Source organism: Stegostoma tigrinum, chromosome 31, assembly GCF_030684315.1.
Source record: "Stegostoma tigrinum isolate sSteTig4 chromosome 31, sSteTig4.hap1, whole genome shotgun sequence".
In the NCBI taxonomy this organism is placed as follows: domain Eukaryota; kingdom Metazoa; phylum Chordata; class Chondrichthyes; order Orectolobiformes; family Stegostomatidae; genus Stegostoma; species Stegostoma tigrinum.
In genome coordinates, this window is record NC_081384.1 from 8,590,830 (window position 1) to 8,735,008 (window position 144,179).

General features: G+C 42.4%; 1 protein-coding gene across 3 annotated transcripts; it reads left to right on the forward strand.

The window, feature by feature from the left end:
• Positions 1-6,173: 6,173 nt before the first annotated feature.
• Positions 6,174-89,281, forward strand: LOC125466311 (alpha-2,8-sialyltransferase 8F-like). 3 transcript variants are annotated; one of them, XM_048560657.2, is made up of 11 exons: positions 6,174-7,015; positions 13,560-13,643; positions 17,741-17,821; positions 24,256-24,342; positions 26,949-27,093; positions 34,425-34,537; positions 48,650-48,742; positions 76,051-76,139; positions 77,630-77,710; positions 81,051-81,286; positions 83,862-89,281. In XM_048560657.2, exons 1-11 carry the CDS (start codon positions 6,858-6,860, stop codon positions 83,970-83,972), a joined length of 1,278 nt encoding a protein of 425 aa, XP_048416614.2. In that variant the 5' UTR covers positions 6,174-6,857; the 3' UTR covers positions 83,973-89,281. The 3 variants fall into 3 exon arrangements, with proteins under 3 accessions (XP_048416614.2, XP_059494657.1, XP_048416615.1); XM_059638674.1 differs by lacking the exon at positions 83,862-89,281 and having other exon boundaries at positions 6,175-7,015; positions 81,051-81,634; XM_048560658.2 differs by lacking the exons at positions 76,051-76,139; positions 77,630-77,710; positions 81,051-81,286; positions 83,862-89,281 and adding an exon at positions 50,235-55,111 and having other exon boundaries at positions 6,184-7,015.
• Positions 89,282-144,179: the final 54,898 nt, after the last annotated feature.

Sequence of the window (144,179 nt, forward strand, 5' to 3'; positions counted from 1 at the left end):
TTTGCATATTTATTGATGGTCTTCTTGGTGGAGAACCAGGCCTCCAGAAATTCCTGTGCTTATTTCTGTTTGGCCTGTCCTAGGATCCTGGTGTTGTCCCAATCAAACTGGTGGTTCTCCTTATCCATGTGAACGGAGACATGTAAGTATCGGTCGTGGCTTTTGTTGCTAATTAGTGTTCATGTATTCTTGTGGCCAGTTTCCGTCCCGCATGTCCAATGTAATGTTTGTTGCAGTCCTCACATGGAATCTTGTATATCACGTTAGTTCTGTCCATAGTGGGTAAGAGCTCTTTCGTTCGAGTCAGCAGTTGGTGTAGGGTTTGTGCACCACTCTGATGCTCAATGGCTGTCGGACTCTTGTGGTCAGTTTGGATTTATTCTTGGCCTACGAAGAGAAACTGAAAATGAGGTAATCAACTCCAACAGACCCCAGAGTTTAAAGCCAACCAACCGCAGCATCTACACCCTGAGCGACAAATCTAGTCAAGGACCTTAGTCCTGGGGTACCCCGACAGAAGTGAGTACTTCCGCCTACAGCAATTTGCAGAATTGGATGAGCATCGGATGAAAGGCACATGGTAGGTAGTTAATGGATACTCTGGCCACAGAGGGAATGCGAAGTAGGTTTTCCACAATGATGTCGGGGATGGCAGAGCTCACATACGAAGACAGACTGGATCAGTTAGGACTGAATTCGCTGGAGTTTAGAAGAATGAAGGGGATCTCACTGAAACCTATAAAATTCTCAAAGGACTAGACAGAGTAAAGGCTAGCGAGTTTTGAGAAGATTTGTAGCTCAGGTTGGGGTTCTGGATGTGAGTTTGCTCGCTGAGCTGGAAGGTTAGTTTTCAGACATTTCGTCACCATTCTAGGTAACATCATCAGTGTGCCTCCGATGAAGCGCTGGTGTTATGTCCCGCTTTCTATTTATCTGGTTAGGTTTCCTTGGGTTGGTGATGTCATTTCCTGTTCTTTTTCTCAGGGGATGGTAAGTTGGCTCCAAATCAATGTGTTTGTTGATGGAGTTCCGGTTGGAATGCCATGCTTCTAGAGTAAAGGCTGGAAGGATGTTCCTGATTGCTAGTGAGCTTAGAACCAGGGGTCACCGTCTAACGATACGGGCAGGTCATTTAGGACTGAGATGAGGAGAAATGTCTTCATCCAGACAGTGGTGAGCCTGTGGAATTCTCTACCACAAAGTGGTTGAAGTTAAAATAATGAATGTTTTCAATAAGAGTTAGAGATATTTCTTAAGACTAGAAGGACCAAGGTGTACGAGGAGAAAGCAGAAACAAGGAACTGAGTTGGATGATCAGCAGTGATCATATTGAATATCTCTATGAAGTGAGTTTGGTGTGATTGCATGTGAGATCTTGCTGGGTCTTGTGGAGAGAAGCTCTCCATGAAGTATAATGAAACTGACACCTAGCTGATTTCTTGTAAGATTCAGTCCATCGAGGCTCACATAAGAATTGTACAAGGCTGCAGCAAAATTGGTTACATGAGGAGCCATTTTTGCAAACTCCTTTTCAACCACTAAGGAAGTCAACAGTTTATTATTGGTCTCAACATGACTTTGAAGCTTGTAATGTGATCAGAAATGTTTTCATAGGCCCATGTAACTGCTGAAACTTCTTTCCTGATGATGGTATAATGAGTTTCCATATTCAATAATGCCCTTGAAATGCAATTTAAGGGTTTGGCTGGACTATATCATCTACTTTGATGTGATGTATTAGGCAACATCTGTGTCAAGACTCTGTAGCATTGGATTACATAGGATTACACATTGATATTGTCACATACTGTATATATTTCAGACAGACAGTCTATCGCCTCTGGTCAAATGTCTCACTTAATCAACACATGCTGTAGAATAGTCTGCATTTAATGGAATTTTGTTGTACACTGCTTCTTAAACAACCTTTTAGACTCTAACATCTGCTATGTAGAGAACGCATTTTAGTGTTTTATCCTCCTTTCACTGAAGAAGTTGTTACTGACTTATGTAAGACAATGACAATTCTGTAACAAATAAGATATTGTAAGTTTGGAATGTTGCATGGTTCATATAATTTATATGAGCCATTACTGAAGCTATCAACAGATTCCTGGAAGTTGGCATCTGCTGTCGAAGCATGATTTCATCAGTGTCCTTTTTGTTCTTAAAGTGATCAAAAGCTGTTGGATTGTCAAATGTAATTTTTTTCTCATTGATCACTTGTCTATGTAACACGTCTTCTGATGTTCTTTCCATATAGAGAAGTGTGCTAACTTGTGTTGCATCTGATTTGGTGTCCAGTCCTGAAGCTGTTCAAATTCTTAGTTATTGTACTTTTCACATTTTGCCAATTTGCTGATCCATCAAATGGATCCGATAGTTTGAATTTTTTGGTTGGAAAGATGAGTGCAGATGAATTTTATTGCATTAGCTGATTGTTAATAACCATCTGAAAGTTATTGAATATTTTTGACCTTGATGATCATTGTTAAGATTTTGATTTCCTTGAACTGCAGACAATTTATTGCATGCTTAGTTAATGAAAATTATTGTCGAACATTTGTTCTTGCAAAGATTGCAGTTGTAGCTCTAAAACTGAAAGTTACCAAGGTTTCAGTTGTTCTAAACATCATTTTTTGATGTAAAATTAGCTTTCTTTTGTTAATGTGGCATCCTCATGGAAATGAACAAAGATGCCTGAAGATTTCTAAAAGATCTGCAGGTTGACATTTTCTCAAAACAGTGACAATCAATAAAATTCAAAGACTTTTGACTCTACCAAAGATGGCAGCTACGATGTCTTTTGCACTTACCTCCTTCTGAATTCAGCATCATGTGCTCAGATTTGTGCTTTTGTTCTTTCTTCCAGATTTGTTGTGTTTTTTTAACCAATTAGAGTCATTCCAACATTTTAGCTGCTGAATAAAACTTGAATTTCTTGCTCAAACAGTTGAAATAATAAAAATTCAACAAACTTCACTTACATTCTGAAATGTCAAATTCTCATAAATGATTTTAATTCTTGATTTGGTCAAGGGATTTACTTTAAGCATGTTTCTGAACTTATTTGTTGTTAATTTTGTCATTGAGTAAATAGGTTTGTTATTGTTAAATTACTATTAGATGTCTTGGCTCTGTTCCTCAGTCAATTTTTTCACAGGAAAACAAAACATTTTTAAATGTCGCTTTCTTCCTTCTCAGAAGTCAAAATGACTTCAGGCATCTAGCAATCAACTTTTTTCCTCACCCAGTGCTTAATTCTGGTTTATCACTTTGACTGCTAGTTGACTTTTACTACTCTCACTGTTCTATTATTAAAAAAAGTTTCCCCTATTGCTCGCTGTAAAAAGCTTTTAGTCACAGTCATTGTCGTAGAATTATACAGATGGAAACAGACCCTTCAGTCCAACTAGTCCATGCTAGACACAATCCAAACTAGTCCCACCTGCCTACTCCTAGCTCATGTTCCCCTAAACCTATTCTATTCATGTATTTATCCAAATGTCTTTTAGGCTTCATAATTGTACCGACATCTACTGCCTCCTCAGGAAGTTAATTTGACACGCGAACCACCGTCTGTAAAAAAATGTTGCTCCTCATGTCTTCATAAAATCTTTCTCCTCCCACCTTAAAAATGTGCCTAGTCTTGAACTCTTCCTTCATAGGGAAAATACAATTATCATTAACTTTATCTAAACTCCTCATTATTCAGATTTACACTTGTTTCTGTTGAGTTCCTCTCCAGGAGTTTTCTGTTCAGCACTTATTTTTTCTCCTCTGCAGCAGATTTTCAGCTTTTTGGCTCTTCTGGTTGCTGGCTTGTTTTAAAAGCTGGATCAATAATGTTTTGAAAAGCAAAATGACATCTTGAGTTGTTACAGAGATTGCAGGAACTGCAGATACTGGAGAATCTGAGATAACAAAATGTAGAGCTGGATGGACATACCAGGTCCAGCAGCATCAGAGGAGCAGGAAGGCTGGCGTTTCGGGCCTGGACCCTTCATCAGAAAAATATCTTGAGGTCTTCTTTTTTGCAAAGGACTCCAAGTCTGTTTCTAGATTTTAATGCAGCCATGATTTTCTCAGCAGTAAATCCCACTACTACTGCCAACATCTTTTGTTTCGTGATTTTATGCCAACATTATTGAGTTTGGATTCAAGACAGGCAGTTTGAGAAGGCAAGGTCAAGAACTGTCTTCCAGATTGGCCTTCTTCATAAAACTGTTTATTACATATTTATTCTAAATACTACATTACATGGTCATCTGAAATAAACTAGACTCTAATCTTACTGTTGAATTATTGAAAGACTATCCCATACACTCTACTGCCTAATGTTAGCCAGTCCATTTCTTTCATGCTAGGAAAATGTCTCTGGCTGTCTACTCTATCTATACCTCTGATCATTTTGTACACCTCTATCAAGTCACCTCTCATCCTTTGTCGTTCTAAAGAGAAAAGCCCGCGCTCTCTCAACCTTTCCTCATAACACCTTCCCTCCATTCCAGGCAACATCCTGGTAAATTTCCTCTGCACCCTTTCCAACGCTTTCACATCTTTCCAGTAATGAGGTGACCAGAACTGGACACAATACTCCAGATGTGGCAGAAACAGGCTTTTGTATAGCTTGTGTACCATTTCTGAGAGAGATATATAAACTTTTGGCTCCATTTAACCCTTAGCTGGAATTCCTCATATTCAAGCCATTAAACTGAGGAAAACAAATGGCAAATGAAAAAAATCGAGTCATTTTGAATGATTTGTGAATACTGGGCAGCCAGATTACTGAATCATAGTTCCATGTCCATAGAGGCCTAATTCACTTTAGAAATTTAAAATTAGGAACGTGGGCACAAAACGTATCATTAATGTGAAGGTGGGTCGACAAGCAATGCAGCCAGGTACACCTTCTTTATGTGGTTAGTATTTTAAAATGGTCTAAATTAAGCTCTACTGCTGATGCCACTTGTGCTGCTGTCATTTTGTTAACAAGCATTTGTGAAATCCAATTTAGGATTAATAGGCTCACTGTGTCGATGTTTTGGAGAACAGCAAGATGAAAGAAATGCAACCAGAAAGGAGACATTCATATAAGGTTAATAGAAGATAAAGATGAGATATCCATAAATGATCCAAGGCAAACTCCAAGAGGAAGAGGTGCACAGTAGACTGCCAAGTTATGAAAAGAATGAGATATGGCAAGACAGCATCAGACTTCACACAAGTGACAGAGAAATGGGGATGTGCAAGCTAAGTATAGCAAAATTATTCCATCAAAGGCACAAGCATACGTGAATGTAGAGGTTATATTCATCCAACAGCATACGCTAACCCAGTGCTTCCACGATAAAACTAGTCAGTGGGTACCAGGATTATACAGAGCTGGAGAATCAGATTCAATCCCTACTTCATGAGAAATTTGCTAATATTAGCCAAATTAATAGAAAAGGCTATGTTGAAATCATCTGTGGTGCCCAAGGCTATTTGCTATCCAATGCCCAATTTTGAAAACATTATTTTGTTTTCTTCCCAAGCTCTCGCACAAAACATGCAACAATTTTCAATCCAAAATGGAGATAACTACTTCTGGATGTAATAGGTAAGTAACTTTTCTAGGAAAGAGAGAGAGAGAGAGAGAGAGAGAATGGGAGGGAGTGCATTGGAGCGAAATTAAATCCCTGAAAAGCAGAGGACTAAAACTTCAGGTGATTTGCAACAGAACTAAATATAACACAAGGAAATACAACTTATTTGAATAGTATGTGACCAGAATGTGGAATGCATTGCTCTAACTTGGTATATCAGCATTTATATTTAATTTCAAAATGCAAAGTATCGGTTCGGTCATATTAACTGGATTGTTGTTTACAGTGGCCGGGGCAGAGTTGATGGACTGATCGATCTATTGTGTCATTCTACGATGAAAAATCTTATAAATGCTTAAGTTAGTGAGATCGCTGGTTAGGGAACGGAATAAACAAATGTGCAGCACTCAAGTGAAGCTGATTCTAAGGCGTGTTGGTGATGTTTTCCTAAACAAACTGATTTTGTTCTATCCCTCTGGAGGAAACCGGGCTTTCAGCTTCAGCCTCCTGGCTCAGAGGCACGGGCACTAGTACTCACTGTGCCGCTAATGGTGTTGATGTTTCCTAATGAACCCGTTCGGACGCGTTATTACACACCGCTGCAGCTGGCAGGACTTCAACCCAGCTCTCCTGGCTCAGAGGCTGGGACACTATTACTGGAATCCTCCGAAGTACATAGCACCTGAACTCTGCACTGGCATCGAGTGGGAATCTGCTTTTAGTCTAACCGGCAGCATAGGGCAAAGGAAGTCCTGCCTTCCTCCTTGGCATTGGTTTAAAGAGAAAACACCCAATGATTGGCTCAGCAAACCGTCACTAATTCTGACCTTGTTGGGGAGACAAATACAAAAAAAAGATTCCAGGGGGAGTCGGGTACAATTGAAGCTGCAGAGGGGATTCAGTTCGGAGCTTTCTGGTGCCCTATCACAGGAGGCGTTTTGCCCTCGCCACTGAAATGCAGCATAGTCTTCGATGATTTCAGCTGTTCCTTTAAATAGCCAGCAGCCAGATCGGAGAATGATGGTAATGATGAGCAGATGGGAGGCTGGTTTGCAGAGGGAAGCCACGGTCTGATCCCGCGGTAGGACATTGGTAATCGGCCGCACCAGCTGGACGGGAGTGATGCCAAAAGGCTGAATGATCCCAGCAATGGGAATCACACTGAGCTCCATGCCGGTCTCGGGGAACGACGTTCTAATCTCCTCTGTGAACCACTGACGTGCCTTTTCGCAAGAAATCTGGAAGCGCACACACACTCAAATACCCTGTATGGTCACCCAAAACAAGGATTGCCAATTTGCCTGCTGCATTCGAACAATCTTTCTAATTGATATGTCCCGCTTTGCTTTGAGGATAACGTGCATCTGTGTGCTGTGTCTTTTCCTGTATGGAATACTTGTGAATTTCATACAGCTGTTCGATTACAGGTAGGTCATTTTATTTTATAAAAATAAAGACCTGACTTGTTTCTGGGCTGGTTGACCTTCTTGTTGGCAGGGCGAATCGACATACTACAGGTAAACTGCTCATCTAGAGGCTGAGAATATCTCCCACAGCCAGTGATGGTTTTTCGCTTGTGTTTTTGACTCTGGGACCAAAGGAGTCTCCCTCCCCGGCTCCTCGCCCCACCCCGGGGTCCTGTTGTTAGAGGTGATGAGAACATTTGTTGTTTTTGGGCAAGTTTACTTTGAGTACCTTTAACTTGTGCGCTGTTCTCTCTTGGTCATTTGTAAAACGCAACAGCAGAATATAAAGACCAAATTTCTTTTACCCCCTCACGTTAAGGCTTTATATCAAGATTTCTATTAAAAGCTTTTCATGGGGGCTGGCGGAGAGTGTGTGTGTGTGTGATTTTATTTCCTGTTTGGAGAGTACAAAGGGAAACTGATAGGTAATGGTGCGCCGTACTGTTAATTTCTGACTGCACCATCAGGAAACCCAAAAAGCCCAACCCCAGCGAATTCTCCAGTAGTCAGACCCTCCAGTGCTGCTTGGCCTGCTGTGTTTATCCAGCTCTACACCTTGTTATCTCAAACTCTCCAGCATCTGCAGTTCCTGCTATCGCTGAAACACATTTCGGTGAACTGCTTTCACTGGAACCTTTTGGCTGTAACCGAATAAGTAGGTTGCTGAGTAACATTGAGAATGATCTGGGAGCAGGTTAGCTGCTTGACATCTCAAGCAGGCCGTGGCATTTGAGTTCATGAGGGTTAAATAAAAGAAAAAAATTGATATCTTTATTAATAAAAATGCCTTTTAGAAATAAAAAGTATATTTTTACAAATTAAAAAATAAATCTTTGACTCCGTATATAGTTACTCCGTCTTTGCATATTGGAGAACAAAAACATTTCGGGGTTTGACTTTCCCTACAGTTGCAACAAAATCCAAAGACAATTATACAAGATACTATTTACTTGTATTTGAGGCACCAGGAGGGTCCAATACCTGAATGGACACCTACTGTACTTTGATCGGTTGATCAGTTACACAAACTGAGCAAGAATACTAACGGGGATCCCCATATTAGCAACTAAACACAATGTGTCTGTCTGAGATAATGGGAACTGCAGATGCTGGAGAATTCCAAGATAATCAAATGTGAGGCTAGATGAACACAGCAGGCCAAGCAGCATCTCAGGAGCACAAAAGCTGACGTTTCGGGCCTAGACCCTTCATCAGAGAGGGGGATGGGGAGAGGGAGCTGGAATAAATAGGGAGAGAGGGGGAGGCGGACCGAAGATGGAGAGTAAAGAAGATAGGTGGAGAGAGTATAGGTGGGGAGGTAGGGAGGGGATAGGTCAGTCCAGGGAAGACGGACAGGTCAAGGAGGTGGGATGAGGCTAGTAGGTAGCTGGGGGTGCGGCTTGGGGTGGGAGGAAGGGATGGGTGAGAGGAAGAACCGGTTAGGGAGGCAGAGACAGGTTGGACTGGTTTTGGGATGCAGTGGGTGGGGGGGAAGAGCTGGGCTGGTTGTGTGGTGCAGTGGGGGGAGGGGACGAACTAGGCTGGTTGAGGGATGCAGTAGGGGAAGGGGAGATTTTGAAACTGGTGAAGTCCACATTGATACCATATGGCTGCAGGGTTCCCAGGCGGAATATGAGTTGCTGTTCCTGCAACCTTCGGGTGGCATCATTGTGGCAGTGCAGGAGGCCCATGATGGACATGTCATCTAGAGAATGGGAGGGAGAGTGGAAATGGGTTGCGACTGGGAGGTGCAGTTGTTTGTTGCGAACTGAGCGGAGGTGTTCTGCAAAGCGGTCCCCAATCCTCCGCTTGGTTTCCCCAATGTAGAGGAAGCCGCACTGGGTACAATGGATGCAGTATGCCACATTGGCAGATGTGCAGGTGAACCTCTGCTTAATGTGGAATGTCATCTTGGGGCCTGCGATAGGGGTGAGGGAGGAGGTGTGGGGACAAGTGTAGCATTTCCTGCGGTTGCAGGGGAAGGTGCCGGGTGTGGTGGGGTTGGAGGGCAGTATGGAGCGAACAAGGGAGTCACGGAGAGAGTGGTCTCTCCGGAAAGCAGACAGGGGAGGGGATGGAAAAATATCTTGGGTGGTGGGGTCGGATTGTAAATGGCGGAAGTGTCGGAGGATGATGCGTTGTATCCGGAGGTTGGTAGGGTGGTGTGTGAGAACGTGGGGGATCCTCTTGGGGCAGTTGTGGCGGGGGCCTCCTCCCTCACCCCTATCGCAGGCCCCAAGATGACATTCCACATTAAGCAGAGGTTCACCTGCACATCTGCCAATGTGGCATACTGCATCCATTGTACCCGGTGCGGCTTCCTCTACATTGGGGAAACCAAGCGGAGGCTTGGGGACCGCTTTGCAGAACACCTCCGCTCAGTTCGCAACAAACAACTGCACCTCCCAGTCGCAAACCATTTCCACTCCCCCTCCCATTCTCTAGATGACATGTCCATCATGGGCCTCCTGCACTGCCACAATGATGCCACCCAAAGGTTGCAGGAACAGCAACTCATATTCCGCCTGGGAACCCTGCAGCCATATGGTATCAATGTGGACTTCACCAGTTTCAAAATCTCCCCTTCCCCTACTGCATCCCTCAACCAGCCTAGTTCGTCCCCTCCCCCCACTGCACCACACAACCAGCCCAGCTCTACCCCCCCACCCACTGCATCCCAAAACCAGTCCAACCTGTCTCTGCCTCCCTAACCGGTTCTTCCTCTCACCCATCCCTTCCTCCCACCCCAAGCCGCACCCCCAGCTACCTACTAACCTCATCCCACCTCCTTGACCTGTCCGTCTTCCCTGGACTGACCTATCCCCTCCCTACCTCCCCACCTATACTCTCTCCACCTATCTTCTTTACTCTCCATCTTCGGTCCGCCTCCCCCTCTCTCCCTATTTATTCCAGCTCCCTCTCCCCATCCCCCTCTCTGATGAAGGGTCTAGGCCCGAAACGTCAGCTTTTGTGCTCCTGAGATGCTGCTTGGCCTGCTGTGTTCATCCAGCCTCACATTTGATTACAATGTGTCTGTCTGTCTGTTTTCAAAACATAATGGGAGTTCCTGTAATGTCTTGTTATTTGTGCGTAGCATAAGCAGTACTTTGCATTTCTGCTGGTTAACCCTTCTTCTGCACACCATCATTGAGCAGTCACTGGTACAATTCAAGCCACCTAGTCTGTCATGTTTGTGCTAGTCATTTATTCACCTAACCTCACTTCCATTCACCTTCTCCAATATCCTACTTTGCCTGGAAAATTTATTCCACTGATCTTTTCATGTGCTTTTTTGTGATGGCTACTTTACAGCTTGTGTGGGGGCTATGACTGCTTCTTTCTTTCATAAGATGATGTTTGCTGGAAATGTCAGCACTTGGTTACTGTCACTTATTGCTCTTGACTGTAGTAACTTGCTAGTTAAGGGGAAACTGCATTGCTGTGGATCTGGAGTCATCGATCAATCAGACCAAATAGAGTCTTAGAGATACACAGCATGGAAGTGGACCCTAACCCATCCATGTAGCCTCGATTAAACGTAGTCCCATTTGCCAGCATTTGGCCCATATCCCTCTAAACCCTTCCTATTCATGTACCCATCCAGATGCCTTTGAAATGTTCTAATTTTTCCAGCCTCTACCCACTTCCTCTGGCAGCTCATTCCATACATGCACCACCCTCTGTGTGAAAACGTTGCCCCTTAGGTCCCTTTTAAATCTTTTCCCTCTTACTTTAAACCTAGGCCTCTAGATTTTTGACTCCTGACTCTGGGGGAAAAGACCTCGTCTATTTAACCTATCCATGCCCCTCATGATTTTATAAACTTAACCAGCTGGTGGTTTGCATCAGTTGCTGGCAGTCTCATTCTCTGTTCAATTCCATACTTTCATAAGGGAATTTAAATTTGTTTAGCCATTATCACCAAAGTATTCAGCTGGATAATTGATTTACTTCACAAATAAAATGCCACAACATTCCCTTTCATCCCTTACTTGTCACCTACGTGTCTCAACATTTCCAAATATCTTGTATTAGCATTGTCTGTAGCCACACACTAGTGCATTCTGTCACTATTAATATCTATCTAGGGTATATATTATAGAAAAATGGCATAAGTTAGGAAACTAAATTAGATTCCCTGCAGTGTGGAAACAGGCCCTTCAGCCCAACAAGTCCACATCGCCCCTTACAGCATCCCACCCAGACCCATCCACCTATAACTCACACACCCCTGAACAATTTAGCATGGCCAATCCACCCAGCCTGCACATCTCTGGACTGTGGGAGGAAACCGGAGCACCCAGAGGAAACCCACGTAGACACAGGGAGAATGTGCAAACTCCACCCAGACAGTTACCCCAGGCTGGAATTGAACCTGGGTCCCTGGTGCTGTGAGGGTGCAATGATAAGCACTGTGCCACCATGCCGCCCTAAATGTAGATAAGGTGATATGTAAATACAGATCAATAAAATGTAAAGAATAGATCAACCAGGTCTATTATAACAATGTGTAGAGCTGGGTGAACACAGTAGGCTAGGCAGCATCAGAGGAGCAGGAAAGCTGATGTTTCAGGCCTAGACCCTTCTTCAGAAGAAAATGTTGCCCCAGCTGGTTAGGTTTGTAAAATCGTGAGGGGCATGGTTGGGTTAAATAGACTAGGTCTCCACCACCACCACCACCCCCCAGAGTGGGGAGTCAAAAACTAGAGGTCTAGGTTTAAGGTGAGAGGGGAAAGATTTTAAAGGGACCTGGGGGCAACATTTTCTGAAGAAAGGTCCAGACCCAAAATAACAAAGTGTGGAGCTGGATGAACACAGCAGGCCAAGCAGCATCTCAGGAGCACAAAAGCTGACATTGAGATGCTGCTTGGCCTGCTGTGTTCATCTAGCTCCACACTTTATTATCTTGGATTCTCCAGCATCTGCAGTTCCTATTATCTCTGATACAATTTTAACCACGAGGTTCTGTCTTCGGATGGATTGAAAATGGGCAGCTGTGCTGGGAACAATCATTTACATTTCTTGTTACCATTATAGCCAGCAATTATCTATATCTCTCTCAGCTTGTCAGCAATCTCTTTGCTTGCCTTTTCCTTTTTCTCTCTATCTGTAGGCATGCATTCTATTCTCTCCCACCAACAGTGCAGTGAGACTTTGTGGGGTCTAGAGTCAATTTTGAGGATTCCTCGGGCATTTGCCTCTCTTGTGCCACTGTGTCACCACCTTAGTTGGGTCTGTCCTGCTGGTTGGACAGGACGTACCAGGGATGGTGATGATGATGTTTGGGATCTTGTCTGTAAGGTATGAATAACCATGTTAGGCTGTTGCTTGCTGAGTCTGAGAGGCAGAGCTCCCAGATGTTAGTAGAGAACATTTTTTAAAATTGTCTGCATTCTTGAGTTAGTTTCCGGTGCTTAAGTTGTTGCTGGGATGTCCATTCTTTTTTCTTAGGCTTTTTATTTGTTTTGTGGAATTGAGTTGCTTGGTCAGCCATTCCAGAGTGCAACCAAGAGTCAATTTCATTGTAAATCTACACAGCAGATTTCCTTCCCTAAGAGAGTGTAGTGAACCAGATTGGGTTTTACAGACGATCGATGATGGTTTAATGGTCATCATTAGAGTCTTTTACTTCCTGATTTTTTTTTTTGTTATTGAATTCAGATTCCACCATCTGCCAAGGTGGGATTCAAATCCCAGTTCCCAAAACATTTAACTTGGATTATTAGTCAAGTGATAATTCCATTAGGCTGTCACCTTCCAAATGTATATTGCATTGACTGTTCTACCTAGTGTACAATTTGTGGGGTGTACTTAAGCCGTGCAATAATAATATTATATACCTATCAGAATTTTTCTTTCTACTTAGCCTCAGATGGCAGCAGTGATGATGAGATGAAGCCCGGCAAGGACTCGTCTGCTCCATCTGCATTTACTTTCTTTTTCTTTAAACTCTCCTTCTGTGGAGAGCACCTGGCAGCTTCAGAGTTGGCTACATTGCTGAGCTTGACCAAGATCAACCACATGGTCTCAAGGTGGAAATGCCAGTGGTAGAAGGAAGATGGTGCTGAAGAATGGCAACACTGTTCTTTCTTTCCATCACCCCTGCCCTCCCCCCCCCCCCCACTTTATTCACTAATGAGATGAGGGCATCACTGGCTAGGCAGCATTTGATACCCACCCCAATTGCCCAGCAGGCAGTTCAGAGTCAACCGCATTGCTGCAGATCGGGAGTCACATGTAGGCCACATCAAGTAGGATGGCAGGTTCCTTTAATTCTAAAGAGCATTAGTGAACCAGAAGGGTGTTTTACGCCTGACGATTGATTCACAGTCATCATTAGATTCTTAATCCCGGATGTTTAATTGAAATCAAATTCCACCCTCTGCCATGGCAGGATTCGAACCCAGGTCCCCAGAATGTTATCTGGGTCTCAGGATTAACAGTCCAGCGATAATACCACTAGGCCACCACATCCCCGATGCTAACTCATGTATTCCTTTTCAAGGTTGCAGGTCCGCAACACTGCAGAAAGGCGAATAAATGACAGTGAAAATGTTGATGACACAGGTTGTGACAAGTGTTCTCACAGGTAAGAAGCAATGGAGGGTATGTCTTAAAGTTTCTGTTGATTACTGGCCTCCATTTGATAGAAGGCCCCTCAGTGACAATTCCATCCCAATGGGATGATTAGGGAGCAATAACCATAGTGTTGCTAACTGGAGAGAGGGAGAAAGAAATGGGGAGAACATTTACTGATGTAAAATAAGCCAGTTCAGAGACATAGCCATGGAACTGAAAATGTGGAAGGAACAATGCTCAGTCAACTCCTCCCTCTGCTTCAATCCTGTTTGAAAGTGTGACATGACAATCAGGATTTGCCTTCTCTTTCCTACTCTCACACATATTTCCCTTTGCTCCAACAAAAGAATGCTGAGTTTGATTGTTACTCCAATTCAGATGCAAATAAAAGCAGGAGAATTTCCTAAATAAGAAAGCTTTAGTTGACTTGATTGAGGTGGTGTTATCTTCGTGGTGTTCATGAGATGTCTGTCTCTGGCAAGGTCAGATAATTGACGCATTAGGTTTGTGTTTTCAAAACTGCCCTGATTTTGTGGAAGATCCCATTAAGTTTCAAAGTAGAAAACATGGCTCCTTTATCCAAAAAGGCAGGGAGTCAAGGCAGGAAATTACAGATCAGTTAGATTATGTATGTCATGGGGGACAATGATGAAACCTATTAAGAGATTCTAGCAAGGTTCTTGGATAAGTTCAGGATGGTCAGGCAGAACCAACATGATTTTGGGAAAGAGAAACCACGTTTGACCAAATTATTAAGGTGCCACTGTGGCTCAGTGGTTAGCACTGCTGCCTTGTAGTGCCAGAGACCCGGATTCGACTCCACCCTTGGGTGACTGCCTGTATGGCATCTGCATGTGACTGTGTGGGTCCCCTTTAGGTGCTCCAGTATCTTCCCACAGTCCAAAGGTGTGCAGGCTAGGTGGACTGGCCATGCTAAATTGACCTATAGTGCCCAGGGAGGTGCAGGCTAGGTGGATCAACCATGGGGAAATGCCAGGGTACAAACAGGTGGGCTGCTCCTTGGAGAGTTAGTGTGGACTCATTGGGCTGAATGGCCTGCTTCCACACGAATGATTGCATGGTATCGGGAACTCTAAGGAAATAATATGTGCCGTGGGTAAAGCAGAACCAGTGGATGTCTGGTCCTTAGATTTCTAGAAGACATTTAATAAAGCTTGATGTTGAAGGTTATTGAAAATAAATGGGTCTTTTTCACATTGGTAAGATGTGACACAGGGATTGTGCTGGAACCTCAAGTGAATTAAATTATTTAGATGAAGAGATGGAAGCTATTGTTGCCAAATTTACTAATAATGTAAAGATATTTAGTAAAATATATTGTAAAGAGGACATAAGGAGCTTACAAAAAGATATAGATAAAGTAACCAGGCAAATGGAGTATAAGATGGGGAAAATATAAAAAAGTCTGTCTTTGACAGGAAGAACTTAAAAAGACATTATCTAAATGGTGAGCAGTTGCAGAGCTTTGAGATGCAGAGGGGTCTGGGTGTCCTAGTTCATTTACATCCTTTCTTTAAATACGGTAATGATTACTGTGTCTAGCCCTCCAGATGTAGGCTCCCCAGGGCTCTGTATAAGTGAAGCATAATCTTTGGGGGGAAAAGTGAGCACAATCAATAAAAAAAATTCTATTAACTTTCCTAATCACTCGATGAACCTGCTTTGCAGAACACCTACACTCGGTTCACACTAAACAACTGCACCTCCCATTCCTCAGACAATATGTCCATCCTGGGCCTCCTGCAGTGCCACAATGATGCCACCCGAAGGTTGCAGGAACAACAACTCCTATTCTGCTTGGGAACCCTGCAGCCCAATGGTATCAATGTGAACTTCACAAGCTTCAAAATCTCCCCTCCCCCCACCGTATCCCAAAACCAGCCCATCTTGTCCCCACATCCCTAACCTGTCATTCCTCCCACCTCAAGCCCCACCCCCATCTCCTACCTAATAGCCTCATCCCACCCTCTTGACCTGTCTGTCCTCCCTGGACTGACCTATCTCATCCCTACCTCCCCACCTACAGTCACCTTTACTGGCTCCATCCCTACCTCTTTAACTTGTCCGTCTCCTCCCCACCTATCTTTTCTATCTACCTCCCCCTCTCTCCCTATTTAATTCAGAATCCCCATTCCCCTCCTCTATTTCTGAAGAGGGATCTAGGCCCAAAATGTTAGCTTTCTTGCTCCTCTGCTGCTTGGTCTGCTGTATTCATCCCCACCACACCTTGTTATCTCTGCTAACCTCTGTGTACTAGGAAAACCAAGTCTGTTTACACCTTCCTTTTATGCTTTGTTTGACTCTATCCAATAGAGAGATTTTGCCCTGATTCCCATTGTGTTATGGACGAGACCAGGCCAATCCCCCAAATAAATGTAGTAAGGGGATAGCCTAGACCCTAACTTTCATATTTAAAGGCAAGTGTAAGGCACTATGTTCCAGATGTAATTTGATTGGCCCACCTCCAGGCTTTAATAAAAACACACTATTCTTACAACAAAGTTGAAACATATAAAAAAAGCATAACCTTAACACTATTGAAATACTTAAGATAATATGACATAACTGTTACAATAAAGGCAGCATCCCATAAGCACACCCTTTGGCAAAATGCAATTCAGCAAAACGTGCTCTCGAGCTGTCTCTACAGTCCAGAAGAAACAATCTGCCCCTTTTGATTTTTAAGAGGTGGCCTGGCTATCTAACACTTCAGTCCAGCAGAGAACAAGTATTTGGCTCAGCAGCCAGCAGAAACCTCCTCACTAACTGAAAGCCTTTCTGGGTCTGTAAGCCCTGACCCTACCTGCTCATGATTCTTCTCATTTAGAAACAAAAAACATCCAGCAAGAATTCAAAAGCTGTTTACCAGCTGCGTCTCTGAAGGAGATATTCTGTTATGGTTATGACAACATGCCCTCTGCCAGAGAAACAGCACAGAACACTCCTGTCTTAACGACACAGCTCAGTCTCAACTGACCCTAGTTTTCATAGGGCACCTTGATATCAAACTTGGTCAAACGTGGCCTTAATGTCAAGGGCAGTCACTCTCACTTACACTCTCTTGAGTTCTGTTTGTAATCTTGGCAACCAGGATGAACATGAAATCGGGAGCTGAGTGGGTCTGCCAGAATGCAACTGAGTTTTAGTGAGCAGGATGTTGTTGAGTAGGTGCTACTTGATAGCACTGTTGACAATCCTGTCTATCATTTTGATAGAGTATACTGGGACTGTATTTCCCTGGGTTGCATCTGTCCTTTTTAGTGGACAGAACGTACCCGGATAATCTTTTAAGCTTCTGGTTCGGTGCCAGCGTTGAAGCTCTCCAGGAACAATATGGGTCAGGGTCTTGGTAGCTCTGGAGCACATGTTTTCGGAACTATGCTCAGAATTTTGTCAGAGCCTGTAGCTTTTACAATATCCAACACCTTCAGCCTCTTCTAGATATTAATTAGAATGAATTGAATTTGCTGAAGGCTGGCATCTGGATGCTGGACACCTCTGGCCATCATTGATTGCCCACTCAGCACCTGTGGCTCAACATTTGCTGTGAATACTTCAGCCTTATCTGCTGTGATGTGTCCGGCTACCCCACCATTGAGAATAGGGATATTTATGCAGCCGTCTCCTTAGTGAATTGTGTAATTCTCTGCCACCATTCACAAGTGGATGTAACAAGTAAACCAGGTTGACTTTTATGACTATTTAAAAATAGTTTCATGGGCACTTTTAGACTAGCTTTTAATTCCAGATTTGTTAACTAAATTCAAATTTTACCTAAACCAGTGTCCCAATCCCAGAAACACTCTGGTAAATCTTTACTGAATCCTCTCCAGATTAACAATATCCCTCCTACTCACAGTTCTTCAATGATAAATAGATTGGTGTGGAGCTGAAGGAACGCAGCAGGCCAGGTAGCATCAGAGGAGCAGGAAAGCTGACCAAGTGTCCCGACCTGAAATGTCAGCTTTCCTGCTCCTCTGATGCTGCCTGTCCTGCTGTGTTCCTCCAGCTCCACACAGTTCTCTCGGACTCCAGCATCAGCAGTTCTTACTATCTCTTCAATAACGAAACTTTCTGTTTGTTTAGTCAGGTGACAAATTTCTGGGAAAAGAATGCAACAGACTGTGCAAAGATTTACAAGGAGATTGCCTTGTCTCTCTTTCAAAGGTGAGTTGAAGTTCCTTACTACAACCTTGCAAGATCTTTCGCGTAATGTAGATGTTAATAAACTAACTAGCATGGTTATTTCTCTGAAGCATACTGTTTATTTCTATCATGTCCCACTGACTGTCTGTCTGTCTGTCTTTATGTGAGTCCTTGCAGAGCCTGGGAATTGAAAACGTGCGTTAGTGTACAGGTGGGCTCTGTTAGATCAGGTTTGCTTGGACTCCCTGACTTCCAGGCAGGACGTGTCTATGTCTATATAACCAGGAGGCAGGACATTTGGCCACTTGTCTAAAATATCTAAAGTCCCTCTGTATTTCCATTAACTTCCCATCTTGGTCTCAGTTTATCAACTAGTATCGTTGCAGTCATGATAATTAGGGGCTCTGAGATTCAAATATGGCTAACTGCAAAGAACGTAAAAGTTTCAGCTGTAAAAGCTGCAGTATTATAGTAAAGAACATTCCTAGAAGACTTCACAGAGTAGATGTGGACAAGTCTCTCCTTGAGGGAGAGTCTAGGACTAGAGGGCATAATTTCAGAATAAGGTGTCGCTCATTAAAGATTGAGATAGAGATGTACAGCACCGAAACAGACCTTTTGGTCCAACTTGTCCCTGCCGACCAGATATCTGAAATTAATCTAGTCCCATTTTGGCCCATATCTTTATCTTTTATAGACCCTTCCTATGCATATCCCCATCCAGATGCCTTTTTAAATGTTCTAATTATTCCAGCTTCCACCACTTCATCTGGCAGCTCATTCCATATATGCACTACTCTGAGAAAAAGTTGCCCTTTAGGCCTCTTTTAAATCGTTGTCCTCTCCACCTTCACCTTCACATTCACCTTCAACCTATGCAACTAGTTTTGGACTCCCCTCGCACCACGCCCCCCACCCCACCCCACCCCAGACCTTGTCTATTCACCCTATCCATGCCCTCATGATTTTATAAACATCTTTAAGGTCATTCCGCAGCCTCCAATGCTCCAGGGAAAATAGCATCAGTCTATTCAACCTCCCCCTTTCGGCTCCAGCTCTCTAACACTGGCAACATGCTTGTAAAGGGAACTTTCTCTCAGAGGGCTGTGAATCTGTGTAATCCTTTATGACCAAGAGCCTTGGAGCTGGATTTGTAAAGGCTGAGATGGACAGATATTTAATCATCAAGGGAATTGAGTCTTATAGGAAAAAAGGCAGGAAAGTGGAGTTGAGGATTATCAGATCAGCTGTAATCTAATTGAATAGTGGAGCAATCTCAGTGAGCCGAATGGCTTCAATGTTCCTGTGTCTTATGGCCTTACTTGAAAATGAGCCATGTGACCACGAGAAGCTCAGTACTCCAGGATGAAGCACTGATTTCCATCTTGCTTGTCTTTGACCACTCTGGGGTCAGCACCTGGTGCCATGATAATTCACTCTCTAACAAATATTTGCTGTTGTCTAGCTTACAAAGAAACCCCCAAAAAACTCTTGTTGGCAGGTCTTGGCACCACTGGTTCAAAGTGACCTCTTCCCCACCTGTCCCCATACCAAGCCATGTGCCCATGTGAGAAGATTATTGAAATGCGCAGCAAGCTGTTTGTAAGGATCATCTTACATTCTTCAAGTAGTGGATTCATATTTTATTCCTGTATCATGTTAAAAGGACACTGTCTGAAAAAAAAAGTGATTCCCAAACTGTATCAGAGATAATGGGAACTGCAGATGCTGGAGAATTCCAAGATAATAAAATGTGAGGCTGGATGAACACAGCAGGCCAAGCAGCATCTAGGGAGCACAAAAGCTGACGTTTCGGGCCTAGACCCTTCATCAGAGAGGGGGATGGGGAGAGGGAACTGGAATAAATAGGGAGAGAGGGGGATGCGGACCGAAGATGGAGAGTAAAGAAGATAGGGCTGTGCTTGATCCAATACAAATGAGAACAGTGCTACAATGTCCAGTGCAGGACTACCGAGGTGACACTTCTTAACATCATTCAGAGGTCAAAGTGTTTGGGAAAAATATAGTCTTATATGTTTAGCTCAAATTGCTGTGCGGTCTAGAGAATCCATTTAAAATAAAAAGGACTACCATCTGTAGAGAGTCTGTCATTACCTGAGAGCATCCCAAGGGCACTTTACACAGAATGAAACACATAAGCGCACCATTGCGAAGTTTGGAACATGACAGTTTATATACTGCAAGCTCCAGGTAACATCTATGATATTTAACCAGATAATTTATGTCAGTGATGTTGACTGAGGGATAAATATTGGCAATGGATTAACCGTCCTGAACTTCTTTGAAATGGTGCTAGGGATTTTAATTTTCTTAACATCTACATCAGGTGAATGTCTAATCTGAAAGATAACGTCTCCAATTAATGCACTTGCTCAGTGTTGTAGTACATAATTGGATGAGATTTTTACATATGAATAGACATATTTTTTTCTATCCTGCTCAGTGCTGATCTTTTTATTTCAAATTCCATGCTCCCAAAATAGAATCCCCACAGTACAGATAGAGGCCATTTGGCCCATTGAATCTGCACTGGCCCTCTGAGCATCCCACCTAGAACCCACCCCATCCCCAAAGGTAGAGAGTGGGGGTAAAAGGGTCTCTTTCAGTAGGGTAGCCAGTGACTAATGGAGTTTCGCAGTTGGGACTACAGCTATTTACATTATACGTTAACATGCTGGAGGAAAGAATTGATGGCATTGTTGCTAAGTTTGCAGATGATACAAAGGTAGGTTGAAGGAAAGGTAGTATTGAGGAAGTAGGAAGCTGCAGCAGGACTCGGACTGGCTAGGAGAGAGGGCAAAGAAGTGGCAAATGGAGTCCAATGGGGGAAAGTGTGAGGTTATGAACTTTGGGAGAAAGAATAGATGCATGGACTATTTTCTAAACTGGGAAAGGTGCTGGAAACCTGAAGCTCAAGGGGACTTAGGATTCCTAGTTCAGGATTCCCTTACAGTTGATGTGCAGGTTAATTTGGCAGTTAGGAAGGCAAATGCAATGCTACCAATCATTTCAAGAGGGTTAGAATACAAGGGCAGAGTGGTACTGCTGAGGCGGTATAAGACTTTGGTCAGAGATAAAAGGAACTGTAGATGCTAGAGAATTCGAGATAACAAAAGTGTGGAGGTGGGTGAACACAGCAGGCCAAGCAGCATCTTAGGAGCAGGAAAGCTGACGTTTCGGGCCTAGACCCTTCATCTAAGACTTTGGTCAGACTGCATTGGGAATATTGTGAGAAGTTTTGGGTCCTGCACACAAGGACAAATATGCTGGCTTGGGAGGGGCCCTGGAGGACTTTTGCTAGAATGGTCCTGGCAGTGAAAGACTTCCTAGATGAGGAGGGGTTGAGGACTCTGGATCTGTACTCGATGGAGTTTAGAAGGATGAGGGACGATCTCATTGAAACTTATAAAATACTGAGAGCCCTGGATATAGCAAATGTGGAGAAGATGTTTCCACTAGTAGGAGAGACTAGAAGCAGAGAACACAACCTCAGAGTAAAGGGATGACCCTTCAAAACTGAGATGAGGAGGAATTTCTTCAGCCAGGGGCTGGTGAATCTATGGAACACATTGCCACAGAGGGCTCTGGAGGCCTAGTCATTGAATGTATTTAAGACCAAGATAATTAGGTTCTTATAGAGTCATACAGTGTGGAAACAGACCCTTCAGCCCAACCAGTTAAAGTCTCCCCAAACTAAATTAGTCCCACTTGCCTGCATTTTGGGCATGCCCCTCTAAACCTTTCCTGTTCATGCACCTGTCCCAATGTCTTTTAAATGTACCACTTTCTCTGGCCTCCCATATACCCAACAACTTCTATGTAAACAATCTTGATTAGTAAGGGGATCAAAGGTTATGGGGAGAAAGCAAGAGATTAGGGTTAAGAAACAGATCAGCCATGATCGAATGGTGGAGCATACTTGATGGGCTGAACGGCCTAATTCTGCTCCTGTATCTTATGGACGTGCCAAATGTTCATTCTAAGGGTTGAGCTGTTATAGCGCAGTGATGGTGTTCCGGGTTCAAGTTCCACCTGCTCTCCTGAGATATCAATCCTTAACTGCTTAGAAATAACTGCAAATCTGAGTGTAACTGATAGGAAAGTAATGTCTAAAAATTCTCATTGGTGTAAGGCATTAGATAACATCTAGGGCCACATGGAAAGGTTTTTCTGGCTGTTGTAAAGTAGTATGAGGTCCAAAGAGTTTTCTTCCAAATAAAGTAGTTCTTAGCCAAATATTTTTCAATGAATATAATGCACGGTTTAGAGAGTTAACTTTATAAAGAGATGAGTATTTGAACTTTTCTCCTCACTGTTAAATTGTATAAAGTGTACAGTTGGCACGGAGCAGAAGTACAGCAACGTAGTTTGAAGGGCCTGGACATTTGAAAGAGCATAAATTTAAATTGCTATAAAGCAGTTAGGGAATGGGAGGTTAGTTTACAAAGTATAGAAATTGATCTGTAAAGGTGACTAGAATGCTGTCCAGTTCTTCTAGAAATGATCCATTTGTTGTGTTTTACAAAAGACAATGTGCTGTCTTAAATTGGTTTGGATTATGTATGAATCCAGTGTGAAATTAACTCTTAATTTCAAAAGAAGACACAAATTTAGAACAATAGGCCATTTGACCCCTCAAGCCTGCTTTGTCATTCAATAAGATCAAGCGTGATCTGTTTGTTGTCTTGATTCTATATTCCTTTCAACCTCCTTAGTTTCCTGACTAACAAGGCAATGAGACAATCTGACTCTAACTTAAAAATATTTGTTGACGCTGTCTCCACAATGCTTTTGGGAAAGCAGGCGCACAGACACTTAACCCTCTGTAAGATAAGCTAAATTCTCATCTTCATCTTCTACAGCACACTCCCCCACCCCTTTTTTAACTGTGCTCCTCTGCAGGGGAGAACTTTCTTAAGAATAATATAATATGATAACAGACCACTTGAAGGAGATAATAGTGTGGAGTTGGACGAACACAGCAAGCCAGGCAGCATCAGAGCAGGAAAGCTGACATTTTGGGGTGGGACCCTTCAAAATGGGGCAGGGGGAAGGGAGCTCTGAAATAAATAGAGGAGAGGTGGGGCTGGGGTAAGTAGGTGGGATGGTGATAGGAAAGGATTCTAGTGTTTTGGAGTAGCGTTTGCTTCAGCTGATAGCCGTCAGAAGGAAAAGATGTGATTGAGTCATAAGCAGGGTCTGGCATCTTGGCTAAAAGCCAAGAACAAGGATATGCTGCATTATTCGGGAGACTGTGCTGTGAATGAGGATTTAGCTTGAGGATCCAAGAGTTTCAAGATCTGTTGAGGATAACCTTGACATATCAACATATCAATTAGGAAAAGATTTGGAGGCGGGTGGGGCAAAAGATGAGGGGAAGCTGAGATCAGATATTTAAGGAGCCAGGAGCACTTGGTATAAGGAAGTGAAAGTTAAATTCAAAACATGTCTGGAAGGGTTTGCTTTGGCTAATGATTCCTCTGCATTGAAACCATACAGAAATGACAGTGGCTGTCCATTTCCGGGCCACTCTGGGGCAGATGTTAGTGAATGCACCCCACTTCATTTGGTGCTCGTGAAACACTCAGGCATTTCACAAAGATAAAGAACCTCCTTACAGGAGGACTTGCAACTCAACTATTCACTCGGGCCTTCTGTGTATTGGACAATTGCTCCCCAACCTGCTGAACATAAATAAATAAAATCTTTCAGCTGCTCAGCCTTTTGTACCTGGGCTGGCTCTATGGAGGAGCCATCCCAATTAATCCTAACCCCATTATTCTTTCCCCTGGGTCCTGTGCTCTTCCCTCTTCAAATATTTAAACACCTTCCTTGAGAAAGTTACCGTTACCAGCTAGTCAAATTCCATGACTGTTTCACATTCTAGATCATAATTGGCTGAGTTTATAACATGTCGTTTTGTCATTTCTTTTGATAAAGACAAGTGATCTGAAGTCTAAGGTCTCTGATTTCAGGCCACCCAGACTTGCAATATGTGAACTTCTAGCCCTATAATTTTTCCTTAAAGCTGCAAATCATGTTCCCAACTAGCTAGTTATGTAAAAACAACCCTTTTCTTGTAAGATAACAAAGTGTGGGGCTGGATGAACACAGCAGGCCAAGCAGCATCGGAGGAGCACAAAAGCTGACGTTTCGGGCCTAGACCCTTCAAAGCAACCTTGGCTCACCCACTTTGAGTGAGAGTCTATTTGGCGCCTGCAGGAGAATCGCTTAGAGCAATGGCAGATGGATATGGATTTTGTTATGATTAAGCAGTGGACAAGTGCCCATTTGAAATCCGTCTCTTTTCTCGTTGCTAACTTCCTAAATCCACTGAATTGCTCACTGCATTGTGCACCTCTGCATTTTGCAGAAATCAATGTTTTTTTTTGTTTCCAAGCCCCTTATTGTTTCCTTTTGACATTGAATTGCAGGCAGACTGAAGAGGATGTTACTAATAATATCACCAAACTTCGCCATTGCCAATGGCACAAGCAGGAGCTAGCAGCTGAAGAATTCAGGTACTTTCAGACCTGGAGTGGTATACCTCAAAATCTTTTAAGACGTTTTTCTAAAATATTTATGGTACAGAGCAAGCAATATGATCCCATGAGTCTATGCCAGCATTTTTATGCTGTATACATATTTTTCCTGGCTCTTTCCTCGTTGTTATATTCTTGTATTGCTTTCTACCATGTCCTTATTTTGGAATCATTGATGTAGGTGAATCATTGAATTCATTCAACCCCTCAACCCTTTCTGATATCAACAATTCTCTAATTCTGACCTTGTGCATTTCCAATTTGAGTTGTCTCGCCCTTAATGCACCTCTCAGGTTCTCTACTCTGCTTTCTTTCTTTAAGGTGCTTCTTTGACCAAGCTTTTGGTCATCCCACTGCATGGCTCCTTGATGTGTTATAAAATAATGCTCTGGTGAAACACTTTGGGATGTGCCATTACATTCAAAGCTGTAAATCATTCAGTTCCTCTATAAATTGCTGTTGAATTCATTTGATGTCATTTGCTTCAAAATTTCCTTGTGGTAATGAGTTCCATATTTTACCACACACTCTGGTTAAAGAGGTTTCTCCTCTGATAAACTTGTTTTATTAGAGATTTTATATTTATGGTCCTTGGTACTGGTCTTGTCTGCAAATAAACATGATCTCTGAGCATAAACCCAAGCAATACTTCCATAATGTGAAGGATAGTCATCAGGCCAATTTTCAGCTGCCTCCTGTCCACAGAAAGGATTGCCAGTCTATTCAACTTTCAGATAAGATTTGCAAACCCATTGTCGATCTTGTGGTTACCTACAGAGCACTGCCAAATCCCCCAAGATGTTGGGGACAGCGAACAGTAACTATATTTGGGGCGGCATGGTGGCTCAGTGGTTAGCACTGCTGCCTCACAACACCAGGGACCCGAGTTCAATTCTACCCTCAGGTAACTCTGTGGAGTTTGTACATCCTCCCAGTGTCTGCGAGGGTTTGCTCCAGTTTCCGTCCACAGATGTGCAGGCTAGGTGGATTGGCCATACTAAGTTACCCGTAGAGTTCAGGGATCTGTAGGTTAGGTGGGTTATAGGGGAATGGGTCTGGATGGGATGCTCTGAGGGTCAGTGTGGACTTGTGGGGCCAAAGGGCCTGTTTCCACACTGTAAGGATTCTATGATATATCCATTTAAGCAAAAATTAATGGAACTGGAGGAAACCGCGCCCCCCCCTCCCCACCATTCGCTTAGATCATGGCTAATCATCAACATTAATTTCCTGCACTATCTCCAATTCTCTTGATACATTAGTTTCCAGAAATTTGCCCATTTTTGTCTTGATCGTTAATGATTGAGCTTGAACACTAGCCAAATGAGGTAGAGAGTTCCAAAGATTCACCACCCTCTTTATGAAAAAATTCCTCCTTCTCTCAGTCTTAAGTGGCTTGCCTCTTATCCTGAGATTATAACCCTGGCTCCAGGGTCAGCAGCCCCAGTAAATGAAATACCTGCACCCAACCTGTTGGAATTTGGCAAGCCTCAATGAAATCTCTACTTATTCTTGGCAATGCCAGCCCAGCCACCTCAAACTGTCCTCATGAGACAATCCCATGTTTGGGGGTTAGTCTGGTGAGCCTTTAGCAAGTAAATACCACTACAGGTTAGAGAATCAAACAGGTATAAAATCCTTCAGGTGAGGTCTCAAAGCTCAGTGCAACTACAGCAAGTCATCTTTATTCCAATACTCCAGCCCCTTGCAGTGAGGGCCACGATACCATTTGCTTTTCTAACTGCTTGCTGCAGCTTTGTCCTCCTTTTAATGACTTGTAGGTAGTACATGTTTACAGTTGTGGACAATGTACAAACCTGGAAGATTTGACAGTTTCCAGACCCAAAAACGAGTTTTCTTTTTGAATCAAGGCAGTGAAGGGAATCCATGTTTGCTGGAAATCAAGACAGCAATTTAATATGGGCAATGACCAGCCTGCTGTTTATGGAAAGCCAAGTGGCCCATATCGCATACAGGAATTTATCCTCTGTAGCTTTGATGCTAATTTGATTCGCCCAGTCTTTATGTAAATTTAAGTAGCCCTTTATTACTGTATTACTAACATTATATGCATGTCTACTTTTTATAATTTGATCCCATTTCCCATCTTGTCTTTACTACTTGGACTGTAAGCAACTCCCACCAATTTTTGCTGCCTTGCTGCTTCTTAGCTGCAACCAAATTGATTCTACAACCTGATCCTCCAACACAAGATCCTGTATTAATAATGTGCTATCTTTATCCCTTTTGTTAAAGAGTGCAGTTCCTGCACTATCTCATGTGTACATTTCACCATTTGAGGAAGATTTGATATTTTTGTGTTCATATTTCAATTATGCTATTGTTCATGTCTTCAAAACCTGGATTTTATTTACAAGGCCAGCTCTATTTTATTGGTGATAAATGCTTTCTGTTGATTTAAAGAGGCAGACTGTGAATCCCTGGCAACAACATATTGCTCACTTGTCAGAAGTTCATTTCTGCAGATGTGTACAGACAGTGCTGAAGACTGCTGTCTATATTCAAGCGTGCACAGGCTGTGGTATTGGGAACATTGCTCTAGTTGATCACTGTCTGCCTTTCAGATCAGAATTGAAGCAATGCTGTAACTCTGCTGACAACTTCATCGTCACTCAAAAGAACACCCCAGTGGGGACTGAACTAACTTATGAGGGAGAACCAAAAAGGAAGATAAAAATCACCGAACAGATTTTCAGGTTGTTTCCCAAGGTAAGGGCTGCACTTTGAACTGGATACTACTATTATGCACCTGGCCTGAGTTGCAATGTTGAAAACCTCGCCAACGCATCTGCCAGCTGAGGTCCTTGTTTTGCAGTGAGAATCAAACATTGTTTCTTTCTGTGCCCAGTTGTATCAGTTTGGTGGTCACTGATACCCCTTCATTGAGCAATGTATTCTTTCAGCACATTGGTTGTACAGCCCACACCTGGGGACTTGTCCATCATGAGGCCTTGGTGGGGGGGCACTAGAATCTGGCCTGCTGTACAACTGTAGCAGTGTAAATGGAAGGAATGATGGGGAAGGCTCTGAAGGTGAATGCGTGTCAATTAGGAAAAGGAGAGTCAAGAGTACATAGTAACTCTGAAGAACTAAATTGCATTTATTTCAATGCAAGGGGTCCTACAGGTAAGGCGGCTGAACTTGGCATATTTAAGAACATTGGACTTCACAGCAATTACAGAAACTTGGCTGAGAGATGGACTAGTCTGACAGCTCAATGTTCCCAGTTTTAGATGCTTTGGAAGGATAGAAAAGGAGGCAAGAATGGAGGGGTGAGGCATTTTTCATTAAGAAATACATTTGCTGTTGTTACTAGATTTCTTAAAAATCAGTAAAAATATATGGGTAAAAATTACAAATAAGAAAGGACTGATCACTTTGAGGTTGTACAAAAGGCAACCCCCCCCCACCACCCCCCCCCCAATAGTAAGAGAGAAATTGAGAAACCAATATGTAGTGAGATCTCCGATATATGTCAGTACAATAAGGCTGTGATTATGGGGGATTTTAATTTTCCAAACATTCACTGGGACTACCAGAGTGTTAAAGGTTTGGATGGTGAAAATGTGTTAAAGGAAAATTTTCTTTAACACAATATATGTCCCTGCTAGAAAAGGAGCAAAACTAGACCCTTTTTGGGGGCAATAAGACAGGGCAGATGTGTCAAGTAAAAATAGGGGAACACTTTTAGTCTCGCAATCATAATTCTATTAGTTTCAAAATGTTTATGGAAAAGGATAAGCCTCCCCTAAAAGTTGATGTTTTTAATTGGCGTAAGGTAAATTTAAATGGTTTGAGACAAGAACTTTCAAAAGTTGATTGACAAGACTTGAGGCATTTTGTTTCTGTTAGAGTGAAGGGTAAGGCTGGTAAGGTTAAAGAGCAATGGATGAATGAAAATATTGAGGTTCTAGTCAAGAATAAAAGACCATCTTATCTTATATATAAACTTGGTTTGGTTGAATCTCTTAATCAATATAAAAGAGAGAAATCAGGCAGGCACAGAGGAGTAATGAGATAGCATTCACAGATAATGTTAAAGATAATCCAAAGAGATTCTGCGTGTACATGAACAGCAAGAGTAACTAGAGGGTGAGTCTCAATGTTCAAGGACATTGTTTGTGTTGAGCCCCAGGAAATGGGAAAGGTACTAAACGATCATTTCAGAGATAGTAGGAACTGCCGATGCTGGAGAATCTGAGATAACACTGTGTGAAGCTGGATGAACACAGCAGGCCGAGCAGGAAAGGAGCAGAAGGAGGGCCCTGACCCGAAACGTCAAGCTTTCCTGCTCGGCCTGCTGTGTTCATCCAGCTTCGCACAGTGTTATAAATGATTATTTCACGGCAGGTTTTTACCGTGGACAAAGAAATGGAGTCCAGAGAATGCAGAGAAATAAATGTTGATGTTTTAAAATGGTTTACATTATAGAAGAGGAAGTTCAAGAGGTCTTAGAGAATATGAAGGTGCATAAATCTCTGGGAGCCGATCTAATGTATCCCAGAAAGTTGTGGGAAGAAAGAGAGGAAATTACAAGATCCCTTGCAGAAAAAATTACTAATCTATAACTATGGGTGAAGTGCCTAATGACTGGAAGGTGGTTGATGTTGTAAGAAGAAACCATCGACCTATAGAACTAAAGACCTGTGAGTCTGACTTCGATTGAAGTTAAATTCTTGGAGGTGATTATAAAAGATAGGATTTATGGACATTAGAGAGGCAAAAATTGATGAGGGATAATCAGTATGGTTTTGTGCGAGGAAAAATAGTGTCCCATAAACTTGACCTTCCATTTATCTTTGTGCATCCTCCACAAGTCCTCTTCACAGCACTCTCCTGCTACATTTATTTAGCTACCAAGTCTTCAATTCTTTCATTTAGCTCATTGATATAAATTGTAAAAGGCTGAGGCACAGACCACTGCTGTACTCTGTCACATTTATGCATGCTCTGTTTCTGCCAGACAACTAATCTATCTGTGGAAGTACATTGTTCTCCACACTGAGCTGCTCCTTGGCACAATAACCTTTTCAATGCATCATGTTAAACATTTCCTAGAATCTGAGTACTACATCACTACAGGCCCCCCGCCTTTATCCACAGCCCATGTTACTCTTTGAAAGAATTCCAATAAATTGGTTAAACATGATTTTTCTTTTATTACAAAACTATGCTGACTCTTTGACTACCTTGAGTTTTTCAAAGTGCCCAGCTGTGTTCTCCAAACAATTTGCACACCTTCCCCATGACAGACAACAAGATAATTAGCCTGGTTTCTATTTTCTGCCTTTCTCTCTGTTCTGGAATTGAAGGATCATACTTGCTGCTTTCCAATCTGATAGATACCTTCCAGAAACTAGTGAATTTTCCCAAAGTTCAACACCAATGCTTCTGCTACCTTTTATGAGCAGCCTGATTTAAGTCTGTAGGATGAGGTTCATGACCGCCCCTGGGCTTTGTCAGCCCATAGCTCCATCTGTTTATTCAGTGACACCAACAGCCTGTGTCAAATTCCTGCACTGGCTGAAGTTAGTGTGAAGGTGTCTCTCTGTCTCTCCCCGTCACCTGCAAGATGTTGATCCTTAGTTTATAGAACAAAGAACATTACAGCACAGTACAGGCCCTTCGGCCCTCGATGTTGTGCTGACCTGTCATACCGATCTCAAGCCCATCTAACCTACACTATTCCATGTACGTCCATATACTCATCCAATGACGACTTAAATGTACCTAAAGTTGGCGAATCTACTACCGTTGCAGGCAAAGCGTTCCATTCCCTTACTACTCTCTGAGTAAAGAAACTACCTCTGACGTCTGTCCTATATCTTTCACCCCTCAATTTAAAGCTATGCCCCCTCGTGCTCGCCATTATCATCCTAGGAAAAACGCTCTCCCTATCCACCCTATCTAACCCTCTGATTATTTTATTTGTTTCAATTAAGTCACCTCTCAACCTTCTTCTCTCTAATGAAAACAGCCTCAAGTCCCTCAGCCTTTCCTCGTAAGACCTTTCCTCCATACCAGGCAACATCCTAGTAAATCTCCTCTGCACCCTTTCCAAAGCTTCCACATCCTTCTTATAATGCGGTGACCAGAACTGTACGCAATACTCCCAAGTGTGGCCGCACCAGAGTTTTGTACAGCTGCAGCATAACCTCTTGGTTCCGGAACTCGATCCCTCTATTAATAAAAGCTAAAACACTGTATGCCTTCTTAACAGCCCTGTCAACCTGGGTGGCAACTTTCAATGATCTGTGTACATGGACACTGAGATCTCTCTGCTCATCTACACTACTAAGAATCTTACCATTAGCCCTGTACTTTGCCTTCCGGTTACTCCTACCAAAGTGCATCACCTCACACTTGTCTGCATTAAACTCCATTTGCCACCTCTCAGCCCAGCTCTGCAGCTTATCTATGTCTCTCTGCAACCTACAACATCCTTCGTCACTATCCACAACTTCACCGACCTTAGTGTCGTCTGCAAATTTACTAACCCATCCTTCTACGCCCTCATCCAGGTCATTTATAAAAATGACAAACAGCAGTGGACCCAACACCGAACCTTGCGGTACACCACTAGTAACTGGTCTCCAGGATGGACATTTCTCATCAACTACCATCCTCTGTCTTCTTTCAGCAAGCCAATTTCCGATCCAAACTGCTATATCTCCCACAATTCCATTCCTCCGCATTTTGTACAATAGCCTATTGTGGGGAACCTTATCGAACGCCTTGCTGAAATCCATATACACCACATCAACCGGTTTACTCTCATCTACCTGTTTGGTCACCTTCTCAAAGAACTCAATAAGGTTTGTGAGGCACGACCTTCCCTTCACAAAACCGTGCTGACTATCCGTAATCAATTTATTCTTTTCTAGATGATTATAAATCCTATCCCTTATAACCTTTTCCAACACTTTACCAACAACTGAGGTAAGGCTCACTGATCTATAATTACCAGGGTTGTCTCTACTCCCCTTCTTGAACAGGGGAACCACATTTGCTTTCCTCCAATTGTCTGGCACTATTCCTGCAGACAATGACGAGTTAAAGATCAATGCCAAAGGCTCAGCAGTCTCCTCCCTGGCTTCCCAGAGGATCCTAGGATAAATCTCACCCGGTCCAGGGGACTTATCTATCTTCACCCTCTGTAGGATTTCTAATACCTCTTCCTTGTGAACCTCAATCCCACCTAGTCTAGTAGCCTGTATCTCAGTATTCTCCTCGACAACATTGTCATTTTCTAGAGTGAAGACTATTGAAAAATATTCATTTAGTGCTTCCCCTATCTCCTCTGACTCCACACACAACTTACCACTACTATCCTTGATTGGGCCTAATCTTACTTTCGTCATTTTTTTTATTCCTTAAATACCGATAGAAAGCCTTAGGGTTTACCCTGATCCTATCCACCAACAACTTCTCATGTCTCCTCCTGGCTCTTCTGAGCTCTCTCTTTAGGTCTTTCCTGGCTACCTCGTAGCCCTCAAGCGCCCTAACTGAGCCTTCACATCTCATCCTAACATAAGCCTTTTTCTTCCTCTTGACCAGAGATTCCACCTCCTTCATAAACCACGGCTCCTGCGCTCTACAGCTTCCTCCCTGCTGACAGGTACATATTTATCTAGGACACACAGGAGCTTTTCCTTGAATAAGCTCCACATTTCTAATGTGCCCATCCCCTGCAGTTCCCTTCCCCATCCTATGCTCCCTAAATCCTGCCTAATCTCATCGTAATTGCCTTTCCCCCAGCTATAACTCTTGCCCAGTGGTATACACCTATCCCTTTCCATCACTAAAGTAAACATAACAGAATTGTGATCGCTATCACCAAAGTGCTCACCTACTTCCAAATCTAGTTTAATGAGAAAGCAGCCTGGATGGTCCTCTGGGATAATTGGTTGTCAGTCCGGGAATACCTTGCTGTTTTTCAAAACAAAAATCTTGTCTTTTGCTTTCAGTTTCCTCCCTGCTGTTGCCCCTGTTTAATTCTGTAACTGTTTCTTGACCCCTGGAATCTATGCACATTTCCAATCCTGGCCTCCATTCTGCATCCATGCTTCACTTTGCTTCCCCATTGGCTGTGCTTTCAAACTGCCTGGGCCGTTGACTCAATTTCCCTTGTCTATTTGTTTATGGGATTCAGGTGTCACAGCCCGGGTCAGTGATAATTGCCCTTTGAACTGAGGGGCAAACTGTTTTGACGGGTAGTTAGGATTAAATTATTGATGTGGATCTGAGGTCACATGTAGGCCAGACCAAGTAAGGGTGGCAGATTTCTGTTGTTGAAGGTGGTGGGTTTTTATAACCATGGTTACATTGTCGTCATCTGACAGGATTATTTTTTAAAATTGAATTCAAATTTCACCATTTTGACTGTTTGACTTGCTCCTTTTCCCAACTGCACCAGTCTCGGACTGATTTTTTCCCTCAGTCTCTCCGCATTCTGTGCCTACACCCTCCTCCCATCGCCTTATAAGTTTAAATCCTCCCAAGCAGCTCCAGCAAATCTCCTCACCAGTAAATTGGCCACCTTCCAATTCAGGTGCCACCTGTCCTCCTTTTATTCAGATGACTGGTGGGACTCAGACTTCCCTCCTCCATAACATTAGTCCAAGGCTCTGCATTACTATTCCAGTGGCATTATTGCTGTGCTGCTACCTGTCTGAAGGGAACCCCCTCCACCTGTCATTTAAGACTCTTAGGTTTTTCAAACTGTTTGACCAAGCTTTTGATCACCTGTCCCCCTTGTCGTGTATAGGTCTGAAGGGATTAATACAGAAGCTTACTGTAAGCACCAGCTCCTGTGAAAATGCTGGGCTTGTGGGCAGAACAGAATAGGATCTGAAAGGGATGAGACCTTACTCCAGTTCTACTCGGTCATGGTGGCAACGTCGGTCGTATCATAAGCTGTAATTTGTTGCTAACATGCAATAATGTCACTCATCAACTCCTTTTCTAGTTAGATTGGGAAATGGTTTTCCTTTCCCACATTAGACTGAGGTGACCTTTGTCATCTCCTGCATTGAGGGGATGCTTGTAGCAAACTGCTTCAGGACGAGCAGCTGAGACAGCACAGAGAACTGCCTGGGAGAGTGGTGGAGGCAGATTCCATAAGAAGTTTCAAAAGAGGGCAGGATATACATTTTAAAGTGATGAACGTAGAGGGCTACGGAGATAGGGCTGGAGCTTGGGACCAGCTGAGTAGCTTTTTTTGGAACTGGTGCAGACACATTGGGTCAAGTGGCCTCCTCCTGCACTGTGTAAGATTTTACAATTCCATGGGGAGAAAGAGAGAGATTTGCAAATAGATTGTGAAATGTGCCAAGATTCCATCGCGCTTTAGAACAATGAGGCATTTCTGAAGTGTAGCTGCTATAAAAGTATGGGAAATGCAGCAGCCGTGATGCAGACGGCAAGCTCCCACAAGCGGCAGTGTGATAATGAAGAGGTAGTTTGTTTTTGAAATGCTGATTTGAGGGTAAGTATTGGCCAGGACACGCTGGCTAACCCGAGAGAGCAGAAAGGCAATTAGGAATGGGCAAGAAATGCTGGCCAAGTAGCGATGCCCATGTCCCACAAATGGCTAGGAAACATAAAACTCCTTTGAACTTCTGCTGGGCTTCATTAAGTAAGATACCCAGAACTGAACACACTACTCCAACTGTGGTTTGACCAATGCTTTGTAGAGATGTGGCATCACTTCCTTGCTTTTATACTCTGTGCATGTATTTATAAACTCAAGGGTTCTATTCTTTGCAACATGCCTGGCCATCTCGGGTCCCTCTGCTTCTGTATTCCCCTCAAACTTGTACCATCGAGCCAGTATTGTCTCTGTATTTCTTCAACCAAAATGCATTACCTCACATTTCTCTGCATTGAGAATCACTTCCCAGGTGTTTGCCTATTTGATGTGTATCTGTGAATTGCTTCAGGGTTTCTTGCACGTTAAAGGAGCTATTTAACCATCAGATGTTGTTTCACTAGGACCATCTTTCCTTAATTATGATTAATTATTTGTCCTTGTTTTGTAGAATATGTCCTTTAGCAGCGTGCAGTACAAACAATGTGCAGTCGTAGGCAACGGTGGGAACTTGGTCAACAGCAGTTGCGGGACTGAAATAGATCGGGCGGATTTTGTTTTCCGGTAAGTTTCACAGCAAAAACAAAAGCCCTGTCAAACGAAGGAGTTCACCCACTAGCAGCAGAACGTGACCCAGGGGAGGGAAGAGGACTAATAGTTAAACTAAGACGTGCAAAACCAACGACAATCTTTGCAGCAAATTGTCAGTGTAACAATTCTCCTGTTTTGATCCAAGAGCCAAAACTGTGAAACTTTTGGGCAGGTTTTGTTTTTGAGTGACACTACAAGTGGGGAGAAAGAGAGAGATTTGCAAATGTTTCACAATCTTAGGTTATTCCATTGGGCCTTAGAACAATGAAGCATTTCTGAAGTGTAGCTGCTATAAAAGTATGGGAAATGCAGCAGCCGTGATGCAGACGGCAAGCTCCCACAAACAGCAGTGTGATAATGAAGAGGTAGTTTGTTTTTGAAATGCAGATTTGAGGGGTAAGTATTGGCCAGAACACACCGGCTAACCCGAGAGAGCAGAAAGCATCAGTGCAGCATTCACTCACTACAGCACTAGCATGAGGAGGTGATGTGAGAATGATTATGTTTGCCATTCCAGCAGCATTTAAGAAGGTGCTGCCAAGGATTCCAAACTAATCTAAAGACAGTTGTATTCAAAAGGAAATGTCCCTGCTGTTTGGAATCATACCTAGCTTGGTAGAAGATGGTTACAGTTATAGGAGTCCATCATCTCAGCCATAAGACATTGCTCATGCCCTGGGTCTAACCATCTACAGCTGCTTCATCGATGATCTTCCTGACATTTTAAGGTTACAGATGGGGATGTTCATTGTTGAATGTTCAGTACTTTTTGATGATTCCTCGAATAATGAATCAATTCACTTCCAGGTGCAGCAAGAACTTTATAATATCATTCTTGCTCAGATAAATGTCAGGTAAAATTTGCACCAGACAAGAGCAAGGCAAGCGTAGAAATTACTGGGAAAGCTTAGTATCAGTGAAGAGAAATCTGACGACCCTTCCTCGGAAGAGACAGTATGTAGATGGTCCTATTGGAGATGGTGCAGTGCTAGATATGGTCGGCGTAGACATGGTGAGCTGAAGGGCCCGCTTCTATACTGTTTCACTCTGTGACTCTCTGAGTGCTTAAGGAAGTGAAGTACAAGTCAAGCTGACTACTTTGTCCCTGGAAGCTGTCGACTGAACCCAAAAATGTTAACTCTGACTTCTCTTCACAGATGCTGCCAGACCCGCTGAGCATTTCCAGAAATTTCTGTGTTTGTTTCTGATTTATGGCGTCTGCACTATGCATATTCAATAGGAAAATCTCAGACAACCTTTCGTTAGCAGAAAACAGTGTCGCTGTTGCTGAACTCCCTACTATCAGCAGTCAAGCTATCACTGTTGGTTAGAAACTGAATAGCTTTGGCCATTTTGTGGCTTCAGCAATTGGCTGGTAATTGTAGTAAGCAACTCACCCCCTGACTCCCCAAATCCTGTCTGTCACCACCAAGATAGAAGTCGGGAATATGATGGAATACTCCCCACTTGTCTGGATGAGCCCAAATCCAACAACACGAATGTTGACCGCTTCCAGGACAAAGTGGTCGACTTGACATATACCCCATTCACTTCCGAAAGCACTCAGTCATTGAGTCCAACAGCATAGAAACAGGCCCTACAGCTCACCATGTCTATGTTGACCAACAAACGTCAAATCTAGCACTGCCCCATCTCTAATAGATGTCTACATAGTGGCACAAAAAGCTCTTCAAGTTGCCTTTTTTAAAAATTCCACCCTCTCTGGTCCTTTGACACTGAGATGGTCTGAGTGGGTGTTACAAAGGTAGTTGAAGTCCCTTACAACTACCGGTTTTTTCTCACACTTTCCTTCGATTTTGCTTGCCTATCTGCTCCTGTATCTCACTGGTGAGAGGCCTGTAGTGTAATCCCAGCAAAGTAATCATCTCTCTGTTATTTCAAGCTCTACCCAGATGGCCACATTGAAGACCGTTCCGTTATACGATGGCTCAGTGGTTAGCACTGCAGCCTCACAGCGCCAGGGACCCGGGTTCGATTCCAGCCTCGGGCAACTGTCTGTGTGGAGTTTGCACATTCTCCCCGTGTCTGCGTGGGTTTCGTCCGGGTGTCCTGGTTTCCTCCCACAGTCCAAAGATGTGCAGGTTAGGTGGATTGGCCATGCTAAATTGCCTGTAGTGTTCAGGGGTGTGTGGGTTGCAGGGGGGTGGGTCTGGGTGGGATGCTCTGAGTTTTGGTGTGGACTTGTTGGGCCGAAGGGCCTGTTCCCACACTGTAGGGATTCTAATCTAATACCCTCCCTCATTTCTCCTGTGATGGTTTCCTTTACCAATAATGCACTACCCCACCTCTCTTTCTTCCTCGCTCCCCCATTCCGACTAAAACTTCTATCCCCTGTGGAGCTGCCAGTCCTATCCTTCCTTCAACCATCCTTTAGCAATTGCAACAGTATCATATTCCCATGTACTGATCAACGCTCTAAGTTTCCCCCACCTTACCAGTCAAGCTCCTTGCAGGAGAAAGTATCAACTCAGCCTTCCATTTAAATAACTCAGATATTAATTAAAAAAAAGTTGTGATTTAACTTCTTATGGGAATCTAGAGTGTAACCCTATTTGCTCACATACCTGCTGTGTTTTCCTTTCAAAAAGCAACCAGCAAAACCTGTAAGTGGACAGTAGCAACGTCCGTTCGGCAGTTGAGATAAATAAAAATTTGGATTTACCCCACTTACTAGACCAGAACAATCCAAAATAACTTCTCGGGCAATGAACTTCTTTTTGAAGAAGTGCAGTTGTGGGATATGGATTCTGTAAATGAAGACAGTTTTAATATGGTAGGGCAGAATATGTCAGCACAGGCTTGGAGAGCCGAAGGGCCTGTTCCTATTGTCCTTTGTTCAGAAAGGCGAGAGAGTAACAGTTATGGGCCATAAGTGTGTTTTCAGTTGACGGAGATGCTGGTTGGATAGCTTTATTCCGGAAGTTACTCTGAAAATGGACATCACTTCTCCTTTAATTGCAATTTTAAACCGATTTTGCTATCTACAATTGGTTCCCATCTGCCTCCTTTTATTTCACTGTATAATTTACCAAAAGCTTCCCAACATAACAAAATACATATTCATTTGGGGTAAAAATACCAGAAGCATTTGCAGCCATTGGTGATAGTGGCAAACAATTATTTTAAGAAAACAAAGTCACAGCATACATATACAATATTCAATATTTCTAAACTGAGTTACATTTTAACTCCAAAGTAGCTGAACCACATTTGCAGACAGTTTTTTTGCAGTGAGAAATCAGATTGTGCCACTCTGTTTGATACTTGGTAATATGTAATAAATTCTTTGACACAAAGACAAAAGTTCTTGCTTGGTAATTTATTAGAACTCCTTCAAATAATCAAAATAGGATTCAAAGTTAATCCCTTTTATTTCTTTGGTTAGAGGAACTAAGGGAGCTATTTGTCAGAAATTTGAGATCAAGTTTTAGTTGTTTTCTTTACCTTTTCTCCAGCAACTGTGCTTGTGTCTCTAACCCTGAACCTTCCATCTTTTCAGCTTCACTATCCAACTGTGCTTGTGTCTCTAACCCTGAACCTTCCATCTTTTCAGCTTCACTATCCAACTGTGGCTTCCCTCCTATGGTGTCCCAAACTGAGTTTTTTTTTGTACTTAGAAGGTAATTCCCAAACATACGAAGTTGCTGTTGTGTTCAATTTATGTCTTGATTTTCCTGACCACTCACTTCCTCTTATAGAATGTCATCAATGATTCCTTCGTATTCTGTTTCCTTTTCCTTCCAAACTTCAAAGCATTACCATTTCTTCCTGATCAATCCATGTTCTAGCTTTAATCCCCCTTCCTTTTCTAAGGAATTTGCTTAGTACCTCCTAGAAAGTCCTTCACAATCCATCCAGTCTGGTTCCTGAGATGCTGCTTGGGCCTGCTGTGTTCATCCAGCTTCACACTTTGTTATCTTGGATTCTCCAGCATCTGCAGTTCCCATTTTCACTCACCCATCCAATCTGGCATCCACTTCCGTGACTGACTACACTAGAACATTTCTGAACAAAGTTACAAATATCATATGACAGCATCTATTGCCGTTTTATCCAATGCCAGATAACAACACATACAGGAACTCCCTTCACTATGCACCTTTTACAGCACTACTTTGACTGTAAACCTGAATATGAAAGATCACCTTCATCCCTAGCTTCTCTTCTTCCTCTTTCTAACTCCTTATACAGTTCCTCTCCAAGGAACTATTCTTTACTTCTCATCTTTCTCATCCACGTGCTCCCCTCACAAGTATACTAAAGGAAGTAAGCAAGATAGAGAAGTGTAAGAAGGCTATGCCAGAGGTAAGGGCCTATGCCCCTGACAGCTTGGCTGCTGATGGCAGACAAGTAAAACTGGACATGTTAAAGAATCCAAAATAGAGGAGCAAAGCTTTCTCCAAGTTGTGGAGGTGGAGCACATTACAGAGAAAGAAAAAAGGGGAAAGCATGGAAGGATGTGAAAACAAGGATGTGAATCTTTAGATTTTAAGATCTGCACTTAGAACTTTTCTCAAGCCAAGAAAGATTTCCCACTCTGTGCCACACCATGGTCAACATTATAAATCATTGCCAGAAATGAGGAGTAAATGCTCAATTCCATGTGTGTCCATGGCACAGCTGCAAGAACAAGTGCCATACAATGTAAAAGTAAAGCCACAATTGTCTTCTCAGACTGTAGGGCTGCTCTCTCAGTAGAGAGAGAGACAACTGGTGGTGATGGAATCACAGGGTGATCACATCTCAGGCAAGGGGAAAGGTTGAGAAAGGAAGTTCTTCAGCCGATGCAGGAACTGAACCCACACTGTTGCCGTCACTCTGCATCTCAAGCCAGCCGTTCAGATGACTGACTACAAGGTGTTAGAAAAGTCTGTACTTGTAAAAAATTTTATTCATATATCAAACAGGCATGTGCTCAGAGAGTCATTCCAAAAAGCTGTGCTTGGCACAAAGTCAACATGATTGTTGATTCAAATCTTTTCTCAATCGATTAAATGGAAGTTAAATATTAAATCCACAGGAGAATTATTTGTGATATGAATCACATCAGGAACAAATTATAGCACACTTCCTAAAAGAAAAATTCTCCTTGCTTTCAGAAGTGCTGTAGTATTCTGAACAAATCCTAGAACAATGCAACAGTGTTATGGAAGACATTTTATCATATCCAACCACCTGGATACAGATGTTTCCTATCAGCATTTGGGTGTCACATGGATATCCTGCATTTCGATTATGCAAAAGCTCAGGCTCTAATTTGTATAAAAATGTTTGTGGCCAAAAATGTTCTCTAAACTTAGAAAACTAGAGCATTGTCTAAGTTGGTACTTCGCAATGAATAATTAAAGCAAAATTGTGTCAATTTAGAATATAGTTTCTTTACAACTATTTTTAAAGTGAGGTTGGAAGAGAATTGCTTCTCCAAAATCCCCAAGTAAATTTAGAAATCAAAAGAAACAGTAAAAAGGTTTGTCAATAAATAGCGAAATAACAGATCGATAACTATAACTATTTTCATAGCTTCTGACTTTTTTTATTGTGACTCTTCACATTCAGTTAGGCCCATTTGTTATATCGTTTTCTTTCTGAAATAAGAGTGTAAATGGAGAATTTAGGATTATTGTCCTGACTCCCAGCTACTTCCCCACTGCAATGATAGGAAGTATTAACATGATGTAAAATCATGTAATCTTGCTTTTACTAAACAATGCCTTGTATATAAGTAAGTCAGCTTTGATGGACAAAGCACAAACACTCTCCACCATAGCCGCAGTAGCCTGTACCATCTATAGGATACCAAGCCTCTTTTAACACTCTCCTCCAATGGTTCTGATCTCTAACCACCTAGAAGGATGAGGACAGCAGATGAATGGAAACACCACCTCCTATGAGTTCACCTTCAACTCACTCACCAACCTGACTTGGAAATATATTGCCATCCCTTTTGTGTTGCTAGGTCAAAAACCTGCAACTTCCCCCAACAGCTGATTTTGATTTGTTTGATTGTAGTCACATGTACTGAAGTACAATGAATAGTGTTGTTTGTGAGCAATACTGGCAGATCACGGCAAGGAAGGACATACAGATCATAGGGTGCGTAGTGCGAGGCATACAGGTGATGCCACAAAGGAAGTGTGTGAAGCAAGATCAACATTATTTGAAGTTAGAGAGCCCATTCATCAGTCTAATGACAGCAGGGAAGAAGCTGTTCTTCAACCTGTTGGTGTGTGTGTGTTCAAGCTTCTGTATCTTCTGCCTGACAGAAGAGGTTGGAAGAGAGCATTACCGGGGTGGGAGGGGTCTTTGATGATGTTGGCGTATTTCTACACATGATGGACTGCGGTCTCTGACTAACAGCATCCTAAGGCCAATTAAGGATGAGCAATAGTGCTCAATTCTAGCAATTCACACATCCCATGAAAGCAGAAAATTGCTCATCTAAATACTACTTAAATGTCTCAAAGGTTCCCACTTCTACCACCCCTTGAGGCAGTGAATTCAGATACCAACAGCTATCTGGGTGAGAAGATTTTCCTCAAATTTCCCCTCAACTTCCTACCCCTTACCTGTAAAACTTTACTCCTGGTTCTTGACCCCTCTACTAAGGGAAAACATTTCACTTTATGTCCCTATGTATGCCCGTCAGATCTTTACATCTCAGTCACATCCTTCCTCTGCCTTTTGTGCTGGAAGAAAGATGACCCCAGCCTAACTCATTTCTCTTCATAGCAATAGCTGCTAGAACAGTTCATAGTTTTAAACCTGAGATGTTTGATTGTCCTGGTCATGCAAAGAAATTGACACAAGGGCAGGTAGGTAGAAGTTAGATTCAGATTAACCATGATCTCACTGGATGGTAGATCAAGTTGGAGATGCTGATTGGCTAATTTCTGTTCTTCTGTTGTTAAAATTGTGCTGAAGTGCTAAGTATGGTTTTGAAATTGTAAGGGGGCTGGTGGAGCAGTAGTCTTGCTTGGTAGTGGTGTGTACCATCTATAAAGTCACTGCAGAAATTCACCCGGACTCCTTAACACCTTCCAAACTCATGATCACTATTACTTCGAAGAACAAGAGCAGTAGATGGATGGGAACATGTCCACTACAAGTTCCCTCCAAACCCCTCATCATCTGATTTGGAAATATATTGCCGTTCTTTCAGTGTTGTTGGTTCAAATCCGTGGTTATTCCTCCCTGTGGGCATTGTGGGTCTACTTTGCTTCCTTTATTCATCCACAGGATGAAGGAGGCAGCATTTATTGCCTGCCTGTAATTGCCCAGAGGGCAGTTAAGAGTGAACTGTGGGTCTGGAGTCACATGTAGGCCAGACCAAGTGAGGGTGGCAGTTTCCTCCCCTCAAGGACATTAGTGAATCAGATGCGTGTTTCCAACAATCAATAATGGATTCGCAGTCATAATTAGATTCTTAATTCCAAATTTTTAAAAGAAATTGAATTCAAATTCCGTCATCTGCCATGGCAGGATTTGAACATATGTCCCCAGAATGTTATCTGGGTTCCTGGATTAACAGTCCAGTGATAATACCTCTAGGCCATCGCCTCTCCATGTGACAGTGCTACAGTACATGGACTGCAGCGGTTCAAGAAGGCAGCTCACCACCATCTTCTCAGGGGCAAGCAGGGTCAAGCAACGCATCCTGGCCCAGCCAACGATGCCAACATCTCACAAGTGAATTACAAACAAAGAGATTAATGATCATCCTGAAAGTCTCTGACATTTTGGGTCACATTTACAGTGTGGTGACCCAAAACTAAAAGACTCCAGTTTGTCTTGTATGCAGGACACAGAACGGAGATGTGAATATTGTTCTCATATCACTTTAAGAAAGAAACATGCTAATGAGGTAGTAACTGGGATGGAGAACACATAATTAGTTGCCCATAGTCAGTACAGGTTGCAGTATGGATGTGTTGTGTGTGTTTCCTAGCAACAACAGTTACTGAATCTCTAACAAATCTGATGAGCATCTGCGCTGTGCAAGCATCAACCAACCCGATCTTTCTGTTGCCATCCACTTTAACTCCTCCTCTCACATGTCCATGCTCCGCCTCCTCCACTGTCAGACTGAAGCCAAACATAACAACACCTGATATTTTGCTTTTGGAGCTTACAGCCCAATGGTGTTATTGCAGCCCAATATTGACTTCACTAGCCTTAAATCTCTCCACCTCTAATCTGTCTATCTTCTGACTCACCTATCCGCTCCACCCTTCCCACTGACCAACCACGATAATCCCCTACATGCATCCACCTTGCTCCATCTCACCTGCCCTTGCCCCAGCCCCACTCCCATACCCCTATTTATTACTGGGCTCAGTCCCCCAACTTTGGGAGGGGTTCTGACCCAATACATTGACTTGCCTGCTCTTCGGATGCTGTTGGACCCTGCTGTGCTTTTCCAGCTCCACATTTATTAACGCTTTTCTTCCCCCTCTCCTGAGTGAATTGACTGATGATGCTTCTATTATCTTTTCATCTGAATTTGCCAGACTAATATTTTACAGCTGACTTGCTGGACCATTTGGGTAATTAAATCTGTTTACTGTAGATCAGAGGCAAATATGTCTACTTGGTTACATGCTGTAGCAGCCCACAAATGATGGACTCCTGTAATACAAATTCAAAAACAACACGTTGAATTATTCAGTGATAGCAAGAACTACAGATGCTGGATCCAGAGACAACACAGTGTGGAGCTGGAGGAACACAGCAGGCCAGGCAGCATCAGAGGAGGTGGGGGTATGAGGTTTGATGATTCGGGTCAGGACTCTTCTTCAGGAGTGGGGTGGGTGAAGGGATCTGGGAAAAGAATGGAGAGAGGAGGGTGGGTGGGTGAGTGGTGATAGATGAGAGCACGTAGGGGCTGGTGGGGATTGGTCAATGAGGTGGGAGGGGCCGATAGATGGGAGAGAAGGTGGACAGGTTGTGTAAGGTTAAGGGAGGCAGGGATGAGAGGGAAAGTTGGACATTGGATGAGGCCGGGGAAGATTTTAAAACTAGTGAATTCCATTGGGCTGTAGGCTCCAGAGAATGATCTTTCTTCTTCTGCACTGAGAAGCTAACGGAGGGGGGAGCTTTCTCCATGGACTGCTGACCTAATAACTATGGGTATGGATTTTCAATTGCTTGCAATACCCACAATGAATGAATGGAAATACTAGTCCATTTCAGAATAGTGTGTGATTTAGAAGGAAACTTAACTGTCTGTGTACTGTTGGCCTTTTATAGTAGTAGATCCCATGGATAAGTGTTGGATCGCCTCTCGAAGTCAGCTCGTGAATTGCTGTGGTACCTTTGTAACTATGACATACTATGACATAACGTGGTGGTAGATAGACTGCTCGGGCTGTTGGCCAATTAAGATACACTGACCTTCAATTTCAGGACAGTTGTGGTTTGCAGTGCTCGGGAGAGTTGAGTTCACGATGCTAGCACCGTTTGAGAATCCAACTGATTTAGTCTCGTAGCTCACTATTTTTCTATGACAATGAAGGGCCCACTTTGACAGCTGGCGGGTTCAATATTAAACAAATGGCCCCAGTTTTTTGTGCTTGCCCAAACCATCCCACACCAGCCTGTGCCCCCTCTCGACTGCTGAGTTGCAATCCCAGTTGAATAATCTTTCCCAATTGTCAGCAATGTTTCCCAGTTGTCCCTAGCTGTGACCTCCCAAGGCAACCTGATCAACAGAATAACAGAAAAGAAAGTAATGATAAAAGTTTTGTGCTTAAATTTGCCTTGATCCTGCTTTATCCCCACTTCTGTGTCACTCGGCAGTGATTTTGTTACTTGTCTAATCAGCTAATGATAAGTGATTTGGTTTTGCCTTTGCTTGCAATTTGGTTATTGTAGTTCAAACAACTGTCTGGTGTGGTCAGTGATTTAGTAGTACAGAACTTGAATATTCCTGACAAAAAGACATCTTTTCAAGGTCTTCATCTTCCACTCAAGGTTTGCAAAAACATCAGTGCTAGAAGGAACAGAATTTATAAAATCATGAGGCATGGATGGGGTTGAACAGCCATGGTCTTTTCCCCGGGGTAGGAGAGTCCAGAGCTGGCAGGCCTGGGTTTAGGGCGAGAGGGGAAAGATTTAAAAGGGACCTAAGGGGCAACTTTTTCATGCAGGCTGTGGTGTGTGTGTGGAGAGAGCTGCCAGAGGAAGTGGTAGAGGCTGTTACAATTACAACATTTAAGAGGCATCTGGATGAGTATGTGAATAGGAAAGAGTTAGAGGGATCTGGGCCAAATGCTGGCAATGCGACTAGATTAATTTAGGTTGGTTAAGTTAGGCAACATGGTGGCTCAGTGGTTAGTTCTCACAGGCCTCACAGCACCAGGGACCTGGGTTTGATTCCAGCCTTGGGCAACTCTCTGTGTGGAGTTTGCACATTCTCCCTGTGTCTGTGTGGGTTTCCTCTGGGTGCTCCAGTTTCCTCCCACAGTCCAAAGATGTGCAGGCTAGGTGGATTGGTCATGCTAAATTGCCCTGAAGTGACTAGGGATGGTCAGGTTAGACAAGAGAAATGCAGGGGTGGGGGATGGGTCTGGGTGGGATGCTCTTCAGAGCAGTGGTGTGGGCTTGTTGGGCTGAATGGCCTGTTTCCACACTGTAGGAATTCTGTCATTTCCAGGCTGACCACTGTAGGGTTTCTATGATATCTGGTCAGCAGGGAAGAATTAGACTGTAGGGTCTGTTTCTGTGCTGATAATGACTCTATGGGAGAAGACAGTGTTTATTGGATGGTAAGTGGATTCTGATAAAGGCATCACCATAGAGAAAGTATCACTTTGATGACTGGGACAGTGCTTTGATTAATCAGTTTCAACCCGCCTGCTTTAAATTTAACAAATTTAGGCATTTATTGTCATTTATCATCTCATTAGTGCCTTCTCCGTGAATCTGAGACAACTTTTCTGCCAGTAAACACACTTGTTTCAGTCAGCATATATATATATATATAAAAACGACATTTTGCTTTACATTTGGCACATTCACAATTCACATTTGTGAATGTCCTGATGATGAAAAGCTTTGGCAAAATGTCTTTTTTAAAATAGTCTGAATACTTTTTGGTAAGTGGATTGGCTCATTCATGAAGGATTGAAAGCTCTTGCCTGTGCCATGATCAGATATGTCTGTTTCTGGCTGAATACCTGAACTTGCCAACTGTCACATTGAGAATCAAATCTACTTCATTTACTCCCTTCAACTAATCAGTCAAAGCTTATCAGTGTGGGCAGTAGCAGAGGAAGTTGGATCCATTCAGTTCTGTTGCATTTAGATGATTTGAGTGAGTAAAGTTCAAAATCAGTGAATTTTACCAACATTTAAATAACAGCACTTTACCTGTTCAAAATGGACCAATTTCAATTAACATTGTTACTGCTATTAGTACTTGAAAATTATAGAAATCATCATAATATTTTACATTTGGATTAACATGTTTCTGCATTCATGCTCATGTCCCTAATCCATTTGACATTAATTTTAATAAATTCTCATTCTTGCTCTCCATTATAATCCAAATGCAACTCCTTCACTAACTATTGTTGAGGGTCATTTTAATATAACCCATAGTAACTGTCAAATAACTTCACAGAGGGGTTCCTTTGTAGGACTGACTATACTGTGACAGTTATATAAAAGAGCTTTCAATCTGTCTTTGTTGTATTGAGATCTAGAAGTCATTTTCCTGGCAACATTTTTTCTGGCATAACGAATGTGGTAAAACTGGAGCACCCTTTGTGAAAGCCACACATTGTTTAACTGGTTTTCAACTATGGGTTGTTGGTAACTTTGCAATGAAATGATAGTGGAGAGAATATTGCATCAGCCCAGTGCCTACATAGCAAATCGAGTGCATCGGTTACCTAAAGAATAGAGAGCAGAGAATATTATGTGCCAGGAAAAGGCTAATTGCAGATACAGTTGGCTAGAGAGAAAATCTGTACTTGGACAAATTATCCTCTAATCCTGATCCATGTCTAACTCACCAACAAAATGCTGGAAATGTTATGGTAACTTTATGCCATCATCAGTAAGGGATATGGCTTGTATTTCTTGAGTGTGATTTGCTGCCATTAATGGTTTGGTTCCAGAACTAGCTGTATATTTGACTTAACAGTTGCCAAGCCAACTGTGAGAATTGTTAAGTAATTCTGGATCAAGGAGGTCACCCTATTGTTTATTTTTTAATGTTAGGTTATGATACTACTGGACATATTGGATCCCAGAATGTAGTTTGGCTTGATAGATCATTTTTAAGAAGTTTGGTTAATTTAGAAGTCAGTCACTAAAACATAATGACCAGAGGCTCTAGAATTAATTTTTAAAAAGCTGGCTTATTGCACAAAAGACAAAAAGAAACACAATCTATCTTGATGTAGAAGACAAAGATCTTAAAATATGCAACAAAGTTTTCAACTTTTTTCCCAACACCATCACTTTACAAAGATTCAAATCCAGAGAGTTTAGTCCTCTATATCAACTCTTTATTTTCCAGTTAAATGATTCTCCCCAATCTCCATTCTGTGAGCTAGGGAGTAGTCTTACACAGAATACTCTCAAAATTGACAACATCGCTCTTTACAGCCTTCCTGGTGATGTATGCTGAGCACCTGGGATATCCCTTATCACATTTTTTCTAAGAAGAAAATACCTATGCTGTCTCAAGATCACACTTGTTAGCCATTAATTGATATCTATGTTGTTGTGTTTTTTTAAAAAATAGTATTCTGGTTTAATTCAGCAAGTCACTGACTACAATCTAATGTCCAAAAACAAGACGACAATTACTTCAACTTAGCTACTGATTTAAGTTAACCATTAATGGAAAATCCACTTTAAAAGGTTAAAACTGCAGTATTGTTTGTTTTATTCTCACACCATTGGCTTTTAATTATATGCAGTTTGAGGTTATTCTCTACCTGTTGTTCTGAAAAGTTGGTGAATGGGTATAATTGGCAGTGCAGCAAGGTAATGCTTCAGTGAAGCTGAAACCAACTTTTGATTTAATGCTAGATATGCGAAGTTGGCACCAAAAGTAGTCAGAGCTTTTTCCACAGAACTACACCAGCTTTGTAATTGTATTCTGAAGGAAGAGCATGCTACTTAAAAACATTTGAAAGGCATTTGGATGGATACATGGATAGGACAAGTTCAGAAGGATATGGGCCAAGTGCAAAGAAATGGGGTTAGCGTGGATGAATGTTTTGGTCGGTATGGACCAGTTTGGGCTGAAGGGCCTATCTCTGTGCTTTAGGTCTCGATGACTCTATGACCTAGATCAGACCTTCAAATCCTACCTCTGTTTACCAGCCCTGGAGTGTAGTAACCTTGTGTTAGGGGAGCACAACAAATACGTGAACCCTACTGGGGAATTTTTGTACTGAATGCTGTGATGATACTGTGGCTTTAAGAGGTGTATTTTGCCCTTTTTTTTGAAGGGAGATTTTAAGGCCAGAGGTTGGAGCAGGCTATCACAGCCATTAGTGTAAACACTTTGTGAGGCCTTGGTGTTTTTTTAAAGGTGGAACAATAGAAGCAGCCTGAATGGGTGTAGTCAAACTTCCACAGAGCCAGGATTTTTAGTTTTAGCTTTCAGCAGTTCCTGTTGGGTTCTTGAAGTGAAAGATATCTTTTCCCTCTCTCTCAGTTACAGCCAAAAGCTAGAGGTTCTTTGCCTGATATGTGAGTTGCATGTGAGACAATCTGTTTTCTGAATTTGCCAAGGGTGTGTTTATGGGATGTTGCTGTACTAAAACAGTTAATTAGTAATAGTTACTGTACCTGTTATTTTGTTACATTTTCCAGTTGAGTTAAGCTGTTCCAATTCCTTTTTTTTTTGTTTATTTTAACTAGAGTGAATGAATAAAATATGTTTTTGTTTTAAATCCATGTAGTTTGACCAATCAAATTGCATGGAACATAACACCCCAGGTTTACCTTCAAAATATTAAAAACAAAATCAGGACTAGACTATCTTCTGAATGTTTTGAGGGAGGTTTGGTCTGGTCCATAATAACATTCATGTTCTTTTTCCAGGTGCAACCTTCCTCCAGTAGGTGGGAGGTTTACCCAAGATGTTGGATTAAAAACTGATTTGGTGACCGCAAATCCAAGCATCATCGCAAAGAGGTGAGAGCGCGACTTTAGCCACTCTGTATTTCAAATGCTTCGATCCTCTGCGGTGGGCGAAGCAGGAATTGGTGACTTGTGGAGATGGGAGGAAGGCACTGGCTTTTTTTTTCGGTTGCCTTAGGCTGTTGCGTTTGACACAACTCACCAAGATGCTGACACTGCTGGGCTAAGGTCTGGGGATTGTCCTGATACTCCTCCAGTGTTCAGAATAAGGTCAAATCAAAGGATGAGAATCTGGCACTGCCCAGTTGTTGGCTAAGGAAGTTTATTTAGTAGCAAGCCCCAAGGAAATCCAGTGCCTTCTCTTGGTTAATGATTGTAACTGGCAAGTTGGCAAGCAGCATTGGTTTTACTACAAGCAGTGATCATTTATTGGTCAACAAAATGTGAGGCTGGATGAACACAGCAGGCCAAGCAGCATCTCAGGAGCACAAAAGCTGATGTTTCGGGCCTAGACCCTTCATCAGAGAGGGGGATGGGGTGAGGGTTCTGGAATAAATAAGGAGAGAGGGGGAGGCGGACCGAAGATGGAGAGTAAAAAAGATAGGTGGAGAGAGTATAGGTGGGGAGGTAGGGAGGGGATAGGTCAGTCCAGGGAAGACGGACAGATCAAGGAGGTGGGATGAGGTTAGTAGGTAGCTGGGGGTGCGGCTTGGGGTGGGAGGAAGGGATGGGTGAGAGGAAGAACAGGTTAGGGAGGCGGAGGCAGGTGGGACTGGTTTTGGGATGCATTGGGTGGAGGGGAAGAGCTGGGCTGGTTGTGTGGTGCAGTGGGGGGAGGGGACGAACTGGGCTGGTTTAGGGATGCAGTAGGGGAAGGGGAGATTTTGAAACCCAGAACCCTCATCCCATCCCCCTCTCTGATGAAGGGTCTAGGCCCGAAACGTCAGCTTTTGTGCTCCTGAGATGCTGCTTGGCCTGCTGTGTTCATCCAGCCTCACATTTTGTTGTCTTGGATTCTCCAGCATCTGCAGTTCCCATTATCTCTGATATCATTTATTGGTCATTAGTTTAATGGTTTATGAAGTAATGAGGAAGTGCTTCTTAGTGACTACAAAGCATTGTTGATAAGTGAGCTTGCATCCATATTGCAGGGTGAAATCTGACACAGTGCAGAAGAAAGTGAATTAAAAGAAAGCTCTTCTTTGAATTCTGATATCTTTCACATATCTTCCCCTGATCAGGCAGGCAGGGCCTCAGTTCAGTCCCTCATCTGAAATATGGTTCCTCTGTCGATGTTTAAAGCAGACACAGATACAGACCAAGAGTACCCTCCTTTGTTGTAATCAATAGATTACTTTGTCTAAAGGCTTTGAAATAGTCAGTACTGCTTCCATGTTGAGTGGGGTAAGTAGGATGCGTAGAGAAGTGGGGAAGGGTGGTGATAGCTGAATGTTTGGGTTAAAGAGGTAAGAGAGAAAGTAGTACATTGAATTGATAAAAAAAGCTGAGAAGTGGCAATGAGTGTTTCTTTTTTCCTGTCTGACAGCTATGCAGAACTCCACAATAGGAGGAAACCTTTTTACACTGACACAATTGTCTACAATGAAGCCCTTCTCCTCTTACCTGCCTTTTCCTACCCCCCGAATACAGCTCTCAGTTTCAGGGCGCTTTATACTCTTGAAGACTTCCAAGCAAAGCAGAAAGTTGTGTTTTTTAACCCCATCTACATCCAACACTTGACCAAGTTTTGGCTTTCCAAAGGCATTCAGGTGAAACGTCTCTCCACTGGCTTAATGATTGTAAGTCTTGCACTGGAACTGTGTGAAGAAGTGTACGTTTATGGGTTCTGGCCCTTTGCTAAAAGTATTGAAGGCAAAGTCATGCTGCATCACTACTATGACAATCAGCTGCCCAAACCAAATGTCCACTCTATGCCAACAGAGTTCCTTCATCTTCTACAACTGCACAGTAAAGGAATTATCAAACTCCAACTGGCTAAGTGCTAGGTGGATCTGGAGTAAAACATAATTTTGAGTCAGAATAGCATTCAGACTGGGGGAAACGAGCAATGACGAGTTTGTTTCAACCAGCATGGTCTTAAAGCTCATCACTTGAGTCCACGTGTGCCACTTTGACTTGCTTGGAGACAAAACATAGACACTTGGACATTTAATTTAGATATAGGACTGTAGCTGGGATTCTTCCAAAGTCACTGATAATTAACCAATTGATAAACTGGGACCCTCGACATGAGCCAACTCTGTGCATTGGAAATGGGGCTGGCCAAATAAAGAACTCAGCAGTTTAATGATGGAAAATAATCCTGAAGCACAATAACGGATGAAATAGTTAAGAAAGCAAACCCTCTTGTCTCTTCCCTGTCTACAAACACCTTCCCATTCTCAACATTTTTACTTTTACAGTTCCTGGCTAATGGTTCTCTGCTAGATCCTCCTTCACCTTGTGCCTGGAACAGCAAGGGCAGTGTCAGTGAAATGAAACAGATTTTGGCCACATCATTATAGCCTCTGGCAGGAGAGGACAAATTCTTGCTGAGAAACCTGTCGCTGGCTCTGAATTCCAGTGTTAAGCGTGTAACTGTACTGAATGCCACACCAGCATTGTACTGGCCTCCCTCCTTTTTGTCAATACAATTCCAAAGAAATCTGACATCCCACATTCAAGCTGTGTATTATGTCGAGAGAACTGATTCGAACCCGGGACAGCCTGCAAGAAAGCAAGAATTTACTTCTACATAGCACCTTTTCATGACCTCTGGACATTCCAAGATCCCTTTTGGCCAATGAAGAATTTTTGAAGTGTGGCTATGGGAATATAGGAAATACAACTGTCAATTTGAGCATAGCAAGGTCCCACAAATAGTGAAAACGGACAGATGATCACAGGATTAATATGAAGTCAGACATGAGAAGTTCCTTTTGCATCATTCTTTTTCTGAAAAAGATAGCCATGGAAACTTTTATACCTGCCTAAACGGTCAAAACTATTGAGACATTGCTCCCTCCAACACTGTGGGACTCTGTCTGTACTGCTGCGCGGAGTCACTCTAGATTTAAGGCCGAAGCCAATGGATAGGACCTGAATTTACGAGCCCATGACTGAGAGGCAAATGTGCTACCAACTGAACTGATGTCTTTCTGTGACCTCTGTCTGAAAGTTCAAATCCATTCTGTGTCAATGCCACTGCTAGAGCAGCAGAGGGACATTAAATGATTGCACAAAAGGTTCATTGCTAATGTTGTCAATATTTGCAATGATATTACAGAATGTAGATTCACTAGAAATAATATGAGCTGAATTTATTATTACATTATGATGGGATGCACAGATTCATTTTCCCTTATATTCAGAGGTGATCTAGTTGAAGTATTTCAAGTGGGATGGTGGAATTGGGGCAGGGGTCAAAAGAAAACCTTAAAAATCCTCTTGATATATTTTACTTTGGAAATACTACTAAAATATTGGGGTGCGAAGAAGGGTAAATGAGGTTCAGGTGCTGATCAGTCACGATGTAATTGAAGATGAAACAGGTTAAAGAGTCAGAGTCATATGACAGAGGTGAAGCCCATCAGACCTATGTGCATTAATTCCACTTCCTTGCATTGAGCCCATAGCTTTGGATATTATGGCACTTCAAGGGCCAAATGCTGCAAAGCGTATTAGGCTAAATGGGTCTGTGGGAAAACTCAATGGGATGAAGGGCCTTGTCTCTGCTGTATGACTCTTACTCTTTAGCCTGTTCCATCATTCAATTATATTGTGACTGATTTATCCACCTGGCAACCCAACATTAAAGGGGAATGAACGTCCCTACACCATGGGTTTTCCTGAAGATCTCTTATCCTGATTAGCCCAGTGCTACCCGAGTAGAGCACTTTCAATGAATTGGCTAATTTAATGAGAGATACCAAATTACTTCTTTGCCTTTTGCTCTTTGCTTTTGTTGTGAGAGGGAGAAAGAGAATTCCACAATCAATTCTTGTTGACTTTTTGGAGCTCCAGGCATTTTTTTTTACAAACTCTGTTTTGACAGTTCCTAAGCAGGACTCTCCAGTAAGTTGAAAACCTTTAACACTCAAGTATACAAGATAATGAGAGGCACATACACTTGTGTACAAGATGATGAGAGGCATAGATAGAGTGGACAGCCAGAAACTTTTTCCCAGGGTGGAAATGACTATTGTGAGGGGGGCATAATTTTAAGGTGATTGGAGGAAGGTATAGGGGAGATGTCAGAGGTAGGGTCTTTACACAGAGAGTAGTGGGTGTGGAATGTGCTGCCGGCAGTGGTAGTGAAGTCAGATACATTAGGGACATTTAAGCGACTCTTGGATAGGCACATGGAGGATTGTAAAATGTAGGGGATGCTGGGTGGTTTGATCTTAGGAGGGTAATAGTTCAGCACAACATCGTGGGCCGAAGGGCCTGTACTGTTCCATGTTCTATATTCAGACTTTTGGAAAACTGACCCTTTTCTATTTAGAGAATGATAATTTGCTCCTGACTTCAGCTCAACGTTTAGATAGTGGAAAAAAACTACTATATTTTCAGACAAGTATACATACTGTGTCCAGAGAGCTTTCAGAGTGACATTGAGAGAAGACTCATTTGACTTAAAACTACGATTTGTGCTTATGTACTTTAAACACGGGGAACGTAATTAAAGATTTTAAAGCTTGATTATTTATGTACTTCAGCAAAACTTTCAATCATATTCAGGCACTTTTGGGAAAATTCTGATGAGTAATCAACTGCTGCATTAGCTGTAGCTCTGAAAATTGCTTTCTTAATAGGTATGTACATTGATTTAGGTCTGTTTGTGTTTGTATGGCTACCTGTGTATTGCTCAAGTGCCTATGTGTTTGAATATATCTGGCTATGTGTTTGAGTATTTAGGACTGTAAGTCAATGCAATTTGACTGTAAGTCAAATGTTTTTTCCTCTGTGACCCTGTTATAAGGCTTGAAAATTGCAATGACCCCTCAGTGAGAACGGAGAGGGTGGGAGGACAACTGTCCAACTGTTCATAACTTAGTCAGAAATCAGTGCTGCCTAATAATTTGCTGACGGCACTTTGAGAAGTCTGACCGCACATGTGGAAATGTTTACCCGCAGTTTGTGTGTGTATCAGTAGCAGTAAGCATTTGTCTGTGTGTCTGCGTGGGATCATTGTTAGGCAAACAAATGGAACGTTAAACCAAACCAAGTGATTGAAGTAAAAGCAGAAGTTGCTGGGAAAGCTCAGCAGCTCTGGCAGTGTCTGTGCAGGGAAAAAAATTCAGAATTAACGTTTCGGGTCCAGTGACCCTTCCTCAGAACAGTGATTGAAATGCCCTGGAGCTGCAGAGAGTCAACAAGATTTTGTTACCTTGCAGGGCTCTTTTTATTACACACGGGAAGTCTGGATGATGCCAACTTTAACTCAACAGGTCAGTGGGGGGCTGCAGTGTGTTTCTGACTGGGCCAGTCCTACAGCTTGGAGCCATGTTTTAATTCCACGTCATTCTGGGCCCTGGATGGAATGGGATTGTTAGAAAATAGAAATGTTGGCACCCATCCTCTGAATTCCCAGTGTGCAGAGTCATAGGGTTACCTGGCAGTTAATCTGGTTACTCACCTACTATCATTGGATTGTCTTAGGTGATAGATTTTTCACAACTGCCCAGCTCTATCGGGTAGGACATTGTAGATTTAAAGGTATCTTGGTCATTAAATTGTGTGGTCCACCTCCGTATTTAAAAAAAAATCATTGATATCAACATCACCCACAGGTCGGTAATTTTCATGTTGAATTGATTTAAGTTTACTTTGAAGTTTTGGTTCTTCTTGTCGTTTGTTGATGTTGTTTTTGTGAAAATATGGGAAGTCATACTTATTGATTATAACACAGGCTAATCGTTAATGTGAAAAATTCTAGAAAAAGTACTGACCTCTCAAATTCAGTTAAATAGGCATTTTATTGTTTTCTTTTGCTTCACATTCATCCTCAACAGCATTGCCAACGAGGGCAGCATTTACTGCTCATGACATAGTTACCTTTGAGAATATGAGGGGGTCTCCATCTGGAATTACTGCAGACTGTTTGGTGAAGGTGTTTCCAGTAGTACTATCAGGGCAGTCTAGTGTTCTGACCCAGTAACAATGAAGTGCACATCTGTACCTATCTTGCATATGCAATTACAAAATGTGTATATACAGTTGTGTGCATAAAGACTGTACATAGAAATGCAATATGTACATACTACCCATGTAAATGCATATGAACGTTCATGCTGCTGTAAATAATGAGAACAGAATGTAGCAAATGTGAATAAACCAAAATGTACAATTTTAAACAAAACTTTGTAAAAATAGAACCTCTACTGTTGTAGGAGGGGCTGATAATTACAAATAAATTTATATGGTGACAACGTTGTTTCTTTTTCAGATGTGAGTTGTTTTTTCCTTGACAGCTCCAAATAATGGTTGTTGGCTTGTTGCACTTGCTAAGTACGGCCCATTTATACTTTCACACCGATTCCACGGCAAAACACTAATTACATATGTCTAATTATTTAAAACTTGCAACAAAGGAACAAATTCTGGAATGCTTTTGGTCCCAGTTCTGGCTAAACAGGAGTTCAAGTCAGTGATAGTGCTGCAACAACAACTTGCATTCAGATACTACCTTTAACATTCCAAGCAAGTTAACTGCACCATTAACAAACAAAACTTAACACTGAGATGTTAGTGCAGATAACATAATGTTCTAAAGAAGGGTCACTGGACTCCATGTTAACTCTCCTTTCTCTCTACTTGGGGTGCCAGACCTGCTGAGTTTCTCCAACAATTTCTGTTTTTGTTTGTTTCAAATGATGCAATGCACCATCAAAGAAAAAAATTTGAAGTGTCTAAGCTAGTGCAGTTTAGAGTGGGATTTCCAAATGACCAATATTGTACTGATTCTCTGCTTGCACTCCAGATTTCCCCAGTAGAGGTGTAGCCTTACTGAACTTAATTAGGCATAGACTTTTGTCTTTGTTGCTCAGGCAGAAATTATTATTTAAAGTGGATTACAGAGAGGAAAATTGGCAGAGAGATCACACGTCAGAAATGGAGCCTATCCAAATTCTCCCCTGTTTCAGATATTAACCATATAAGTGAATAAATGAACAAAAGCTGTATCAATACAGAGGACTGGGACTTTTCAATGGTTCACATTGTAGATTACAAAATTTCAGAATGAAGAGTGAATTCTCTCTCCTTGTCCAACACACGTAAAATAGATTTTGTGCTAGGTATTCTATGAGAACTTTGGAGCCTGTGGTAAAAAGGTATTGGAGACATTTTAAAAACAATCCAAATGCCAAAAATGACAAAGAGTGGCAAATGGATGTGGGTTTCAGCTGCGATGATTTCCTTTTCTGAAAGAAGGTCAATGAGTTATGTGGAAAAGACACCTCGAAAAGGTGGCCTGCTGAGTCTTGGAGTCTTGTAGCATGGAAAGAGAGCCTTCGATCCAACCACTCCACGTCGATCATAATCCCAAACTAAACTGGTTTCTCCTGGCTGCATTTGGCCAAAATCCCTCCCAACATTTCCTGTTTATGTATTTATCTAAATATCTCTTACATATTGTCACTGTACCCACATCCATCACTTCCTCTGGAGATTCGTTCCACACATGAACCACTCTCAGCGTAAAAAAAAGTTGCCCTTAATGTTGTTTTTAAATCTTGCCCCTCTCACCTTAAAAATATTTCCCTGGTCTTGAAATCTGCCACGCCATTCACTTGCAATTCACCCTGTCTATCCGCATGATTTTATAAACCTCGAGAAAGTCGCCCTCAAACTCTCACACTCCAGCAAAAAAAAAGTTCCAGCCTATTCATACTCTGCCCATAACTCTCATCTTCAATTCCTAGCAACATCCTGGTTAATCTCTTCTGAACCCTCTCCAGTTTAATAATATACTTCATATAATCTGATCAAAAAGCGATGGACGCCAAAAGCAGAGAATTACATGCCAGGTAGTTTAACATGTGCCATAAGAAAAATGTTAGAAGCTATTATTGAAGATTTACAGGGTGCTTTGTTAAGTTCAAGGCAACTTGGCAGAGACAACATGGTTTTATCAAAGGTAAATGTTGAACTATTGGAATTCTCTGAAATGGTAACTTGTGCTGTAGGTAAAGAGGACCCAGTGAACTTTGATTTTCAGAAGGTTTGATAATGTGCTCCAAAAGAGTTTTGCAGTAAATAAAACATCGTGGTGTAATGGGTTGGCTAATAGGAAGCAGAGATCGGGAATAAGCAGGTTTTTTTTTCAGGCTGGCAAGATGGCACGAGTGGTGTGCGATAGGGTCAGTGCTGAGGCCTCAACTCTTTTCTATATATACAAATGATTCGGGTCAAGGGGCCAAGGGTATGGTAGCTACATTTGCTGACATCACAAGAATAGGAAACAGAGTTATGAAGAGGACGGGAAGAGCCAACAGAAGGAATATAGATAGTTTGAAAATAAGCAAAGATTTAGCAAATGGAGTACAATGTGGGAAAGCATGAAGGTATCTGTTTTAGTATAAAGAATTAGAAAAATCATATACTAAATGGTGACAACACAGTGTGGAGCTGGAGGAACACGGCAGGCCAGGCTGCATCAGAGGACCAGGAAAGCTGTATTTCTGAAGAAGGGTCCCGATCTGAAACGTCAGCTTTCGTGTTCCTCTGACACTGCCTAGACAGCTGCATTCCTTCAGTTCCACACTGTGATCTCTGACTCCAGCTTCTACAGTTCTTGCTGTCTCATATTCTAAATGGTGACAGGTTGCAGAAAGGAGATGCAGAGAGATCCGGATGTCCAAGTGCTTGAATCACTGAAGGTTAGTCTGCAATAACAGCAAATATTTCAGCAAGCTAATAGAATGGTATGGTTTATTGTGAGGGGAATTGAATGCAGGATTAGGGAGGTTATGATTCAGTTATGCAGGTGTTTGTGAGACTGTTATGGAGTGTGTGTACAGTACTGGCCACCATACCTACAGAAGGATGTTAATGTGAAGGTTTATTATACTAATACCTGGAATGAGCAGATTGCCTTATAAGGAAAGGCTAGATAGGTTAGCCCTGAATCCTCTGGAGTACCTCAGAGTCAGAAGTGACTTGAATGAAACAGAGACGATGCTGAGGCAATGACCAAGTGAAAGTCAAAAGAATGTATCCTCTTCAAGAGAATCTAGATTGAGGGTTACTAGGACTCAAACTACTGGAGCAAGCAAGACTTCCAACTCAGTGGAAGACTGTGCTTTAAGAGCTCTAGCCCAAATATAAACTTATGGTTTAAGTTGCTGAGAGATAATGCCTCTCTCTGTGAGCAGTTACTGAAACAAAATTAGAGGAGTTCTGTCCTCATGAAATTTCTGCCCCATCATGATCAAAACAATCAGATCATAATCACATTTCTGTTTGTGGAACCTTAGACCGCAGTAACTGGCTGATATGTTTTCCCACAACAGTGACAGAAAAAGTGATTGAGGGGAAGTTGTTAAATAGAGGAGGGTGAGAAGATTGCTTTGATAGTGCGAATTAGACAGGAGTCAGTTACAATGATCTGTTTGTGTTATAATGACTTAGGAAAGCCTAAAATTATGAATGGCATTGTACAAGTCCTTTTTGGGCACTACAGTTCTGATCCTCTGTTCATTTATCTGATTTCTAATAGGCACAATGCTGTCTTGCAATTACAAATTAATTACGACTTAGTTCGTAATTAAATGTTGGAGTCTATAACATGTGCTTTAGGTTCAGAGATAATGGGAACTGCAGATGCTGGAGATTCCGCCTGGGAACCCTGCAGCCATATGGTATCAATGTGGACTTCACCAGTTTCAAAATCTCCCCTTCCCCTACTGCATCCCTAAACCAGCCCAGTTCATCCCCTCCCCCCACTGCACCACACAACCAGCCCAGCTCTTCCCCCCCACCCACTGCATCCCAAAACCAGTCCAACCTGTCTCTGCCTCCCTAACCGGTTCTTCCTCTCACCCATCCCTTCCTCCCACCCCAAGCTGCACCCCCAGCTACCTACTAACCTCATCCCACCTCCTTGACCTGTCCGCCTTCCCTGGACTGACCTATCCCCTCCCTACCTCCCCACCTACACTCTCTCCACCTATCTTCTTTACTCTCCATCTTCGGTCCGCCTCCCCCTCTCTCCCTATTTATTCCAGTTCCCTCCCCCCATCCTCCTCTCTGATGAAGGGTCTAGGCCCGAAACGTCAGCTTTTGTGCTCCTGAGATGCTGCTTGGCCTGCTGTGTTCATCCAGCCTCACATTTTATTAACATGTGCTTTAGGTGTTCAGTTTCATTTTCATTGTTCACTTCAGGCAGAGCCTTTTATTGAATGCTTATGGCAAATAGAATGCTCATGTTACGTCTCAAATTACATTGCCATTTTTCCCACACCCAAAGGCATACGCTGTCTATTTTCTATATGGTTGCTTGTGGGTCTAAACTAGACTGGCTTAAAGTCATTTAAAAACTTGGCTAGTGAAAATTAACAAAGTGTGGAGCTGGATGAACACAGCAGGCCAAACAGCATTTCAGAAGCTCAAAAGCAACTCATATTCCGCTTGGGAACCCTGCAGCCCAATGGTATCAATGTGGACTTCACAAGCTTCAAAATCTCCCCTCCCCCACTGCATCCCCAAACCAGCCCAGCTCGTCCCCGCCTCCCTAACCTGTTCTTCCTCTCACCTATCCCCTCCTCCCACCTCAAGCTGCACCTCCATTTCCCACCTACTAACCTCATCCTGCCTCCTTGACCTGTCCGTCCTCCCCAGACTGACCTATCCCCTCCCCACCTCCCCACCTATCCTCTCCTCTCTGCCTAACTTCTCTATCCATCTTCAGTCCACCTCCCCCTCTCTCCCTATTTATTTCAGAACCCTCTCCCCATCCCCCTCTCTGAAGAAGGGTCTAGGCCCGAAACGTCAGCTTTTGTGCTCCTGAGATGCTGCTTGTCCTGCTGTGTTCATCCAGCTCTACACTTTGTTATCGTGGATTCTCCAGCATCTGCAGTTCCCATTATCTCTCGTGAAAATTAACCCTCTGTTTGCTAAATTAGCCCAGAAAGTTGAACCAGCTTGAGGAAAGTCTTAACTGAAGTTTCATGAGAAATAACTTGCCCCTCCCATCAACGCTCACTTCCAAATACATCAACAGGTTCACATCAGGTCCCATCCAGTACTTGTCTAAATTTTTTGTGTTCCAAGTAGGAGCCAAGGTGTGGCACGGTGGCTCAGTGATTAGCACTGCTGCCTCACAGCACCAGGGACCTGGGTTCAATTCCACCCTCGGGTGACTGTCTGTGTGGAGTCTGCACATTCTCCCCGTGTCTGCGTGGGTTTCCTCTGAGTGCTCTGGTTTCCTCCCACAGTCCCAAAGAAGTGCAGGCTGGGTGGATTGGCTGAGGCAAATTGCTTTGTAGTGTGCAGATCAGTTGATTAGCCATGGAAAATGCGGGGTTACATAAATGGGGTGGTAGTTGGGTTTGCGTCAGTTACTTGTCAGAGGGTCAGTGTGGAACTAATGGGCTGAATAGCCTGCTTCTACACTGTAGGGATTCTATGAGGTGTTTATGTGTGTGTGCATGCCTTTGCAGGTGAGATGTTTGCAATAAAGCTCTTTTGACGTTCCCCCTTATCACACTTGTAAGGCTTCTAACATAGAGATTTTCAGCAGTTGGAAAGAGAATTGAAGGATAACTTCAAAAGACCTTTAATGTACGCCTCACCTGCCCAGTGTGTACACTAAGGTGTTCCTCCAGCTTCCAAGTTCTGGTGAATTTGGCCAAACAGCCTGGATAATCACAGGGCACTTGATACAATAACTTGCCTGCAACCTCCATTCTCCTCTACCTCTCAAACTAAAAGGAATACCCCAAAAAGTGCTATTTATGCACCTGAGGAGCAGGGGATGGATAGCACAGCTGTCTCTCAACTGCACGCCAAAAAATGGACAAAACAAATGATCCACTATTAAAATTGTGTCGTGGTTAATAGTCAACATTTAAAAAATCTGTTGGAGCACTTCACGTTGAAGTTACATTTTTAATCAGCCCTTAGATATTAATGGAGGTTATTTTCCCTAGTCAACCTGTTCAGAGATGTTCTCACATTCCTCTGAGGCAGGTGGGACTTGAACCCAAGCCTTCTGGCTCAGAGCTAGGGATATTACCACTGTGCCACCACAGCTCTAAAAATAGCAGTGCATATAACCATAAATGACAGGTTAAATATTTTCACTTAACTTATTTTTCTAATCGGGTTATTTAGAGATGGTATTACACATGTCTGGAACAGGTGGGACTCAAACTCAGCTCTCTTAGTCCACAGATAGGGACACTACCTCTGGACTCTACCTCTGTACCACAAGAGTCCTAGTCAGCAAATTAATTTTTAATTAACTTATTCTCACTAACCAGCCTCTTCAGAAATGTTATTTCACATCTCTGGATTGTATGACTTGAAATCTGGCCTCCTGGTCCAGGGGTAGGGACATTATGACCATGCCAGACGACAGTCCCTTAGTTGGTACGTTAAAGTTGATCAGTAAATTCCAGACAACTGCACTAAATATTCTTAAAGCCCCCTCCCATAATCAACAAAAAAGGGAAATTTATTAGAAGAGAAATTTATAATGGTTCAGAATCTATGCTTCAGTCTATGTTTCAACTCTAAGGCAAAAACTAACCAAAGCATACAAGTTGACCAAAAAGCATTTGTAAATGAAAACAATTACATTTACAGCAGATTAAAAGGACAAATTTTGAAATGTTGTTACAGAAGACAAGGTGATCATATATTACTCGGCTCTGATGGACCGTTGAAAATAAGAGCCACTGGAATAAAAAAAGTCAAAAAGAAACTGAGTGATGTGTATAAAGTAGTGAGTACTCTAGACAAGAGGAAAACTGAGCAAATATGTTGTGTCAATTTTTGTGGACCAGACCAGATGACACCCAAAGTATATTATCAAGATAGGCCAGACCCTAAATTTTATTTTATTTTTTAAAAGGCTAACGTAAGGTGCTGTGTTCCAGATGTGATTTGATTGGTCCACCACTAATCTCTAATCAAAACACACTTTATTCTTACAACACAGTTAAAATATAACAAAAAGAAGAACGGGCATAACTTTATCAAAATATTTAATAAGATATTGTATGACTTAACGACTAGTCATCAACAGTTCCATTATGAAGCTCCTCTGTCTAAGACTTCACTCTAGCAGCAGAAAACTTAAACTTTCAGCTCCAGCAGCCAGAAAAACCTACTTAACCAACTGAAAGCAAAACTAAAGAGGCAGATTGCTTCTTTCTTCTGGTCTTGAAAGAGACAGCGTATGAGAATAATAACTGTTGCTGAAGAAGGATCATTGAACCCGAAACATTAACTCTGATTTCTCTCCACAGATGCTGCCAGACCTGCTGAGCCTTTCCAGCAATTTTTGTTTTCATTTATAACGTCCTTTTGGGTCTGTTTGACCTTTTATATTGTCTGATAAAACACCCAGAGAGAACTGAAAGCTGTTTACCAGCTGCCTGCCTGAAGGAGACATTGCTGTGCCACTGCGACAACACCCCTCACAAGAGAAAGAGAATAGAGCACATCTCTTAATGGTGCAGTGTTATTACATTTATACTTTAGGGATATTATGGCAGTGTAAGATAGACAGGAGAAAAGTTTGCCTACAGTGGTGAATAAAATAGGGAGTGAAATAAAAATCAGAAAAAAGCTGTTCAATGAATCAGAAATTAAAAATTCAAAAGTTGGTCCTCCTGCAAATTAGGTTGGGTAATAGAGACATACTCCCAAGACTTTCGAATATACTGTTCAATCTTCCAGAAAACTAATCGAAGTAAGTTACAAAAGTCATTACAAACTTATAAATCATTTTTTGAGAATAGGTCAGGACAAATGTTTTTGGCTATACATGATATTGATATGGAAGACACATTACCTATAAAACAACATTTTTACAGACTCAATCCAGAGATGTTAGTTCAGGAAGTGAGTACGAATTTGCAGGTAAACGTAATACAAGCCATATCCAATTTGTGAAACATTCTTGTTACTGATTCTTTGCAATCGGCTGAGTTAATACATTTTTCAGGAATAACCAAGGAAGGAGGTCCACCTTAAATAGTAAAGTTTTCGTTAAGAGGTTTTTGTGGCCTCTAGTTTCTCCTGCTAGTGCATGGTACACAACAATAGCTTCCAAAGCTGGATATTAGTGTGTCCACATGCTGAGTGGCATATGTGGACTATCCAAAGAGCTTAGAAGAAAAATGATTTGTGATGTAATGGTAACTCGACCAGTTCTGGACCTGTAGATCTAAGTTGAAGTCCCATGAGAGGACATGGATGATGTGTCATAATATCTGTAAAATAAGTTTCATTAACAATGTGTAAATTCTGACACACCAACAACTGGCTAGACCTCTTTGATAGGTGTAGCACACCAGCATCTCCAGATTGAAAAAGCTCCCTGCACAGTTTCTTGCATCGAGCAAACATCATCCACATTCTGAGAGGATATCACTCTCAGAATTTTAAAAGGGAGTGACACCACGATTTGCTAGTATTCACATTTTTGAGAAGGGAAGAGAGAGATACACAGAATTAGCAACACCATCTCACGGGAATATTATTAGCCAATGTAGAATTGAAACATACAACCCAATAGTCTCAAACTCTGATGTATCAATGTGAGTAACACCAGCACATTGGTATGCCAAGATAGAAGGTAAAAGTATTCTGGCTTGGTTATAGTCTATGCTTCTGAAATATTAAACTTTGACTTGCATTGCCAAAGCACCACATACCAATAAAACATCCCAAGACACCTCTTTAACACAGAGCCACATTAGAAAATACACAAATGGAAGGTCATGGAATGCCTGACAGGAAATTAGAGCTCGCTGGAGGTAGAGAGGCAGCGAGATTTTTGAAGTGAATTGCAGGCTTCAGGCAGCAGGCAGTTGTCAGCATGGTCACCGTAGGAGGAGTGATTAAGATCATTGAAAGCCCAGGGCTGCAGTGTGGCAGACAGGCATGACAGAAGTGCAGAAGACATTGGCTTGTTTCTGCTCCTTTCTGCCCGTCAAATATACGCTGCGATCCAATGAGTTCATGGCTGATTGGATTATCGTCAACTCCTCTTTTCTGTATTTCACCCCCTTACTGATTAAAACGCTGTCAATTTCAGCCTTAAACATATTTAACAATCCAGCAACTAAAGCTCTCTGTGGTAAGGATTTCCACAGATTCAGAACTCTCTGAGAGAAGAAATTCTTCCTCATCTGTCTTAAAAGGGTGGCCCCCTTTTATTCTGAAACAATGCATTCTCATCCTGGACTCTCCCACGAGGAAAAACATCCTTTTCCTTGCATTTTCCATCATTTTTAATTTATTCTAGTAATGAAGTTAAAAAGCAAATTTCTACAGATGAGTTAGTTACAACTACAAAATAACAAAAGACACTGTGAAAGTTAAGGGAAAATCTTATCTTCCAGATCACAAAGGCTTGCTTCAATAAGAGCAGTGGTAGATTGGTTTCTCTAGTCACTATTCTACTGATAAGAAGGCACGTTTGAAATAACAAACTGAAGAATTAAAAGTTTGAAAAACATTCCTTGCATTGAAAGTGCTGAGGGTGTGGTTTTTTTCACTAAATCATTGTTGAAGTCGAATATGTGGATGGTTTCAGCAACTAATCACATAGTGGTTTGGAGGGCAGCTTATTAAAGAGAGTATGGGATGTAGGTTTAAACAAAATTAGTGCTTATGTTATGCTAAAACCGTTGATATTTCCACTGTGCTTATTGTCTTCTTACAAAAATTAAGAATACATTCCATCAGCATCTAACAGATGACAGTGCTCTCCTGTTTTACATGGACTTTTTTCTGATAACTAATATGATGATGCTTTGAATTTGACTCCTAAATGGAATGTCTGGCTTGTACACCTATGATTTTGTGAATTTCCTTTAATAATTGTGAAAATATTCACATTGTGAAATAAAATGTTCAAAACTCCTTGTGTCAACGTTGCCCTGAGAGTTATTGATCAAATTTATCATTTAGACCTAGGGCAAGACATTCAATTGAGTAAAAAGAAGTCCGATCACAAATGGCTCTTAGACCATAAGACCATAAGACATAGGACTGGAAGTAAGGCCATTCAGCCCATCAAGCCCACTTCGCCATTTAAATCATGGCTGATGGGCATTTCGACTCCACTTCCCTGCACTCTCCCCTTGATTCCTTGTGAGATCAAGAATTTGTCGATCTCTGCCTTGAAGTCATCTAACGTCCCGGCCTCCACTGCACTCCGTGGCAATGAATTCCACAAGCCCACCACTCTCTGGCTGAAGAAATGTCATCTCATTTCCGTTTTTAGTTTACCCCCTCTAATTTTAAGGCTGTGCCCACAGGACCCAGTCTCCCCGCCTAACAGAAACAACTTCCCAGTGTTCACCCCTTCTAAACCATAAATGAATTTAACACAACAAGAAGTGTAATTTGCATCAGCATCATGAAACCTGCCCTGTAACATATCTTGGACGCATAATCTAAAAGGGATCTGTCTTAATGAAACAAACATTGGATGATAGTGCCAAACTTCAAATGAATCATTGCTTTCCTCCCCAATTCTATTTAAAGACACACCCTCAAACATCAATACTATGACTGAAGATGCAAGGAATGCTGATAAAGATTTCAGTAGTAGTGTAAATTAACCGTTAATATATTGCAGAGGTGTTAGTCAGTGATTTTGTTCTGGAAGGAATGTGAAGTTTGAAGCTCACTCTGGGTGTCAAACAGAAGGTAAGAGCTTTTTGCATGTACACATACACAAGAGTGGATAGGGATGTGATAATGGGAACTGCAGATGCTGGAGAATCCAAGATAATAAAATGTGAGGCTGGATGAACACAGCAGGCCCAGCAGCATCTCAGGAGCATCTGCAGTTCCCATTATCACTGATACAATTTTAACCTCACTGCGAAGCCTCTTCCAGGGATGCCTAACCTGAAGAAGTTACCCTCCTCCCTCCGGACCAACCTCAGGGAATCTCTCTCCCACTGCAACTCTCTTGTACCTGTCTGTCTTCCCTGGACTGACCTATCCCCTCCCCACCTATACTCTCCGCTCCACCTATCTTCTTTTCTCTCCATCTTCGGTCCGCCTCCCCCTCTCTCCCTATTTATTCCAGAACCCTCACCCCATCCCCCTCTCTGATGAAGGATCTAGGCCTGAAACGTCAGCTTTTGTGCTCCTGAGATGCTGCTGGGCCTGCTGTGTTCATCCAGCCTCACATTTTATTATCTTAGAGTGGATAGGGAATAGGGTTTGCCTCAAAAGATTTTGCAGGGCCTTACACATATAGAATTGGAGTACCTTTTGGCCTATCTTCAATTTATTATCAAATAGTCAGCGCAACATCTTTTAGAAGTCTTTGCATAGTGCAGGGAAGTGGAAGAGAAAACTAACTGGTGTGAAAGCAGAGAAAAATATACCTATACGGGTGTGTTTGGTTGCTGCTAAATATTGTACATCCTATAATTTCACAAACATGAAGTTTATTTATGTCAGTACCAAACACAGTGTTGTCATTTCTTAAAAGTCTTTTGGACCAAGAAAGCAGGAAAAATATGCATCATTGTCCACATCATGGTCGCATCAAGTGACTTGCTAATGTGTTTAATTATAATTCCAGTGTTTACATTTAAAATAAACTCAAAGCCTTTGCTGCATAATGCTCTTGTTAACTTTGCTGCTTTTGAAATTTAAAAAAATAATAATCAAAACATGTAACCAATAGCATCAGCAACATCTTGAATTTGTTCATCGTCTGAATTCTTTGTACCCTGGGAAAGACCTAGCCGCAGTTTGTCTGTCTTCTTGCAAGACAGATATCACTTCATGTGTTGGTGTGGTATAACAGGTTGAACAATGTCATGATAACTTAAGAAGGACAACATAACACTTAAAACTGTACATTATGTTCCAACTCTATGACAGACTGGAATTATTTGTGTTATACGAAATACATTACTTGTACTTTAAAGGTTCAACCTTGGTTTGTCAATAAATAAAAAAAATGTTCAAAGCATTTAGCAACACAAGCCAATTATTTTGATTACATAAACTTGTGCTTCAGATCAATAAAAACAAAAAGTCTCATCTACAAAATTGCAGTTTGGACATTGGAGAACTAGGCAATCTCTGCATGAACTGTTATGGTACGGGACAAGTACTATCGGGTCATGACTAGGTTTTTGTTTGTGGTCCCTTGCTCTGTGTAGATTGTCTGATGTTTTCCTAAACCATAACACTAAAACTCCACAAGTCACCTGCAGCTGTTGAATTGGCTTGGCAGAAAGTGAAATGTTAAAGGGTAAGTATTTGTTCTGCTGACATGTAAAAAATTAGGTGCTAAGCTGCGCCACTGGCTCACAGACAAATTGTGGTAATCTAATTGTACTCCGCTCTCTGTGACTGTTGAACTAAAGCTAAAAAGATATGGAACTGTCTAGAGCGGCGATTGAGAATTGAGGAACTATGTATGTGTTGTTTTTGGACAGATGAACTTTGCTTCCAATGATAGGTGATTTAAGTCACTTACGATCACTGTTGCTAGGCAGATAACTATGGTGAAGTACAAAAAATTGTATCTTGCATACATGACTAACTGTGATGTAAAATCCTATATAAAGGGAAGGTGGTTCCCTTATTGAGGGGGCAGTACCCCCCATATAGCGTGGACTTTGTAGAGTGATCCTCCCATTTGTAAGCGCTTACTTAAATAAATGATACTGCAAGTTATCTGCCTGTTGAAGCCCTACATTTGTTTCAAGCGTATATGTTAGGTGAAAAGAACTCAACAGGACAAAAGCACTCTTACTTGAACACAAGCTTATGAGTTTAACCCTTAAATTTAAAGGGAAAACATTTAATGTAGAACAAAACCTTCATGCAGTATCTCAGAGACTGTGCCTTTAGGATGAAATGTTTAAGTGAGGTTTTATCCATTCGGCAAGAAATAAAAAAGACCCAATATGAAATTCACAGAGCAGATTGTCCCAGAATGCTAGCCAATGTATATTTTTCAATCAATGTGACAAAACAAAAGCAAACTGGTGATTCATCTCATCTACTTTTTCAGGGTTTGCAAATTGGCTAATATATCTACCTCAAGGGAGTGCTGATTTCACTTCATCAGCTGTAAAGTATATTGGAATATTATGTTATAGTTAAAAATCCATTATCTCTCTTATGTGGTAAAGGAAAAAGAAACTAATTATTCTGCTATGATATTCATGTGCCCTTCCCCACACTTAATAGGAACTGTGCATGTCCTTTCAAGTGATTGCAACTGTTGGCAACAAGGTACAAATAAGCAGTAAGTCTTGTCCTATTGATTTATGAGATCATAGAACTCATACCAGGAAGTTATTTTTTTAAAACAAAGATATGAGAAGTAAAAGGGCCAGTTAAAACAGAGGTAGTAAGAATTGCTGATGTTGGAGTCTGAGATAAGACAGTGTGGAGCTGCATGAACACGGCAGGCTAGGCAGCATCAGAGGAGCAGGAAAGCTGACATTTTGGCTTGGGACCCTTCTTCAAAAACGTTACCCTCAAATAACCCAGAAGCCTGGAGTTATCTATTTTGAGTCACACAGCACCTAGGAATTTCAGTTAATTAAATGAAGATGGAATGAAAGAAAAAAAAACATATCCATCATAGTGACCATGTAACTGTGAGATTGTTGTGTAACCCCAGCAGTTTCCTGGTGTCCTTCAAGTGAATAAATCTGCTATCCTTACTTGTGGTTGATGTTTAACTGCCCTCGGAGTAGCTACCAAGCTATCAAATTGTATTCAAGAAGATGGCTCATGGACCTTTTCAACAGCAGTCGGGAGTGGGAAATAATCATTAGACTCACCAACAATTCCTGTATCCTGTGAATTAGTAAATACGCCATTAGGGCATGTAATAAACTTCTGAGCAAAATACTAGCAGCAAGTATTCTGCGATCATTGAAGAAACAATTGGGTTTAGTAACCTCACTGTGGAAAAATTGTAAAGCATTTCTAGATGTTTGAAAGAAGGACTGACGTTACCTATAAAAATGAAAGAACGGTGGATGCTATAAATCAGAAGCAAAAACAAAGTTGATGGAAATGCTCAGTAGGTCTGGCAGCACCTGTGAAGAGAAATCAGAATTAACATTTCAGCTCTGGTGACAATTCCTCAGAACGTTCTGAGGAAGGGTCAGTGGACCTGAAACCTTAACTCTGATTTCTCTGTTCAGATGCTACCAGATCTGTTGACCTTACTTGTAACTTACAGATGGATAGTTTACACATTACAATAGGTCCCCAAACATTCTTTTCACTTTGGGAGCAGTAGGGTTTGATAAAATTAACCATTTGAATGCATTGTGAGAGAATGGCAACTTATACACCAATTTGACAATGACGGATAGATCACAAAGTTGAGCCCTGTGCAAGATGATTTTTACACAGTCATTGGAGCTACATAATGCTAAAAAGAAAACACCTTGAAAGAAAAAGGGCCAGTTAAAACAGAGGTAGTAAGAATTGCTGATGTTGGAGTCTGAGATAAGACAGTGTGGAGCTGCCTGAACACAGCAGGCTAGGCAGCATCAGAGGAGCAGGAAAGCTGACATTTCCAATGAACTTTCATCCAATGAACTTTCCTCTTCAGATCTGAAGAACAGCCATGCTAAACTCAAAATATTAAGTCTCTTTGTCTCTCTCCAAAAGATTCTGCCAGACCTACAGAATTTTTCCAGCATTCTCTATGTTTATTTCCTAAATAATGCCAGAAATATTCAGCATATGAGCCAACATAATTGCCCAAACACCACTAATGAAAATGACAGCTAGCCTCCAAAGCTCAATTGAGGAAATGGTTTTAAGAGTATTTGAGGCATCTGTCTGACATTTGATGATCACCAGCTTTAATCTGGACTGATTAACTTTCATTTCAGAGCTCCTAAAAAGGATCAGTTATCTGTTGCTTGGTTGACTATTATCTACAACACAATTTAAATAGTAGATCTTTGTTTTGCCAATTATTGGAGTGCACTTGAGAGACAGCTGTGTTCCCCGTCCCCTGGCTCCTCAAGTGCATAAATAACACCTCTTTGGGCTCTCTCTTTTAGTTTGAGAGGTAGAGGAGAATGGAGGTTGCAGGCAAGTTATTGAAACAAGTGCCCTGTGATTATCCAGGCTGTTTGACCAAGTTCACCAGAACTTGGAAGCTGGAGGAACACCTTAGTGTACACACTGGGCAGGTGAGATGTCTTTTGAAGTCGTCCCTCAATTTTCTTTCTAACTTCTGAATACTACTTGTTAGAAGCCTTACAAGTGTGATAAGGGGGAATGTCAAAAGACTTTTTCTCAAAAGTCTCACCTACAGACACATCTATGCCGACACTTTGGACAGAAGAGATTTGAGTGAGTACAGTTTGTGGACCTGGTGTGACCATGTTGGTATGTTTGGGAGTTGAGGGGTGGGTTGGGGAGGTGTAACGATCTCACAGGATAAGAGTTTCTTTGAACGTGTTTAAGTTCCTTGGTTGACGAGCCAAACTAGCATCCACATCACTTTTTTAAAAAAAACTTAGTCCAGTTTGTCACCCACATTCACCCTGATCGAAGTCAAATATTTACTTCATTTCCTGGTTTATTTTCTAAGTCCAAGTCAGTAATAAAGTGAAATCCAGCTAACAAGTATTGGAGAAACTTTGCAGTATCTATGGTGTGAGAAGTTGTTGATGCTTTGTGTGAAGTAATTTCACTCTGAACCATTCTATTTTCTTGCCATTGATTTGGCCAGACTAAAGTTTCTTCAGCATTTTCTTGTTTGATATCTCCAACATTCACACCTGTGTTTCTGCTAAAGTAAAATACTTGAAATTTTGAGCATGTGCTATCACCTATTAATGCCTAATAGGCAGTAGCATCCATGAGTTAAATGGTTATGGGTGGACTCGTTGGATTAGGTTCCCACTAATTGGAACCATTTACTGTTTGTATGTTTTAAGGTTTTTAATGTTTGATTTGGGAAAACTGGTGGTGTAACTAGATAGCTGACAGAATGCCAAAGTTATGAATGGCTCAATTACACTGTTCCTGCCGTGAACAATGCAAATTAAATTGGCCACAAGATTTTATAAATGTTCTCCAAGGTCCAATGTTAGCAATGAAATAAGTTGCAAGTGGCTTGTCATTCTGAAACTGCTTTTTGCAAGCTCAGAAATTGGAGATAATGAGAAGCTTTTGCCTTAATGCCCCCGATCACGACCCCACCCCTGAATACCAAACCATCATCTCCCAAATCATTCACAACCTCATCACCTCAGGTGACCTGCCACCTTATTGTTCCCTAACCCTGCACTGCCCGCTTCTATCTCCTTTCCAAAATCCACAAACCTGCCTGCCCTGTTCGCCCCATTGTATCCGCCTGCTCCTTTCCCACCGAGCTCCTCTCCACCGATCTGGACTCCATTTTCTCCCCCTTGGTCCAGAAACTCCACACCTACATCCATGACACCATCCACACCTTCCACCTCCTCAAGGACTTTGAATTCCCTGGCCCACAACACCTCATTTTCAGTGATGATGGGAACTGCAGATGCTGGAGAATCCAAGACAATAAAATGTGAGGCTGGATGAACACAGCAGGCCCAGCAGCATCTCAGGAGCACAAAAGCTGATGTTTCGGGCCTTGACCCCTCATCAGAGATGGGGATGGGGTGAGGGTTCTGGAATAAATAGGGAGAGAGGGGGAGGCGGGCCGAAGATGGAGAGAAAAGAAGATAGGTGGAGAGGAGAGTATAGGTGGGGAGGTGGGGAGGGGATAGGTCAGTCCAGGGAAGATGGACAGGTCAAGGAGGTGGGATGAGGTTAGTAGGTAGGAGATGGAGGTGCGGCTTGGGGTGGGAGGAAGGGATGGATGAGAGGAAGAACATTATAGGGAAGCAGAGACAGGTTGGACTGGTTTTGGGATGCAGTGGGTGGAGGGGAAGAGCTGGGCTGGTTGTGTGGTGCAGTGGGGGAAGGGGAGATTTGGAAGCTAGTGAAGTCCACATTGATACCATTGGGCTGCAAGGTTTCCAAGCGGAATATGAGTTGCTGTTCCTGCAACCTTCGGGTGGCATCATTGTGGCACTGCAGGAGGCCCATGATGGACATGCCATCTAAAGAATGGGAGGGGAATTGGAAATGGTTTGCGACTGGGAGGTGCAGTTGTTTATTGCGAACCGAGCGGAGGTGTTCTGCAAAGCGGTCCCCAAGCCTCCACTTGGTTTCCCCAATGTAGAGGAAGCCACACCGGGTACAATGGATGCAGTATACCACATTGGCAGATGTGCAGGTGAACCTCTGCTTAATATGGAAAGCCATCTTGGACCCTGGGATAGGGGTGAGGGAGGAGGTGTGGGGGCAGGTGTAGTATTTCCTGCGGTTGCAGGGGAAGGTGCCGGGTGTGGTGGGGTTGGAGGGCAGTGTGGAGCGAATGGAGAGAGTGGTCTCTCCGGAAAGCAGACAAGGGTGGGGATGGAAAAATGTCTTGGGTGGTGGGGTCGGATTGTAGATGGTGGAAGTGTCGGAGGATGATGTGTTGTATCCGGAGGTTGGTGGGGTGGTGTGTGAGAACGAGGGGGATCCTCTTTGGGCGGTTGAGGCGGGGGCGGGGTGTGAGGGATGTGTTGCGGGAAATGCGGGAGACACGGTCGAGGGCGTTCTTGACCACTGTGGGGGTAAGTTGCAGTCCTTGAAGAACTTGGACATCTGGGATGTGTGGAAGTGGAATGTCTTATCATGGGAGCAGATGCGGCGGAGGCGGAGGAATTGGGAATAGGGGATGGAATTTTTGCAGGAGGGTGGGTGGGAGGAGGTGTATTTTCACCATGGACGTCCAGTCCCTATACACCTACGTTCCTCATGCAGATGGCCTCAAGGCCCTCCACTACTTCCTGTCTCACAGGCCTGACTGACCAGTAACCTTCCACCGACACCCTTACCTACCTAGCCGAACTCGTCCTCACCCTCAACTTCTTTCGATTCCTCCCACTTCCTACAGACAAAGGACGTGGCCATGGGTACCTACATGGGCGCAAGCTATGCCTGCCTCTTTTTAGGTTACGTGGAACAGTCCCTCTTCCGCACCTACACAGGCCCCAAACCCCACCTCTTCCTCCGTTACATTAAATGTATCGGTGCTACCTCTTGCTCCCAAGAGGAGCTCGAACAGTTCATCCACTTCACCAACACCTTCCACCCCAACCTTAAGTTCACCTGGACCATCTCCAACACACCCCTCACCTTCCTGGACCCCTCTGTCTCCATCTCAGGCAACCAGCTAGAAACTGATGTCCATTTCAAGCCCACTGACTCCCACAGCTACCTAGAATACATCACCTCTCACCAACCCTCCTTCAAAAATTCCATCCCCTATTCCCAATGCCTTCACCTCTGCCGCATCTGCTTCCAGGATGAGGCATTCCACTACCGCACATCCGGCATTCTTCAAGGACCGCAACTGCACCCCTGCAGTGGTCGAGAACACCCTCCACTGTGTCTCCTGCATTTTCCACAATACATCCCTCACACCCTGCCCCTGCAATAACTGCCCAAAGTCAATCCCCCTAGTCCTCACATACCATCCTACCAACCTCTAGATACAATGCATCATCCTCCAACACTTCCACCATCTACAATCCGACCCCACCACCCAAGACATTTTTGCATCCCCACCCTTGTCTGCTTTCCGGAGAGACCACTCTCTCCGTGACTCCCTTGTCCGCTCCACACTCCCCTCCAACCCCACCATACCTGGCACCTCCCCCTGCAACCGCAGGAAGTGCTACACCTGCTCCCACACCACCTCCCTCACCCCCATCCCAGGCTCCAGGATGACTTTCCATATCAAGCAGATGTTCATCTGCACATCTGCCAATGTGGTATACTGCATCCGCTGTACCCATTGTGGCTTCTCTACATCAGGGAAACCAAGCAGAGGCTTGGGGACCACTTTGCAGAACACCTCTGCTCGGTTTACAAGAAACAACTGCACTTCCCAGTCGTAAACCATTTTAACACCCCTCTTCCATTCCTTAGACGACATGTCCATCCTGGGCCTCCTGCAGTGCCATAATGATGCCACCCGAAGGTTCAGGAACAGCAACTCATATTCCGCTTGGGAACACTGCAGCCCAATGGTATCAATGTGGACTTCACAAGCTTCAAAATCTCCCCTTCCCCCACTGCATCCCAAAACCAGCCCAGCTCGTCCCCGCCTCCCTAACCTGTTCTTCCCCTCATCCCACCTCAAGCTGCACCTCCACTTCCTACCTACTAACCTCATCCTGCCCCCTTGGCCTGTCCATCCTCCCCAGACTGATCTATCCTCTCTCCACCTATCTTCTCCTCTATCCATCTTCAGTCTGCCTCCCCCTCCGTCCCTATTTATTTCAGAACCCACTCTCTGAAGGGTCTAGGCCCGAAACGTCAGCTTTTGTGCTCCTGAGATGCTGTTTGGCCTGCTGTGTTCATCCAGCTTCACACTTTGTTATCTTGGGTTCTCCAGCATCTGCAGTTCCCATTATCTCTTGTATCAATACAAAACCTTTCATGACTTTAGACTGTCACAAATAGTTGTAACACAGACAACTGTGGTTCTTCTTTTGTTTTATCCTATCAACCCTTTTTTCTCTTCCACACCAAGGTATTTAGCTTACTATCATTTTTTAAAATGTTTTTCGTGTTTACAAAAAGCATTGGGCATCTTGTGCAGGGCAAGATTCCACATTCAGGTGTGGTAATTGGAATGTTGTGGTGAGGTAAATAATTGGCTTGACAGACATCCGCTGATTCTGTTGCCCTAACCGCACTTCTAATTAAGACATTTGATATATGGCTCAAATCAGTGTAATTGGACAATTGAGATTGAGTTTTTACATACATTTGCCCCTACAAGTGTTTGAATCACCTGGAGCAAAGCTGAGGGCTGCGCAGAAACATTTGTTAGCAATCAATGTTTAAAGAAGCACATGATGTATCAGCATGGGAACAAAATGTTTCAAGGCACGTTGAGGAATGGGCAGTAGATAACGTGGTTTTAAGTGGGTAGCATTTACCAAGTAATTATATAATTGAGATTTTTGAGCCAAATGAGGACTAACTGAAATGGTGCTTATATTTTCTGTGCTACAGCACTTGTTTGAAGTTGATAATTACACTTTTTTAAAGGGAGGTTAATTTGGGATTGACATGATTTCAGTTTTTTGGGGTGGATGGAGGCAAAAGAAAACAAACTACACCACCTCGTACTTGGCTTGAGCAATGGCATAGCTGCCTCCATTTAATCTTGATGTCCTTTCTGGTAAAACCCGTCAAACCATAGAATCCTAACAGTGTGGAAAAATTTGACCCATTGGTCCACACCAACCCTCAAACATCTTACACAGACACCAAGCCCTTCCCTGCTCCACCCCACCCTTTTGCTGAAACCTGCATTTCCCATGGTCAATCTGTCTAATCTGATCATCTTTGGACTGTGGGAGGTAACTGAAACATCTGGCAGAAACATAGACTGTTCAAACTCCAGTGTCCCAAGGCTGGAATTGTAGTGTCCCTGATGTTGAGGTAGCAGTGCTAACTAATCACCTCATGATCTAGCTGAGCATGTCTAACCAGTAATGTACTGGCTATTTGGCAGGATTGAATGTTACTGATAAACATAGTGGCGGACCCATTTTTGGTCCCACTTGTATATCTTAGATTGTCCTTCTCCCCATCTTCACATCACCTCCCTGCCTGCTTACAGGTATATATTGCATAAGTTCTTCTTGTCGAAGGACATGAAACAACTACAGCACTAGACCAGAGAATCCCCATGATGGTAATAGCTATCTGGTTGAAGCTGCCAGCTGGATGCATGGGTTAAGTGCCTTCCTTTGTCTTCCTGTGATGTGCCATTGGTCCCTCTTTATTGTGAAGAGGGAACTTTTAAGCACCACTTTTAAACTCTCCTTTCATGCTTGCTTCCAACTTCACTCTGCAGTACAAGTTGGGCAACATTACTCAGCAACGGCAAGGTTCCCAGTGAGAATTTGGGGATTCTTTAGGAGCTGCATTTCAAAATGGATGCAACTTCCTGCCTTTGTTTTTAGGATGAGTTGGTTTCAAAATTTAATCATGGACTACACCCTTAGGCAAACAAAGGACCGAAGCTAATGTTTTTGTTTTTTCTCACTTAGTGTTCTTCTGAATCTTGTGGGAAAACATTCGAGAAAAGTCGTGACTTCAAGATCTGTAGCTATGAGCACTTCAAAGACCCTGCGTTTGAGTGAGTGGCCAAAAAAGTTGTGAATTTGGTTCTAATTGAAATCTGCTTGGGTGTGCTTCCCCATGTTCAGTTTTGCAAAAAGGCAGTGTTGCAAACTTTACATTTGGATGGCATCTTTGGGTGTTAGTTGAACAACAGCACTTATTTGGCTGATTATGAAAGCACTTCTTTGGAAAGCCCCTCATTTTTGAGCTGCTGTCCAAGACAAATAATGGCACTTTGAAGCTCTGCAACTGTTGTCTGCAGAAGCTACCAGTTCCAACAAGAACTAGTTGAGCCACTGATTACTTATATTGTATGCTTGACATACATTGTGGAAGCAGAGTTCCTTCAAACAAGAGAAGTGAACTGGAGGCCGTCAGGAAATGTAGAACTATTGTAGGTCAAATGACAGTCTAGTGAGAAATGGTTAGATGTTGAAGTCTGCAACCTTGGATTGGAAGGGTTGACTTTGCTTCAATGTTGTTAGAACTGATTTATTTCATATTTTTGATTCAGATTTCCCTTCTTACCTTTGCCTTTTCAAAGGCAGATGCCTTGTATTCCTGCTCTAAGTCATTATGATAACTGAGGCATAGTGCCCAATACCAGACTGTTTCAAACTATACAATAAAATGTGAGGCTGGATGAACACAGCAGGCCCAGCAGTATCTCAGGAGCACAAAAGCTGACGTTTCGGGCCTAGACCCTTCATCAGAGAGGGGGATGGGGTGAGGGTGAGGAAGACCTGGCTCCACCCACCGCATCCCAAAACCAGCCCAGCCTGTCTCTGCCTCCCTAACCTGTTCTTCCTCTCACCCATCTCTTCCTCCCACCCCAAGCCGCACCTCCATCTCCTACCTACTAACCTCATCCCACCTCCTTGACCTGTCCGTCTTCCCTGGACTGACCTATCCCCTCCCTACCTCCCCACCTATACTCTCCTCTCCACCTATCTTCTTTGCTCTCCATCTTCGGTCCACCTCCCCCTCTCTCCCTATTTATTCCAGAACCCTCTCCCCATCCCCCTCTCTGATGAAGGGTCTAGGCCCGAAACATCAGCTTTTGTGCTCCTGAGATGCTGCTTGGCCTGCTGTGTTCATCCAGCTTCACACTTTATTATCAACATGCATTTGATTGTGTTTACAGTCTAGTTTTCATCTGTAACCTCATACAGCTCGCCACTTTACTTGTTTCTGCCGCTAATGGCCATTGTGAAATCCTGGCTGTTTCCGCTGTTGCTTGGCAGTCAACAAACATGGTCTTTAATTAAAGGTTCAATTTGTTATGCTGATGCTGAACCCTGGGACTAGACCTAAGCCCGCAACTGAATTTGAATATTGTTACCTATTTGAGAAACAGCTGATGCTCTCATCATTTGTTCCCAGCCATGAGGTTTTCAAGCCACCCTTTTCAGAAGTTGAACCTTTTTTTAAAAAAAGAAAAAAATCCCACTGAGGTTTTTGTACTTTCTATTGCTTTAAAAGATATTCTTGTTCTCCTCCACCCAGGCTATCCTTGTAGATCTGAAGAATGTCAGTTTGTTGCTACCACATGGACACAACTCCAGAAACATCTGAAAATTCATCCAAGTAAGGGATCCAGTGACTGAGGTCTTTACTTAGTTATTGCTCAATGAACCATGCATGAAGAAATTACCAGTGAGCTGGAAATTGTATCAGATAATGGGAACTGCAAATGCTGGAGAATCCGAGATAATAATGTGGAGCTGGATGAATACAGCAGGCCAAGCAGCATCTTGGGAGCACAAAAGCTGATGTTTCAGGCCTAGACCCTTCATCAGTAAAGGGGGAGGGGGAGAGGGTTCTGAAATAAACAGGGAGCGGAGTGGCGGCGCAGGCTTCATCCCCTGACACTTCCGCCATCTGCAATCTGACCCCACCACCAAAGACAGTTTCCCTCCCCACCCTTATCTGCTTTCTGGAGGGTCCACTCTCTGTGACTCCCTTATCCGCTCCACACACCCCTCCAATCCAACCGCACCTAACATTTTCCGCTGCAACATCAGGAAGTGCTACACTTGCCCCCACACCTCCCTCACCCCCATCCCAGGCACCAAGACTGCTTTACACATCAAGCAGATGTTCACCTGCACATCCACCAATGTGGTGTACTGCATCTGCTGTACCCATTGTGGCTTCCCTAAATTGGGGAAGCCAAATGGGAGGCTTGGACTGCTTTGCAGAACATCTATGCTCAGTTTGCAATAAACAATTGCACCTCCCAGTCGCAAACCATTTCAACTCCCCCTCCCATTCCTTAGATGACATGCCCATCCTGGGCCTCCTGCAGTGCCACAATGATGCCACCCGTAGGTTGCAGGAACAGCAACTCATTGTGCTTGAGAACCTTGTAGCCCAATGGTATCAATGTGGATTTCACCAGCTTCAAAATCTGCACCCCTGACCCCCCCCCGCCACTGCATCCCAAAACTAGCCCAGCTCGTGTCCACCTCCCTAACCTGTTCCTCCTCGTCTCCTATCCCTTCGTCCCACCTCAGCCACACCCCCCATTTCCTGCCTACCAACCTCGTCCTGCCCCCTTGACCTGTCCATCCTCGCTGGACTGACCTATCCCCTCCCTATCTCCCGATCTACTCTCTCCTCTACTGGCTCCATCCCCACTTCTTTAACTTGTCTGTCTCCTCTCCACTTATCTTCTCCTCTATCCATCTTCGATCCACCTTCCCCTCCCTACCTATTTATTTCAGAACGCTCTCTCTTCCCCTCCTCCTTTTCTGATGAAGGGTCTAGGCCTGAAACGTCAGCTTTTGTGCTCCTGAGATGCTGCTTGGCCTGCTGTGTCCATCCAGCTGCACACTGAATTGGGATTGGAAAGTTGGTTTGCATAATTGGAGTATTCTTGATTCTTGTTTTACTTGCAATGTTAATTATCAAGTCATTTTCTTGCCAGAGTAACTGGTTTATTAAAAACAAATAAAATGTTTTTATGTAAATGTGTAAATATGTAAAACCAGTATTACAGCAAACTAAGTAGTTTCGGCAAGCACATCTGGGTGAAATTACAAACAGTATGCTCACAGAACTTACTGTTAAGGGTGTGCTCTGCAGGCACCCATAACATGCTAACTTGGAGTAATTTCCTTGCAGTCAACTTCACATTCTTCCTCTGGCTTGTATAAACATGTATTTGGTTCTGCTCAATTTTCATTTAGCCTAACCTCCTGTATCAAAATCCTTTTGACTTGAAAAATGCACACTGGTCAAAACCGGTAACAATGAGTGGGCAAACCAATTGTAGTACTACGGCTCTCTTGCTGAAATAGACTAACTTGACAAACTTCAGATTTCTGAACTCTAGGCTGCAGTCAATTTGATCATTCCTGGGCAATCAGATTTGGAAGCTCGACTGCACTATTGGCCCTCTTCAAATTAGTCTGAGCCGCTAGGCATAATGCTATTGCATTGAGTCTGAATAGCAAGGAATCATTTGTGACTTAATTCACTTGCAGTTATTTCTCTTGATTTTTAGTGCTTGGGAGAAGTGAATGTCAATTTTAGTATATGCCTTCACAAGTGTACTTAAAATTGCTGCCCATGAAGTGTACAGTGTTTAAGAATAGTCTTAAAGACAAGTTCCACTAATTATTTGTAACAGTGTCTTGAATAGGGTATTTGGACACGTCAAGCAGTCTTCAGGGAAAGTTTTTTGTTTAGGTTATGCTAATTGTACTCAAATCTAACATGTCCATATTAGCTAGATGTGGTAGCAAAACAATAGAATTGAAGTCACTTGAATGTTACCTTTCGATTCCTGTCTTGACTTCACCTTGGAGTGCAAATGGATCAGAATATTGGTCTGGGTAAAGGGAGATGACTATCTGTTACCCAGTCAAGCAATACCTTGGGAAGTTGTTTAAGTGGCCTTAATATTTTGGGTAGCTTGTGAAACATTGCACTGGGCCACTCAGTTGGCCAATCTCTCCACCCATGACAATCCTTGACTGTTTTGGGTAGACCTGAGCAAAGGTGTCAGGTGTCTGAGGCACGGTGTGATCTAGAACACAGATCCATGGCCACCTCCAAGGAATCCCGGAATCAGGTCAGGGTTTGGTGAAATTACCAGGGTCACTGCTGTGAAATGAACTTTGGGAGCTATATGTGGATTTATGAGGGTGGGGGGAGGTGCTGGAAGAAATCACTCTTATTTAAGAGTATGAGTATATTTAAGACTACACTGCCAATGTAGGCTGGAGAGACTTGGAGGGAACATTCCAGACCTTGTGTAAGCCTGATGGTAAAATGTGTAATACATTCAAAAACCTGGCTCCAGCACCATCCATCATAGAATCAATAGTTGAAGTTCAGGTGGCCATTCAGCCCTCCACACCAGTTCTATCACCTTGTTAATATCCTGCCTTTTTACATCTCAGCACCATTTCCATCCAAATGCTTATCCAATGCAATCTTCAACTTGAACTTGGCTCCTCAGTTCCAGACAATGCATTCTGGAGCTTAACTACTAGCCATGAAATTTTGTCCCATCAGCTTTTGCATGTCAAGTTTATGTCCTGCTGGCCCATTAAATTCTACAAAATTATCAAATATTTCCCTTAAGTGCCTACTTCTATCTATTCTCATAACGGAGGTTTCTCATTCCTAGAACCAGTCTTGTAAATTGCTTCTGCACTCTAATGCATTAGCATCTATGTGGTGCCCACAACTGTGTACAGTATTCCAGCTGAGGTCTAGCAAGTATCTTAAAATTAAACCTTACCTTGGTCTTGCACTCTGTCTTCTGTTAATAAGCCTTTGTAATTCATCTGACTATCCCAAAGACTGCCACTGAGCTGTAGGAATATGTTCAATTATTTTGAACAGCTATTCAATGATTTAGTTTGAACTGGCAATAGAAGTTGGCATTGATTTGTTTCCTGCATTCTGCCCACAGTTTCAGTTGAACATTGCTGTGCTAATTGTGAAAAGAAATTCAAACACCTCATTGCCTTGCTTAGACACAAACTGATCCATCGGGCTCAGGGTTCTAGACATATATGTCCAATGGAGAACTGTGACCTAAATTTCACAACTGCCTTTAACCTGGAACATCACATCAGAAAAGATCACTTCAAGATATTTGAATACAAGTGTTACTTCCCAGGCTGCCAAAAGGCTTTTGTAATGAAGGTAAGGGGATTTGATTTGACTGAAGGTGATGAAGCATAATTAAAATGGTATTTAAAAATAAGTGAATCAATATTGAGGTTTGGTATTTGGGAGCTGGACAGCATGAAGCAAACCCATCAGAGTTGGTGTGAAGCAATAGGTGCAATGAACTGAATAAAGTAGAGTACACACAGCAACAGACCAGTAAGGTGAAGTGGCTACTTCTGATTAGCAATGTTGCTATATTGCTGGGGAGATGCTTTCGACTGCATTGATTTTGTTAAATTTCAAAGTTGAATATCTGACCAGTTGTTCTTGAATTTGAATCTGGGTTGGACATTGAAAGATGTCCATCTTAGGGCCTAACTTTTACCCACTTGAAAGTTTTGGGGGGGGGGCTGAGGAGGGAGGGAGGGGTGCTGAATAATTGTGTATACTTACTAATGCAAACTTCCAATGAAGTGTATCAACCGGGCAATGTTTCCATTTATATAGACGTTTGATCTACAGGTGGATTTTCTGGCTCACCTGTTGGCCCATATCACCATTATAATCTTAGCTTTGCATACTTTTAAACTGAGCACCTACAGTACTTGAGTCGATGATTTCAATGCCAAATATGGCAACAGCCATACAGACTTTCTGGTTCTCAACTTAGACCACAGTATTCCACAATGTTAGAACATAGAACATAGAACAGTACAGCACAGAACAGGCCCTTCAGCCCACAATGTTGTGCCGACCATTGATCCTCATGTATGCACCCTCAAATTTCTGTGACCATATGCATGTCCAGCAGTCTCTTAAATGACCCCAATGACCTTGCTTCCACAACTGCTGCTGGCAACGCATTCCATGCTCTCACAACTCTCTGCGTAAAGAACCTGCCTCTGACATCCCCTCTATACTTTCCACCAACCAGCTTAAAACTATGACCCCTCGTGCTAGCCATTTCTGCCCTGGGAAATAGTCTCTGGCTATCAACTCTATCTATGCCTCTCATTATCTTGTATACCTCAATTAGGTCCCCTCTCCTCCTCCTTTTCTCCAATGAAAAGAGACCGAGCTCAGTCAACCTCTCTTCATAAGATAAGCCCTCCAGTCCAGGCAGCATCCTGGTAAACCTCCTCTGAACCCTCTCCAAAGCATCCACATCTTTCCTATAATAGGGCGCCCAGAACTGGACGCAGTATTCCAAGTGCGGTCTAACCAAAGTTTTATAGAGCTGCAACAAGATCTCACGACTCTTAAACTCAATCCCCCTGTTAATGAAAGCCAAAACACCATATGCTTTCTTAACAACCCTGTCCACTTGGGTGGCCATTTTAAGGGATCTATGTATCTGCACACCAAGATCCCTCTGTTCCTCCACGCTGCCAAGAATCCTATCCTTAATCCTGTACTCAGCTTTCAAATTCGACCTTCCAAAATGCATCACCTCGCATTTATCCAGGTTGAACTCCATCTGCCACCTCTCAGCCCATCTCTGCATCCTGTCAATGTCCCGCTGCAGCCTACAACAGCCCTCTACACTGTCAACGACACCTCCGACCTTTGTGTCGTCTGCAAACTTGCTGACCCATCCTTCAATTCCCTCGTCCAAGTCATTAATAAAAATTACAAACAGTAGAGGCCCAAGGACAGAGCCCTGTGGAACCCCACTCACCACCGACTTCCAGGCAGAATATTTTCCTTCTACTACCACTCGCTGTCTTCTGTTGGCCAGCCAATTCTGTATCCAAGCAGCTAAGTTCCCCTGTATCCCATTCCTCCTGACCTTCTGAATGAGCCTTCCATGGGGAACCTTATCAAATGCCTTACTGAAGTCCATATACACCACATCCACAGCTCGACCCTCATCAACCTTTCTAGTCACATCCTCAAAAAACTCGATAAGGTTTGTAAGGCATGACCTACCCCTCACAAAGCCGTGTTGACTGTATTTGATCAAGCCATGCTCTTCCAGATGGTCATAAATCTTATCCCTCAGAATCCTTTCTAACACCTTGCAGACGACAGACGTGAGACTTACCAGTCTATAATTGCCGGGGATTTCCCGATTTCCTTTCTTGAAGAGAGGAATTACATTTGCCTCTCTCCAGTCCTCAGGTACGACTCCAGTGGAGAGCGAGGATGCAAAGATCTTCGCAAGTGGCGAAGCAATTGCATTTCTCGCTTCCCAAAGCAGCCGAGGACAAATCTGATCCGGGCCTGGCGACTTGTCAATCTTAATGTTCTTAATTAATTTCCTGATGCCACATAGGAATCCTCTCTCCCTTCAGTTGGGCAACATTTCCAATAAGCCATATTCTCTAAGGGAGAATATCATGAGTATAGACTTTAAAAGTAAGCAGCAGCTGACAGCTTCACACTGCAAACTCCCTGAAAAAAATTTAACAGGACTGGAACTATTAAGTGCTATTGATAAGCTTATGGCTACAATGTCATGTGCAACTTTTCCTGCTGGTAGACAGAGTCTGCAGGGGGAGTTAAGCTGATATCTTAATGAGTGGTATTTCCTTTAAGCTGAAGGCCACATTTAAATGTAAAAAAAATTAATGGCATGTTGCTCATCACTGTCAATTTTCTCTTGTAGGAAAGTCTTCACCGCCATCTTGTGGTGCATGATCCTGAGAGGAAGAAACTAAATGTAGTTTGCTTTAAATGTTTGCTGTGGTTGAACTTCAAGGATGAGGCTTCCATTTAAGGCTTTGACACTTACATGTTCCATTTCATTCACTTGAATGGAAGAGTTTCATTAAATTAGTTGAAGGGGTAGTAAATCTCTTGACTGCTAAACTCAAGCTTTTGGATTTTGCTGCCTCATTCTAATCACCATTGTGCACCTTGTGCACCCAGCCTCTTTCACTATTGATCCATGTCAGAATATCATTGAACTGCACTTCAAGCCATTTGAGCTGTTGCACTTGAGCTAATACACCTGCCCTGTTATTTTCTCATCACCCCTTGGTCAATCCTCTGCAATTCTCCCACCCTTTAGAATCATCCCAAACAGATTCCTGGCCTGGCAATTTTGCTGTGTGAAGAAATTGATCAGCTGGATGACATATTCATGTTTAGAATGAGGGGGATACCATGTGAACATATAATCTAAAAAGGGTATATGTAGGAAGGAGGTACCCATAACCAGGAAGTCTAGAACAAAGGGCCATGCTCAAAAGATATGGGGTAGTCCACTTAGTTGAATTTAAGTTTCTCTTAATGGGATATGATGTTGCTGGCCAGCCAGCATTAATTGCCCATCTCAGGTTGCCTTTGAGGGTGCTGGTGAGCTGTTGTCTTGAACCATTGCAGTCCATCTGCTGCGGGTTGAGCCACAAAGCTGTTAAGAATTCAACCATAAGCCTGTAGAACTTCCTGCCACAAAGCGCTTAAGGCCAATGCTTTGAAGGTTTAAGGAGTTTGACAGTTCTTGGGGCTGAAGGGAATCAAAAGATCCAGGAGAAAGCGGGAAAAGGAGCTCAGTTGGATGATCACATGTGGCTGTATTGAATGGTGGAGCAGTTTGAGTCTGGAAAAGCATTCCACATGTCAAAATGGAGTTTTTAAACTGTCACACACAGACTCAAATATGGATGAATTGGGCAAAGCCTCTTAAAATTCTTCCATTCCTAGGATGTCCTCTAAACTAGATGGTCTTAATTACTTGTGCTCAATGTTTTTCTCCAAATGCCTTCTCTCATCCAAGTATAAGGAATTCACGGTATCTTTCACTAAGACTGGCCATCTGTATTGGTATGCCAGGTAAAGACACTAAGTTATTGCTCAGATCTCTGTCACCATTTATGGTTTCTAAAAAAAAATCCTCCTTTCCTCTTGTAGAGGAAGAGCCACTTTGTCTTGTAGGTAGGCTATTGCATGTTAGCTTGGTTACAGATTACATTGACATGGACACTGGAGCAAGTGGTAAGTCTCCCTCCTCTTGATCATAAGCTGTCCTACCCACAAATGTGGACATGGTAAAAAATTCTTGCAGGTGGACAAGATGTTACTTCGACTTTAACCATCTGTGTAATGTGGGTCATACTCCTGTAATCAACCAATTGCAGTCATTCAATGGACTTTTTAAAAACTCAGTCCTTAGATTATTGTTCATCAAGCCTTATACTAAAGGCCTGAAGGAACTGAACAACTGTTATCCAAGTCATGTTGTGGAAGCTGGTACAATTACAATTGAAAGGCATCTGGGTGGATTGGAATAGGAAGGGTTTGGGGGTATAGGCTAAATAATGGCAAATGGACTAGATTAATTTGGATATCTGGTCAGCATGGGTAAATTGGACCAAAGGGTTTGCCTTTATGCTGTACAACTGACTCTAGCTTCTGTTTAAAGTTGAAGCTCTTACCCAAATTCTACTATACTATTGCCATTTGCTTCTAGTCAAACACCTTCTAATTCATGCACTTTCAAATCCAGCCTTGTTTCCTATGTATCTCCTGCCCCACAATCTACCAATATCCTTCTAACTGTAGTCTTTTGAGCTTTGATTCCAATTGCTCCCCCATTAGAATGTCATACCTTTCAGTCAAATTTCAGGTTGAATTTTTCCTTAACGTATCTAAGTTTTGGTGATGGTCCCATTGTGAATCCAGTGACTTTTAACCACTAATATATACCTTGGTGAAATGGTAAATATCATTCATTCTTCTATCTTTCTATTGAGTGTTCCCTGGGAACACTCACTCCTCCCTCTAGACACACTTTGCCTTTGGGTGTAATATAACTGGATGCCTGTTGTATGAAAATATTATTTGGGACGTTTCCTCTCTGTAGTAATCTACAGTCCTGCACTCTAATAGCAGTAAAAATTATTATTGCCATATCCATTTATTCTAATTTGTTTGGATCTACTGTATAACTTGGAATAAATCATAATTGCAGATCAATCACAAATATAGACAAAAATGGCATCCAGACCAAAGGAACCTCGTGATTGAAGAGAAACTGACCAGACTGTTCAGTGATAAACAAATTTTCAGATCAAAAAGTAAAATAGTGTGTGACCTCTCCGGTCTCTTTAATGAGCGTAAAATTACACATCCTGTGAGCAATGAAGTCAATCTTCCATGACTATTTGAAAACCAACTGCTTTTACAAGAAAAAAATTTGAATTTCTTTCCCATAGTACCTCAGGTGATTTTTAATTTGTAACTGATTTACCACCGCTCTTGAAGTTTAAGTGCAGTTGTGCCTTTAGGTTTAAGTTTGAGCTGGTGGTATTTTGATTTGATGTTAGTGTTCTAGTATAAAAAGTGAGTCTTATCACTTGAGCTTTGTCTAACTTTGAATTTGCAATTGCTCAAGGAAATTTCTTGGAGGTTGCTTTAAGAATGTAACTTTAATGCTTTAGGTGTGCCTCTGGTTCCATTGTCTAGGCAATCTTCCTGTACAAAGGGTTGTAAGCCATCCTCAAGGGTGTTTTTATGGCTGTTAAAATTAAGCTAGAGTATTCTGGAAACTGTTTCTTTGAAGAAAAAATTGAATCCAGTATGGACTGAAGATGTGCTGAAAAGTAGTCTCATCTTAGTTTGGCTTTTTTCAAATTTCATAATGGCCTCTTTCAGGAGTGTTGCATGAATACTTCTAGGTGTAACTTAGTTTTTAATTTGTCAATGGTTTGCATTAATTACTTATTCCAAATTGACCTTTGGAGGTGGTAGGCTACTTTGTGAACACAGTACAGGATTCTCCATTTGAGGCAATGGAAATGTTTTCAGATTGATTTCACATGGTCTTGCACTCATATTGGAGTGCTGTCAATATTTTTGAGCCAAGGTTGGCTTGATTTAATTGGTTATAAACTGAATATTCATGTTTTATGTAAATAAATACATGAACTGAAGTTTGGTTTTGTTTCTGTATTTAACTAACTACAATAAATATCCAATCCACAATTTTTTGACTTGCTTCCAGCCTAGACTCATGGCATTGCGACTTCATATTGAAATGAACACCAGGCTACAAACTGACAAAGTTGCAACACAATGATGCCACCCGTAGGTTGCAGGAACAGCAACTCATATTCCGCTTGGGAACCCTGCAGCCCAATGGTATCAATGTGGACTTCACAAGCTTCAAAATCTCCCCTCCCCCCACTGCATCCCCAAAACCAGCCCAGTTCTTCCCCCTCCCCCCACTGCATCACACAACCAGCCCAGCTCATCCCCTCCCCCCACTGCATTCCAAAACCAGCCCAGCCTGTCTCTGCTTCCCCTCACCTGTTCTTCCTCTCACCCATCCCTTCCTGCCACCTCAAGCTGCACCTCCATTTCCTACCTACCACCTCATCCTGCCTCCTTGACCTGTCTGTCTTCCCTGGACTGACCTATCCCCTCCCTGCCTCCCCACCTATACTCTCCTCTCTATCTATCTCCTTTTCTCTCCATCTTCAGTCCACCTCCCCCTCCCTCCCTATTTATTCCAGAACCCTCACCCCATCCCCCTCTCTGATGAAGGATCTAGGCCTGAAGCGTCAGCTTTTGTGCTCCTGCTGTGTTCATCCAGCTCCACACTTTGTTATCTAGGACACTCAACATATGTTACTGTTGTTCCAGAAATACTTCTAACTTACAGCAGGACAGGATTTTCATTAAAGAAGTTTCAAACTTGGTTGTGGTCTGCCCCACTTATGGTAACCTTTAGTTTCCTCTGGAAAAAGATTACTTGCCAAATTAAAAGGGCCAACTCCAATATTGATAGTTTAGTGGTAAGTTTAAATTACTTTCTTTTTTTAATCAAACACCGTGGAATATCTGACCTTGGGAGCAGAGCTCCTGATGCCTTGGGAATTTGGACTAATTTTGGTGCAGTTTGAAGAAGCTAATAGTCCAGAAGCCCAAACTGACTGTTTGGGTCCTCCAAATTGTTACAAAACTCATGGTACAGATTTGTGAACTTCTAATCAAATATCTTTGACCAGCTGAATGGTCTGAGTCATCATCGACTATTAATATATCATGGTTTCCATTGTGCAGGTGGAAATTGTATGCATGCAAAGTAGATCCACCTGAGGTGGTAAGTTAGTGTGAGACTGTATCCTGGATTTGCTAACCTTTCTGCAGTATACTGGTTTCTAATTTACACTGTTACAAGACAATAGAGGGAGCTGCGGGGCCACTATTGTAGCTTCTATCTAACCTCCAGCTTGATTGCAAGTCAATATTTGGCCATCAATGTTGTGCAGATAATGTGTGGAAATGTCCAGCTACGTAACTGATTCACCAGAACTGTTGTTTTAATATTTCTGCCTATTTAATGCCTAGCTTTACTTTCTCCTAGTGCTGCCTTCTGAAACTTGTAGGAGTTTAAGATTACATGAATTTCAGTATTGGTGCCTGAACTAGTTTTCTAAAAATTGCATAGCTAGGTCACTATTTGTAATGCATCAGAATTTGCAACTGATGCCATGGAATTGGAGGATAAATTCTAACAGCTTCTGTCTCAAAACTTAGTATCAATTGTGCCCACTATCTCAGACATTTGCTTTAGTTATAAAGCAGCCTCAGGCTGACTAAATAGCAAGAATGTTGGGTACGTTGGCCAAGTAAAACTGAAATCACAATACCCACAGCAGCCAGGTGCTAATGACATTAGCATAATATAGAAGGAAACAGCCACCTGCAACAACTTGTGCACTAAACAAGGGAAGCCCAGACAAAGGCACTACGTTCTGCTACATAAAGAAACTTGACAGTCGTGTGCCATTTAAATGTCCACTTGTTTCGAGCTGTGTGCCTTCTATGATTGGTTAGAACTAAAGTTTCAGAAAACCGTCTAAAATGGCATTAAAACACTTTGGCCTCCTCAGACTATTGAGGTTTGCAGGCAGTGTGGTGAGAGGCAGAGACCGGCTGACCAGAGGGAGAAAGCAGCTATGCAGAACTAGTCTGTGAATTCACAGTTTGTCTGAAGTATTGTAACAATAAGTGGTCGATAGTATGTGTTAATATTAAATTATTGTAAATTTGTTCCAATAAAGTGGATGTTTTGTTTTACTAATGGCTTGTGTTCATATTTATTTGGCCTGGTATTGTGGGACACTGGGCAAATTCATTCATAACATTCTGGTTGGAGTTCTTTTAAACGAGTTGCGAAGAGGAACCAGATAGCAGTTAAATCCTATTAATCTAAATTGTCCCTTTATTGTTTTACTTGGCTTCAATTTTTTTATTGGCCTCCCAGTGAAGCCTTTGTTCTTGCCCTTCTGGAATTTAAGACTGCTGACAGTACAATCATTTAGCTACACTTTAGACCTCCTTTTGATAGTATGCCTGCTCTTGCACAAGGCTTAAGTCTGTTCCTCTAGTGATTAAGCTTGTTCATGCATCAAAATAGGTTGGTATTTCTGGAGTTACATCTAGCCCTCAGATTTGAGATCTAAAAGTAATTTTATAGCAGCTTTACTGATTTTTTTTTATATTTCACCAGGCACTGCTCAGTGAATTGTTGTTGAGGTTTTTTTCTCAGCTCCCCTTACACACTGCATTACTCTTTTGCAGAACAGTCCTTCACTTGATCATTCAGTATAACATTGATATTCACCATAAGTTGTCTTACCTTTGTGTAATGTGTTCAAATTATTGTGCCACCTGACACTCAACACTCCCATCCTGTAGTTAACCCAGCAGGATCAACCCTACATTACATTGAGGATTCCTCCCTGCATTTTTAGTTTAAGGAAACAGGACAGGTGGAAATTCAAATTCCTGATCCCCACTTCAGGGGGTAGTGTGCTGGAAATCTGGCCCTAAGATTTGTTGCAAGTTAGTTCAAACTTCCCAGTTGACATGTTTTGGAATCTGGTTTACCAGTGTGGATCAGGTTCTGATAGATTTTATCAAGTAGCCTCTTGAGTACTGGGCATCCTGTTATAGGGATAATATTTAAAGTGGAGAAGATTGAAAAGGTTTACTAGGATGTTGCTAGACCAGAGTATTTGAGTTAATGATAGGCTGGGACTTTGCTCATAGGAGCAGAGGAGGTTGACAGGTGCCTGTTTTCAGTTTATAAAAAGAGAGATGTAGATAAGGTGTGTCAAATGTCTTTTCTCTAGGTAGGAGTTCAAAACCAGGGCCTACTTAAGGTAAGAGTTGCCCCTTGTCTGTCCTTTAAAAACCATGGCTCATGTGGAATTAACTACCAGCAGAAGTGGTTTAACTTCCAGAAGACATATCTAGAAATGTAGAGGAGATAATGGGTGGATAGGTGGATAGCTTCCCTGTAGTGTGGATGCAGGCTATTTGCCCTATCAAGTCCATGCCGATGCTTTGGACAACATCCCAACTAGATCCACCTCCCTACCCTATCCCTGCATCTCCCATGGATAATCCAACAAGCCTGCACACCCTGAGCAATTTCCCAGGCCAATCCACCTAACCTGCACATCTTTTGAAATGTGGGAACCAGAGGAAAGCCCATGTGCACAGGGAGCATATGCAAATGATGCAGTTGCTAACAGTAGAATCCAACCCAGGTCCCTAGTGCTGTGAGGCAGCAGTGCTAATCACTGAGCCACCTCAGAGCCTATATGAATAGGAAAGGTTTAGATGGATATGGGCCAAGCACAGGCAGTTGGAACCAGTTTAGTTTGGGAACATGGTTGGTACAGACTGGTTGGCCTGACAGGCTGTTTCTATATTGTATGACCGACTCTTTAAACAACTAAATTATGAACTGCTGACAATCTCTACTCCTTAAAACACCAACACTCAAACTCTCATCTAAACAGCCAGATGCAACAAAATAAAGAATACTGAATGGACTCTGCCCCAAGCTGTGCTGAGTTGATCTTCTCAGCTTGCCAGGAACTGCTGCCCTTCCTTCTCTTTAGATCCTTACACTCGTAGGAGGCAGAGTAACTGGTCCTGACCAGTTAGCTGGTTACCTGAGATGGAGACTGAGAGGTCCAGGAAGGTGAGGGATGTGTTGGAGATGGCCCAGGTGAACTTGAGGTTGGGGTGGAAGGTGTTGGTGAAGTGGATGAACTGTTCGCACTGCTCTGGGGAGCTAGAGGCGGTGCCAAAGAGGTTCGCAATAAACAACTGCACCTCCCAGTCGCGAACCATTTTAATTCCCCCTCCCATTCCTCAGACAACATGTCCATCATGGGCCTCCCGCAGTGTCACAATGATGCCACCCGAAGGTTGCAGGAACAGCAACTCATATTCCGCTTGGGAACCCTGCAGCCCAATGGTATCAATGTGGACTTCACAAGCTTCAAAATCTCCCCTTCCCCCACTGCATTCCAAAACCAGTCCAGCCTGTCTCTGCCTCCCTAACCTGTTCTTCCACTCACCCATCCATTCCTGCCACCTCAAGCCACACCTTCATTTCCTACCTACCACCTCATCCCGCCTCCTTGACCTGTCCGTCTTCCCTGGACTGACCTATCCCCTCCCTAGCTCCCCACCTAATCTCTCCTCTCCACCTATCTTCTTTTCTCTCCATCTTTGGTCCGCCTCCCCCTCTCTCCCTATTCATTTCAGAACCCTCTCCCCATCCCCCTCTCTGATGAAGGGTCTAGGCCCAAAACATCAGCTTTTGTGCTCCTGAGATGCTGCTTGGCCTGCTGTGTTCATCCAGCCTCACACTTTGTTATCTTTGCTTGTTTCAAATGTCCCTTTTGAACTGATTAAAGGAATATCACTCCAACTTAACTGTTGGCTCAGCTCTTGAGTTTGAAGTTCCAATCTTCATGATATTTGCTTGAAGCTCCCAATTTTCCTTCTGAAAGATCAGTTCTGATTCATATTCAACCATCAGAAATTTTTCTCAATACAATAGAAGGCCCACAGTGTGGAAACAGGTCCTTTGGCCCAATAAGTCCACACCAATCCTCACAGCATCTCACCCAGACACACACCACCTGTAACCCACCTAATGTACACATCTCTGAACCCTATAGGCACTTTATCATGGCCACTCCACCTAACCCACACATCTTTGGACTCTGGGAGGAAACCCACGCAGACACAGAGAATGTGCAATCTCTGCACAGAGAGTCACCTGAGGGTGAAATCAAACCTTAGTCCCTGCTTCTGTGAGGCAGCAGTGCTAACCACTGTGCCGGGATATAGATGCTGGCAATCTGACAAAAGGGTCTCTTGTCTCAAGAGACCCTTTACTCTCTTCAGATTCTGCCAGACCCATTGTTACACTGGAAACTTTCAGTTCCTTTGTACAAGTGTTCTATGCCCAATAGTTAAGGAATCAGCCAATGATTGTAGTAGTGATTGGCTGTAATTTTGGAAAGTGAGCTTGTGTAAGGTGCTAGAAATGAAGCTTTTGGTATCTTGAATCTTGCTATCTGACCCTTTGTTCAGGGGAGAACATTTTTGGAAATCCTGAACTGGGGTAGGTGAGTGAAATTCCATTGGATTTTAAATGGCATTACCTAACTAGTTTTATCCAGATGTCATTGAAGCAAATGTATGATTAAATGATCAAGCAATCTTTTTAAGAAAACTTTAATGTGAGGCCTTTGATCAGACAAATACAAAATTCATCTTTCAATCAGATGCATCTACATTGCTCAGACATATGCCAAGCAGGTCCAAATGACCAACATGAAAACTAACTGGGTGAAATCTGTCTCTAATCTGATCCAAAACCCTGTGAATCCATGAGGATTTGAAGCATGGAATTTGAGTGAATATTGGTCTGATTTAAAGATGAAAGTAATTTTGTATCAAGCCTACTCTTCAGCGTTTTAAGATCAATAGTTTCTAACTAATGCAAACACTTGCAGAACTGCATTTCCAATGGACAGCAATTTGGATCTTAAGAATGATTACTCCAGGCATCAAGCATCACATGATGCCATTGTTGATAAAGTCCGCTTAAAGTGAATATTGTGACCAGTTATTGCATTAACCATTGTATGGTTTCTCATATTGAACATTCATAGCGCATCTTTCCCAAAAATAGTTTTTAAACTGTAATCCGCATTGATGATCAAATAATGTTAACACGACGTGATGGTGATGAGGCATTTGTAAAGTAAATGTAGGGTGACCACCATGTGCTATCTACTTGCTACAACCCTTAAAGCCTAATTCAGTAGCAGCCCCCAAATCTTGTCAGTGCAGATATTCCAAGCACCAAGCTCTACTCCCACTGTTTTTGTAGGAATAGCCATTCAAATGGGTGTGGATTTTATCTATTTGCTTCAGTTCTCAATGAGGTGATTTCACTTTTGAGTGGGAGCATCTACACTGCTAAAAGATATTTTATGGTTTGATGGCCCCCAGAGTGTGTCTCCGTTTGCTCATGGGTCTCTCATCAGCTGGGTCCGCCTCCCAGAGTTCCCATGTAGGAGTCCCACCCCTATAAGTGCTCCAGCTGTCCCTAGAGAAGGCGCTTTCTACTGAACAAAGGAAAGCTGTGGTTCTGTCGATATGCAACATTAGCTTTCCCTAATCTAGTCACTCATAAAGCAAGGTTGGGAAGGTAAGGCTTGGCTGTGGATAAGTCATGGACAATAAATCATTACATTGGGGAAAGCTTGTGGCCAGTGAGTGGCTTGAGATTTAACTCTAGCTTCTGATCTTGTCCATTCCATATTTTCCTGTCTGCACTCTTCCAGATGTGATGAGAAAATAGCCATTGTCATATCTGGCTAGCTTCATGTCAATAAATGACTTGATGTTACTATGACAAAATCCAGAATTTCAATAATACAAATGATACAGCTGGAAAACAGATTTGCTCGCATGTTTCCTTATCTCTTTCTGGAATTGTCAGGGCTGTACATTTCACCACCTACACGACAAATTATGAGATTAAAATAGCAAGTGTGCAATTATATTTTAATCTTCCAATTGGAGGAAGAGTTGGTCCCCATTTGTGCTGCAGGGATTGTTTGTGCTAGAGGTTTTGTTCTGACTGAGTTGAATGTTAAAAGGCATCCGTTGATGTTTCACACATTGGAGCTGAACAAAAGATGACTCATTGCTATCGGTACCTTCCACTAGTCTTTTTACGCTGATCACACACCAATAGCTTTGTGCTGGGACAAGATCGAGATGGTCCTGAGAAGCCCACCCAAGTCATCATTCTGTGCGGTGTGGTGTTTCGAACAAAGCCAGCAAGGTGGACCTCATAGAATGAGTTCCCTGACTGGGGATGCTAACCTGGTCCAATCAGAGTGCGAGGTGACAGATATAAACACAAGTGTCAGGGGTTCTGCTCACTGTAGGTGCCAGTTCTGTGTTAGCTGTGTCACTGTCATGTACTATCCACACATAAGTAAAGTATAACTTGGTGATGGCTAACTGGCCTTCATGGAGTTATTTCAGGGGTATTTGTCTTACATTACTTTATCAAAGACACTAAGTATCAGTTAGCAGACCTTCACCTAAAGTAGGCTAGTATAACAAGTGATTGCAGTTTGATGGGAGTGCTAGGCTTTTTAGGCTGCTGGTTGAAGGTATGAGTAAGAATACTCATGCTGAGATGGATGAAGGCATGGCATCTAGCGGTAGCTTGGAGGGGATAGGCCTGTACAATAAGGTGTAATTCGGATTGTTTTCACAAGGTTGGAGATGGTGTGTAAAATCAGTTTTGAAATGTGTTGGATTGGAAGCTATGTTGGCCAGCAACATTGGAAATTGATTTGGATTCGGTCTGGAGTGTTTTCTTCAAGTCTAGCCTGGAATGATTTGTCTTGTATATTGACCTAATCATGTCACTCTCCCATCATTGTGTGAGCCTGTTATGCATCACCTCTCAATGCACTTAATACGCCAGATTCTCTCATGTCACTGGAGTAAAGGCGTAATCATTCCAATTCTCTACTACTAAGCATGTGCACAAGGAGTTGTGCCATATCTGACACAGACCTGGGACCTGTAGGGAAGTGACATGAGTGAAGCTTTGCTGTAGTGTGTTTGCCTGTTAGGTGGTAAATGAGGGTGTATGTGTTCAGCTTTTTGAATTACTAGAAGGTCAACAATACTCTTATGCTACAAATCCTGTTCTAAATCTCAAAATCTATTGATCAAGAAAGTGCTGTCACCAACAAATGGATAATTAACTTGTTCTCATTTGAATTATTTTCCTTTTCAGATTTCACATACCTAGCTTAAAAGTGTGCTTGATATTCCCATGCTAACATTACCAATATCTACCTTGTGACAATGATATAGCTTGAAGATGTTATTTTGTCTTAGTTTCTTTTGAGAGATTGAGAGGTACTGAGCTAGCTACTGAATACCACAAGTAAACAGCTTGGGAGGCCTTATAATTTTTAATGCAGCTTAAATGGGTGTGGCTAGCTCTCACTGACTAGGGTTTCTGGGTTTTGCACCCAGGTAGGTATTGGGATCTGAGTTGGAAGCTTTAGTGAATGTCTCCTGGATGCTGCTTTTCTCTCATTTTTTCTTCGTGTTTTTTTCTCCTAGATGGAAGAACTGCATGTGAGAATTGCTGAATTTGCATTTCTGCCAAAATATGTGTTTATGCGATGTTATCATATTGAACAATTAATTAGTAGTAGGTACTGTATCTATCATTCTGTTAAGTTTCCAATAGTGAAGTTGATCTAAATTCTTTTCTTTGCATTCAATTTGTTCTGCTTAATGTCGAGTAGTTTGATCATTTGCATTGCATCTGGAACATGGCAATTTACATTCTTCTTTAAAATGAAATGCTTGGATCTAGTCTATCTTAACATATTGAGGTGGTTTGTAACAAGCTGAACTTTAATCGTAGTCCAAGTGGCTCCTTACCCTTGTTAAAATATTTGTTTCTTATGCAATACTAACCTGTTTATATATCGTCTTTTTAATGTAATGTCTCAAGGCACAACTCGAATACATTCCAAAGTGAAATGTAGGGTTAGATGACAAGGAGCTTGGGCAAGGTAAATTCTAAGGAATCTTGAGGAAAAAAGGGTGGATGGTTTGGTAGATTATTCCAAACCTTGGACAAGGTGACTGAAGCAATAACCGTTAGTGATGGAGTGATTTAAGATTGACCATGTTTAGAAACCAGAATTAGATTAGTGCACAAATTGAGTTTATACTAACAGATAACAGGGAGTGAGAGGTTGAAGCAAATAAACATTTAAATTTGAAGTGATGCTTTACTGGGAGTTAACGTGAGTTGATGAGCATGGGGCTGGTGGGTCAAATGGCTAGAAAAACTCATGAACAGAATTGGAAAGACCTGTGGGCTGAGGGAGAGCCAACATTTGTAATTTGAATGAATGGAAACCATAATGAGGAATTTTTTTGTTCTATTTCTGAGCAGTTGCTCAATAGATTGGCAAATTACTGACCCTTTGCATCTTGACTTTGGTGGAAACTCCTAACTTCAGCAATGATTCTTTTACCATTTTTCCTTCTGCTCTTTCATGCAATTTTTGAACCCCTTGGTTCCAGAGACACCACCAGGGATTCCCTGGACCAGCAAACATTTGGTGATTGATATCTTGTCTCGAATTACCTAAGCTGCATTTGCTTGAGCCAATTTGGAGTAGTTGCTATATTAATCAAGGCCATCATGATGGGAAGAGATCGTTGGACTTCAGCCTCATCTTGGCCTCCCTTAACATCCTGGGGCTCAAAGTCCCAATATGGAAAGATCATTGGCTCAGTTAAGATCAGCAGGAATGCTGATTGGAGATGAACAGATCTTTTGCTGGCTGGCATTGTAATCCCAATTTTAGTAACAACTGGGAAAAGAACATAGGTTTAGGAGCAGCATGCTGGGAAAAGGGTACGGCAGTGAAAACTGAACTCATGGGTATATTGAGGTAAAACGATTCTATTGATATTGACTTATAGTGTAGTGTCTCAGTTGCATTGTGGGTAGAGTATTTGCCAGCTGAGTCAATATCACTCCATGCGAGACCTTTTATACAATGTCTAATGCTGAGTACAATAATATGACTAAATGTAGTCACTAGCCCCTTACTGTTGGTTGCTTGTTACACTATCAATGCACAATCTTGCACAAATTACTATGCTGTTCCTAAAATTAAATCAAAATAGATCAAGATTACAGGTTGCCATTCTGGGACATTTCTAGTTCTTTATTTTGGTAACAAAATAGCTCATTATAATCAGACCAGTGGGAGCATCATACTAACTGTGGAAGGTATTATTAGGGATCTCTGAAGCATTTAGAGGCAAGTTTATGATGACATTACAAAGTCTGTTTTATAAACTGAGCCAATTATGCATTGGCAAAGAACATGGATGCAGGTTTTTTTTAGAAATAAGGTCCTAGAGTTAAAACTTGTCTTTAGTTTTTCCACAATTAAATCCCTTCAGTTGCAAAACTTATCTTGAAGGGAACTCATTCAGCAGCTAGTCCTGGCCTCTGGAGGGGAGTACAACGTCGGAATTATATCAAGGGGCTTGTTCTCAACGAACAAAAGAAAGAAGTTCAAGCTTTGTGCTTTTTTCCAGAATTGAGGGAGTTTGAAACCAATAATGCGCTGCTTTCTCCCCAAGTCTCAACTAATAGTTCACTTGTTAGTTGTTGCTGCCAATCCCTGGGTGAGGTTTCCCATTTTGTAATTCCTGATGGATATGGCAAATCATTTAAGTTGCCAGGTTTGATCTATCTTTTATTCTTTCACACTTCCCCATGCCCTTTCCCCACATGCCCCCCTCCCAACCTTCCCTCAATTGTTCAGAATTTTAAACACCTTCCCTTTGTTTCTCCCAGACCAAATGAAGATGCTTTCTAAATGAGCACCAACTTAACCAGGCTTTTGCATCAACTGCGGTTTAGTTAAGTGAAGAAATGAAAATGCACACACTAATTTGAAATTGAAATATGAAGATAATATATAGATCAGTGCCCGTAATCTGTGAAGTGTAGATAGTAGAACGTATGACCATCACACTGGATGGTATTGAACCAATGACATTTGGGTGATTTATTTCAAGATTCTTTACAGATTCTTTCTCCTTTACCGTCTTTGGCTGGCTAGCTACACAAAGAACATTTCCTTTCTTTACCTACAGCACAGGGGTGTTTAACGGCTTGTTGTGACCTTTACATCACACTAGTCCACATGCTAGTACATTTGACCACTAACAGACCAGAAGTGGTGTTTTCCAAGAATGCTCACCATTTCTTCTGTTCAGATTTTTGTATGTTCCATCATTTTAACCTAGTTCCTTTCTGCTTCCCTCCTAGAACTTGATTTAAGGTATTTATCAAAACTCCCTTTTACATTCACGTATCCTTTCCCAGTGTCTATCTGCCTCTGCCTCTGACTGTGCCATAACCCCATGTGGGTTCCAACTGTAATTACAGTCATAGATGTACAGCACAGAAATTGACCCCTTGGTCCAACTTGCTGCACTAACCATACATATTAAATTAATCTAGTCCCATTTTGCCAGCATTTGGCCCATATTCCTCAAAACCCTTTCTATTCATATACCCATCCAGATGCCTTTTAAATGTTGTTAATTGGACTGGCCTCCACCACTTCCTCTGGCAGTTCATCCCATATGCACACCACTCTCTGAGTGAAAAAGTTGCCTCTTGCATCCCTATTTTTAAATCTTTCCCCTTGCACCTTAAACTTATGCCCTTTAGCTTTGGACCTCCCCCAGCCCCACCATTTGGAAAAGACCTGGGCTGTTCACCCTTTCCATGTCCCTCATGATTTTATGAACCTCCTACAAGGACACCCCTCAGCATCTGCCCTGGTGTTGGTGGGCAGCCTTTCCCTATAGCTCAAATTCTCCAATCCTACCAACATCCTCGTAAATCTTTCAGAACCCTTTCGAGTTTAAAAACGTCCTTCACATAATGAAGACCAGAATTGAATGCAGTATTCTAGATGTGGCTTCAATGTCCTGTACAGCTGCAACAAAGCATCCCAACTCTTATACTCGATGCGCTGACCAATGAAGTTCAGTCCTTCATGACTGGAATCTGCCCAAAAATTTATTGGAATTTGAGATGCTGCGTTCCTCAGCCTGGTTGCTGCGTCTTGAAATCCACACTTTGCGCTAAGTGCCAGCAAATGTGTGCACCCATGACCCTTTGTCAGCACCAATTCATCCTGTCCCCAAAATGTCCTGCTTCCCAATTACATTTCATTTTTCCCCTCTATTCCTACTGGCCTATCCTTTTGCCCCATCTCCGTGTATCTACTATACCCTCTGACCTTCTGCTCTTGCCCTCATCTTTGTTTGATCCTTTTGCCCCGATTTCAAAACTTTCCATCCACCTGAACTCCCCTAACTGACCTCTGACCTAGCCCAGACTCAGAGCAGTCTGAAATATTGTTTGGCACTAGGCTGCATGGTCTCTTCCCTGAGTTGTGGAGGAACCCACAACGGATGGAGGAGGATCTAATTGTCACGGTCTGTGTGGGTATGGGTACCAATGACCTGGGTAGAACTAGGGAAGAAATTCCGTACTGCAAGTATGAGGAACTAGGCACCTATTAGAAGTGAAACCGCAAAAGCAATCTTTGCATATCACTCAGGTTTAATTTCTCTGTTAGGGAACTGTGGGGAATCTGTATCAGGATTTTTGACCAAGTTGAGACAACTGGCAGAAGCATGCAATTTTGGGTTAATGCTGCATGGGATGTGGGATTAATGACGTAACCATACAGAGGAGCCTACCAGCTGAATCCCAACTGTCCTCAAACAGGCGCTTCAACTGGCTTTGTCATTAGAAAACATGGCACATGGAGCATGGGAACTACAGGAAATCCAATGGAAGTGAACACCCTTACCTGTCTGACTGAGCTTGGGTAACAACACTTGAGTGAAGGCAATTGCAGAACCTCACGTGGGGCATAGCCTGAGCAGATGGAGCCTAAGCCAGCTCATTGCAGAACCCCACAACAAAGCTGAGCCTCGGCCAAGTGGCTAAAACATTCTTTAGATTCTGAGCTGCTCTCTACAGACTCAACAGCAATGTCTTATAAGGCCTGATTTGAGTAAGAAAACTAATAGGCTGCTACCCTGGAGAGTGCACACTGTGGAAAGCCCCCTACATGTGGGTTGGAACAATTAAATTGCTTAGTGACCTCCAAATCGGAATTGTCTTTTTAAAAATTATTGTTTGGTTGAATGGTCACCCACTTCCCATGGAGGTTGGTAACAGCACAGCTGTATCTGTGGTTGCAGAATCTGTCTTTAACGAGATTTGTTAGGGATTCTAACCCCTCACCTTGTGCAAGACCACAACCAGACTGAGAATATACACTAGGGAACCATCCCTGATTAAGGGGACAACTTCTGTTGCGCGCTCCTATGAGAAGCAGTTGGCATGGTTACCACACATAGTAAAAGGCTCAGGCCCAAGTCTAACACAGTATGGAGCTGGGTCGGGACCCCCCGAACCATCCGCTTTCCTGCTCCTCTGATGCTGCCTGACTTGCTGTGTTCATCCGGCTTCACACTGTGTTACCTCTGACTCCAGCATTGGCAGTTCTTACTAACTCACAGGCCCAAGCCTACTGGGTCAGAATTGGTTGAGAAAGGTTCATTTTGATTGGGTCAACATATTTCGATTAGAAAACGGCTTTCTCAGTTAAGTTCTAGTGAAATACCCAGAAGGTTTTCAGGATGGGTTTGGGGCTATCAAAGGGACCAAACCCACTTTCCATGTTGACCAGGAAGATCTATAACACCCATCATCCAATGGTTTAATGGAAATAGCAGTCTAAACATTGAATGCAGGCTTAAAGATGCAAACTACGATGTCAGCCCCAGTTCCTGCCTCATTGTGGGACCACCCCTCACACAACAATAGGGATAGCTCCAGCAGAGTTGCATATGGAGAGAAGACTCTGCACCAAGTTAAACCCGATTTTGCCAGACCTGGAGGGGTGGGAGGGTGAAATGGCAGCAGGAACTCCAATGCCTGCCACGTGCCTCCTCTAAGCGAGAGAGACATTATTTAATTCGGGAAGAAGTTTGGTGCTAGAACCATGGAAGTGATCCTGTACGGGTACAAGGCGAGGTCAGGTCTCGTGACAGACAAAGTTTTGGGTAAGTGAGGCAGTCTGAACAGACATGTGGATGACCTGGAAGTTGCTACCTCACAAACGGGGCAGGAGCAAAACATACCCCGTTCCTCAGAACAGCCAGGAGACCTATCCTCCATTCCTGTCTAGAGGAACCTCAGTCCCAAGATGGATGTAGCCTCGATGCTGCTACCACATGAAGAGGAGGAGGAGGTGGGAAGTCTCCTGAGGCTCTCTGGATGCAAGGGACAGGCTACAGTCCAGTACACACCACTCGTCTAAGAGTCCGAGTCAGGAGCTGGAGCTGGGGCAAAACCTTTATAAGGGAAGCCATGACAGAAAGACCAGGCTGACGTCCCTGAACTTGGGGGAGGAAAGTAGTGATTGGAATTAGCTGGATCTTGACTACAAGATCCCTGATTGTGGTTGTTAAACTGGGCTAATTTGGAAAGTCCTGGCTGACCATTATAACTAGGAAATGAGGATCTCCTCAGTTCAGAGAACTGATTCCGAGCTGGCTGACCACAGTGATAAAGGAGAACCGAGTGGTGGGATATCGGCCTCTGGGCAGTTATTTCAGGGTCAGATGTATGGTAGTGAAATTTGATGACAAAGATAGGAAAGCAATTTGTGAAAAGGATATGAGTTTACATAAGGAAATAGTTGAGGGCAAAGATCCGTCAAAGTATGATGTGGGGAGTGTGAAATTATGCATTTTATGCTTTCTGCCAAAATGAACATCTAAACAGTGAGACGTTGTAGAGTTGAGATCCAGACTGGCCGTGACATCCACACGCATGAGTCTCAGAAGATTAATATGTAGGGCAGCATGGTGGCTCAGTGGTTAACACTGCTACCTCACAGTGCCAGGGACCCTGGGTTCAATTCTTCCCTCAGGCAACTGTGTGGAATTTGCACACTCACCGGGTATCTGTGCAGGTTTTGCCCAGGTGCCCAGGATTCCTCCCATGACCCAAAGATGTGCGGGTTAGCAGTTTTTGAGAAGATCTGTAGCTCGTGTTGTGGATGAGGTTGTAGTCTTACTTGCTGTGTCTTTGTGTTTAATTGTAGACATTCTGTCACCCTGCTAAGTAACACTGTAAGTGCACCTCCAGTGAAGAGTTGGTGTTCTGTCCCACTTGTTATTTATATACCTTAGTTTGCCGGGTAATTGGCATCAGTTCTGTTTGTGTTTTTTTTAGTGCTTTGTATATCGGGTCCAGTTCAATGTGTTTATTGATTGAGTTCCAGTTGGAATGCTAAAAACAGACTTCCTGGCTGCACTGGAATCAACATTAAAGAGCAACAGATGCTAGGAACAAATACAATACACCATCTGACAGACGATAGTCCCAACACTTAGCAGAAAAGGTAAGTGGAACACATTTAACAAAAGAGAAAGCGCTGGAAAGACTCAAGAAAGAAAATTATTGCACTTTTGCCAACAAAGGACACGTGATAATAATCCTTAATAGAGCCCAATACATAGAGAAAGCTAATGCACTGCTAACCAATACCAACACCTGCCAATAGATGGTGATAGATCCAACACAATAATTAGAGGGCAGGATCAAAACAACCTTGAAAAAAATTGCACAACTGAATAAACATCAGCAAGATAGACTACCAAAAAAATGAAGCCAGAGGGATCCAATGCTTCCTGCTTCCATTGGATCCCCGAGGTACACAAACCAGGAATCCTCCTGAGACCCATTGTCTCACTACCAGGCACGCCAACGTATAGACTTGCCAAAGAACTACCACTTTGGAAACACTTAGTAAGCAACACTACCCACTCTATCCACTAACCCCAAGAATTTCTTAACATCAAGGACACCGGAATAGAAGACTTAGAGATAATACCCTTTGACATAACAGCACTGTTTACATCCATAAACATTGACCTAGCCAAACAGAGAATTACCACACAACTGGGAAAATCAGGAAGGCATGTACCCTGGAACACCAACAGCATCAACAAGGACAGCACCTTGAAATTGCTGGATCTGTGCCTTCAATATATATTCAAACAAATCAACAGAACACCAATGGGATCCCCAATATAGGACTGATAGCAGAATCTGTAGTGCAAAGGTTAGAACAGACTGTGCTCCTCACTATACAACCCAAACTCTGGGTGTGCTATGTAGCTGACACATTTGCGATTATCAAACGGCCATGACTAGAAGAAACGCACATCCTCACTGGAATAAAATTCACAAGAAGAGGACAACAATAACCAGCTACCCTTCCTAGATGTAACGGTGGAATGTAAAAACAAACAGGGAACTCCGGTGTATACAGGAAGACCTCATGCAATGACCAGATACATAATTACTCCAGCAACCACCCCAGAACCCATAAACGGAGCAACATCAGAACACTATTCGAACGAGCCTTAACACACTGCAGCAACTTGGAACTGTGCAAAGCAGAACAGGAGCACTTATACAGAGTTTTTAAAAAGGAATGGATACTCAAAAAGTACAATCTGCCTTTACCTCTGACAGAGCTCAGCAAGAAGACCCAACATGGCCAGACACACTAGCCACCCTACCGTATGGCAGAGATGACCACAAGACTGCTCAGACCCCTACGTAACAGGGTAGCTCACAAACCAACAACCACCCCGTGACTGCTACTGTTGAATGTTAAGGATCCCATACCCACAAACAATAAAACTAATGTAATATACAAAATACCATACAAGGACTGTGAGAAACATTACGTAGGCTACGCTGGAAGAAAACTGACAGTAAGGCAACTAACAGCATGAATGACAACTAGCCATCAAGCGACCCGACCAATTCTCAGTGTTGTGTGTCCTGTTACGTCGAGGGGCATGTGGTATGTCATGTTGCATTATGGGGTGTGATGCGTCATGTCGCATTCTGGGTCGAGTCATGTCGCGTTCTTGGTCATGCCTCGTCGCGTCCCACTCTGGGTCGCGTCGCATTCTGGGTCGTGTTGCGTCGCATTCTGGGTCGTGTTGCGTTGTGTCGCATTCTGGGTCGTGTTGCGTCGCATTCTGGGTCGTGTTGCGTTGTGTTGCATTCTGGGGCGTGTTGTATGGTGTTCTGGGTTGTGCCGTGTTGCATCATGTTGCGTTGTGTTATACCATGGTGTGTCATGTCATGTTACTTAACTTAACACTGATGTAATATTTTGTTTTATGTTATGTGTTATGTGTTACATGTTGTGTTATGTATTATTTGTTATGTTATGTTTCATGTTGTGTGTTAAATGTAATGTGTTATGTGTTACGTGTTATATGTGATGTTATGTTTTCTGTTATGTGTCATATCCTGTTTTGTGTTATGTGTCGTGTTATGTTTTGTGTAATATGTCATGTCATATGTTATGTGTTAAGTTATGTTATGTTTTGCGCGGTGTTATGTGTTGTGCTGCGTAAAGTTATTTGTTATGATATGTTATATTTTGTGTCACATTAATTTTTATGTTATGTTGTGTTATATGTTAAGTTATGTTATGTTCTGCATTATGTGCTGTGGTATGTGTTATGTTATGTTTGGTGTTGTATCATGTGTTGTGTTACGTGTTGTGTTGTGTGCTTTGTTATGTGTTACATGTTATATTATGTTTTGTGTTATGTGTTAAGTTATGTTATGTTCTGCATTATGTGCTGTGGTATGTGTTATGTTACGTTTGGTGTTGTATCATGTGTTGTGTTGTGTGCTTTGTTATGTATTACATGTTATATTATGTTTTGTGTTATGTGTTAAGTTATGTTATGTTTTGCAGTGTATGTTATGTTTGTGTTATGTGTTGTTATGTTATGTTTTGCGGTGTATGTTATGTTTTGTGTTCTGCGTTGCGTGTCATGTTGTGCTGTGTGTTATGTGCTATGTTTTGTGTTATGTGTCATGTGTTAAGTTGTGTTATGTTTTGCATTATGTGTTATATGCTGTGGTATGTGTTATGTTATGTTTTGTGTTGTGTTATGTGTTGTGTTACATGTGTTATGTGCTTTGTTATGTGTTATGTTATATGTTAAATTATATTATGTGTTGTGTGTTATGTGCTATGTGCTATGTTTTGTGTTGTGTGGTGTTATGTGTTAATTTATTTATGTTTTAGTTTTGTTATGTTCCGTTTTGTGTTGTGTTACGTTTTGTGTTGCGTTGCGTCGCCGAGTTGCATGTGATGTGGAAATGGAGGGAGCGGACTTACACGTTGCTATCCCATAGCCTTTGGGAGGCTGCTTTGCTCTTCATTGTTGCATTAAAGACCGTTTTCCAGATGAAACATCCTACATCAGTGACCTCTTGTGGCACTGAATGGGCCAGCTAAGGTAGGAAAACAATTGCCAATGTTGACCTGTGGCTTGGGTAAAATCTTGGAGCACATTTGACCACTTATGCCCCTGCTAGGTCCTTGAAAGTTCTGTTCAATTACAATTTGTATAAATGGTCACGTTTTCCAAATATTTGTCTTACATTCCCATTTGGAGTTATGACTGAATCTTCCACAGATTTCTGTTTTTGTGGCTTTCCTTTTAAGAATGAAAGCCATATCTTCTCCCTGCTTGTTTTGACAACCATCTTGAATCTTTTGGTAGTGATTCTCCAACCAATGACTGGACCGTTAGCCCCAGAATTCCCTCCCTAAAACCTTTCTACTTCTCTGCTCCTTTCAACTTCACGAAGTTCAATTTTCTTAAAGCTTTTGTTCACCTCTCCTAATGCCTAAGTAGCCTAATACCTAATTATCAAATTTTGAGGGTTCATGCTTTGAGCTTTACTAACCTTTGCTTTCCTAAATTAATTTTCAAGGCGGATGACCTTTGTGAAAAGTTAAAAAGCAGAGGGGGATCTGGAAAGGCTAAAGTTTCCAGAAAAAGTAATCGGAGAGTATGGAAAGGGTCAGGAATCTAACTTCAGGCGGAGTAGATAAGAGGACAACTGAGAAGGGGGACAGTCAATGAAGAACTGAGGGTGTTTAAATGTGCGCATAATATGAAACAAGGTAGATGAACTTTGCAGCAAAGATTGAAATGTTGTATGATGTTGTGGGTATCAGACATGGCTGCCAGGGGATCAGGGCTAGTGATTAAATATCCACAGGTATGTGTCCTATCAAAAGGACAGGCAGATGGGCAGAGGGGATGAGTTGTCTTCTTGGTAAGAAATGAAACTAAATTGATAACAAGACGTGATGTGGAATCTGAAGTGCAGCGTCTGTGTTGAGTTGAGAAACTGCTAAGGCAAAAAGTCCCTGATATGATTTATGTACGTGATTACTGCTAGGAGGCCATGTGGGGAAGGAAATCAGGACATAAAGGCATGTAAGAAAGACATTATTGCAATAATCATGGGAGATTTCAATGTGCAGATTGACCAGGAAAATCAGGTTAGTGGTGGATTCCAGGAAAAGAAATTCAAGGAATGTCTACAAGATGGTTTTTCTTTTTGTTTTTTTTGGAGCAGCTTGTCGTAGACCCCACTAGGGAAAAAGCACTTCTGGATTTAGTGAAGTGTAATAAGGCCGATTTCATGAGGGAGCTTCCGATAAAGGAGACCGTGGGGGAAATGCCCATGCATGATTGAATTCTCCTTGCAGTTTGAGGGGGAGAAACTGCAACCAGATTTAATAGTATTCCACATTGGGGCGGCACGGTGGCACATTGGTTAGCACTGCAGCCTCACAGCACCAGGGACCCGGCTTCGATTCCAACCTCAGGCAACTGTCTGTGTGAAGTTAGCACATTCTCCCCGTGTCTGCATGGATTCCCTCTGGGTTCTCCAGTTTCCTCCCACAGTCCAAAGATGTGCAGGCTGGGTGGATTAGCCTTGCTACATTGCCCATAATGTTCAGGGAGGTGTTGATTAGGTGGGCTATAGGGCAATGGGTCTAGGTGGGATGCTCTGAGTTTTGGTGTGGACTTGTTGGGCCGAAGGGCCTGTTTCCACACTATAGGTATTCTATATCTATATCCATTTGGGTGAAGGTATCTGCAAAGAAAGAGCTGGCCAGAATTGGTTGGAAAGCGAGCCTTGCAGGGAAGATGGCAGAGCAGCAACGGCAGGACTTTCTGGGTAATTGAGGAGACACAGTAGAGTCTTCCCACAGAGGAAGAAGCATGCTAAAGGGAGGATGAGGCAACCAGGAATGTGTTGCAAATAAAAACTTGGCTCACAAGGAATGTTGAGGGCAACATGATAAAGGATTGGCGAGCCTTTAAAAATCAGCTGAGGTTAAGAAAAATAGCAGTAAGTGGGGAAGATAAATATGAGATTAAGTTAGTTAATACTAAAGATTGCAATAAGCATTTTTAGACATCGAAAAGGTATGAGAGAAGTGAGAGTGGACATTGGATTACTGGAAAACGAGGCTGGAGAAATTATAAAAAGGTGGAGGAACTGAACAACTATTTGCATTAGTCTTCACAATGGAAGACAACAAAATGTGCCAGAACTTTGAGATTCGGGAGCAGAAGTGACTGTAGTGAACATTCAAGGAGAAGGTGCTAGGGGAGCCGAAGGGCCTGAAGGTGGATAAATCTTCCAGATCAGATGGATCACACCCCTGGGTTCCGAAGGAGATAGCTGAGGAGATTGGAGAGGCATTGATGGTGATCTTTGAGGAATCACTGGAGTCAGAGGGTCCCAGAGGACTGGAAAATGGCTAAGGTAACACCCTTGTTTAAGAAGGGAGAGAGGCAGAACTTAGGAAATTATAGGCTTCTAACCTTTGTCACAGGTAAGATTTTAGTTTAGAGATAACAAGGTGTGGAGGTGGATGAACACAGCAGGCCAGGCAGCATCAGAGGAACAGGAAAGCTGATGTTTCGGGCGTAGACCCTTCTTCAGAAATATTTTAATTTAAGATGAGATTGTGGAGTACTTGGAAGTGCATGGTAAAAGAGGGTGGAGTCAGCGTGGCTTTATCAAGGGGAAGTCATGCTTGACAAATGTTAGAATTCGTTGAAAAGCTAATGTACAAAATAAACAAAGGAGAGCTGGTAGATGTCATCTATTTGGATTTTCAGAATGTCTGACATGGTGCTACACATGATGCTGCTAAATAAGAGCCTAGGTATTCAGGGTTAGGTACTGACATGGGTAGAGGAGTGGCTGACTGGCAGAAGGTAGAGAGTTGGGGTAAGGGGGTGTTTTTCAGGATGGTAGTGTGTGACTGGTGGAGTTCCACAGGGCTCACTGCTGGGACCTCAAATATTCACATCGTACACTTCATGATCTGGATGAAAACTAAGCATTGGCGTCAAGTTTGCAGATGACGAGGGTGGAGGGATAGTAGTGTTGAGGAAGTGGTAAGGCTGTGGGAGGACTTTGACATGCTGGATGTGTGGGAAAAGAGGTGATAGATGGACTGCAATGTGGGAAAGGCTGAACTTGTGTACTTTGGTAGGAAGGTTAGAAGTGTAGACTATTCTTCTAAAACAAGGAAAGTCTATGGAAATTTGAAGCACAAAGTGTATTAAGTTTCCTAGTTCAGGATCCTGCAGGTTAACATGCAGGTTCATTCGGCAGTTAGGAAGACAAATGCAATGTTAACATTGATTTGAAGATGGCTAGACTACAAGAGAAGAGATGTCCTTCTGGGATTGTATAAGGTTCTGGTCAGACTGCATTTGGATTATTGAGCAGTTTTGGGTCCTGTATCTAGGGAAGGATCTTTTGGCATCTGAGGAATCCATCAGAGGTTCACAAGAATGATCGTGGTGATGGAGGCTTACCAAAAGAGTGGTTGAGGACTTTGGATCTATGCTTAATGGAGTTTCGAAGAATGTTTGCGGGATGTGGGGTGGGGTGCTGTTGCTTTCGGAGTCTCTGGAACTCTGAGAAGACGGAGGCCTTGTTACAGTGGATATGGAGAAGATATTCCACCTGCTGGAGAGACTAGGATCTGAGGCCACAGCCTCAGAGTGAAGGGATCGTCCTTTAGAACTGAGATGAGGAGGAGTTTCTTCAGCCAGAGTGTGGTTAATCTGTGGAACTCATTGCTGCGGAAGGCTGCTGAGGCCAAGTCATTGAGTGTATTTAGGGCAGATGCATAGGTTCTTGATTAGTAAAGGGATCAAAGATTGCACAGAGAAAGCAGGAGAATGGGATTGAGAAACACATCAACCACAAGTGAATGATGGAGCCGACTTGATGGGCTAAATGGCCTTATGGTCTAACCTTCTGTCTGTGAAGGATGTTTAGGTTACATCCTTGCAGAGTTTGGTGAGATGGTGTCTCTGCCCGTTTGTATTCCCAGCTTGCTGAACCTGTTTGGTTTATTTAAGCACAAAATGGTGGTCACTCTCCTGCAATCCTAATACTTCGCTGTATTCATGCTCAAAATCACTTCCCCCCCAAAAAATCTTTTAGTCAGCCCAGAACTGATGGAAGAATTGTGTACAATTTAAACATTTCTATTGCAGCAAAAGAACCCTTGTGCCATTAATTAACTTTTCTTTCAAAATAGGTCAGCCATGAATTATGCAATTGCAAGCAAAGCTTATTTTTCTCAGTGCTATTCCAATTTTCTCCTTCAATCTCTGGCAAACATTTGGGTCAAAAAAGATTCTTAGTTTGAAGGGGGGTAGACAGAGTGGGCTCATAGATAATGTACAGTGGTGTCTCCAATCCTTCTACCACAACCCAATGGACCTGGCCAGATACGCTATGACACACTTTTTGAGCAGGTGGACTTTGAGCCCAGACCCCTAGCCCAGAGGTAGGGACACTGCCATAGCAATGCTAACAATTATTTTTTAATTAATGTTTTCAGATATTATGATACACCTCCAAATCAAATTGACTTGAACCTGGACGCTCTAGACTACAGCAAGTGCATTTTACAATGTACCATAAAACCCACTTGTCATTGTTCTTCCGGCTTCCTTTTATCAACTTGGGTAGATGTGTTATGGCACATCTGTGTTTGTCACATTCTGAAGTCGGTATTGATGATGGACTTCCTCCCAGGGATGGGGACGTTGTCCTGATGTATTGCTTAGAAAGGGTGGACGCTGGGAAGTTGTTTCCGTTAAGCGGGGAGACTAGGACCCATGGGCACAGCCTTAGAATTAGAGGGGGTAAATTTAAAACGGAAATAAGGAGACATTTCTTCAGCCAGACAGTGGTGGGCTTGTGGAATTCATTGCCATGGAGCACAGTGGGGGTTGGGACGTTAGATGCCTTCAAGGCAGAGATCGATAAATTCTTGATGTCACAAGGAATCGAGTGCTACAGGGAGAGTGCAGGGAAGTGGAGTTGAAATGCCCATCAGCCATGATTAAATGGTGGAGTGGACTTGATGGGCCGAATGGCCTTACTTCCACTCCTATATCTTATGGTCTTAAAAGTAGGAGGATTTCTGTCCAATGGAGTCTCTGCCAATACTAGGTAGCAGAAAGAGAGAAGGAAGTGAAGGGTGTGGAGCAATGTGCACAAGAACCAGAAGGGCATGGGGCTGGGGGAACTTCTTTGGCTTTTCATATTGAGGGACACAGGTCCCTGCAGGAGGTTTTGGGCTCTGGAACCAATAATTTCTGTTTAAACATTGTTCTTCCGTCTGAACTGACCACTGTAGACTACATCTGCTTCAGTGCCAAGTATCTTCTGATTTGAACCACTGCTGTTTTCAGTTTTTGTGGACAGCTTGGGTCACATGCTGGACACTCACTAATTACCACTAACGGTAAGTTCCTGTGGTGCCCATGTCTGGCCATCTCAGCAGCGCTAGCCACCTACAACTGTGTTGGTGGAGGTACCAATTCTGGAGCAGTGGCTCCCCTAAACGGCTGCTACTTGTGATGGGGTCGGGGGTGGGGGAAGTCATGTGCTGTGAAGATGAAAAATAGCCAAGTAGTACAAAGATAACAAAGTGTGGAGCTGGATGAAGACAGCAGCAGCATCTCAGGAGCAGAAAAGCTGACGTTTTGGGCCTAGAACCTTCACCAGAAAAGGTGCCACCAATGTCTTCCGATCCTCCAAATGGGAGGCAGTTTGGGAGAATCTTAGCAGTAAACAGTGCTGCCTTTGTATGGCAGAAGATGTTCGAGAGATTACTTTATCTTTGTATAACAAGTCCCAGGGTTGAGATCAAAGTGACCAAACAACACCACAAGGTGGCAGTGCTTAGTAATTTTATGCCCAGCACTTAATCCCTTGTGGGACAGTGATCTTGTCCTGTGTCCTAGGTGTGTGGCAGATTGGTGGCACAGGGGTTGGCACTGCTGCCTCACAGCGCTAAGGACCCAGGTTCGATTCCACCCTCGGGCTACCGGCTGTGCGGAGTTTGCACGCTCTCCTCGTGTCTGTGTGGGTTTCCACTGGGGTGCTCTGGTTTCCTCCCACAGTCCAAAGATATGCAGGTCAGGTGGACTGGCCATATTAGATTGGGACATGCAGGCTAGCTAGATTAGCTATTAGCAAATTCAGGGTTTCAGGTGCCCGGTAGGATACTCTTTGGAAGGCTGGCGTGGACTCACTGGACCAAGGGACCTGCTTCTACGCTCTAAGGATTCTATGATTCCAGTGTTTGCCAGTGAGGATAGCTCAGTAGGATTAAAGTAGTGGGAAGATGGATGGTACAGGCCAAGTGGTACCCCCAGCAAGGTTTAGATCCAATACAGTCCAACCAGGAACCTCGAGCACTCTGTCCCCGTTGATCCTTGCAGAGGACACCTTTGGGCACTTGAGGGTGCTGTGCTGGGGCATCAGACAAAGGGGCTACCTCCATTCCCTGGACACTGCAGAGCCAAACCTGCTAACCATCTCCACAAGAGGCCTGTGAATGGCTTGAAGTAAATTGAATGTAATATTCAAGACACCATGTGAGTGCAATTGGTTAAAAATAATTGTGTGGTAGATGGTAGATCTTGACAAGAAAACAAAGTGTGAAGCTGGATGAACACAGCAGGCTAAGCAGCATTTCAGGAGCACAAAAGCTGACGTTCGGGCCTAGACCCTTCCTCAGACAAGCTTGGTATGACCACCTAGAGGATAAAATGGAATTGTATTAGTGCCTGGGCCAGGGCTCCAAGAACTGGGTGGTACCAGTCTCCTCAATCACTAGTGGCAATGCATCACTGACCAATGAGTAATCAATGTTGCAAATGTTTCTCTGGGCAGTCACTTTGTAATGCACTTTTCAGCAAGCACTGATGTCCAATAAAGAGTTTACTTCTGGATTTTTTTTAAAGTGGGACCTTGCTGCGTATATGCAGCTGCTTTTATTTTGTTGTATCTTCTGGAAGGTGATGAGACTCATAGAATCCCTGCTACATGGAAGCAGGCCATTCGGCCCATTGAGTCCGCACTGGCCGTCTGATGAGCATCTCACCCAGCCCTACCCTACCCCTGTAACCTGCATTCCCCATGGCTAACCCAAATAGCCTACACATCCCTGGATATGATGGGCAAAGTATCATGGCCAGCCCACCTAACCTGCACATCGTTAGACTGCGAGAGAAATCCCACGCAGTCACAGAGAGAATGTGCACACTCCACACAGACAGTTGCCCGAGGCTGGAATCAAATCTAGGTCTCTGGCGCTGTGCAGCAATAGTGCTAACCATTGAGTCACAGTGCCTTCCCAAAAAGTAAACTGAAAGGAGAGACCATTTTCATGCAGTTGTGAAAACTTAATATTGGGAAGAAGCAACAACTGGTTGATTTTGGCTGGAGGACTCGCCAATGCCTCTGTTCCAGTGCCTTAGCCCCTACTTCCTTTCCCCTCCCCTCAAGATTCTGACTTGTTCTGGGAAATAGTTCAACATTTCCAAAGTCAGCCTGCAGACTTTTCTATGTTTATTGTGATGGAGAGCAAATGAGAAACCAAGCCTGAAGATGCCTGGGGTTCATTGGGTTAATGTTACCCTTCTGGAGCTCCACCGTATACAACCAATCTCAAATTTCAGACCTGCTTTATGATGCTGAAGCCTGTACAGCAGTAAATTAGAGCCAGCAATGTTAGGAATCCAATTCATTTACATTTGTATTAATAATCTTTACGGTTTGTCAATGGGATGACAGGCTATATCGATACCACCACATTGAAAAAGAAATGCAACTGAAAATGTCCATTAATTAGAAATAGGCCTGAATGGGAGGGAAAGAAAGATGGTTAGTTTCTCAATGCATTTAATAGCTCATTACTCTTTTGGGTACGAATAAATAACTGACTAGGCACAAGGTTTCTGGGTGTGAATTTTGATTTTTCTTTTCCAAAAGTTTAGGCAATTGTTCTGTTGAAAAATGATCATGTGCTGGATTTAGACAATACAGATAAAACAAGTAATCCTAATTTATAACATTGTGTAATCCTTGATTGTCTTTTAAAGGTTTACAAATAATGTACATCTCCTTAATTTACAGGGGCAAAAATGAAAGATCTCCTGCACGCTTTCTCATGCAATATGCAATGGTACAGATTGTGCATTGTCAGACTTGAAGCAATTGAAATGCATATTCTCTATGATATATTACGAAGTGGGCCATTGGGCTGTCTTTGTCTATATGTTACTTGCAGACTGTTCATCACTCAGTACTATTTTACCTTATTCGTCTCTTTCTACCTATCCTCATACTGGAACCTTTTTAAGACTAGCCAATTTTATTCCTCAATCAGCACTACAAAAACAGATTACCTGCTCTATTAGACTATGTTTGTGGGATCTTGCTGTGTGTAAGTCGGATGCTTTGGCAATATCATTGAACTTGCCACATTTCTGATTGAGCAGCAGCGCGAGCAGGAGCTTGGAGCAGGAGCCTGTTGGGAAGCTGGTGAGTCACTGTTTTTGAATCTACAAAAAGCTTACCTCGTGAATAGGCGGAGGTACACTGAGCAGGAGCCGACACGGGACTGGTGAGTGAGTGAGGTAATATATTTGTGTGGTTGCTTTACCCGAAACACTACCCGGGCAGTGTCTCCCGCCCATCCTCCTCCTCTAACCAAAAAAAAAGTTCTGTGTGCCTGATTGGTAAGGTAACAAGTTTATTTTTCATTCTTTATTTTTTAACAGTCTTGTGAATTTAGAATAATGGGAACGGAGGTCAGGGCAGTTGAATGTTCCTCCTGCAGAATGTGGGAGGTAAGGGTCACCCCTAGTGTCCCTGCTGACTACATCTGCGGGAAGTGCACCCAACTCCAGCTCCTTGAAAACCGCGTTAGGGAACTGGAGCTGGGGCTGGATGAACTTCGGATCATTCGGGAGGCAGAGGGGTTATTGAGGGGAGTTACAGGGAGGTAGTCACTCCTCAGGTACAAGAAAAAGGCAGATGGGTTATGGTCAGGGGACGGAAAGGGAACCGGCAGGCAGTGCAGGGATCCCCTGTGGCCATTCCCCTCAACAATAAGTATACCGTTTTGGATACTGTTGGGGGGGGATGACTTACCAGGGGAAAGCAGTGGGGCACAGGTCTCTGGCACAGAGTCTGTCCCTGCTGCTCAGAAGGGAAGGGGGAAGAGGAGCAGAGCGGTAGTCACTGGGGACTCCATAGTTAGGGGGACAGATAGGAGGTTCTGTGGGGACGAGAGAGACTCACGGTTGGTGTGTTGCCTCCCAGGTGCCAGGGTGCATGATGTCTCTGATCGTGTTTTTGGGATCCTTAAGGGGGAGGGGATGCAGCCCCAAGTCGTGGTCCACATTGGCACCAACGACATAGGTAGGAAGAGAGATGGGGATTCAAGGCAGAAATTTAGGGAGCTAGGATGGAAGCTGAGAGCTAGGACGAACAGAGTTGTTGTCTCTGGTTTGTTGCCCGTGCCACGTGCTAGTGAGGCGAGGAATAGGGAGAGAGAGGAGTTGAACATGTGGCTACAGGGATGGTGCAGGAGGGAGGGTTTTGGATTCTTGGATAATTGGGTCTCTTTCTGGGGTAGGTGGGACCTCTACAAGCAAGCTGGTCTTCACCTGAACCAGAGGGGTACCGATATCCTGGGGGGGAAATTTGCTAAGGCTATTCGGGTGGGTTTAAACTAATTCATCAGGGGGATGGGCACCAAAATTGTAGTTTGAGTATAGAAAAGGTTGAGAGTAGGGTGGTCCAAAATAAAGTTTCAGGGACGCAAGATGGCACCGGCAAGCAAGAAGTTGGTTTGAAGTGTGTCTACTTCAATGCCAGGAGCGTCCGGAATAAGGTGGGTGAACTTGCAGCATGGGTTAGTACCTGGGACTTCGATGTTGTGGCCTTTTCGGAGACATGGATAGAGCAGGGACAGGAATGGTTATTGCAGGTCCCGGGATTTAGATGTTTCAGTAAGAACAGAGAAGATGGTAAAAGGCGGGGAGCTGTGGCATTGTTGGTCAAGGACAGTATTACAGTTGCAGAAAGGATGTTTGGAGACTCGTCAACTGAGATAGTATGGGCTGAGGTTAGAAATAGGAAAGGAGAGGTCACCCTGTTGAGAGTTTTCTATAGGCCTTCGAATAGTTCCAGAGATGTAGAGGAAAGGATAGCAAAGACGATTCTCGATAGGAGTGAGAGAGACAGGGTAGTTGTCATGGGGGACTTCAACATTCCAAATATTGACTGGGAACACTATAGTTCGAATACTATAGATGGGTCAGTTTTTGTCCAGTGTGTGCAGGAGGGCTTCCTGACACATTATGTAGATAGGCCAATAGGGGGTGAAGTCACATTAGATTTGGTACTGGGTAATGAGCCTGGCCAGGTGTTAGATTTGGAAGTTGGTGAGCACTTTGGTGATAGCGATCACAATTCTGTTATGTTTATTTTAGTGATGGAAAGGGATAGGTGTATACCACTGGGCAAGAGTTATAGCTGGGGGAAAGGCAATTACGATGAGATTAGGCAAGATTTAGGGAGCATAGGATGTGGAAGGAAACTGCAGGGGATGGGCACATTAGAAATGTGGAGCTTATTCAAGGAAAAGCTCCTGTGTGTCCTAGATAAGTATGTACCTGTCAGACAGGGAGGAAGCTGTAGAGCACGGGAGCCGTGGTTTACGAAGGAGGTGGAATCTCTGGTCAAGAGGAAGAAGAAGGCTCATGTTAGGATGAGATGTGAAGGCTCGGTTAGGGCACTTGAGGGCTACGAGGTAGCCAGGAAAGACCTAAGGAGAGAGCTCAGAAGAGCCAGGAGGAGACATAAGAAGTTATTAGCGGATAGGATCAAGGTAAACCCTAAGGCTTTCTATCGGTATTTAAGGAATAAAAGAATGACGAAAGTAAGATTAGGGCCAATCAAGGATAGTGGTGGTAAGGTGTGTGTGGAGTCAGATGAGATAGGGGAAGAGCTAAATGAATATTTTTCAACAGTATTCACTCTAGAAAACGACAATGTTGTTGAGGAGAATACTGAGATACAGGCTACTAGACTAGGTGGGATTGAGGTTCACAAGGAAGAGGTATTAGAAATCCTACAGAGGATGAAGATAGATAAGTCCCCTGGGCCAGATGGGATTTATCCTAGGATCCTCTGGGAAGCCAGGAAGGAGATTGCCGAGCCTTTGGCATTGATCTTTAACTCGTCATTGTCTACAGGAATAGTGCCAGATGACTGGAGGATAGCAAATGTGGTTCCCCTGTTCAAGAAGAGGAGTAGAGACAACCCTGGTAATTATAGACCAGTGAGCTTTACCTCAGTTGTTGGTAAACTGTTGGAAAAGGTTATAAGGGATAGGATTTATAATTATCTAGAAAAGAATAAATTGATTGGGGTAGTCAGCACGGTTTTGTGAAGGGAAGGTCGTGCCTCACAAACGTTATTGAGTTCTTTGAGAAGGTGACCAAACAGGTAGATGAGAGTAAACCGGTTGATGTGGTGTACATGGATTTCAGCAGGGCATTTGAAAAGGTTCCCCACGGTAGGCTATTGTACAAAATGCGGAAGAATGGAATTGTGGGAGATATAGCAGTTTGGATCGGAAATTGGCTTGCTGAAAGAAGACAGAGGATGGTAGTTGATGGGAAATGTTCATCCTGGAGACCAGTTACTATTGGTGTACCGCAAGGGTCGGTGTTGGGTCCACTGCTGTTTGTCATTTTTACAAATGACCTGGATGAGGGCGTAGAAGGATGGGTTAGTAAATTTGCAGACGACACTAAGGTTGGTGGAGTTGTGGATAGTGACGAAGGATGCTGTAGGTTGCAGAGAGACATAGATAAGCTGCAGAGCTGGGCTGAGAGGTGGCAAATGGAGTTTAATGCAGACAAGTGTGAGGTGATGCACTTTGGTAGGAGTAACCGGAAGGCAAAGTACAGGGCTAATGGTAAGATTCTTAGTAGTGTAGATGAGCAGAGAGATCTTGGTGTCCATGTACACAGATCCTTGAAAGTTGTCACCCAAGTTGACAGGGCTGTGAAGAAGGCATACAGTGTTTTAGCTTTTATTAATAGAGGGATCGAGTTCCGGAACCAAGAGGTTATGTTGCAGCTGTACAAAACTCTAGTGCGGCTGCACTTGGAGTATTGCGTACAGTTCTGGTCACTGCATTATAAGAAGGATGTGGAAGCTTTGGAAAGGGTGCAGAGGAGATTTACTAGGATGTTGCCTGGTATGGAGGGAAGGTCTTACGAGGAAAGGCTGAGGGACTTGAGGCTGTTTTCATTAGAGAGAAGAAGGTTGAGAGGTGACTTAATGGAAACATATAAAATAATCAGAGGGTTAGATAAGGTGGATAGGGAAAGCCTTTTTCCTAGGATGGTGACGGCGAGCACGAGGGGGCATAGCTTTAAATTGAGGGGTGATAGATATAGGACAGATGTCAGAGGTAGTTTCTTTACTCAGAGAGTAGTAAGGGAATGGAACGCTTTGCCTGCAACGGTAGTAGATTAGCCAACTTTAGGTACATTTAAGTCGTCATTGGACAAGCATATGGACGTACGTGGAATAGTATAGGTTAGATGGGCTTAAGATCGGTATGACAGGTCGGCACAACATTGAGGGCCGAAGGGCCTGTACTGTGCTGTAATGTTCTATGTTCTATGTTCTATGTTCATTTTCACATGGAGGGCAGTACCAACATTTATCATCATCACATGTCCCCACCTCACCCCAACTCTTTCACTGTGGCTGGACCATCAGACTCTTGTTCCAACACCCAGTACTGGAGAGATGGATATTCCCTCCAATTAATTATTGGGAAAACTGAAACCATTGTTTTTGGTTACTGTTCCACATTTTGAACCAGAGGGACTGACTCAATCCCTCTCTCTGGAAATGGTCTCCAAATAATCAGTATTTACAACTTTTGCCATTTTTGATCGCGGGGTGAACTTCAAATCTCATTTCTGAAGAAGGGTCAAAATGTTAACTTTGCTATTTCTCCACAAATGCTTCCAGACATGTCGAATTTCTCCAACAATTTCAACTTTTGTTTCAGATTTTCAGCATCCACAGTTCTTTTTTTTAATTGAAACCTCATTTCGTTGCAATGCTTCCCTGGGGTAATGTGGTAGAAATCAAACACTGCTATTCCTTACGTTTACAGAAAGGACAGACCGGGATATAGGGCTTAACAACAATTACTGTTTATTACAAATAGATCTTAATGCTGGGTAACAAATTATGTACTTTCTACATGTATTTCTTCTAGTTAAAACTCTAACTATAGAAGGATACTATTAAATTGGAGAGGGTTCGGAAAAGATTTACAAGAATGTCGCTGGGACTGGAGGGTTGGAGTTATAAGGAGAAGCTGGATGGTCTGGGACTTTTTTCACTGGAGCACAGGAGGTTGAGGGATGACGTTAGAGATTTATAAAATCATAAGGGTCATAGATAAGGTGAACAACAAGTCTTTTCTCTAGAAATGGGGAGTCCAAAACTAGAGGGCAGATTTTTAGGGCGAGAAGAGAAAAATTTAAAAAGGGTCCTGAGGGGCAACTTATTCCCGTCGAGGAGTGGCTTCTAGTTGGAATGAGCTACCAGAGGAAGTGGTAGATGCAGGTAAAGTTACAACATTTAAAATACATTTGGACAGTTTTGTGAATAGGAAAGGTTTGAGGGGCGATGGGCCAAACGTGGGCAAATGGGACTAGTTTAGTTTGGGAAACTTAGTTGGCATGGACAAGTTAAACTGAAGAGTCATATAGCAAGGGGGAAGAACCTATGAAGCCCCTTAATAAAACTCCCTTTATACATACATAAAGATGAAAAACAATTAGGATTATGGGAATGAACATCTGAGAAGGCAGATCAGTGGTCTTACTTCATCAAAATAATCCGTTTGCATTGTCAGGTGTCTTGCTTCTCATCAATCTCTCTTTCCCAAGGACATTTTACCTGTCTACAGCAGCCACAGGCTGACCTGTTCACAATTTGTATAGTTTCTCACCTGCTGGTTACATGTGAGAGCTTCTAGCAACTGGGAGCAATAAATAAGCTGGCTTCCTTCAGGTTTTAAGTCTATTTTTAATGCAGAGATGGACAGCAGATCCCTTTGCAGAGATTCAGAGGTCTCTAGCTATCACCTTCACAGGAAGAAGTTGTCGAGTAATGTTACAGTGTCGTTGGGCAGAAAATTTTTGTCATCAACAACTGGCCACTACTCCACAGACCAATTAGCTACTTGTTGCTAGCAGAATCTCACTTTATGTAGAACTCCAGGTGTCAGTTGTCTCCTTTGCTCTGTGCGTTGGGATATTTTGTTAGGTTAAACCTCTTTACAAATACGAATTGTTGCTATTGATCCATTGTGATCTCCATAAGCTATATATTGTTTGTGATAGCGTTTTTAAGAAACAGTTTATATGAAATACTTCCAAATGAAGTGCCAAGAAGTATTTAAATGGCCACATAAATGTAAATTATTGTCATTCAGTCATGACAAATAGTTGGACATTTGTTCTTGAATATGTGGCATTGAAAAATGCAAGCACTAAATGGATGCAATTAGTATGGATAATAGTTATAAATAACTGTAAAAATAAAGCAAAAATTAATTAGAAAACACTCCGATCCTTGATGCTATATGATATAAAACTAATTAAATATTAAATGCACATTTCTCTGCAGCTTGTCAAATTGTTCTGTTCCAATATTGCTGCAGGCACAGCAAGAGTTCAACTGATCCGTGACCTTTTATTCTGCATTAATAATGTTGCTGAAACATCTCGAGTTTTAATTAGATTATTTCAAAATCAAAAAGGGACAATTTTAAAATTAAAAATGCATCACCACTTAAGGAGAAACGATTGGTGGGTATTACTCAAGGGTGCATTAATTCCACTGCCCACCTGGAATTCTAATTCACAATAAAAAGCTAAATGATATTGCAGTCAGGTCTCGGATGGGTGGTGAAAGCATGTCAATTCCAAAGAGGTTCATGTGAATAATTCTATTTTAAAAGTCTCACAAGTGCTTCAATAGAGTTTGCACACAGACTGCCACTGAAGCCGAATTAATAAGAATTCAAGATTTAAAATGGAAATAATTTATCTGAGGGCAAGGAAGAAAGAGGTTTAGTGGTGTTTATCATTACTTCAAGGTGCTTTACAATCAATTAAGTATGTTTGAAATGAAATCACTCTTATAATGTTCGAAAGTTGGTAGCCTGATTCCACAAGGTGCAATATAATTTTTTCTTGAGAGAATCTTATCAAACATCAGCTAAATGTCATTTTTGGTGACTTTCATGGAAATTTCTCTCTCTGGGATACTTAGTGAATGTTCTCACACTATTTTCAAAAATACCAATGCACCAAACCCCTTTGGTGCTCCACCTGTCCAAATCCCTCCCACAATTTCCTTACTGCGAGTAGAAGTTCTCACCATTTCTGGGATATCTGGGAGGAAGAATGGGAGCCTTCATGTGAAAGAGGTAATAATCAGATGTCATTGCAAATGGGCTCCTCACTGCTCACTTGTGAGAATCTCATCTCAATGCTCAGTAGTTATTTTGGTAAATGAGACTTCTCCCTCTTGTAGAGGAACTCCTTTTTGGATATCTCATGATTTTTCCAATGTTCTTGCAAATTCCTAAGATGTTCAGTAGCTGGGAAGATCATGCACATTGTGTATGTTAGTGGTGGTGTTTTATAGTGAAGGATAAAGGTAGTATTCTAAATCCACAGTAAAAGTTTAGATACAGATATTCAATATAAATTAGTTAAGGTTATTCTAAACTAGGAATGGCCCATTCAAGCTGGAAGCTGGAAGGACCTAATGAAGAAACTTGGCAATACTTCTGACAGTAAAGTTGTGATCATAGGGCTGATCTCTCATTGAACAGAGAGTGCTGACATTGGTTTAATCTGATGGCTACTATACCTCATGTAAGGGAGGGGTTGAGAAGAAGAGTCTTTCATGGTAACCTCAGCCATGGCAGGAATTGAACCCAAGATGCTGGTGTCACTCTGCATTGCAAAACTGCCATCCAGCCAACTGAGCTAACCAACTCCCTTGTGCATATGTTAGATTTTTTAAAAAAAAGTCACCCTGTTCAGGGATGTCATTACACCCCTCTGGAGTGGGTGGATATTGAAATAGGTCTCCATGACTCACAGGTGTGGACACTACCCCTTTGCCACATCAGCCATGAATACTTGGATTAGTAGGACATGAAATCTAAAGCAGATATATGAAACTACACAAGGAAAGTGATCATAATATTTACCCTAAAATGTATTGTATGGCTTATTAAAGTTACAACTGAAACTGATTTGGTGTGGATCATTACATAGCATTCTCAGTATATGTAAGAAATGCAATAACCAATTTACACACATCAAGTTCTAAGTTATCCCAAAAAAGTAATGAACAGGTAGCTTATATGCTCAATGTGAATTATCCGTGACGGCATCAAGGAGAGGTTCCCTGCCCTTTGAAATAGCGACAAAAGATTTTTAATATATCCCAAAAGGCTAGGACCTTGGTTTGAGGTCTCATCCATTTAACAAAAAGGGTGCCTCCAATAGCTCAGCATTGCACTGGATTTGGATTTGGATTTCTCATTGGTCTGTTTAGAAATCCACTGGATATCAGGAAGGTTATTGATTGACCTGCTCTCTTCACTGCTTTCCCCCACTTCAAGAACACCTCTGTTAACTATTGAGATGATAAAGCTGGAGCACTGCTTCAAGGTATGCCAGGACACTGAAACACAAATGCACATGGAGAAAATGGAAAAGTTAACGATGCACTACAGCAAACTGCCTGCAGCTTGAGAATTACAAATTCAGCCACATGAGGCAGTTGTGGGAAATGGAATGAGGTAGCAAGTTTGGTGGAACAATGACCATTAATTAATATAAAAAGCAATAAAGGATCATGGTGAGGAATAAAACTTTGGAGGATACAGCCGAAGAGAATGACTGCCCAGCGAAATAAGAGAAGATTCCGAAGGTCAAATGAAGGATTAAACGGATAGAATTGGACGACATAGAAGGAGGCCTTTTGGCCCATAGCTTTTGTGCTGGGTCTCTGAAAGATCTGCCCATTATCTAATTCCCAATGTTCAGACTGGGCTCAGTAACCTGAGGCAAACAAGGCACACAGAGTCAGGAGCTTTTGAAAGGCAAAAAAATGTTCAATATGAAAGTGGTTAGTGAATGGTTTGAATGTGAATTTAGTCCTGGTGGTAATGTAAGCCAGATTGTTTTGGGATCTGAGGAAATAGAGTGGCTTCAAATGGCTGCAAGTGAAGAGGGACCCAAAGTGAAATGATCAGATTGAGAGATTTTTCTGATTGGATTTTTTAAGAGATGTGAAGGAACTGTCACTAACAAATTGAATCTGCCATAAATATGGAATTGATCAGGTTGACCCTTCTGCAACACTAGATCCATTTTTGTATTTTTCATGTATGAAAATTTCAGTGTCTTATTATCAGATGCCTCCATGAATTGCAAGCGAGAATCTAGTTTCCGACTCCTGATGATGTTATTGGAAGCTCTTAACTGAATCATTGCATTATAATTTGCTGGGAGGCATCCAATTTTCTCTAAAAAAGCAAGGAGCTACGGTATTGCATCAATTTCCACGAGGGTAAATTGATATGTAATTTGGGATGATTGAAGGAAAACACTCAGACAGACAACCATTTCCTCCAAAACATTACATTACATGCTTTGTTCAGCCTTCCTTTGGAAACAGCGGACAATTCTTGATGCTGTGATTTTTTACAATAAATCAGGAACGGCAACACCTTGAGCCATGATAACAAAGTGTGGGGCTGGATGAACACAGCAGGCTAAGCAGCATCTCAGGAGCACAAAATCTGATGTTTTGGGCCTAGACCCTTCGCCTGAAACGTCAGCTTTTGTGCTCCTCCGATGCTGCTTGGCCTGCTGTGTTCATCCAGCTCCACACTTTGTTATCTCGGATTCTCCAGCATCTGCAGTTCCCGTTATCTCTGATCACACCTTGAACCACCTTCTTTACAGCAGTAAAGGTCAGAGTTTCAGAAGTTCAAGCGGCTGTTTGACAAAAGTGAGTGCCCAATAGCTACACCTGTATCTAACTGTCATGATCTGCTTTTCTGAGAGTTTTGTCTAATCTAACTCCTTTCTGTTCAAACCTGGCAAAAGAAAATGGCAAGAATAAACTGTTCATTAATTCTATGTTCGACTGTTTCTGTTTACCATGGCCCAGAGCACTTCTCGTAAATGTAGCCCATTTCACCGTTATTTCACAAGAAAGAACTGATAATTACTGATCAATCTGTTCAAAAGAGAACTTTTCGGCATTTGTCAAGATTTAACTGTATTTTAAGTTGAATTTGATTGCTTATCACATTGAAAGACATAATTATTGGAGAACACAGCTTTTCATTCCGGGTGCTTTATGTTAGCATCAAACATGTTCTGACTGGGTATGGTTAAAGGCAGTGCTACATCTCTTGCTGTCTCAATCTTTATCTCCAAAGAGCTAATCCTTCTGGCACAAGTTTGACATTTTCTTTATCTCGGTTCATGGTTTCTCAAGGAGATTTCCTAAATTAGCATTGATTAGAAACCTTATGCTTTAGGGCCCATGGTTTTTGAGGAGTGAAATGTGTAATGCCTGACCTCATTTTAACTCAATTTCAGCTGGACTTTTTTTTTAAGAGAGTTGTGTATCATATATTCACTGGATGGAATGTGAAGTGGTTTCTAAATGCTACCTGCTGGACACGTTACAGTTCAATGGATGCATTGTTAAACAGCCCATAATTTAGCACCAAGTGACAGTTTTAGGCTTGTCAAATTGATTTGAAATTTTAGTGGGCCCCTCTAGTCACAAGAAAACAGAAGCTATTAGTATGCTGTTCGTGGAATTTCTGAATCTCAAAACTATTACGGTGCAGGAGGCGGCCATTCTGCCTGTCTGAGAGCACAGTACCTGGTAACTACTCCCCCTGGATCCTGCAAATCGTTCCTTCTGAGATAATAATCCAACTCATTGAAAACCTTTCACTGACCCTCCCTCAATCATACTCCTGGGTAGTGTTTTCCAGGCCTTTGCTGCTAGCTGTGTGAGGAAGTCCCTCCTCGTGTCTCTAATGCTTCTTTAACTGATTATCTTGAATCTCTGCCCCCTGGTTCTGGATCCATCTAGTAGAGAACTTTTCATGATCAACTGAGTCACGATTCTTCCCGGTTTTTAATACCTGGTGGTTTAAGCCCTCGCTCCAAAGTTTAAACAAATTCTCTCCCTCAGTCAACCCACAGCAGGTGAATTGCAGTGGTTCAAGAAGGCAGTTCACCACCTTGAGGACAACTAGGGACAGGTAACAAATGCTGGTCTAGTCTGCGGTGCCCACATCCCATGAATGAACAAAAAATAAATACTTAGATGTGGGTTTGATGGGGTTGTGGTTGGGGATGGTGAGAAGGCTGACAGGAATTAAATGATGAGTAGGTAGACAGGTGGCGTGTCAGGAGGAAGGAAGCGATGTTGCCTGGACAATTGAACAGACAGCAATGGGGAGGGGTTTCTGTGAAATCTTCACGTCAATTACCCCCCAAGAAATGGGCTGGAACTGGAAAGCAGGCAGGAACACTTCTGTTACACCAGGCCACACATGACTTGTGAAGATTGAGTAATCACTGCATGTATAAAAGGGAATTAAATCCTGCAGTATGTAATGCTATACTTAAGTCAATCATCAATACCAATGTTGGAGTATTTTGGGGACTGGAATACCCTAAATAGGGATGGGGAGTGTGGAAGCAGACTTAATGTTGACTTTTTAAGGTAGTGGCCCAGAAATAGTTAACATTGGAGACTGCATTTGGTTTCACCCAGTCTGACAGTGTCATTATTTTGTGTGGAGAAGCAAAAGTCCAGCTCTAGTCCCTGATGGGCTCAGATAAGTCATCTTTGGGCCCTGATCGTGCCTAACTCGCTGACCTATTGCAGTGCAATAAACTACATCCTCTTATTATTCAAATGTGTCTTCATGCCTGGCATTTGAATCGAACACATGCTAGAAGGGAGATGAGTGGTGGCACATCTTCCCATACACGAAGTGTTAGTGATCAGTTTTGCAAACATATGTTAACTTTAAAAGGGGAGCAGGGTACAAACTGAGGTGGAAGCATTTGCAGAACAGGTGCAATTGGGACTAATTGGGTTGCCCTTTCAAAGAGCTGCAACATCAGGATGAGCTTAAAGGTCTCATTCTGTGCTGCAAAATTCTCTGCACACTCCCAGTTTACTCTGTTGCCTGGTCCCTCTCCAGATAAATATAAGCAGTCATTTTGACTTGAAACAAGACTGGGAAAAATAGTTGATGATGATTTCAATGGAGATGTGAACTTGGAAAGCTATGATCAGTTTTAACCCTGCCCTGTCCAATTTGCAGACTCCAATATTCCCGTCAGTGGCCCTGTCTCATTCTCTCCATTATCAGCAACTTTTCTTGTTGCCAAGTTGGGAATTGCTTTGGTTGATCTTTTTATTTCAAAAGTGTCATTTTTTTTATTTAGAGTGGCTGCTGGTTATCACTCTTTCTTTCAAAATGAATGCCATATTTTCGTGGACATATCATCCATCATTTTCCCCTGACATATCAGTCGAATGCAAATGTTCCACAGCTGCTCCTAAATGACAGATTGAAAAGCCAGTGCTGACACAATTAGAGCATCTGTCTCTGCAAGAGAAAAGTGATTTTGACTGAAAGTCATCTTTTCACAAAATATTTGGTGGACAGTGGTACCTCGAGTGGGGTATCTGAAAAACAATGTTACATTAGCACTTCATTGTAGAGTCTCCCTCATCTCAGCTGGGATTTGAACAAAAACATATTGTGTTTTTAAATTACACCAAGAAGCTTCAATCCATGTGTTTGCATTATGGAAATTTATAAAATCGGGAGGGCCATAGATAAGGTGAATAGCAAAAGTATTTTCCCAAGGGTGAGGGAGTTTAAAACTAGGGGCATATTTTTAAGGCCACACCAGAAAGATTTAAAAGGGACCTGAGGGCCAACTTTTTTCACAGTGAGTGGTTTGCATGTGGAATGAGCTGCCAAAGGAAGTGGGAGATGCATGTACAATTACAACATTTCAAAGGCATTTATACTGTATAGGAAAGGTTTAGAGGCATATGGGCCAAATGCAGGCAAGTGGGACTGGTTTAGTTTGTAAACTTGGTCGGCAAGGAGTAGTTGCATCGAAGAATCTGCTTCCTTGCTGAATGACACTCATTGTTTTTTATAAAAATTCCATTATAGCATGTAGATGTCATTGGTAAGGCTAACATTTGTTCGTCATCCCTAATTGTCCTTAAACTGGGTAGCTGGGTTTGGCCATTTCAGAGGGCAGTTAAGAGTTAACTACGTTGCTGAGTCTGGATTCTCACCTCCATGAGGCTGGGTAAACTCAATAGATTTTATTCCCAAAGAGCATTGATGAATCAGATTGATTGTTGTAAAAACCAACAATAGTTATCTCGGTCAACATTACTGATGCATGCTTATGTTAACCAGTGTGGAAGTTGAATCCATGTTCCTCCAACAACATGACACAACCCACATCCTCCACCTTTTCTAAAACTTTCAATTCCCCGGTTCTCCACACCGCCTCATCATCATGGACACACAGTCCCTGTACACCAGTAACCCCCACACCGAGGGCCAAAAAGCCCTCTGCTTCTTTGTCTCCCATAGGCCTAACTGGTTCCCCCCCCCCCCGCCGTCTTCCTTGGCAGAACTAGTCCTCACCCTCAACAATTTTTGCCTTGATTCCTGTCACTTCCTACAAACCATATGGATGGCCAGCTATGCCTGCGTAGGATTTGTGAAACAGTCCCTCATGCACAACTAGACCGGAACCATCCCTCACCTCTTTCTCTGCTGCGTTGATGCTGCCTCATGCTTTGGTGAGGTGCTTGATAGGTTCATCATCTTCGCGAACACCATCCAGCCCATCCTCAAATTCACCTGGACCATTTCTGACATATCCCCCTCTTCCTGGACCCGTCTGTCTCCATGTCCGGAAACTGACTCACCTCTGACATCCATTTCAAACCCACTGACTCCCATAACTACCTCAACTACACCTCCTCTCATCCACCTTCCTGTAAATATCTTATCCCATCTCTCAATTCCCAGGACGAACCCAGGACACCCCAGATACCCTCCTACTTTAGGAACCGTAATTTCCCCTCCTTTGTAGTTAAGGATGCCCTCAACCGCACTGCCTCTATTTCCTGCACATCTGGTCTCAAACACCCTGTCCCCAAGAACAATAAGGACAGAGCCCCCTTAGTCCTCACGTACCACCCCACTAACCTCTGAATCCGGGGCATCATTTCTGCCACCTACAATCATAGCACATTACCAAAAAGACTCCACTCCTGTCTGCTTTCCACAGGGACCATTCATTCTGTGACTCCCTCGCTAGATCCATACTCCCCACCAACCCCTCTACCACATCCGCTACCTTTCCCTGCTGCCGCAGGAGGTGCTACACCTCCCTGCACGCCTCCCCTCTCACCCGCCGTCCAAGGCCCTAAGCAATCCTTCCAGATCCGGCAGAGATTTACCCGCACATCATCCAACCTGATTTATTGCATTTGTTGCTCCTGCTGTGTTCTCCTGTATATCGGACAAACCAAATGCAGGCTTGGCGACCAGTTTGTGGAGCATCTGCGCTCTACACATGACAACCAACCTGACCTTTCAGTTGCCGTCTATTTTAACTCCCCTGATGACATGTCTATCATCAGCCTCCTCCACTGTCAGATTGAGGCCACACGTAAACTGGAGGAGCATCACCTGACATTTTGCCTTGTGGGCTTACAGCCCAATGGCTTCAATATTGGCTTTACCAGTTTCAAAATCAGCCCACACCCAGCCTTATTCCATGTCCAGCCCACCGACCCCCTCACCTCCCTGACCCGACCTAACCTGTCTCCCTACTCACCTATCTGCTTCCCCCTTCCCACTGACCAATCACAATAATCTCCTACCCACATCCAGCTATCACTATCCCACTTACCCTGGCCCAGCCCCACTCCCCTCACCTTCCCTAGTCCTGGCATTTTGGCCTGAAACATTGACTTTCCTGCTCCTTGGATGCTGTCTGACCTGATGTGCGTTACCAGCTTCACATCTATTGACATTAGCCTGAGCCTCTGGGTTATTATCCCAGTGGTATTATCAGTAAACCACGATACCTGTTATTAGAATTCTGAACTTGTTGCTTTCTGTAAGTTTTTTTTTGTCTTTAACTTTCTGGTAATCTTAGGGTCATAACATTGAAAATAATTTCTTGGATAGAGTAGGACATTGAGTTTCAGGTTTTCTTCAAATCTATAATTTTAGAAGATGCTAAGTCAACAATATAATGGAGCGGATCTGCATCCAACACTGTTGCTTGAAAATCTTCATTCTTTTTCAGAGGGGACTTGATAGTTTTGACTCCAAGTTCAACTTCACTGTTGGACTGTGAATATTTTGTTGATTTTATTTGATAAGTTGGAATTTCTTACACTTGGCAAAATATTTGGAATGGGATTCATTTGCAAATAGTCAACTGTTGTCAGAAACAGCTGTGCTCAGAATTCCATGAATTGCAAAAAGTATCTTTCAATGCTCAAGTTTCTATGATCATAGAATACAACATTTTAACTTCTATCTATTTTGAAGAAGAGTTGATAATTAAATAAATAATTATATATGGCTTGCCCAACCTTTCCTGGTGTCTGGATGGAAAATCAAACATTTTCAATGCTTCCCTCTGTTCTGCTGCACACTTCTTTCAGTTGGAAATCATTTTTTCAATATCCTTTGAAGTTCCGAGCCACGACACTGATTACAGAGTCTTTGCTTTACATCTTGATGGTGGCCAACTGACTGTGATGTAGTTTCACTAACATCTGCTTTTCTGAGTGAAATTACAATAACTCATGCAGCACAGTTTTTATTCACTGATGGGACATGGGAGTTGCTGGCTGGGCCAGCATTTAATGTTGATCCATGCTTGCCCTTAAGAAGCTGGAGGTGAATTGCCTTCTTGAAATGCTGCAGTCAATTAGAAGTAGGCTGACCCACAATACAGTTGGGTGGGGAGGAGGGGGGGAGCGGATGAGTGGCAGTTCCAGGATTTTGATCAGTGACACTAAAGGAATGGTGATATATTTCCAAGTCAGGATGGTGAGTAGCCTGGGGGGGCGGATCTTGCAGATGGCGTTATTCCCAGATATCTGCTGTTCTTCTTTTTCTAGATGGAAGTTGTCAAGGGTTTGGGAAGCATTGTCTAAGGATCTTTGGTGAATTTCTAAGTGCATCTTGTAGATAGTACACACTGCTGCTATTGAGCATCAGGATGAAGTGGGTAAATGGATGTGCTGCCAATCAAGTAGGTCACTTTGTTTTCTTGAGTATTGTTGGGGCTGCACTCATCCAGGCAATATTTCTTCACACTCCTGACTTGTGCCTTGTAAATGGTATACAGGTTCTGGGGAGTAAGGAGATGAGTTACTTGTTGCAGGATTCCTAGTCAGTATTCCCCTACTGTATTCCCTTTTCCTCTCACTTTTGCTGTCTTTTTCTCTCAGTCTCTCTCTTTCTCTCTGTATTTCTCCCTCTCTTTCTTTCTCTCTCTCTCTCTTTCTTTCTCTCTCTCTCTTTCTCTATCTCTCTCCCTCTTTTTCTCTCTCACTCTCTCCCTCTTTTTCTCTCCCTCACTCTCTCTCTCTCTCTCTCACCCATCCAGTTTCACTGATTCAGTCCTGCTCAGTCAGAAAACTCACCTTTTCATACTCACTCACTGCCTGAGACACATTCCTTTATCCTTAGATGCCAGCTAATTCACTGACTTTTCCTATATTGACTTTTAAGAAAAGCCCTGTTTACTCAAAGTGCTGAAGTGATTTTATGACTTCTTTCCAGCTCTGAAAGCTGTTAGTGCTACAAAATGCACTGCCATGCCGCTGGTATAAAACCGTGCTTCTCAACTGAAGCTTGTGTTGCCCCCCGATCTGTCTTTCTGTATGTTATAAAAGTTCAACATTGTCAACGCTCATCAATTAACTCCCTAGATTGCTGAGCAAGTAATTTAACTTCTATCCTCTATCTGGAAAAGCTATCTGAATTGAGTCTTCAAAATAGAATAGTGTGTGAAGACTTCAGTTCTATGATTTTTCAGTCAATGTTCTGCTGTTGCATATCTTCTGAAAATGGCAGAAAACATCCCCTTTTAATGCCCGGAACTGTTCACACTTCAGAGGTTTAACAATGCCACAGCATTGTTGGGACTTCTGATCTCACGTAGTTCTCCTTATCGCTGTGCCATCTTTTCTTGGATTTCTCTTACCACCTGATTCTTGAAGCAAATGTAACAGATTCTGCATATTTTCCATACTAAAGTTTCCCCACTCATTGAAAGATTGATCTCTACTTCTCTTGCCAATTCTTGCTTTTGCCAGAGTAAAGTCTTCTTTCATCACTAATAAATCTGACAGAGATTCATCAAAATTACCCACAATTATGCGGTCTTTGGTCCCCAGATTTCTTAATTAATCGATAGAAACCATTAAAATAAATGATTTTACTGATGCACCAAAATTAGGGGCTTTTCTGTTGAATTTCGCTGTTTCTAGAAACTAATTAGGTTTGAAATTAAAACGATCACAATGCATTCTGAGGAATTGAAAGTTGGATGCATAAGCCACTGTTTCAGCTGGGACGAATGCTTTGGGGCATTGCACTTAGGAGAAAGGAGGTTAAAGGGCAGATGTTGCAACTCCTGCATTTGCATAGCGAAGTGCCCTGGGAAGGTGACACGCTGTTTTGGGGGGTAGAGTTCATGGAGGAGGGGACTGAGGAAACTGCCCCTTCAGGGATGCTGAAAGGGAAAGGCAGAGAGAAATGTGTTTAGCAGTGACATCAGACTAGAAATGGCAGGACATAGTTCTACATTCAATTTTCAGTCAAGGACCTGAGCACAAATATCGAGACTAAAATTCCATGTCAGTTCTGACAGATTGCAGCACTGTCGAGGTGCCTTCTTTCAGATTAAATATTTAACCAGAGTCCTGTCTAACCCCTCGGGGGATGTTAAAGATCCCACGGCACTATTTCAAAGAAGAGCAAGGGATCTTTGCCTGGGTGCCCTGACCCATATTTATGTCTCAATCGACATCCCATTTCAGATTGCTGCATGATGTTTGTGGATGCTTACTGTGTGTAAATCCATTGTCCTGTTACATTAGTGACGATGCTTTAAAATATTTCCTTGGCTATGCAGGGCTTTAATACACCTGGAGTGGTGAAAGGCACTATATAAATGCAAATACTTCTTTTATAGGAAAAGGCAATTATAGTCAGAGAATAAAATTTAGAGGGATTGGGTTCAATTATTCCTCTCCAGATGCAGCTAGCAATATCAGTAACAAGAGGCCTGGGAACTGGCAGTCTGCCACACCTTATTAATGCATAAACAATAGACCTGCCAACTCTTTCCTCAAAAATCCATGTAATGAACATATTCCAGTCATTCTGCCTTCCATAGAATGCTACTGTACCAACCTCTGTTCTGTTGCAACTTGCCACATCTCATATACCACCAAGTGTTCTTATAATAAATATTTAGATAAAGTGACTCAGTACTCATTCTGGTTTGATTTGAGTTAGCGCAGTGTCCAGTGGCTATGCTGTAACATATGAATGAAGCACCAAGCTAGTGATCCTTGTTTAATTTCATTCGTTCAAAATCCACCACAGTGAGCTAAGTTTGTGATTTCTGCGATGGCATGAGAGGAACAGAAATGGTAGCAAAAGACATTTATTTTTGTTAATAATCAAATAGTTTGCAAATGTCCTTCAGGGAAAGGAAAGCGTCCCCAGTCTAATCTGCGCTAGATTCAGGGGTAACCTTCAAAAAGCAATTTGATAAGTACATGAAAAGGAGGCCTTTGCCGGGTTCTGAACAAAGGTCACAACAATAGAGCTAATTGGATACCTTTTGCGAAGTGTTACAATGGGAGCCAATGTTATTAATGGGCAAGTCAGATCACAAGATAAATCTGGCTTGATAGATAGATAGATATAATTTATTTTATTGTTATTTAATGAGGTGATATTTCATTGAAATGTTAACATGCAATGCTGCAGATTTTGTTTTACCAATAAAGCAGAAGTCTATTATGCAAAAGAAATGGAAATAAAATAGAGTAAACCAAACTGTGTACATGTAGCTCAATTTGAAAGATTTTGAAAGACAGTAAAATTCTAGTCCCATCTATCACATCACCAGTATGTAATATTACTTGAACACCAGGGAAAATGACCTAATCTATAACATCTACAGGTTTGACTTAACTGTTTCTTCTTTTCTCCATCGTGAGAGTTTGATAGCCTTTGACTGACTGAAGTCACATACCTGCTTGGATGTCATGTATTCATCTCACATTTGTCTTAACAATCCAAAAGAAAGAAACTGTGAAGTATCAGTGAAGTAAAAATTTGAAAACCAAAAGAACTGCAGATTCTGAAAATCGAACGAAAACAGAAATTGCTGGAATAGCTCAGCAGGTCCGGCAGCATCTATGGAGAGAGATCGGAATTAACATTTTGGGATTGGTGACCCTTCCTCAGAACTGATTTTAAAAAGCAGAGGGAGGAATGGTACTTCTCTGAATTTGAGTATCTGTAATGGATAGTGATCAGAAACAAGTTAAACTTTGTTTTGTTGTTTAGGTTAAGAACTTCTTACTGTCTACTATATGTATAGCTTTGATTTTCTAAATTTTTTTGTGTAATTAACACATGGACAGCTACTTTGTTTAGAAACAAAATTGCAGAAATGACACACATCCATCTGCATCTGGTTTGAAACCCAAAACCCAAAATGCAATGTATGCAAATGAATGGTGATTTATTGTCACTTGTCCTCTACAATGAACAGCCAGTAAAATACAGTGAAAAGCTCCAACTGACACCACAATCTAGGGCCATTTTAATACTTCAGGAATAAAAAGAATACAAAGACAAAGCTGAAAGAAAGCCCATCTTTGCTCCGCAGCCTCCACCATGAGTCCTGCACTGGACCCACCAACCACACCCTCACCACCACTTGTACCAGAGCCAATAATGTTGGTCTCTTCGGCTGCCATCTCTTTGTCGCTTGGTCCGGCTCATATTATACTCCTTTAGTCACAGTTGGATCATCCCTTAATTTTCTATTCAGAGGAATTCTAATTTTTTTTATATAGCTCATCCTCACAATTTCACCCTTTGTATAAAAACCGAAAGAACTATGGGCGCTGTAAATCAGGAACAAAAACAGAAATTGCTGGGAAAGCTCAGCAGGTCTGGCAGCACCTGTGAAGAAAAAAAATATATTGACCTTTTGTATCTTTGGTTTAGTTCTGTTGAAGAATGGCTTGCATTTCCTGTAAGTGATGCATTTCCTGTTGCACTGTCTGAGCAATGCCGCTGGAGAGTGGCACTGCTGGAAAACAAATGCCGATTTACACCTACAACAATTCTGTTTTCCCCACATCCCAACAGTTAATGCTTGTCCACGTAAGTGTCCCGTCTGGAAGCAAACTGGATGCATGAAGACTCTGGTGATGTTCAAACAGTTAATCCTGGAGAGAAATGCCTTGATGTTTTGTCCTTTGCTTTTCTCATTGGTAAAGAAGCAAGATCATGAGATTGTCAAGGAGGCCAGTTGATAGTTGAATTGTTATGTAATTGCTGCTTGAAGAGTTCTGTCTTTTATGTATTCAGCTGTGTCCCAGCAAGAGACAATAAAAGAAACCTACTCAAGGGTACAAGTCTTTTTGTCTCTGAAGACATCACAAAATGAGATTGAGATGGGGAATGAAGGGATAGAATCTTAGATACCATTTACAATCAGTGCAAGTTGTCTGAAAATATCATGTAACCTGCCTTAATGGGCTGTGTTATGGCTTATTGTTATTTAAAGGTTGAGAGAAGGAGCTGGAAAGTTTTCTGTCCACTTGAAATTTTCCTTGTTTGACGTTTTATCACCTCTTTGTCTGTTTGTTTGTCTTTCCAGTACCTTAGGTTGTGAGCCCTTTCCTGTTAAAGGGACACTCTGGACTCATTTCTTAATTACAAGGACAAATTCAGATCACAAACCCATCCTCTCACTTCAACAATTATTTAGCATTATTTAGTGTGAGAGAATCTTTGAATGGAAAATCAAAATGTGGAATCCGTTCGGGGGACGGGGTGGGGGGTGTGTGCGGGGTGTGTGGTGTTGGGGGTGTGAATTAAGAAACACCAGGTACCAACAGATATTGGTAGCATTACTTCAGGCCCCCAAACAGTTGCGCTAATGTAGGGTATGGAATAGAACAGGAAATTAGAGATCTGTGTAATGTGGGAAACACCTTCAATCTACATTTTAACTGTGTAAACCTAATTGATACTCATGCTGTGGAGGATGAGCTCCTGGAATATATATGAGATGGTTTTCCAGGATAGTAGTCAAGAAACTAAATTGACAACGGTTATTTTAGCACCAGAATTGTGCTGTAAAGAAATAATTAGTCATTGTATTGCAGAGGAGCTTCCAGGGAAAAATGACCACATCATGATAGAATTTTACTTTGATTTTAAAAGTGATGTAGTTCAACATGAAATTAGGATCTTAAATCTAAATTGAGTGAACAGTACATATCAGAGATAATTTGGCTGTGATAGATCGTGAACTATGTTAAAAGCTATGATGATAGACAGCCAATGGTTAGCACTTAAATAATTAACACATGGTTTACAACATGCTTACATTCTTTTAACACACAAAAACTCAGCAGTATAATAAACCTGATGATAGCTACCAAAAGAAGTTAATCAGGAGGTGTATTTTTAAGTGAGAGTGGAAAAATTTAAAAAGGACTGGAAGGGCTACTTTTTCGCACAGAGGTTGGTTTGTACATGGAATGAACTGCCAGAGGAAGAGGTAGATGCAGGTACAGTTACATTTAACAGACATTTGGATGGGTATGTAGATAGGAAAGATTTAGACGGAATTGGGCCTAACATGGGCAAAAGGGACAAGTTTAGTTTGGGAAACCTGGTTAGCATGGATGAATTGGGCTGAAGGTTCTGTTTTCATGCTGTATGACGCTCTGAATCTCTAACTCAATAAATTTATAAAGTTGTCAAAAAAGTAGCAAGCCTAAGGATTGGGAAGATTTTAGAATTCAGTGGCAGATAAAGGAATTGATAAAGACACAAAATAGAATCTGAACATAAACTGATGAGAAACATTACAACAAAATATGAAAGTTTCTATAGAAATGTTCAAAAAAGATAGGCAAATTCAAAGGTAGGCCCATCGCAGGTAGAAATCTGAGAATTTATCATGGCACATGAGGAAATCGTAGAGAAACTGAATAGACGTTCATGCTTGTCTTCAGGAAAAAAGACATAATAATCCTCCCAGGCATACTAGAGAACTAAGAAATAACAAGAATAAGGAACTGAAAGATAATGATGTGACAAGAAGAAGTCCTGGAGAAATCAATGGTACTGAAAGTCGATATATTCCCTTGACCTGATCGTTTACCTCCGTGAGTCTTGAAGGAAATGCTGATGAGATACTGGGACTAGTTTAATTTGGGAACATGATTGGTATGGACTAGTTGGACTGAAGGGCCTGTTTCCATGCTGTAGGACTCTCTGACTCTAGATCTGTTAGATGCTTGTGGTATTGCCTTGATTGTGACTACTGGCACCTTGTGGTTTCTGCCGATGTGCGGTTCAGAGTAAGGATTGTTTGAGGTAGCCCACTGCTGCCATTACTCCTTTGTTTATGTTTTGTTTAGGATCTGTCTAATAATCAATAGATGACTGTAGGATTTGTACAGAAGATGCACTATTCATAGTTAACAAAATTTCTTGTATGATAACAATAAGTACAATTACATTACAAGTCAGGCTAATTACTAGAACTCTGAGGAGCAGTGCAGAATACATTTGCTCCCTGTAAAAGCCTGGTGCAGAACTGAGAACTTTCTGAAGAAGGGTCACCGGACCCGAAATGTTAACTCTGATCTCTCTTCACAGATGCTGCCAGACCTGCTGAGCTTTTCCAGCAACTTCTGTTTTTGTTTCTAGTGTAGAATTCTCTGTCTCCATCCAAATACTGCGACATTTTAAGAAGCAATCTCCAAGCTTCCATAACATGTTTAGCTGACCCTTTCATGTGGAGAGGGGTGGTCCCATGTTGGGGCACATTTGGGTAATTTACAAAAAGATAAAGTTTATCCTAACAGTAAACATGAGTTTCAGAGAAAAAGACAACTTCAAAACAATAAATCATTAACTTCAATAAATGAGTAATTAATAAAAAAAACATTAAAATCTGCCAAATAGCAGAGCTAACTAACAACCTTTCTTCTTGCATTTTTGTTCATTGAGAATGAAACTAGGCCCAAGTTCTGATCACCTGGAAGGTTTTTTTTAACGGGGGAAGATTTAGGGGTGTTTATGCTCAAAGGGACATGAATGTCCCCCATGTTCATGAGTCACTGAAAGGTAACCTACAGATGCTGCAAGCAGTTAGGAAGGCAGATAATAATTTGGTCTTCATTACAAAGGGATTTGAATGCAGGAGTAAAGAAGCCTTGCTGCAATTGTACAGAGCCCTGGTGAGACTGCAAATGGAGCATTCTTTATTTTGTTCCCTTGCCTATGGGAGCACATACTTGCATAAAGAATGGAATGAAAGTTCACCAGAGTGATCCCTGGCTGGAGGGATTGTCCTAATGAGGAGAGATTGAAGAGAATGGATTTGAATTCTCTAGGGTTTGGAAAATGAGAAGAAAAACGGATTCTCGCAGACCTTTGCAGGGCAGATTCAGGCTGGCTCTTTCCTGAGGCTGGTGCGGGGGTTGGGAGTCTCAAACCACATACACAGCCTCAGACAAAAAAGGTAGTCCATTTCAGATTAAGCTGAGGAGGAACCTCTTCGCTAGGAGGGTCGTGAATGTTTTGAATTCCCTACCTGCCTCAAGAGGGTGGTGGAGACTGTCGTTGAGCATGTTCAAGACAGATCTAGATTTCTAGATATAAAGGATATGGCAATAATACAGGAAATGGAATTTAGGTAGAAGATCAGCCAGGATCTAATTGATTGTCAGCAGGCTTGAAGGGCTGAATGGTCTACTCCTGTTCCTGGCTCTTATGCTCCTATTAAAACTACTAATGCTGAGAATTAGTAATTGGCTTTCCACCCTTTGTAGAAGAGGTGTTGCGATTAGCACACTGAGAGTGATGGAATAATTTTACATATTTTATCTCAGAGAAAAAGTGTATATTTTGAATATATTAAAAGGGCAATGCATTAATTAAAACCTTTGCCAAGCCTCCGTATGTGTATCCAACGTTTTAACACTAGAACATAATTTGCATCAAAATTAATGTGATGTTCCAATGAATAACGTCAGTGTGAGGACTTTTAAAGAAAATGGTGATAAAATAGCATACACAGACAACAAGTTCTTCAATAGAGATGCACTCCCAAGTAACAGAGATCTTAATAACCCTACCTGCCATGACCCAGACAGTTCCAATATTCCAATGTTAACGTTCTAAAGATAATTAACTTTAGAAAATGACTTTTAATGAAACTAAATAAAAACCAAAAGAACTGTGGATGCTGTAAATAAGGAACAAAAACAGAATGTGCTGGAAAAGCTCAGCAGGTCTGGCAGCATCTGTGGAGAGAGCTCAGAGTTAATGTTTCAGATCTGGCTCCCCTTCCTCAGAATTTCTGATCTTTTCCAGTGATTTTTGTTTTTTTAATGAAACTGAATTTGATACACATATAATCACTATTTTGTGAACTTTCATCACCAGACGGGAACAGTTTATGATAATTGTATATCAGAGCCAAAAGAAACACTTGTTGAGTTTGGACCTTGCTGTTGTCAAGTTTTCAAACAAACATTTTTTTGTTTATTTTTAAACTCAATTCCTTTAACAAAGGTTTCATGCAGGAAATCCTCCTGTTACATTGTATTGATTGCACTGAGGAAAATTGAAAGCAGAGAAAAGTGAGATGTAGAGGGAAAAAAAATGAAAAGTAGTTTCTGGAGAAATCTGCTTCCCAGTTCATCAAACAATGGAAGAGATAATTGATATTCCACACCTCTCTCACCACCAGCACAGTAAGGGAACATGCCAATTACTTCTTTGCTGTGTTTCTTTATATGGGATGAATGAAACAGTCATGCGCTAGCTCTGAGAAGTGAACAGCACCGGTCTGTGCTAGAGAGGGATGTACTTAGCTCACAGTACCATATGTATCATGCAGTAAGTAAATGGGTTTTGCAGGAACCTGCCAAAGTCCTCCTATAGTCATGCTTGGGTAAAGGAAACCTCACTGTTACATACAAGGTCATGAGATATCCAAACAGATACTCAGGATTCAAATGTGGAATTAAATCATTTTATTTGTTAATCTGCGCTCGCCTATTCTTATGATCCTAGAAATGTCTATCTGCCAATGTTAGTGAATGAAATTGAATGCTTTAATTTGCACTATATTCCTTGCCTGTTATTTTACCCATGAAAGCTAATCAGTGCCAAATAAATGGGTGAGTACCAGCATTAAGATACTGGAAAGCGAGATGCAATACAGCTGGAATAAGATTTTGTTGCATACATCTAGAGTTCTGTGAAATCTAATTTCACTTAACACATGCAGAGAGTCACCGATTCAGAACTCTCCACCTTACACTGTTCCAGTGCCCCAGAATAGTTCAGATCAGTGATACCTGCTACAGTGTTACCTTACCTTATACATTCATGGCTACTGAATGGGGCTGTTTTCTGAGTTTTATTTACTGAATGATTGCTGCTAAGCTAATGTTGCGCTTGTCAAATGCATACTGTATGTAAAGCTTAAGCGATGAAGCAGATTCAGTATTAGGACTGTAAGTGGCTTTTTATTGAGCCTGTACAGAGCACACAGAATGGAGGTAAAACAGGACTCAACAAATGCCTCAGGCAAATGTACACTGAGCAACATGTTGCTTGAACCGCTGAACTCATTAGGAAAATTTAGGTTAAGTATCAAATCTAATTGAGGTATTTTTCAGCAGCTTTGTTCATGTTTGTTTTTATTAAATGTGGAAGCCAAAGGCCTATGAAGATTTGTCAAGAATGAAATTCTAAGAAAACTAAAAGGTAATGAAGTAAAGAAATTACAAAAGCTCAGAACAAAAAACAGTGACCACTGGAGAAACTCAGCAGGTCTGGTAGTGTCAGTGGCGAGACAGAAATAGTGTTAACATTTTGAATCTGGTACGACTTCTTCAGAACTCTAAGAGTTAGAATCAGGTAAAATAGGTTTAATTTCCTGCCAGTCTGCAAGAGTCTATGGATGAATAGCTCTAACTGATGTGTTTGCATTTGGTGTCAAGTTGTTTTACCTCCATTCCTGAAGGTCTTGAGCTTTTTTTCTACAGTATAGCTCCATGCCTACAATGAGGAGTGTTAAATGTTGAACACCTCAGATCTATAAACAGATGACACAGGTGTATGTGTGTAACAGGTTTTATTCACAGTGCTGTTAAATGGCCACAGCTCTGGTTTCCAGTTCTTTCTCCGGCTATGATCACTTTTCGCTGAGTCCACACCCGGGTTCATAGAACATAGAGCAGTACAGCACAGTACAGGCCATTCGGCCCATGATGTTGTGCTGACCCATTATCCTCCTAAGATCAAACTACCCTGCATACCCTACATTATACTATCATCTACTTGCCTATCCAAAAGTCACTTTAAAGTATCTGATTCCACTATCACTGTTGGCAGCACATTCCACATGCCCACCAAACCATGCACAGCCAACATCAATAGTAACAGACTCAAATAATCAAAGAGACAGCAATCCATTGCTACAAGGAGCAGCTTAAAGGTTAACACCGGGGATGGGTGAAGTGGTATAAATATTCAGAGCTCAGAGCCTAGGCAGCAGAAGGCATACTGATCAAAGTTGGAGCAATGAGATTTAAAGTTGTGCGAATTGAGGGAGTGCTAGATCTTGGAAGTGTTTAACTCATGGAAGTTACAGAGAAAGGGACGGAGAAAGATTTGAAAAGCCAGGTAAGAATTTTGCCATCAGGGTATTGCCAGAAATGAAGGTCTGTGTTTGTAGAGGTGAAGGGTGAACATGACTTGGAGCAAAAGAAAATGCACTATCCTCCCAGCCAACAAGGTGCTGCACTGTCAGTTCGTACATCATTGCATTCCAGGAAATGCTGCTAAAGCAGACCCTCTTCGCAGTTCACTGTCAAATATCAGTAAGAATAATTTTACTGCTTGAGAAAGCACTTGTGTAGCAGTGCCTCCACCTCACAGCTTCGGACCCTCTCTTATTAAATTCTGCACTGTGAATTTCCTGAGCTGACTCTGTTCTCTGCTGGACAGAGTGAGGACACTGACAAGAGCAGAAGGATGAAAGATTTGATTTACTCTAGGAGATTGGGAAGAAGATGAGTTCTCAGTGGGCATCATCTGAGTCGACTCACTTGGCTGAGTGTGCTGACATGCTGTCCATTTTTATTGCTTCTGACAGCTCTCCGATCGAATAATTTCACCACTTTCATTCCATTTCCTGCAGAAGTGCAGCTCGATGTGATGGGAATCGCTGAAGTGATCTTCACTTCGAACCAAAGTGGAGGGAAGTTAAAAAAAATCTGGAAAGCTTCAACTGTTCATTATTTTCTTGGACTGCAAAAGCAGACATTTCCAGTGCTGCAGCTCTACACTTAGGCTCGAGTTATATAGAGCTGTCTCACCTTAACCTTTCTTGGCTGCTCATAATAAATAGAGCATACGTTTATATCTGACCCAGCACCTGCACTGACAGTTGACTGTGTGTGATAGATGAGATTGCAGTGTTTTCAAACCTTGGGCAATCTTTGCTGTTCAGCAACAGATGAAGAATTTAATTTCTATTCACTCACAGGATATAGACATCACAGGCCAGGCTAGCATTTATTGCCCAGACAGCAGCCGAGAGTTTAATGTAGGTCAGATCAGGTAAGGATGGCAGATTTCCTTCCATATTAGTTTAATACATTGCTTTTGCTTGAAAAGCAAAAATTCACATGGTCACCATTATGTCGACTCTTTATTTCAGATTTCTCTCTGTATCTCTCTGGAGTAAAAATTCTAGATATTTGCAGCTCCCAAAATACAGCAATTTCTCCTCATCTCAATCTGAGATGGGTCATCCATAATCCTGTGATTGTGAACCTCTCAGCGTTTAGCCACTGCTGTGTATGTTTTCAGTAATGGGAGCAGGGCTTGCAGCCCAGCCCATCACCTTCCCACCCACATATCCTTGAGCTTACTGCTACAATATAGAGAGTGATGGGGCCAGGCAGGTGGAAATGGGATGCCTCCTTTTGAAATGGTAGGAAGGATGGGAATACTCTCTATGGAGCATGCCCTTTGTCCAATGGGTGTACCTTTCTGAAAGAGAGCACACCTGTCCTTCCTACCTGCTCACCCAGAAGGCTCTCTTTGCCCACTACACCTCCAACAAACCCCTTCCCCACCCCCACAATCTACTTGGATCCATTGGATCCCCATCTCTAGGCAACACCTCCAGTTCCACCAGTGGCCACTAGAGAGCTCTAACACATTTTGTTCAGCAGCTCCAGAGGGTGGGCTTGCTGCCAGCGTGGGGTAGAGTCCCGGGCTGCATTAATTTAGCTGCCCACAGTGCTTTGACCATGGGGCAGGCTTGTTCTGCATCTGTTGGTCTTGCCACCAACCTGCCTTGAGAAGGGAGTTCCGGAAAGGAGATAATGGATTAACCATCTGAGACTGAGATAAAAGGGGAATTTCTCTCCTGAGGGACTGTGAATCTCTGGAACTATTATCTTAGAGAGCTGCAGGTGTCTGGTTGTAAAATGTATTCAAGAATGCGATTTGGGCACTGAAAGAATTTAGGTATATGACCAAGAAATAAGTGTTAGCCCTTCAAGCCTGTTCTGCTACTCAATAAAATCATGACTGATCTGATTTTAATCTCACATTCTTGCATTCCCTCAAGAAGATTTCACCCCCTTGAAAATCAAGAATCTACCTACCTCTGTGTAGCGGTGATCTGTACCTGGCTATGTCAGGTGATTTATACCTGAACACACCAAGCAGCCCATGCCTGCTGACAAGCTGGCAGACAAAAGCAAAGCAAACTAAGCAGTCTGCTCACACACTGAAATACAACGGTACCTTTGAACAGAACCACTAGAAGGTCAGTAAAGGAACGCTGTAAGTTCCCATCTGAGACAGTTCTGATAAAAGGATGCCTTAGGACAGATAAATGGCCATTTCCCACTTTATTAATGAAAGGATGATTGTCCCAGTAAATGAATAACATCGGGTGCTGGTTTAAGTCCTCACGCAGCTGCAAGGATAACAGCTGAAGTTATTTTGCAGTAAATAGTCATCTCTTTGAAGATAACTGCAATATTAAATAGATTCTATCTAAAAATGCTCTAATCATAGAAGTTGGTTTCAATACATAACCAGGATACAATACAAGCCTTAAAACAAATTGAAGCTTAGATGTGAAGATTAACTAGCCTTAGAAGACACCTTCCCTGAAAAAGATAGATTGATCACAGCCCATCAATTACAAATGCTGACAGTACAGGTAGTTGTATAACATTACACTCATAATCAACTCTTTAACAGAAGTTAACCTTACAGCAATTAGTTAAAACTAACTGACATTTTATTTTTACATTATGAAAATGGGACAGTGGGCAAATAAAGGAGTAATTGAATGTGATTAAAGACAGCACCAAAATACAATGGGTAATAGGGTTTGAGCTGTCCTTACAGATAAGCAAGCCTGAGAAAGAGTCTAGCCATTAAACTTTTGGAATGTAATTGAATAGGATTCATGAGAAAATCTCAAGGTCTAGAGATTACAATGTCTAGCTAATTCCAAAAAATCATGGGACCTGGGGTTGTCCATGGAAGTGTCCATCAGTGATTGGGTGTCCCACAGGATTAGATGTTTGGATTAATGGGGAGAATGATGACTACATTGCGTTTGATTACTGTAACACAAAATGTATAAAAATGTCGTATTTTTTTGTAAAAGCAGAGATTGTATCATTGATCTATCCTCTGAAGCCAGATTCGGGGAAGATCCTTTGGCCATCTCCCAGCGTAAACTGGTTTCTGCTTGAATAAACATCTTCCACTTGCCTGAATCCTGCCTGCCTCCTAAGTCTTTGGGCTAGGCCAGGAAAAATGCTCCAACACTTGGCCTTAAAAATACTGAAAGGTTCTGCATCCACTGCCTTTTGAGGAACGGAATTCCAAAGACTGTCAACTCTGAGAATTTTGTTTTGGTTCCTCATCTCTGTCTTAAACGCATGACTCCTTTTTTTAAACTATGAACCCTTGTTCGAGATTCTCCCAGAAGTGGAAATGTTTTTTGAGGTAGGGTGGTGGAGAAGGGGATTGGGGGCACTGCAGTGGCAGTGCAGGTTGTGCAACCATTCACTTCCCTGTAAATTTTGTCTCTATGTATTTTCCACCAAGTTGAGTTGCTGTGT

Coding starts and splice junctions, on each gene's coding strand:
- LOC125466311 (XM_048560657.2), top strand. CDS start 6,858: ATGGTCACCCAAAACAAGGATTGCCAATTTGCCTGCTGCATTCGAACA. Junction 7,016..13,559: donor ATACAGCTGTTCGATTACAG/GTAGGTCATTTT, acceptor TTCCTTTTCAAG/GTTGCAGGTCCGCAACACTG. Junction 17,822..24,255: donor GCCTTGTCTCTCTTTCAAAG/GTGAGTTGAAGT, acceptor ATTGAATTGCAG/GCAGACTGAAGAGGATGTTA.